Raw genomic sequence first — 142,898 nt, forward strand, 5'->3', positions numbered from 1 at the left:
GCTCCGCGGCATGTGGGATCTTCCCGGACTGGGGCACGAACCCGTGTCCCCTGCATCGGCAGGCGGACTCTCAACCACTGCACCACCAGGGAAGCCCGGAAGGTCATCTTTTAATTTATGAATAATTGAGTACTTTTAGGCGCTAGGCCTACTGCAGTTTTATACCTAATTGGCTGAAATTAGAATTTTATGTGAATAACCGTTCCATGAACTTAGGATACTTTACCACTGGGGGCATCATCTGTACATTTTTTTCTCAGAGTCTTCTCCAAGTAAAATAGTCTGTGATGAGAAAAGGAATCTTTTAAAGAAGGAGGACAACGTAACGCTCAAGTCGAGATGATTCTGTGAAAGCTCCTCGTGAGCATGAAGAAAAGAAAGTGCAGCGCTCATGGGGAAAATGGCAAAACCCTGTGAACTCAGCTTTTAATCAGACCCGAAGGAAAAATACTAGTCTTTTGGAGGAAAAAAGTCATCCTCACAGAGAGAGCGCCTCTCGAGTGTTTCACTTTTTATGAAGTACATCTGGCCCCCAAACAGTTCTGGTTCCCCAAGATGTGAGGTGACAACTTCCCCATTCGTGGGGCTGAGCTTATGCTGGTTGTAGTGAGGGTGTGGTAGTCAGGGTCCTCCAGAGAGACAGCCAACAGGACAGACGGATGGACAGACGGGCACAAGGGGAGGTTTATTATAGGAAGTGGCCCGTGGGGTTACAGAGGCCAAGAAGCACCCCCCATCAGCCGTCTGCAAGCTGGGGACCAGGACAGCCGGTGGTGGGACTTGGTCCAAGTGCAATTTCTGAGAACCAGGGGCCCCGACGTCTGAGGGCAGAAGGAGATGGATGTCCCAGCTCAAGAAGAGAGAGCGTTGTCCCTTCCTACACTCGTGTGTTCTATTCAGGACCTCAAAGGACTGGATGAAGCCGCCCATACTGGGGAGGGTGGTCTTACTCAGTTACTACCTCAAATGCTGATCTCTTCCAGACACACCCACCCAGACGCCCCCAGAAATACCGTTTCCCCAGCTCTCCCAGCATCCCTCAGCCCCGTCCGGGTGACACATGAAATCGGACTCCCCAGGTGACAGTAGGTACATGCCTGTTGTCTCAGAGTGTTTTTTATGGTCATTGCTCTCTTTTTTTATTAACATCTTTATTGGAGTATCATTGCTTTACAATGGTGTGTTAGTTTCTGCTGTATAACAAAGTGAATCAGCTATACACATACATATATCCCCATATCCCCTCCCTCTTGCGTCTCCCTCCCACCCTCCCTATCCCACCCCTCTAGGTGGTCACAAAGCACTGAGCTGATCTCCCTGTGCTATGCGGCTGCTTCCCACTAGCTATCTGTTTTACACTTGGTAGTGTATATAAGTCCATGCCACTCTCTCACTTCGTCCCAGCTTACCCTTCCCCTTCCCCATATCCTCAAGTCCATTCTCTACTAGGTCTGTGTCTTTATTCCCGTCTTACCCCTAGGTTCTTCATGACATTTTTTTTTTCTCTTAGATTCCATATATGGTTTCAGCCTGGGTGATAAGTTGTAAGGTCCTTCATTATAACAGAATTGTGGACACATGGCTGTGAATGGGAGAATCTGGGGTTTTCCAGGAAGCCCGGGGAGCCAACACAAACATATTCTTGATTTCAAGTAAACACAGAATTGAACGTCCTGGGGAAAATCGTTGTGGTTTTCCAGGCCTCGTCTTGTTCAAATGCCTAGTTATTGTCAGAGCAGGTCTCTGGGCCCAGATGTCACCCTGGTTCTCAGCCCTGACTGTGTCTGCTCTCAGGAACAAGGAGGTGAGAACCAAGCCGCACTGGATTCTAGAACCTGTTCCTGACCTCCACGTGCTTAGGAAGAGCTGGACCTTAAAATGCAAGTCAAAACCACCGTGAGAGATAACCTCACATCTGTCAGAACGGCCATCGTCAAAAAGAACACAAATAACACATGTTGGCGAGGGTGTGGACAAAAGGGAACCCTCGTGCACTGTTGGTGGCAATGTAAATTGGTGCAGACACTATGGAGAACAGTGTGGAGGTTCCTTTAAAAACTTAAAATAGAACTACCATATAATCCAGCAATCTCACTCCTGGGTATACATCAAAAAAAGTGAAAATACTAATTAGAAAAGATGTTTATAGCAGCATTATTTACAATTGCCATGATATGGAAGCAACCTAAGTGCCCATCGCCAGATGAATGGATAAAGAAGATGTGGTACATATGTATACAATGGAATACTTCTGAGCCATATAAACAAATGACGTTTTGTCATTTGCAGCAACATGGGTGGACTAGGAGGGCATTATGCTAAGTGAAATAAGTCAGGTAGAGAAAGACAAATACCGTACGATGTCAGTTATATGTGGAATCTAAAAACAAACTAGTGAATATAACAAAAAAGAAGCAGACTCACAGATGTAGACAACAAACTAGTGGTTACCAGCGGGGAGAGGGAAGGGGGAAGGGACAATATACGGAGAGGGGAGTAAGAGGTGCAGGCTATTAGGTATAAAACAAACTGCAAGGATAGACTGTACAGCACAGGGAATACAGCCTATATTTTATAATAACTATAAATGGAGTGTAACCTTTAAAAATTGTGAATCGCTATATTGTACAGCAGTAACGTGTCACATTGTACATCAATTATACTTGAATAAAAAAAAAAAAGAATTGGACCTCAGAGCCCATGTCTGAATGTGTCCTGTGGGCCTGGCCCCTCAGCAGACTTGACCTGTGTGTGGATCACCCTGTAACTCACCCTGGCTGTGGCCTCCCTGAGTGGGTCGTGGCCCAAGTCACTTGCTGAACTGGTCGTGGCCGTCACCTTGACCTTGACCTGGCCTCACACACCCACTGTGGGAACCAACTCCTCCCTGGAGGCTAAATCATGAGGGCCTGAAAATAAAGCTCTTTGAATTTTAGTTCAAACCCATGCAAGGCATGTGACCCTGCCAACGTTTTTTAACCTTTTTGGGCCTCAGTTTCCGAGTTTATAGGGTGAAGTGAGGGCCGGACAGGATTTCTGTCTGTTTCTGAGCGTCCCCCGTGGGCTGGCCTTGGGCCTGTCTCTGTCCTCACCGCGTGCAGCCCCCCGGAGCCCAGGGGCACGCAGTCTGTCTCCTGCTGTGCACAGGACAGGTGGTCCCTGCCAGCTGAACTCACTCCTGCACTTTCCACCCGCCTTTGTTTTATGACAGCCTCTAGTTACAAGCACCTGGCTTGTTGTGTTGTTGGTGATCTTTAAGCCGTTAAGCACTTTCAGAATCCTCTTGGCAGGACCATCCTGTGCTCTGGTTCCTGTTTCCTGGATCCTATTCTGGGCCAGGCCGCTGGCGACCGTGTTGGAGTGGGTGAGGCTCTCTTCTCCTGGCGTGATCGTTCAGGACTGAAATCATAGCGTATCTGGGCTTAGACGAGGATCATCTAATTTAAGTCTCACTTTCCCAGTGGGGAAGCCAAGATCTGGGAGGGTGGAGAGAGTCTGCCCAAGGCACGCAGCTTCAGCAACAGATTAACAAACAGGAAAACCAGGCCCGGAGCCAGTGCCCTTGACAACAGCTCAGGGCCCTCTGGCCACGTCTTACCTCCTCTGCCCTTGCTGTGATTATTTAATGACAGGGTAGAGATTAACTTCCCATTAATTGAGGGCCATAGCTGTACACAGGAACCCGTAAATAGCGTCTACAGGATAAAGGCCATGCTTTCTCATTTAGTAAAAATATATTGTTGAGCTTGTACGATGGGCCAGGCACGATCTGGTCAAAGTGAGAGTCCAGATGTAAACCAGCTCCTGTCTCTGCACCAGTCCTTGGCCGTTGGGGACAGTTGGTTTAGAAGAAAGGCCTACAGGGTACGGTTCTAACAGTCAGGAGGCAGTTCTCGGAGTTTTAAAACACAGCCGTGAATATTGCATTAAGGATCGCATTGTAATCCTGAACGTTGCCAAGATGTAGACATCTGTGGTTGCCTTGACAACTATAAGCGGCTTCAACGTCATCCTTTCCTCTCCCACATGGGTTTTCGTAGCCTCTTTGGGTGTCTCCTCTGCTAAGACAATTTTTTTTTTTTTTTTTTTGCTAAGACAATTTTTATCCTCTATCTGGTCCAGATGAACCTCACGAGTTGGGAGACATCTGACCCCGGGTGAGCTGGGCTGCACGTCACCCATGGCCCTGGGGGCTCCCGGCACCCCCATCTCGGTGAGGAGTGCCTCGGAGGTGACACGGAAGAGAATGCGCACATGATACCTGCAAGGTACAAGGCCGAGAGCTGGGGCCAGGTTTCCTAGGATTAGTTTTGATTTACAAAAGATGGAAAAACTTCGGGCTCCATTACAGAGACGCTGAGAAATGCTCCAGGCCACCGGTTGCTTTGATGTTGGGACGAGCACACTGGTCGGGTCACCACACAGTTTCTTGCTCACAGTGAAGGAGACACGTTAACTAGTTTGGTGTATTCAATAGGAAGCTCTTCTTTGTTGAGAGTGTTTTTTGAGTGGGTTTGGAGCTGAGCCCCTGTATTTTCGTGGCCAGCAGAGCGCTCGGTGCTCAGAGCCCTGCCGGTGAGATGGGCGAGCCAGACCGGCGCCCAAGTCAGTGCGCATGCGCGGGTACCAATCGCAGCGAGGGCCCTGGGGAGGACGTAACGGAGGAACCCCACTCAGACTGGGCTCGGAAAAGGCGCCTGAAAAATGGGTGCTTGAGATGAGGTCTGAACAGGGGTTACCTGAGCGGAAAGAGGGAGGCCGTGCAACCAACCTGGAGCCTTCCAGCCAGGACCCTGTGGGCGGGGCTCAGACGTCAAGGTGCTGGTCTTTAGATTAAGACATAAGGGCTCTGAGGGGCGTGGGGTGACTGCTCCGATTTGCCTTTTGAGACATTTATTTGGTCGTGGTCTGGAGAGTACGCGTCAGAGGAGCCAGGATGGGCGCGGAGAGAGGCTGTCGCAGTTCAGCAGGAGCCGGTCCCAACTTGGCCTGGGGCGATGGCCCTGGAGGGGGTCCGAGGTGGCGGGACTGAGGGTGTCCAGGAGAAAGACTGTGCAGGCTCAGAAGGGCCTGGGGGAGGCGCCCGTGCTCCCTGCCTCGTGCTGCTCGTGGGGTGGGGACCGCTGGACACGGAGACGGGGCAGCAGGAGGGGGCCCGAGTTCAGTCTTCGCCTTGTTGAGTGTAAGGTTCCATCTACGCTTCCGATGGGGGAGCGAGGGCAGCTGGACACAGACTCTGGGCGCCCCCCGCCCGGGGAGGCACCTGCTTCCAGGTGGAGCCTCCGAAGGGTAAGGGGACGGGGCCCAGTTGGGAAGAGAAGGGGCCGTGAGCAGTGCCCTGGGGCAACTTTGACATCTCACGGTGGGATCGCATGTCTTGGGAGGGAGGTGGCCGTAGGGGTCAGACGGTGGCCGGAGGTTGAGGAACCTGAGAGCAGACACGTCCCTTGGAGGTGGTGACACGGGGTCGTGGGTGACAGAGCTATTTTGGTGAGTGATGTGATGGGAACAGAAGGTGGATTGGAAGAGGCCAAAGGACGAATGGAAAGGGGATAAACGGGGAATGCGAGCATGTGCAGGTTGGGAGCCAGGCCAGGAGGGCGAGGCTGCAGCTGGAGCGCGTGTGGGGCTGGGGGCCCTGTTCCCACGGCCGGAGGACGCTGGAAGGACGTTCGGGTAGTGATGCGGCTGCGGGGCGACAGCGTGGACACCCTGAGCAGACGGGAGGGTGAGACCAGGCGCCCCCCGGGCCTCGGCCGACACCCTGGGTATGAGGCAGGGGTGTCTCCTGGGGTTCCCACTCACAGCACCCTGGCTGTGTGTGTGCATGGGCGGGGGTCACCTTCGTTTCTGAAAGGTTTTTTCCTTCTTTTGGCTGAATACCGTCCTTTGCATTGTTTCCGTGAAAACTCCTTCCTAGCCTCATTCCTCTGCAGAAAATGTCTCGTTCCTCTTTTTGCTTTTAAGCTTTCCTCTTAATCACTGACTTTAAGCGCTTGGATACCGATATGACTTGCATAGTTTCATCCATGTTTCTTGAAGTTGATGTTTGTTGAGCTTCTTGTGTCTGTGGGTTTATAGTTTTAGCAGTTTTAGGAACATTTTGCAAGTTATTTCTTCAAATATTTTCTTCTGTCCAGCCCGATCCCTTGGGGACCCGAATTCCATGTGTGTAATTACCTGCCTCAAGATGTCCTGCAGCTCTCTGAGGCTCTTTTTATTTTTTCCCATCTTTTTTCTCTGTGTATTTTATCTTGTATATGTTCTATTGTTGCATCCTCAGTATTCAGCGATATTTGTTTCTGAAGTAATGTGCCGTCAATCCCATCAGTACCTGAAAAACCTCAGACGTGGAATTTTCTAAAAGTTTCACTTGGATCTTCTCAATACCGTCTGTGTTTTTATTTAGCATGTTCAATGCATTCTCTCCTTCTTGAGCTTATAGAGATGTGAGAGCAGCCTTACCTTAGGGTAATTTGATGTGTTGCTTAGTCTGTGCCCTGTTGAGGACCTCTTCACATGTCCCGTGAACTGTGAGCTTTTCCTTTCTGGCTGATGGGCTCACAAAGTGTTCCTGACCCTCTATGAGCTCTGGGGATTATTCCGCACGAGAGGGATGGGGTCCACAGCACAGGGGGCGTATTGGCCTTAGGAGCGGAGGAGAGAAAGGGAGTGTTGTTAAAAATGTTTATTAAGTTCTTAATTTCTATAGTTGGATTTTTCAGTTCTAGAATTTTCGTTTTATTCTTTTTAAACAATAAATTCTAAGAGAAAAGTCTAGATGACTTTGAGCATGGCGATGACTTTTTAGGTACAGCACCAAAGACACGATTCATGAAAGAGATAATTGATCAGTGGGACTTGGTGAAAATTAAAAATGTCTGCTCTGTGCAGAACACTGTCAAGACAATGAACAGACAAGTCACAGACTGGGAGCAGGATTTGCCAAAGACATATCTGATAAAGGACTCATCCAAAATATACAAAGGGCTATTAAAAATCAACAAAAGAAAATGAAAAACCTGATTAAAAACTGGGCAAAAGACTTGAACAGACACTTCACCAAAGAAGATACAAAGATGGCAAGTAGCATATGAGAGGATACTCCGCATCACGTGTCATCAGGGAAGTGCAAATTAAAACAAGGAGATACCACTACACACCTATTAGAAGGGCCAAAATCCAGAGCACTGACACCATCAAATGCTGGTGAGGGTGCGGAGCAACGGGAACGCTCATCACTGCTGGCGGGGATGCAGAGGTGGGAATACAGCTACTTTGGAAGTCAGTTGGGCAGTTTCTCACAAAACTAAACATACTCGTACCCTGTGATCCAGCGATGGTGCTGGATGAGTTGGAAAACTCATGAAAACAAGTTTCACGAGTTAAAATTCATGTTCACATAAACGTTTGCACGGGGAAGTTTATGGCAGCTTTATTCATAATTGTTAAGACTTGGAAGCAACCAAGATGTCCTTCAGTAGGTGAGTGGATGAAATAAACTGTGGTGTATCCAGACAATGGAATATTATTCAGCACTGGGAAGAAATAAACCTTCAAGCCATGAAAAGTCATGGAGGAACCTCAAATGCATATCACTGAGTGAAAGAAGCCAACCTGAAAAGTCCACAAACTGTGTGACATTCTGGAAAAGGCAAAACTATAGAGATAGTATAAAGATCAGTGGTTGCCAGGGGTTGGGGGGAGGGATGAATAGAGCACAGAAGATTTTTAGTCGATGAATCTACTCTATATGTTACTGTAATGTGAATAAATGTCATATATTTGCCAAAACCCATAGAAAGTACACCAAGAGGGACCCCGAATGTAAGAGGACTTGGAGTGACAATTGTGACAAAGGCACCCCTGTTGTGGAGTGTTGGTCATGGGGGCGGGTGTGTATGTGGGGGGACCAGAGTAGATGGAAACCACCATACTTTCCACTCCATTTTGCTGTGAACCTAAAACTGCTCTAAAAAAGTCTGTTTTAAAAAAAAAAAAGAGTAGGGCTTCCCTGGTGGCGCAGTGGTTAAGAATCCGCCTGCCAACGCAGGGGACACGGGTTCGAGCCCTGATCCGGGAAGATCCCACATGCTGCGGAGCAACGAAGCCCACGCGCCACAACTACTGAGCCTGCGTCTAGAGCTCGCGAGCCACAGCAACAGAAACCCGCGTGCCTAGAACCCGTGCTCCGCAGCAAGAGAAGCCACCACAATGAGAAGCCCGCGCACCACAACGAAGAGCAGCCCCCGCTCGCCACAGCTAGAGAAAGCCCGTGCGCAGCAACGAAGAACCAACGCAGCCAAAAATAAATAAATAAAAGAAATAAATTAATTAAAGAAAAGAGTAAAGGATAAATTACCAAAAAAATATATGTTATTAAAAAAATAAACTCCAGTTCTCTGATGAAATTCTCCATTCTGTAGTCTTTTTTCTTGAACACAGGTATTTGAAAAAGGGGGTGGTTTCATCTCTCTGAACAAGGTCACACTCGTACGACGAACATTTTCAGAAAGTTCTCATCTAGACATGTGCTTTTCTTGAGGTTTAAACCATTCTCCTGTATAATCCAAATATGGAACACACAGACACACATGTCTAGGAAGAAAGACATTCTGAAGAGAGAGAGGACAAAGCACATTTCTCCAAGTGTACCTCCTTTGTGGTACTCACATTTCCGGGGCTTGAAAGGGAGGGCCAGTGATGGGGCTGATGGCCTAATGGAGTTGTCCGGGTCTACGGTTCTCGTTTCTCATATGCAGGGTTTGCTTACCATTCGAGGTGCTGCTTCATTGCCTAAAATGTGGGATTGTTTGAGAGGGCTGAGAAAATTCTGATTGCCCTTTGGAGCAGCTGAGAACATGGACAGGAAGCCAGACAGGAAGCTGGTGTTTAAAATCCTGCTCTGTGGTTTCTCTTGGGTGAGTTATTTACTGAGCTCCTCTAGGACGCGCCTGCCTCAGTGGGGCAGCTGCCTCACAGGATGGTTGTGCTCCAGGGGCAGGGTCGGGGGGGCAGGGTCCGGGGGGGCAGGGTCCAGTGGGGGGCAGGGTCCGGGGGGCAGGGTCCGGGGGGGCAGGGTCGGGGGGGCAGGGTCCGGGGGTCAGGGTCCGGGGGGGCAGGGTCCGGGGGGACAGGGCCCAGGGGGGCAGGGTCCAGGGGCAGGGTCCAGGGTGGGCAGGGTCCAGGGGCAGGGTCGGGGGGCAGGGTCCAGGGGCACAGGGTCCAGGGGCAGGGTCCAGGGGGGCAGGGTCCAGGGGCACAGGGTCCAGGGGCAGGGTTGGGGGGGCAGGGTCCAGGGGCAGGGTTGGGGGGGCAGGGTACAGGGGGCAGGGTCCAGGGGCAGAGTTGGGGGGGCAGGGTCCGGGGGACAGGGTCCAGGGGGGCAGGGTCCACGGGGGCAGCGTCCAGGGGCAGGGTCCAGGGGGCAGGGTCCGGGGGGGCAGGGTCCAGGGGGGACAGGGTCCAGGGGCACAGGTCCAGGGGCAGTGTCGGGGGGGCAGGGTCCAGGGGGGCAGGGTCCAGGGGCAGGGTCTGGGGGACAGGGTCCAGGGGAAGGGTCCAGGGGCACAGGGTCCAGGGGCAGTGTCGGGGGGGCAGGGTCCGGGGGACAGGGTCCAGGGGCAGGGTTGGCGGGGCAGAGTCCGGGGGACAGGGTCCAGGGCGCAGGGTTGGGGGGGCAGGCTTAAGCCCCCATACAGGCAGGCCAGCAGTCTGAAGGGAGTGAAATTCATGGGGGAGTTGTGATGGGCATTGCCCCCCTCCCCTGTGGGGCCTGTCAGGTGGCATCTGCTGGGAAGATGGCTGAGCAGGGCTGGTGAGCTGGGCAGTGCATGTGTCCAGCTTAGAGGCTCAGGATGGGCCACTGCAGCAAGAATGTTAGGATCAGTTCTCTTTGGTGAGAAGTGAAACCCTCAACAACAGAGAGATGAGCAGTCGGGAGAAAGAGCTGGCGTATTTGGGGCTAAGGGGGCCCAGTTCTCCGGGCGCCCCTCCTGGCAGCCATCTGTTAGTGGGGGACCCACTGTAGACATGAGGAGATAAAGGCCAGCACACGTTCCAGACGGCCAGCAGCGCCGTTTCCACCGTGATTGACGCTCTGCTTCGTGTTCTCGCCAAAGCCTGGAAGCTTCTTTTTGACGGGCCTTCAATCTTTGCAACGTGAAATAGTCACGAATATCCGGCCAGTTGGATAGACGTTTTCTAAACTGCGTTAGACCATTTCTTTTGGTGCTTTCTGAGACAGAATGTATGGAAGTTAACAAAATATCTTAGAATAATTTTACTTTTTTCAAGTATTCAAACAGATTTTTCTGCATTGAGCATCTATTTTGGCCCTGTGCTATAATTTCATGAAATCCTGAGGACTTAACTTTGCCCCGTAATCCATGTGACCCCGAGGTTTCCATGATTCAGAACGTTTCTGACGCCACGTTTTAGCTTTCAGTCTCCTTTTTTATGTCCTCTGACATTTCTCCTTGATATCATTTTTTTCCTCCATCTTATTGCAAATTTTAGCTAAATTTGTAGAAGTAAAATCACTGAGGCTTTTCTTTGCATTAGTCAGGATTCTTTAGGTCACACGTGATGGAAACCCAATGCCAAGTGGCTTCAGTAAAAAAAAAAAGGGAATCCCTGTGGTTGGGAAGCCGGGGAGGGTGGCTGTAACTCACACCTCTGATCACATCCTCCGGGTTTCCTCTCTTCGGCTCCTGTCTGCTTGCAGGTTTAGCCCACGTTCGGAACATAGATGGCAGTGTTTAGGGAGGAGAGTGAATGGCTGGATGGAGAGGATGCAGGGATGCTCAGATGGTGAAGTAAACAGCTTTTACTCTGTGCCTTTGTGATATCTTGTTTTTTTTAATGACGTGTAGTTGATTTACAAGATTGTGTTAGTTTCAAGTGTACAGCAGAGTGACTCAGTTATGCATATATATCAATATATATTTCTTTTCCAGATTATTTTCCACTATCTCAGTAGGTTATGACAAGATATTGAATATAGTTCCCTGTGCTGTACAGTAGGTCCTTGTGTGTTACCTATTTTATATACAGCAGTGTGTATATGTTAATCCCAAACTCCTAATTTATCCCTCCCCCCCTTTCCCCTTTGGTAACCATAAGTTTGTTTTCTATGTCTTTGAGTCTGTTTCTGTTTTATATATGGATTCATTTGTACTATTTTTTTAGATTCCACATGTAAGAGATACCATATGATATTTGTCTTTCTCTGTCTGACTTACTTCACTTAGTATGATAATCTCTAGGTCCATCCACGTTGCTGCAAATGGCATGATTTCATTCTTTTTTATGGCTGAGTAGTATTCCATCATATGTATGTACCACGTCCTCTCCATCCATCCGTCTGTCGATGGGCACTGGGGTTGCTTCCGTATCTTGTGTGCCTTTGCGGTATTTATCTCGCTCATCCATTGACCTGTGCTGCTGGTCCTTGGCTACGTTCCCGATAAGCCAGATGTGGGAACAGGGAGTTTTTTGGACTCCCAGGCACTTCCTATATATTATTCTCACTAATTTTTGCAGCAGACTTAAAAGCCGGTTGTTCTCACACACATTGTGTCAGCGGGGAAACAGCCCCACTGCAGCTGAGCCTGGGACATGGCTGCAGTCAGCTCTGGCCTCTGAGGCGGGGCATCCCGACTCGGCCCGCCTCTCGGCGATAGGCTCCCTGTGACAGCCCTGATCAATCATGCCAGTCGTGTGTTATTTATACTTGGACACATGCTGCACCCTGCAGTCATCTGGGCGGGTTAGATGCCGCGCACGCCGGTGGTAATAACTATAAATAAGACGTAACTTGCCGACTAGGCATGGGTCCTCTTTTAGGTAGAAGTTCTGGCTAAATTAACCCCAGGATGAAACCAAGTCAGAGCTTGAGTCATCTCTGAAATAAATTTTAAAAAACCCAACCAAACACACACGCACCCCAGAGGCCACCTTCCCTCCATCCACGGCTAACAGCACTCTCGGGATTTGGTGTCAAAATAGTGAAAATGCTTTTGCAATCAGGTCTGTGTTAGAGACTCATCTGCGAGCGTCCGTTTAGGTACCAGGGAAACTTTAGCCCCAAAGCATTAAAGATAAGTCTGCAAATTTATGTTCGGGGTGCAGCGGAGTCTGGGGAGGGCGGGCGGGAGATGTCAGGGCCCTGCCCTCTTTTTCTCGGTCGGTAGCTGCTTCCTCAGTTTCCTGGGCGTGAGAAATGCACTTTGTGAGTCGGGAAGGATGCTTTTCACTTTTCGATTTTTCCGCCTCGAATGAAACTTTTTCCCTCCTAAGAGCAGGCTGATGATTTATGATGCAGGTATCAGCGAGGGGCCAGGCTTCCCAAGGGTCTATAAATAGCATCTCTTCAGCCATAAATGGGAGGGAGGCTGGACGTTTGGAGGGAGACGTGCTTTGCTTCCCTCGGCCGGAGCCTGCAGCCCGGTGAGCCCGTGAGGCAGACGCTGTCTCCTCTTCGCCACCTTCCTTTCTCTCTGGGTGAGTTTCCTCCGCTTCTTTCCTTTTCTGATGTGAGGCTTTGGAGGAAGGAAGGATAGCGTGCAGAAGCTGGCTGCACTCAGATTTCCTAAGCAGAGGGTGTCAGGGTGAAGCCATGGGAACCAACGAACTCCGCTCCATGCAGAAAGCCAGCCAGTAATTAGAGCCAAGGTCTGGGTTTCTTTGACTGGATTCGAATACTTTCTGTGTTGTTAGGAGGTTCTGAGCCCCTTCCCAGCCCTCGCACTTTAGCCCTGGTTTTTGCAGCATCTCCTTTTGCTCCCTGAGTTGGTTGATGGATGTCTGCAATTTTCACGAGTCACAGAAATGAGAGCCTCTGTCAGGAGAGGGCAGGTTTGAAATGGTGTGAAATAAAATTGGATATTTTCTTAAGAGAAACAGAAAGAAAGCAGGGCTCTTCAGCTCAGACCTGACTGTAGCATCTAGGGGAGGGGACAAAAACAGTACTTCTTGTCACTGTTTCTAATTTCTCCCCTCACAATGATGCTTTTCCCCTTTGTGCTTTTTCATGCGTTACGATCCTGCAGCATTTTCAGGCTCGGTTTCCCTAAGAGAGCCTGAGCTTCCTCTGGTCATGCTCTTGAAACGCTGCCCCAGAAAAATGCAGTGGAGTTGGATGCCTGAACCCAGGAGGCCCGGGAGGGGCAGTGAGGCAGGAACGTGGGGTCTCAGTGCTTGGAAATGCTTAGCTCTCTCCACCTCCTGGTCTCAAGGTCCTTCCTCACTGAGTAGACGTAAGACAGGCGTCGAAGAGCACACGCAGCAAAGATCATTTAGAGTAGCTATTTACTGGACTAAGTCTGGGCTCTATGTGCAGCGAATTCGCATGACGCTAACTCTGAATTAGGGACCTTCACCCATGTGCCTGTGCTTCATGAAAACAAGGGTAAAGTTTATGGGATGAAATACTTGTGTCACCGTTGATTTGTTTTTAATTCTCGCCATTTATGAAAAATGTGGTAAGTCTCTGGGTTGCTGGAAAGCTTCTGTCCGGGAAGCAGCGCATTATCTTGTCTCTCCATCTAATTCGATCCTGCTTAAGCGTTGGGCCCGGGTGGGTCAGGCTGCCTGGAAGAACCCTGGAGCTTCAGGGAGAGAGGTAGCTGAGCGACCTGCTAAGACATTCAGTCCTGGGGCTGAGAGGCTCTTTGGGGGACACTTGGGAAGCTGGCTGACAGACGTTAGACGTCAGACCACGTCGGATGGTGAGATTTTGAGAGTTATGCTGTGCTCAGTTATATTTACTTTTGGAGCTGAGTAGTTTGGAAAAACCTTGGGGAAAGTAGTCCCCGATGTGAATGGAACCCGTCTTGGGAACCGAGGGCATAGTTCCTTGGGGCTGTGGACCAACTGTACCCTTTCTGTTTCTCCAGAAGAGCTTTACCTTGGTGTGTTCATGGACTTCAACAACTTTAGCTGCACAAACAACCATTTCTTTTATGAAATGGAAGTAAATGTGTTTTCATTGAAACGTCTTCACAGATTAAAACCCTTCTTGGTGACATGAGAGATCGGTTCCAGATAGTCCTCGCAGGAAGGGATCAGGATGGAGCCTGTCACGGACGCATGGCCCCCAGTGCTTGACAGGCTCGCGTTTCATTTCAGTGTCATGATTCCCAAAGGTGGCAGGAGCGATGGTGGGTGGGAAGCAGGCCGGTGCCGAGTCAGACGCCGGGATGGAAATTTGGCTTCGTCACCGGGAACCAGTGACCTGAGGGTTAGTTTCATCACCTGAAGCGGTTTCCTCATAGGAAATGTCGAGATTCGAACCAGGACAGAATAAGGTGACGCATCTCAAGTTGTGTAAAGTCACTCACGATCGCTGAAAACACCAGAACCTGTGTGTTTCATCAAGGTCGACTCTGCTTCTGTGGTATTTGAGGGCGGTCAGTGGGCGGAGCAGTGTTGCCTCCGGTGGTTTTAAACTTGGCCACAGATCCAGGCGCCGCTGGCGCGCTTGAAGGAATGTTCCTGCCTCCTCCTCTGGCCCCTCTGTTCTCAGCAAAACAAACTGAGCCCCGAGAGCTGGGTGGGCGGCAGGGTCAGCGCTGGAATCCCGCCCCCGACACCCCCTCCATGCGGGACTCACCCCCCAGAACTGTGCTGGGGGCCGCTGTCTTCGCTGTGTTTTGAGGCGTCAGCTGGGGGTCGTTTCCCTAAAGAGGAGAAAGTGGAGGGAGCTCTGTGCACACCGCCCGCCACGCCCTCCTCTCGGTGGGGTCCCCCTAGCACAGCTGGCCACGCCCCTCACGGCCCCAGGCTGAGGGGGGTCGGAGCCCATGCTGAGCCTGCAGGGAACTCGCTTCCACGAGGCGTCCTCCCCCCTGTCTGCAGGTCCCCAGTGGGGACAGGGACACCCGGGCAGGTTCTGGAATTTTTTTTTTAAATTTTATTTATTTATTTTTGGTTGCATTGGGTCTTCCTTGCTGCACGTGGGCTTTCTCTAGTTGCGGCGAGTGGGGGCTACTCTTTGTTGTGGTGCGTGGGCATCTCATTGTGGTGGCTTCTCGTTGCGGAGCACGGGCTCTAGGCGCACGGACTTCAGTAGTTGTGGCACGCAGGCTCAGTAGTTGTGGCTCACGGGCTTAGTTGCTCCGCGGCATGTGGGATCTTCCTGGACCAGGGCTCGAACCCGTGTCCCCTGCATTGGCAGGCGGACTTTTAACCACTGTGCCACCAGGGAAGTCCCCAGGTTCTGGAATTTGAGGTCCACTGAGCAGAGCCCAAATGGGTGGCCTGGCGTGGGCTTGGGCTGTGTGGTGGCCCTTCCTGTGCACCTGGGCTGGGCTTAAGGCTCATACAGTCAGTGAGTGCGGGCAGGGGGCCCCATGCACAGAAGGTGGGAGTTTGCTGCCTTCCCCGGAGCAGGCGTCCCTAAGATGTCTCTGTCCTTGAAATGCAATGGCCCCCCGGTCCAGGCTTGGCCGGCGCGGGGCAGGGCAGGTGCTCCAAGTGCGGGTGGGTCAGCATCATGTCCACTCAGTTAGCAGAGAATCACGTGGGCTGAGCCCTGGGTACCGCCGCGGTCCCATGGTGTCCTGGGGGTCGTACCTCCAGCAAGTCCACGGTCAGAGCGAGAGCGCGGGAACCACGTGCGCTCGACTCCGGCCCTGCCCCTGATCGCCGCAAAGCGCCTGCTCCCGGCAGGAGGCGTGAGGACTCAGCGGCCACACTGGCGTCACGTCAGCCCAGGACACGCCGGGTGCTGACTGCACTCGGAGCCCGCAGGTCGCTGGCTCTGAGCAGGAGCAGGGTCCCACCGAGGGGGGGCTCTGAGGGCGCTAGCTGCCACACTCTACACATGTCGAGATAGCTTATCCTCTCCAGTCACCTAGGCCATTTTTGGATTCTTCTCTCTGCCAAGAAACACACCCGGATCTGCAGGGTGACTCCACACAGATGTAAGTAAATATTGTGACGGAACAGGACCACTGGTGCAGCAGCAGGTGCAGGAGCTGTTCTGGGTTTTTCTGCTGTAGCTGACTTTTCCTCCGTGAGTGCAGGGGTGATGGGAGAAGGCGTCTGGATGAAACTGGCTCCAAGTGGCCACCCGTGTGCCCCAACACATCAATCCAGTGACCTGTCCCCAGCAACGGAGTGTGTACCTTATGGGCGGAAGCTTTCCTTGAAGATTCACCCTGAGTAACTCATTGGAAAATCCCAGAGATGCAGTCGAGGATATTGTTCAAGTGTTAAAGTGATAAGTGCGTGTTTTCAGACACCTGCAGAATTCAACTTAACAGCACCAGACAACGACAGTGTGCTAGGGGCGGCCCCCAGTTGTTTGTTCCTCCCTGCCAAGCACGGTGCCAGCACTGTGCAGATTCAGTTGAACGTCCAAGATAGAGAAATGATAGGTCAGCCCAAGGTCACTTCACAGTAGTGCTGGAGTCGGAAGTCAGTCCTAGGCCTGTCAGGTGTCAAAACCTGTGCACTTGACCTCAACGTTATGGTACCTCTTTCAAACCGGGGGTGGAGTGGAGGGGTATGTTTTTATTGGGTTCTTTGAGGTGCAGCATCCTATTATATATTTATAGTCAAATGTACGCCAGCCACAAGACACACGCTGGACCCTCAATGGAGACGTGGTAGTTGGTTCTTAGGAGGGAATTTTGAGGTGAGTTCGTGTGGAGAAGTATAGGAGACCCCGAAGGAGAAGTCTGGCGGCCTCTCGATGGGCAGGCACTTCTGTATGTTTTTAGGGAAATCACTTCTCCCCTCTGGCTGGCGGGTCCCCTGCCCCACTCGTCCTCCCCCATAGAATAGGGGTTTGGATAATCCCCAAGGATCTTTCCAAGCTCTATAATTCTGTGATTCTAGAAAGTCACAGTCTAAAGGGAACGGATCCTGAGACATAGACTTCGAGCAAATTCTATGCTTGTAAGGTTTTCTAACGTTTGCTTAGAGGTGTGCGCTGCAATGAGGAATGAGGGTGAGGGCCCGTCTCAGGACAGGACCTGGCATTTTCTGCCCGTTTCCACCCCCGTGTCCCCTGGGGCTGTGCTGTGAGGCCTCCTAAGGGTCCTTCTTTAAATCGGGGCAGATTATTCCAATTTCAACACAGAGGACAAAAATGGAGCTCGGGTTTGGAGGAGTTCTTGTGCCCCTTAATTTGGGAGGTTAATAATCACAGGGCGGGCTTCCCTGGTGGCGCAGTGGTTGAGAGTCCGCCTGCCGATGCAGGGGACACGGGTTTGTGCCCCGGTCCGGGATGATCCCACATGCCGCGGAGCGGCTGGGCCCGTGAGCCATGGCCGCTGAGCCTGCACGTCCGGAGCCTGTGCTCCGCAACGGGAGAGGCCACAGCAGTGAGAGGCCCGCTTACCGCAAAAAAAAAAAAAAAAAAAAAAAAAATCACAGGGATTTAGGGACATGGTCTGCGTCCCTTTTTAGAGAGAGTCAAGCAGCCCGGTAAGTTGGCATTTTACTTATTTGGGTGAACACATGCAGCAAACGGCCGTCTAATACCTGCACTGCTTCAAATCCCCACATCCTTGCTGCAGGGTGGGTCTCGAAGACTTCTTGTTTGGGGAGAATTTAGCCAAAGAGCGCTCACTTCCCCGCATCCCCCAGACTGTGGAGCTGGGCTCAGCCCCCAGGCCTGTCCCACCCAACCAAGCAGGCCGACAAGTAGCCAGTGAGACGGGATTTTAGGGGACTGGGTCTGGAAGGCTTCCTGGAGACCGTCTGTTCTCAAACCCCCCTTCAGAGCAGGAGAGTCTTCACCTCCTGCGTGGACGCCGAAACCTCCGTGCGGCTGCATGCTTTCCGGGGTGACGTTTCCTGTCTGCTTTTCCCGAGATCCTGAGCCCCAGGGTTTTCCTGCTTCCCACTTTGCCCCTGGGATGCCCTCTGTCCGCCCCACCTCCGCCCATCACCTCCCCAGTCCATTGGGCTCTTCTCAAATGTCACCTGCTTCAGGGCCTCTGACTGCCGTGGCCCTGGGCCACGTGCTCCCCCCCCCCATTACTTCCCAGCACGTTTTGTGTCTCCTTTGCTCTTATCTCCTCCTCTCTTGTATTCTGTTTGTTTACTTCTGTGACCTGTGCTTTAATTATTTTTATCCTTATCGCTCACATTGCTTTTCACGGTTGCCTTGAACAAACTAGATAGTTTGTAGACATTGGGTGAGTTTACAATTAAGTGAAACGTGCGGCTCAATCTTCTAATTTTTATGGAAGCAAACGAGAAATGAAGTCAGGTCCCAGGGAACTTAATAGGCGTCCAGGATTATTTCCTCTTATAGACCCTTTCTTACATTCTCTTCCCCCACAAGGGTTTTGCTAATTGGAGTTGATTTTCCTCTTTGGAACAACCTAAAAGGTTAGTGTGAATTGCAGGAGCCTGATTACTTTAGAAATTCCAGGACCTCTGCTCTGTTTGTTACTCTTTTTCCTAGGTGTCCACAAAGATGTCGCTTGTTGCCGTGCCCTTCTACCAAAAGAGACACAAACACTTTGACCAGTCATACCGTAATATTCAAACAAGGTACCTTGTGGATGAATATGCAGCGAAAAAGTAAGTTGTAATTCACTGATGGGGGCAGGCCGAGCCTTGATGACGAGCTTTGTCTGACTTTCAAGGCAAGAAGCTTTATCCAGTCCCCTGAAGACTGGAGGTGAACTGGTTTAGCCGGGGAGGTAGGGAGGGCCGTGCTCCCCGATGCCTGTGTCCAGAGCCAGACGGGGAACGTGGCTGACCCGGCTGCACAGCAAACTTTATGTGGGGCACTGCATGGCATCGTGGCAGGTCCTGGCAGATCCTAGTAGATCCTGGCAGGTCCTGGAAGATCCTGGGAGATCCCTGCAAATCCTGTAGATGCCGGCAGGTCCTGGTAGACTGGCTCTTAGCCCCTGGTTTAGCTCATGAGTCGTGGACCTTCAGTAATTGCTCCTTGACTTCACTCTTCTTCACATGCCTTCCAGAGCTAGAATCTAAAAGGTCACCAAACAGCGAGGGCGATGAGAAGGAAACCCATGGGAAAGAATGTCGGTGGGACAGAAGTTAACGGGGGCCGAGTGAAGATGGGATGGAAGCCCATCTCAATGATAATTTTGCTACGTTAATAATAATGTTGCAAAAGGTAGACTTTTCGTTCACTGTCTGATAGGCTGGTGTCAAGCCGCAGGCTCATCTGTGAGTTTCTGAGGTTCTGCGTCTGCAGGGGCCAGCGGCACATGCCCTGGCCGCCCACGTTTCCCCGGTGTTAATTTAGGAGGTGGACGCCGGGCACGGGCTCCGGCCTCAGGTCCCCGTCCCGGCCCCTGTATTTAGAACTGCCTGTGGTCCTTTGTGCTTAGCTGCCATCCTGGTAACAAACAAAGCCAAACATTCTGTGCTCCTCCCAGCAGCCTCAGGGAGCTTCGGATCCCTTAAGATTTACATATATATATAATCATGGCCTCAGGCCAAAAGGGCCTGGAAGGCACTGGCTGGCCTGAGGGAGGGGCAGGGGTGTCGTGCAGCTGAGTCTGGGGGCACGTCCCTGTGGGGGATGGGCCTGTGCAGTCGGGCTGGAGGCCACACTTAGGGGTGTGTGTGTGTGTGTGTGTTCACATGTGCAAGTGAGCGCATACATGCAGGTGTGCCTGTAGGCATGTGCATGTGTGTGTGTCCGCATGTGCAGGTGTGGGTGCCCTGCATTTCGAGGATGGTTTGGGGGCGTGGAAAGGGAGTGATGCTGTTTGTGACGATGCATTTTTACACTTCTCCACCACATGTGATTTTTCCCATGTTCGCCAAGGCGCGCTTCCACCCAGACGTCTTCCCAGAAATCTGTCACTCAGGAGTCGTCCTCGCAGAGAGAGTCCAGCCAGACGGCACCGGGGGGGACCACCTGCAGGTTGTGTGCCAGGAAGGTGAGCTCCGCGCTGGAAGAGGATGAGCAGGAAAGGAAGCACAGGTAACGCCCTGCCCTCTCTGCCTGCAGCTGGGCCAGCCCCGGGGGCCGCGCGCTGCCCTGGGGCCTGGGCAGGGGCTCTGCAGTCAGAGAATGAGGCGGTGGGGGGGGTGTGTGGGTGTGGAGGTGGGGGTGTGGGGGTGTGGGGGTGGGGTGGGGGTGGGGCATAGCTGAAAGGGGACGTGTGCAAACTGGGAAGGGAACACTTGCTGCAGTGAAAGCCACGCACGACCGTTTTCAGTCGATTCTTATTCTCCACCGTCATCGTCTTGATTCATCCCGACAAGGAAACGACTGGGGGTGGATTTTCTGCATCCTCGTGCAGAAGAGAACCCTGCGGTCCAGAGGACCCACGGCCACTGTCCACACGTTGCAGCTGGATTGGCCTCAGGCCTCTGTCCTCTGCCCCCAGACTCACTCCCTTTCCCCAGAAAGCACGCTGGTCCCATTCGGAGGCCTCAGGACCTCAAGGGCTGAGTTGGAGTTTTCCAATTTCCACCACCAGCCTCCTCGGCTACTAAGGAACAGCTGTGAGGCTGGAGACTTGAGTGGGGAATCTTCCAAAGAGAGGCCAGGACTCCAGCCACGTGTCCGTGTGGACACAGAGCTGCAGGGAGGGGCTTCTGTAGACCCTCATGCTTCACATTGCTACAGACTCAGCTCATGGGGAATATGTCACAGGAATGGGGTGGGTGACTAAGAACCTCGGTCTTAAAATTATTTCCAGATCACAGAGAAACAGGTGGTCAACTGCCTTGGATCTTTTCAGAGCAGAGGACTTGAGCATCTCATGTATGCTTCATTTCGTAGCTGCTCTGTTTTTTACCCCTCACCTTCTCCTCCTACTTACTCCTAGAAAGTTTTCTCTGTATCGCTAAAATACTCAAAACTGGAAGGAAAATGAGATTTCGCTCAACACGTTTCAGTCTGAAAGTTGCACTATGACTAAGGAATCTATTTAGTGAAAATATTGTATAGCTGAAAAGATTAGCCTTTATTTATTTATTATTATTTTTTGGCAGTACGCGGGCCTCTCACTGCTGTGGCCTCTCCCGCTGTGGAGCACAGGCTCCGGACGCGCAGGCTCAGCGGCCATGGCTCACGGGCCCAGCCGCTCCGCGGCATGTGGGATCTTCCCGGACCGGGGCACGAACCCGCGTCCCCTGCATGGGCAGGCGGACTCTCTCAACCACTGTGCCACCAGGGAAGCCCTAGCCTTTATTTTAAAAAATTTTTGAATCATCTTTTAGATGCCTTATGGGAATTTTGCCCTGAAAATTTATTTTATTGTCAAGTGAAGACTTCTTTTGTGAAAGAATCACTTCAGAATGTGTACATTAAGGAGCTGGGTTTTATGTGTTGGATTATTTCAGAAAGGCTTCTACTATGCTTCCGGTTTTCGCACAGGGAGTGAGAAGACCAGAGCTTTATAATTTTATTTTAATCAGTTATACCTTGGTGTGATCTTATCCCATAAAGTTCCTACTCCTCAGTTTCCTGAGGGGAAATAAATGGGGAAAGGAAGCGTGTATTAATCTGAACAGTCAGGGAGTGGGTTACCATGATTGACGTGGTTCAGCAAAAATGACTTTTGTGACAATCCTGGCTGTTGGAAATCTTCCTAAAACACATGAAGCTACTCTTGCAATAGCAAATCTGACTCAAGAATGTATTTGGATTCTTGATGACTGATTATAACGTTACTGTGTCCCTGGAGCCCAGGGTAAATGTCAGTCCCTCTGGGCAAGCACAGTGGATATAGGTCAGGGCTGTGTCAGCTCTCCACGGAGCCCAGCACCCATGCTTTGGGATTCTGCATTTTAGGACCCTCACAGTATGTTATTCTCACAACCCATGTGCATATCTCCCATGTGAAAGGTCTTATTGAAATTAGGTCTTTCCTCCTTTAAAAGTAAATCTAAGTAATTGGAGGTTTTGGTGAGCGGGGCCGGAGTTAATGGAGATGTTATCGCAACCCCTGCTCTGTCCCTGCCATTCGAGGGAGCCCGGTGTAGGGTGATTTGAGGAGTTCGATGAATTCCAGTCCTTATTATGATAATTCACTACTCTTGCTGGCCTTCCTGAAAGTACGTATTTATTCCTTACCTCCTGTGGCAGATATGAGTTTAACCTACAGGACAAATCGGTCCTTGGAGAGAGATGAAGTTATGGGTTCATCAGTTTGAGTTAAGCTGTGTCTTCATGTAAAATAAATACCAATGAGGCATTGGTGTGCCCTGAAGGGTCTGGAAATGTTCTGCTGGAAGATACAGGGGATTAGAAATGTCCCTTTGACGCCTCTACTTCTGTCCTGTGAAAAGTGGGCCTCCCTGCGTTATGCAGCTGTCCGAGGGGCTTGTCTTTAGGGCAAATGCACGATGAGTGACATCATTCTGCACAAGGGGGCAGTGTCACAGTCACCCCATCACAGACTAGCAGGGGTGCTTTCTCAATGTCCCAGATCACAGTATTGGGGGCTGGGCCGGCCAGGGGGAGCAATTCTAGTTCTAATATTTATTATAAAACATCCGGCACTGGCAGTGCGATTGACAAGTGCAATTCACATAGACATTCTAAACGAGGTCCAGGTGGGACTTCTGATCCTTTAAGCTTATCAGGACAGTTTGCGGCAGGAATAGAGATTTGCCTTTGCTTACGCTGTCATTTAGTGGGATTCACTGCAGACAGGAAAGCTCGGTTCCTGCCAGCCCTCTTAGCAAAGCGCTCGCTGTTTCTCCCACCGGGACCTACAAAATCATTTCTGTGCGTGTGGCTCCAAGAGTGAAGGGGAGCCGGGCAGTTGGGGTTACGTGATGTGACGGGTGTGCACCCGTGCCTAAAAACCTAGACGCTTGTTCTCCTCCGTGGAGAATCACCATGAGCAGAGGGTGTGGGGAAAGGCCGGAGGGGCGAGGAGATTGTGGGTGTGTGTCCGGGGAGGGGACGCAGGCAGGTGTGGGCTGGGCTGGGCTGGTCGGAAGTGAAGACGAGGCTGAATCAACACTGGCTCGGGGTTTAGCTTTTATTACAGTTCCTGTCTCCACGGTTCTGCCTGAAGAAGCTGCAGAGTTTCCTGAAACTCTGTGTTCAACCTCCAACTTCCCGGACACCTGGCACCAGGCCTGCGATTTGCGCTGTGTCTGGAGAAGCGCAAACTGGTAGTCAGGGCTGCGGGAGAGGCTGGGGATGGGGGGGAGCTGCCCGGGTTCTAGGACGGCTTTCCCCACGCCGCTGGGCCACACAGAGCAGGAAGTCCTCCAGTCTGACACCCCACCGTTATGAGCCACGTCCACCTGGTCCCCGCCTCCCCGGCTGCACACGTGATGCTGCTGTTTTCCCTTCCCGGGCAGCCCAGGGAACAGCAAGCCTCTGGCTCTGCTGGGGCCTCTGGAACGCGGTGGTGAAGGAGGGGATGGGGCCGGGGAGGGGTGACAGGCTGGCTGGACGCACCGCTGGGCCAGGCAGTGCCAGGATGTAACCTGTGGAGCCCATAGAGGTGGCCCTCGGGCCAGAAAGGAGGTGCCCCTCATTTCTCTGCCCCGACAGATTAAGAAGCTGCTGACTGTATCCTTTTACTTTTTCTAGAATACAGACTTATTTCTTAATTTGAATCTATTAGTTCAGAAGGCTTCACTTCAGTCTTAAATTCACTCAGAAACGGCAGCCTCTAAGGAAAACGAGTGGGTCCTGTGAGTCGCGGCACAGAGGAGAGCTTGCAAAAGAAGCAGAAGTAGCTTCTCTCCCACCCTCTCCTCGAGCCCACTTAGGAAGTCCCCGGGGACCGCGTGTCTGGTCCCAGGCCCTCAGTGACCACATGCCCTTTGCACGTGTCCCGAGAATACTGTGGCATCTTGGCTTCCGCAGGTACCAGTCACTGGTGGCTTCCTATGGGGAAGCCAAGCGGCAGCGTTTCCTCAGCGAGCTGGCCCAGCTGGAGGAGGACGTGCACCTGGCCCGCACCCATGCCCGGGACAAGCTGGACAGATACGCCCTGCAGCACGTGGACAGATACGCCCTGCAGCACGCGGTAGGGGTGGGCGGGTGCCGGGTGCAGCTGTGCCGTCAGCACGATGCCCGCGGGCCTGGTGGCGGGAGCCTCGCGCCCCTGGCACCCTGACGCGCTGCTTCCCGGGGCAGGTGGACGACAGTCTGGCCTGGGAGAGGCACTTACGTGAGGAGCGGCTGAACAGAGCCCCCGAGATCCTGGTGCAGCTCCGGTCACACACCATCTGGGAGCGGATGTCTGTCAAGCTGTGCTTCACCGTGCAGGGCTTCCCAACCCCCGTGGTGCAGTGGTGAGTGGGGGCGCCTCCCGGGGCAGAGGCCCCACTGCTCTTCCTTTGAAGGATCTGCACCCGTTGACTCACCTGAGCGGGTGGAGAAGATCCACCTGCAGGGAGCGCGCGGCACCTACTCCAGGGACCGATGCTCTTGAAACTCACCAGGAAGTGCGTGCATGAAAACACGGAGAGGCCCCTGGAAATCCTAGGCAGGCGTTTTCATTTTAGTGCAATTGACCCAAATGATTTTCCAGAGGACTTTTATTGAAAACCAGGTTCCCGGAAATGACCTGTGTTTACCTGCAGCTCCGCTTTTACTCATGTAAGTGGAGACCCTAAACTCCAAGGCTCTGGAACCACAGTGAGAGGGTTCCTCGAGCCTTGTGATGCTGAAAATTAAATAAGCCCCACCGACAACACTTTTAGTTTCAACGTACGTTGCTAAAACTCACTTGTATGTTCATTTATTTTCCCACTTGCTGGTACCGAGTCCCCAGGGTCTGTCGTTGGCCACAACACGGCGCTTTCACATACGTCCTGGGTTAGGGCTCTCAGCAGTAGAGCAGAAAAGTAGTGCCTCCGCCCTCTGGCTGCTCACGAGGTGGGCCGGGGAGGCTGAGAGCCACCCACCCTTGCCCTAGGGGGAGCCGTGGCCCTGCTGTCTTGGGGGGACACCGAGGCCAGCCTCCTCCAGGCAGGGTGCAGAGCAGTTGGGTCTTTCCACGTGCACTCCGGCTACACTGCGGCCTCGCTCCAGAGGCTGGGCCAGGGCCTAACCAACTGGCACGTTTGTCCTTGGAGTGATGTATCCAGAGTTCCTGACAAGTTCCAGGGGACCTTCGGCCCACGCTCTGTCCCATGCAGGTTGAGGGTTGCCCAGGTAGTCTGAGTCCTGCCAGAGCCCGCTCCCCTTAAACAGCCAAGAGTGGGCTCTGAGCCTTTCCCGTAGCTGCTCCCGCCCTGCGATCCGAGTGGTGAATCGGGCAGAAGCAGAGCGAAAGTGTGCTGCGTGTGTGTGTGCGCGCGCACGCTCGCCCGCCCACGAGGGGCGGCGGGGAATGGGAAACAGGAAGGTGGGGACACGTGCAAAACAGCCAGTCGGCCTTTACGCTCAGACAGGTGTTTCCCTCTTTCAGGTATAAAGACGGCAGCTTGATCTGCCAGGCAGGGGAGCCGGGAAAGTACAAGATTGAGAGCAAGTACGGGGTGCACACGCTGGAGATCAACAGGTAAGGGCTTGGCGGGCACGGCCGCGCCCCAGCACCTGCCCAGGTGAGCAGCCTCTCAAACACAGAAGTGGCGGGCAGCTCACACCACATCTGAAGTCTGCGTGACGTTCCTGGTGTTTCTGAGTTAAATATTGGTCGTAGAGGCTTCCCTTTGTTTCCTTGGGGTCAGGCCAGAGGGATGTGGATTCAGTGGTTGGTTCTGTGGGGCTCCTGTTCTGGGAACGAAAGGAGAAAATGGCCTAAGGAAGGACGGCAGTGCCGGGTGTGAGGGCCGCTGGGAAACGCACAGACACCCTCACAGCCTGCTCAGCAGCGGGCTGCATCTCCTGCAGGTTTGGGCAACGGTTCCTAAGCGCAACTCTTCAGGGAAACATGACCTTTATTTTCTTCTCGTAGCAAATTGAAAACATGCAGTAAATACAGATAACTAAAAGAAGGTAAAGTTCATCCGTATTTCCAACCTCCAGGGTCGGTATTTTGCTGTACTTACAGCACTGCTGTTTCCCTTACACAACACACTTGTAGAACCGTACAAGCACGTTTTGATTTTTTTTTTTCCACAAAAGTGAGATTCCGCTGTTCATTTACTCTCTGCTTTTCTGTATACACAGCTTCTATTTTTTACAAAAAGATTGTAACATTATGCAGATTAATTAGGACAGAGGCTAACAGGTTACAGTTAAGATTAAAATTTGTGTCGAGTCATAGCCTTGTTTCTCTAGGTAAATTTGAGGCTGTTTAGAAAAGCTGGAGGCCCTGGCCCCATGGACCCCACTGGCACTGTTTATTGAGAACCTACTCTGTGCCCCACACAGTCTAGGAACTTGTGTTAAAGCGACCAAAACCTCGATTCCTGACTTGGAGGTCCAGAACATGGCGGCAAGCCTTAAGTGTAATTAAAAGGGAATCATACAGTAGATCAGCCTGGGGCTGGGGCGGGTGTGGTGTTAAAGGGGGGCCAGGCAGGCCTTAGAGGAGAAGACATCTAAGGGGATGGAGGAGGGGACAGATGCGTGGGGCAGAGGCTCCGAGAAGGAGCTTCAGGACCCCAGGGCTGCAGCAGTTGGTGGGAGTCATAGGACAGAAGGGTAGAGATGTCACCAGCGCCGTGAAGATTACCCCGGACCCTGTAACCATCACAAGGCTGTTACTGGGGGCAAAGGGGAAGTGAAAGATCTGTTTCCAAAGGGTCACTGACTGCGAACGGATAGTAGGGCAGACTTGGACAGCTTGGCCGAAATTCAAGAAAGATGGTGGGGCCTGGACCGCCGTGGGTGAGCTGGAACCAGTGAGGTGGGCGGGGCCCGATTTTGAAGTTAGAGCAGTAGGATTTGCTGATGGATTGGATGTGGGTGTCAGTGAAAAAGAGGGGTCGGAATCAGCCCCAGAGTTGGGGGCTCCTGCGTCAGCTGAGGTGCGGAAGGCTGAGAGTGGGCGGGGTCTAGGCATCCCACTTTCCTTCAATTTCCAAAATTTCCAGAAATTTCCACAGGCAGTAAGCCATACTATCTAGAAAGAGAAACTTTCCTTCTTTTGAAGAGTATTTTTATTTAGTGTGTGTGTGGGGTGACTCTTTTCTAACCTGGGATGCCCTAGCAACTGGTTTGTTTGCAAGCTGAATTTTAGTCATCGTTTTGAAAAGAGAAACGAATTCCCTTTCTCAAGTATGAAAAAGTCCTGTTCACACTACGTTGGCAACTTTTAAATTTGTACTGGGAATCAGAGAAGCTTTGAACCATGAGAACTAGATCAGTGAGGCCCCAGTATATGCAGGTGTCCTCAGATATATTACGTGGAGTTTGCCTCAGCTTGCCAAGAGTTAAGGAATTTGGGACAAGGAAATTTTTGAGACTAACTTTTCTCTCAGTATTCTTACCCACATTGGGACATTCTTAACAGATGAAATGTAGAGAGTCCTCAGAAAAAAGAGCCAGGGGGAAGCCCGCAAATTACAGCTGACCTCAGCTGTTCATTCCAAACTGCTGAGTTACCATCATCTGACCTGTGGCCAGCTAAGTGGTGAGGGATATGTTGGCTCCTTTGCTCCACTGGCTGGGGAATGAGCTCTTTCTGTTACAAGAGTGACATTTATTCCTATGAATATTCTTTGGCCACTGTCGCCGAATTCTTGAAGTGCCAAAAAGAGAGCTTAGTTCCCTTTGGTACTGTTCGAATTTAAGCTGTAATTCATACGATTTTATATGCTCATAAGATTTTCTCTTGGGACTCATAGGGTGAGTTCTATTTCTTCAAAGAATTTTCATGCTGCTCTCGTGTTTTTATAAAGGTGCTTAGAACATCCTATCTTGTGTTTTATTCTAACCTCACCTCTCTGCGCTCCCCACTCCTCGCAGGGCGACTCCAGGGCTAATCTCTTCTTACACTTTATTTTTAGACTTTGATATTCAAATTCTACTTTGAATTAAGTTGTAAATCCCGTGTTAACACCGCTTAGAGTTTGAGTACATGGGGCCTGACTACACAAGAGAAGTTCACGTGCCACTTAAACGTTTGCCTGCCCCTCTTTAAAATAGATGAAGTGTTATTAGTTTCTCCCCTGGAGTGGTTTTGGGAGCACTTCAGATGGAGACTTTGGGCTGCAAACATGCCCCATGGAAGTTTGTAAAAATTGAGACCAAAGGATACCACCTCTGCCTATTCTGGGATGAGGTCCAAAGAGAAAATAAACCCGTTTGCTCCTTAATCACTCGCTTGCAATTTCTGACAGCATGAAGTAGAGGCTCGAAATAGACTCTGTGGGTTGGCAAAATGCTTCTCCTAGCGTGGCGTCGGGCAGGAGAGGAAGATTGGGGGCCCCTGGGCTGTGGTCAGGCATGTGGGTCTCCAAGTGACCTGTGAGCAGAATTTTAAGTTGGGCACAGTCTCCTCCGAATCTGCAAAGTCCTGGCTGCCTGGTCCCTTGCTGTGTCCTCTGTCCGGTGCCCCCAGGCACCATGCTTCCTGCAGCCCACCCCCTGCAAGGGCAGCCAACAAATATATATGAGCCCTCCCCCAGTACATGCACGTGTGTTTATTTATAATCTGTATATGTTCTACTGTATTTTATAGAATGTAAAACATTTACAAAAGAGATGTGCAAAAAGAACGAGACAAGAGTAAGCATAACCGGAAGTTCTAACTCTCGCCTGCATCCTCCCTCAGCCGGGTGCGCCCTGCCTGGGGTCTGTGGTAGTAAATCAGTGGGTCTGGAGGTTTTTAGGGGGCATGGGCTTCTTTACAAATCAGATGACCCCGTGGAGCCTCTCTTCTGGATAGGTGCACGTGAGCAGGTGTGCACGTGTGTGGTGCACCAAGATCCTGCCTCCAAGGCGCCTTTTCCCCAGCCTGGTCCCTCCTGCTAAGTGCCAAGTGCTAACTGGTTACCTGACCGGCTATCAGCGCTAGAGTGTTAGGTACGTCGGCCTCCGGGGTCCTAATTCTGTGAGTCAACTGAAGAGCAGCTCAGACTCCGGCGGGAGACGCCGCTGTCCAGGTGGGCTTGGTGCCTGGGGCTTCTCCTGCCCCTTCTTTGCGTCACACGCCTCCTTCTTGGGTTCCTCCAGCTGTTCTCAGCTAAGAAACGATGGAGAGCAATTCACCGCGGTTCTCAAAACGCTTAGAAATCCGTGCTGTTTCATTGGAATGTAAAGGCAAAGGAGAGGACCTTCTCCGGGGAGGGAAAGGGAACCTCTTTTGAACTTCAGTCCAAGAATTCAGCTATACATTTCAATTAATAATATACACAGTTCATACAGTACTATACAGTTGCAAAGTATTTTCAAATGCATTGTTTTATTTAATCGTCAGTGTCCCCCAAGTAAAGTGTAGGTATTCCATAAACGTGTTTGAGAAGTTTTAAATACATACTATTTATTTGTTAAAAAGTCAGTAGATGAGACTTACCAGGCTGGCCTGACGAGGGCACAGACCTGAAATCAGAACTTGCGGCTGACGACTGCAGTCTTGTAATAGTCTGAGTAAACATAATTTTGCCCCAGCTTTTATTCTGATGGCACAATATTGAAGAAAAGTCCTGATTCACAGCGATTAGTGGTCGCAAATGGGAACATTAAGTTTGACCTTGAAATCTCAGAGTGTAATTCAGTTAAGCAGGGAAGGTGTGAGCAGCTCTGCCTGAGGGCCGTCGCGCGCGGCACAGAGCTGTGTCTGGGCTTCAGTGAATGGCCAGTACGTGGTGTGTCAAGGGTGTGTTGCTACTGTTGTTTTAAAAACGGCTGAAATTCATATTGAAGAAGAAATTGGTAGCACGTTTGGGAGATTTGGTTTAAAAACTATGGGACACAGTTTGGAAACTACCAAGACTAAGTAACGTCCAGAAAGGCCTTTGAGGGAGGTATTGAAGAAGACGGAAACAGGTTTATGGTGACGGATGGACACACTCTGAGTGACGTCTGTACACGGTCTTCTCGAGCACTTGACGTGCTTCAGGCACCAGTAACCTCCTCACTCAGCAGTGGGTAGCGAAGCTGACCAGCTGGGCCCGGGGACAGCCTTGGTTCAGGTCCAGCGGGGGGAGGGCCACTTCCTGTGCTGGGCTGCCCCGTCTGTCGGCTCTGGGTGGGGTGTCTGTTTTTGCCTTACGGCTCCTACTTCTGAGTCTGTGTCACAGTCAGGTTCCATCCCAGCCTCCAGGTCGGGGGATTTGGTGCTGCAGTCTGTACAGGAGCCTTTGCCTCTCGCCTGCATTGTTCTGGCTCCCGACTCCCCAGCCCATGCCCGACTCCCCAGCCCATGCCCGTGGGCGGCCCAACCCTCTGGTCTGCAGGGAGGGTGAGTCCCGCTAGTGGGGAAGGATCTTTGTAGAGCGAGGTATAGGGCTAATCCCAGAAGAATACTTCCTGTTTGAAGAATGCCTTTATGAAAACACAGTGGTTTCATTGTTTAGAAAAAATAACCCAAGGGCAAGGTTAAAAAAAATCCAAGCGAAGCCTAAGGTTATGGAAGACAAGAAATTCTCCACTCATCCCTAGACCCCCAGCCCTAGCCGTGTTCCCAGAGGTAGCTGCTGTGGCCTGTTTGTTGGGGGCGTGTGTGTGTGTGCGCGCGCGTGCTCAGTATGTGTGTAGATCAGCAGAGAACATTAATGGCCAGTGATGGGGAAAGCATCCGTGTTATGGTTACGGGATTCTTACATGTTGTACCGTCACTCTTACTCTGCCCCTGGCGATACGCTGTACCCGCAGTGTACGTGGAAATGGCACGGCAAAGGAATGTGATGCGTTCAGGCTAGAACTGCAGTTCTGTTGAGGGGCCTTGAGGTTGGCCTGTATCCCTCCAGGGTGGGCCTGAACGTAGTGCACTGGTTTGAACATCTGCGGTAGCGGCTCTCTCTCCCTTGAGCAGCGGCCGTGACAGGAGGCCAGGTGGCATCGCCGGGCGCAGCGGAACTGGATTAGAACCTCGTCGAGGCAGGGACGGGGTTCTTCCCAGGCAGCGTGGGTCCCTGAAATGTTCTCTCTCGTTTCTTGGAGACACTGTATGTTTTGGTCAAACTATTTTCAGCTCCAAATGGAATAGAAAATACAATAAGATGACGAAGGACTTCCAAAGAACGGGTTTGTCTCTGGGTCGCTGGATGCTTAAAGCATCTAAACGTGAAGTCTGAGTAAACTTTGTCTGTGTTTTTGTCACTCTGCCTGTGATGCCCATGCCTGGAGAGATGGCAGAAGGCCTTGTGGACCTTGTGGACCTTGTTTACCCAACTTCTTAAAGGCTCTACTTTCTCTCCAAGTGAATAGGGTAATAGTACTGTCTTGCTGGGCACTTGAGACTTTTATACAGAGTAGCCAACGGAAAGTAACTAGCAGAGGGTCAGTTGAGTAAGAGTCCTCACGTCAAGTTTTGGGGGGAAGCTGGTGGGAAGACAGTTCATAGCCAGAAGCTAAGCTTCGGCTTCTGTGGGATGGATGTGGGGAGCTGAGGAGCCCCACCCCTGAGAAACTGGGCTCCGCGGTCCCTGGGCCGTTGTCCTTCCCGGGGGTGGACATGTGTCCCTCACGACGCTCCGGGCCCGGAGGCCTCAGGTGGGTCCAGTCCAGGCACCTTTGTTACGCCCATGAGTGGGTGCTTCCTGTCTGGGCGATCCCACTGCTTTGGGGGTCTGCGCAGGGAACCCCTGGTGGGGAGGGAGGTGGGGTTGATTCTCCTGGAGCTTGAGGCCATTGGAGTTGCCCATTGACAAGATAAAACCACGGATGATGCAGGTAGACATACAGAACCAGAGGGAATACGAGCTTCTCTCTGAGAGTGCAGTTCAGCATTTCCGGAAGTGCTAGTACACTGTCTTCCCCCGCAAAGCCAAAGCCAAGGCATCGTACGGGATCAGACGTCACCCGTGTCTGTAGTTAATACCTCGCTCCGAGGGCAGAGCTGGCACTGCTCTCAAACAAATCACTCACGAACCAGGGGTGCAGGTCCCACGAGCTGCTGTCGAGGAAGGCTGTGCTCGAGTTCGGGTCACTGACTCTCAGAGACCAGGCCGGCCCCCGACAGCACGTTCAGGACGCTGTCTTGCTTTTTTCCCTCCAAGGGTGGACTTTGACGATACTGCAACCTACTCAGCGGTGGCGACAAATGTGCACGGACAGGCGTCCACCAATGCGGCGGTGGTGGTGAGAAGTGAGTCTGCCGTCTTGCGGGGATGGGGCGCTGTCTCCCCACCTTCTGTCCTCTTTCTCCGCCGTGATCGCCGGACTGTCTTGCAGGATTCCGAGGTGACGAGGAGCCGTTGCATTCTGTGGGGCTCCCGATCAGAGGTAAGTTGATTCTGTTCCTTCTTTGTGCAGAAAAATGTGTACTGACATAGCATATCATTGAAAAATATTTTCTAAGCATCAGATCTCTTTTCAAACTGTGTTGCAAAAGGCCCTTTCTCCTAGCTGGTGTCGGTGTGCTGACCGTCGCTGCCATAGATTCAGGGGCTCACACATCTTGGGGCTGATGCAGGATTTAAACTCTTTACGCTTTGCACGTGGCTCAGAGCACGCACCCCGTGCTCACTCTGCCTTCCATCCTCCTTTGGCACAAATGACCAGATTCCACTCCGCGCTGGTTTTCTGATTCTTCAGGAGTGGCTGAGTCCGCTCGGGCACCATAACAAACAGCACACCTGGGTCTTGAACATCACACAGTTACTTCCCTCAGTTCTGGAGGCTGGAGGTCCGAGGTCGAGGTGCCCACCGGGGAGGGGACACCGCGTCCCAGCTAGCAGGTGTGGGATGCCGTGTCCTCATGAAGAGCTGAGAGAAAGGGCTGTGGTCTCGTCCTCTCCTTACAAGGGCACTGACCCATCCCGGGCCCCACCTCCACGACCTCATCCAGCCTAATCACCCGAAGGCGACCCCCAATATCTTCACACCGGGGGGCGGGGCTTTGACCTGCGAACGGGAGGGACACAGGCGCTCGGGCCACAGCGCAGCCCGTGAGGATGCGAGCGCAGGCGGTGGTAAGGGACCTGCTTTGCCCAGCCGGCCCGCCGTGTGACCGCGCCCTCTGCCCCGTGCAGTGCCCCTGCCCTCCGTGATCCCACACATGCACTTCGACGTCCAGTTTCTGGAGAAATTCGGTGTCACCTTCCGGAGGGAAGGCGAGACGCTGGCTCTCAAGTGCACGCTGCTGGTGACGCCGGACCTGAAGCGGGTGCAGCCGCGGGCCGAGTGGTACCGGGACGGTGAGTGTCGCGGCCTCCTGCACGCTCTGCACCCACACCCGCCGTGCTTGGGCTCGGACCCCGGCCTCACTGGGGTGATGGTGACCTGGCGCTTTCTCCACCTCCGTGACAGCTGCGGGCAGCAAAGCAGGCGAGCCTGGGGCAGCTTGGACCTGCGTTGACCTTGAACTTCCCTGGGAATGGGTTTAGCAGGGAGGCCTGGAGGTAGATGAGTCATGGGGGGTTGTTATAGCCCCATAAAGAGGGTCTCCGTGAGATTAGGAGGAATGAGCGGGGTGTCTGTGTCTTTATGTTTTTCCTTTGCTGAAACAGTAGCTACCATTTATTAGAGCTTGTTGCGTCCCGACTCTATTCTGAGTGTGATAACTCACTTGATTTTCATCAGGTCTTTGGGAGGGAAGTGTTGTCAACCCCCTCATAAGTGGGCAGCTGAGACAAGGAACTTCCTCGCCCTACCCCCGACCTCCGGGAAGTGGCAGGGCCGGGACCCCCCCATTCCCGGGGCCCTGCTCCACTGCTTCCGCCAGCCAGCATGGGCTGCCCTGTGCGGCTGTGTGGTGTGTGTGTGTGTGTGTGTGTGTGTGGTGTGTGTGTGTCTCTGTGTGTGTGGTGTGTGTGTGTCTCTGTGTGTGTGGTGTGTATGTGTGTGTGGTGTGTGTGTGTAGTGTGGATGTGGTGTGGGTGTGTGTGTGGTGTGGGTGGTGTGTGTGTGTAGTGTGTGTGACGTGTGTGTGTGACGTGTGTGTGTAGTGCGTGGTGTGTGTATGTGTTGTGTGTGTGTGTGGTGTGTGTGTGTGGTGTGTGTGTAGTGTGTGTGGTGTGTGTATGGTGTATGTGGTGTGTGTGTATGTGGTGTGTGGTGTGTGTGTGTATGTGGCGTGTGTGTGTGTGGCGTGTGTGTGTGTGGCGTGTGTGGGTAGACTGTGGAAGGAAGCTTCATCTCGGGCTGCTGCTTCTAAGGGAGGTCGCTCCCTATGGATTCAGTCACAGAACATTCTGCCTGTGTTTATTCAGGGCCTAACCCAATGCAGAACAGCACAAAGAGTCACACGCCATTCCTGCCATGAGGTGTTTATAATCCAGTTGGGGAAAATACACAAAATGGTAAAGCAGAGCCTCTGTGAAGTGTAAGGAGTGTCCCAGAACAGGCTGTGATAATTTGCCAAACGCATGGCACTGGCCCCGCGCGCTGTTCAAGTTAGCCAAGAAAGCAGGTTTGCGGTGACGATGGAGAGCTTTATGGAAAGAAAAAATAGGCCGTTGACAGATGAGAAGGGCTCTGAGCTGGCGGAGGGGGAGGGGGACCCCTGGGCCCAAGCGCAGAGGAGAGGAACAGGTACGCGTCCCAGGTGCAGCGGAGATGCCTGTGACCTTGCAACCCCCGGGAGTCCGCTGCTGGGATCCGAGGGCACTGGGCTTGTGCTCTTCGGTTGGAATAGGATAGTTGTGTCTGATCTTCATGGTCCGGGAGGGAGAGAGGAAGGGAGAGAGCCTCTTTGTGGTGGCAAAGGAGATTAATTTACCCTTTGCAATTCTAATTTAAGAGTTAAGTTCTAAGATTCTAAGTTACCCTTTCTGGAAATGAAATGGGTTCGAGGAGCGTTCTCCTAACATTCCCAGAGGATGTTGGCTTGGATCTTAGAAGGTGTTCCCGTGACTAGGAAGTGCCCGGGATTCTGGGGACCCGCAGTTTCATAGTCTTGGCTGATTCGAATGGGACAGGCAGGTTCAAGGCTGCACCTGACAGGCTGTCCTCTCTGCACTTTCCAGTTACGGATGTTGGCAAATCAGTAGGTGAACAATAATTTCTCATGATTTTATTTTGTGTCTCCTTGATATCCAGTGTTGAGTATTTTTCGTCACTTCCCTTGTTTCTTCTCCCGAAATTTGCCTCTTTGGTTTCGTCGCCTTCTGACTGGTTCGTTGGCACTGTATTATTAATTTCTAAGGAACGCTGGTGGGGGACTTCCTGGTGTCAGCGTCTGGGTGAAGTGCGTTTTGAAGCCGCCACAGGGCCCCTTGCAGACGAGTCCCGCCTTTCACACTCCGCGTGCTGACCTCTGTCCTGTCCCGCGTGTCCTGGTCCCCCCAGCCCCACGTGTGTGTTTGTGCTCTGGGTCAGGCTGGCGGGCACCTCTGTCCTCCGCGTGTGCCCCGGGTCCCTGCGTGTCCCTGAAGCCCGTCTCCCTTGATCGTCTTCCAGACGTGCTGCTGAAGGAGTCCAAGTGGATAAAGATGTTCTTTGGGGACGGCCAGGCCTTGCTGTCCTTCAGTCACCTCAACAAGGACGACGAGGGTCTCTACACCCTGAGGATCGTGTCCAGGGGAGGGGTCAGCGACCACAGCGCCTACCTGTTTGTCCGAGGTGCGCAGGCTACGGGTGGGGTGGGACGGGGCCCAGACGGAGCCCTAGGCTGCTCCCCAGAGATGGCCTGACCGCCGGGAGGTGTTTCCTGGGCGCGTCCCGGTTACATCCGCGACATAAGCAGGTGTCACTGGGGATGGAGCAGAGGCGGAGCTTTGTGTCCCTGTGGCTGATAAATTGCTGGAATTCGTAGGATGACTCCTTGGAGTGAACAGCCCCGAACTGCTGATTCTGGAGGAAATCCACGCGGGGAGTGGGGTCCGGAGTGGAAGGGCCCGTTCCCGGGCCGCCTGGGCCTCCCTCCCCTCTTCCCCTGCTTAGGCCTTGTGACAGGGCCAGGGCCGTGGCAGGAAGGACTGACACTGTCATGACCACTGACTTCAGTCACATGTGTGTTTAAGACAGTAACCACGGGGGCCACACCTCCGGGACGTTTACACCAGGAGACACGCGTGTTGTCATGTTTCATCCTCCCAGCAGCCCATGAGAGCCTGTCCATCCCACTCATGGAAAGGAAAACAAAGCTCGTGATATCCCAGGCACAGTGGTCGATGTTATATATATACGTGTATTTATCTTTATGTATACGTATAACATAGATATTTGTGTATTATCTATAAATGCCTATCATATATAGGCTTGTGGGTGTCCATATTCATACGTGTGTCGATGTATACGTCACATATACACACGTTTATGTAAGGGATGTATAAAATGGATAAAATTATATATAATATTATATATATGTATATGTGTACACACACACATACATATTCACATATGTATATATAATCTAAAGTTCTTACAGCAGTTTTGGAAGAAAATATTCTCTCTTTCTCCAGGGAAGGTGTAGCGCGCAGAGGCCTGGGCACTTCTCTGGGAAGCAGGAGCTGGCCTCCTGCAAAGCCCGGCCCTGTGTGCGGGGCAGTGAGTGCCCCCAGCCGAGCCCTCACCCTGCAGCGGCCCTGGCTCGTGCAGCGGCCTCGGGCATAGAGGCCCCTCCTGGCTGAGGCCCGGCTGGCCCCTCCCCGGACACCAGTCTCTTCTGGGTGGCCGGCGGCTGCTTTCCTGACCGGGACGCCCCTCTTCCTCTCCCCGCGGCCCTGGCCACTCTGCCCTCCATTCCCCACCCCTGCCTTCCCTGCCCTGTTCTCCGTGTCTCCTGCACCTGTATGCCCACCTCGGGCTCCAGGTTATATGTGCCTGGAATGACACTGTCAGTATATTATTTTTTCCAAACCATTTCCGTTAGATCCCTGGGGTTTTAGACACGTCCACAAAGTTTTACCATTCTTATTTGGTTGGCGTTAAAATGTGCCTTCCATTCTCCGTGCGTGCCTTCTAGCAAGGTGTTTTGCCCCATGAAAGCACAGTAAAAGCAGTAGCTGACATTGCCTTGCTTGTGCAGCCAGCAGGAGGAAAATAATGCACGTATGGGGAGTTTAAGTGTTCTGACAACTTTCTGAGGACTTTGAATATGAGAGACAATATTTGACTTGGTGTGAAGAAATCCTTAGCTTTTAATATGCTGAGGAGATGGGAACAAGGAAGTGTACAGTGCTTACACTGCTAGGAAGGTCCAGCTGCCCTAGGTCCTGAAGAAATACACATTTTACATGGGGAAATTAAATGTGCAGTGTATTAACTTTCTAAATGGCTCTGTTGGCCTTCAGGGCCGCCGTAATTAACAGTTGAAAACAAACGTAATTGCACTGTGACCATAATTGGCTGTGGAAGGGATGCATGGGTACGGACCCAAAGTGTGCTCACGACTTGCAGGAAAAAAAATCTAAGTCCTCAGACCTTCGGAGGACTCTGAAACACACAAGTGTCTAAGGTACCATCTCTCAGGTGTTCAAAAGGCCCCATTGTTATTACATCGGTCGGTTTTGGACGACATGACATTATGTGATGACATGCCATCAGCAGAAGGTGAACTTCAACTTGGATTCGTTTACGGAAAATCACAGACTGAGTGTGTCCTAGAGGACAGAGTGTTTCGAGTTTAAAGACTCATCAGTACATGTATGTCTCTCGTCACCAATCTATCAAGGGCGTGAGGACTAGGCGGGGGAGGAGAGCAAGCAGATAGCTCACTGAGTTTGAAGAAGTTGTCAGCTGGCCTCAGCTGTCCCCCCCGCACCCAGGACCCTGATCACGTGACTCCCCTCTCCTCTCCCACCCCAGACGCTGACCCCCTGGTCACGGGGGCCCCTGGCGCGCCCATGGACCTGCAGTGCCACGACGTAAACCGGGATTATGTCATCGTAACTTGGAAGCCACCCAACACGACCAAGGAGAGCCCGGTCATCGGCTATTTTGTTGACCGGTGAGTGTCCACTGATTCCTCTGGGGATGGAAACGTTCCTCAAAAGAGTATTACCCAGGACGAGGTGTGTAGGTATTTCTCTGATCTCAAGTTTGTGACGCCGTTCTTGATGGGATATAGGTAACTTCACTATTTGGTTCTTAGTCACTCCTGGCTGGGTAATTGGAAAGTATCACCTGCCAGGCGGGGCCTCGTGTACCCACACGCGATTCCGTGTGTGCTGGCTGAGGCTCAGTTTGCCTAACTGGTACCAGTATCAAATCCCACCCTGCCTCTCCAGGCTTGCTCTGAGCCCAGCCTGCAGGCTCCGCTGAGGGTCCAGCCTGGGGCTAGGATGGGGCTCCGGCCGGCAGGTCTGTGCTCAGCCCTGTTCCTCCCTCCGAGGACGAGGGCCTGGGCATGGTGACGTCGGGCGGAGGATGCCAGCAGGAATTTGACATGCAGTTTCTGTATTGACATTTCTCAACCTGGGAAAAATGGAGGTCAATCTTTTCTACATTTTCAGATTTCTGGTCAGGACTTAATATTTCCTAAAGACTTCCAAATTCCTCATGAGAAGCGTTCTAGAAAGAAACATCTTAACGTGATTGGAGTAGACGGTGAGCCAGCCTCGCAGCGAGGACTCACTTTGTGTCCCGGTGGAGAAAGATGCGTCTTTGGGACACCGGGTGAAGGACCGTTGATTTCCTGGGCCTAGGCAGCAGACGTGCCAGGGAGCTTAGGGGCACCCAGAGATTCTGTGGTGTAAATTGAAAGAGAACCGTCAGGGATAGATCTGAAATAACCTTTGGAGGAGATTTTGCCTAAATGTTTTTGAAGGGGGGAATTGAGCTTCAGCTGTAAGTTAGAAAGACTCAGGGACGATACATTTCCTAGACAGCTCTGTCTTTTAAAGTTTATTTATACTACTATTTGTGTAAATCAATATTTCGACAGTATTCATTTTACCAGTGGGAGATGTTCTCCTGTTATAACTGTGAGATATATATATATATATATATAATATATACGCGTAATGTATGTATACAGCTCTATATACTTACTAGACTGATATAGTTGCTATTCTCTACTCTTATTTTTTATTTGAAGATGTGAAGTGGGAACTGACAGTTGGGTTCAGTGCAATGACCGCCCCGTGAAGATCTGTAAATACCCCGTAACCGGACTTTTTGAAGGAAGGTCCTACATCTTCCGCGTGCGGGCTGTCAACAATGCAGGGATCAGCCGGCCTTCCAGAGTCTCTGAGGCTGTGGCTGCCCTCGACCCCCTTGACCTCAAACCGTTACAAGGTAGGGCGCGCAGACTTCAAGTTCCAGCAGTTCTGTGTGATTTGTTCTTTCTCTTTTCCCCCCATCTTGTATCTGAGCCTCGAGAACATCTTCAGAGCTGAGCACAGCACAGCTGTGCCTCATGGGCTCCGGGTGGCCGTCAAGGTCACGTTAGGGGTGGGGATGCCAGGCTGACATCTACACCTTGAAACGAAGGTGCTTCATCTTCCTAAGGCTCTTCACTGAAATCCAGTTAAATTGGTTCAGAATTAGACTTTTCTTAGTCCACTGATGTTGTAATTTCAACACATGATGAGGCTCAGAAGGCGGTGAAGCCAAGCCCCTCCCTTTCTGAATTTTAATTTCACGTGACCCAGATTCCCTAACGGGATTGGGCCCTTAATTATGGTTTTAAGTGGGTCACTGCATTTTCCTTACCTGCGTGGCCTTCGGAGCACAGGCTCCGGACACGCAGGCTCAGCGGCCATGACTCACGGGCCCAGCCGCTCTGCGGCATGTGGGATCTTCCCGGACCGGGGCACGAACCCGCGTCCCCCACATCGGCAGGCGGACTCTCAACCACTGCGCCACCAGGGAAGCCCCCTGCTTGGCCTTTTGAATCCAGTACAAAGAGCCAAGAAGCACTGGATCTCTGAGACCACTTCCAAAACATCAACTGTGAGGACCTCAGAGTAGTGCGAATGATGTCATCGTAATACAAAGGTGATTCTGGGGGCTTCCCTGGTGGTGCAGTGGTTGAGAGTCCACCTGCCGATGCAGGGGACACGGGTTCGTGCCCCGGTCCGGGAAGATCCCACATGCCGCGGAGCGGCTGGGCCCGTGAGCCATGGCCGCTGAGCCTGCGCGTCCGGAGCCTGTGCTCCGCAACGGGAGAGGCCACAGCAGTGAGAGGCCCGTGTATTGCAAAAAATAAAGGTGATTCTGGGAATCCAGCGCTTTCTGGACGTCAAATTCAGCACTGACCTTTCTCTCCGCAGCAGTCCACTGGGAGGGAGATAAAGAAATCGTAATCTATCAGGAGGACCTTGAAGGTAAGGAACTCGTTACCATTTCCTTTCAGCTGCTTATACCCTAGGGATTTAGGGTTGTAATTAGAGAGTGGTGGGTACACTCTTCACATGTAAAAATAAAAACTGTGGGTCAAGCTTAAGGTCTATGGAATTTAAAAAGTCAGCAGGGCAGAGGGTGGGAATGAAAGTGAGAGTGGAGGTCAGTGGAGTCCTGGCTTCATGGCTTCATGTGGGATCTCTCAGGCATCCTCGGGGACCTACAGAGGAGTAACCAGACCCAACCTGAGACTTGAGTCCTGGCCGAGGCTGGGGTCCTTTCTCCCAGACTCCACGACTGAACAGTGTTTTATTTTATTATTTTTTTAAGCAAAAATTTTATTTCTAACATTTTGACTAAAAGGGACTAGTTTTCTATCAAATAATGTCCCTGTGGTTTGAAAGTTTGCATTTCCTTTTTTCTGTTGGATTTTGTGCACACTTCTTCTTAATAGTCCTTAGATATCTGGGAAGATAAATTTACTGAGAAGGAGAATCTAGCATCATTAACCAGGAATCCAAAGATTTTAATTGGAATTGTAACTACAGTTCACAGAGGACAGTGAGTGAAAACTTAAAAATTAGTAAGTCAGAAAGAGAAAAACAAATATCGTATATTAACGCATATATGTGGAATCTGAAAAAACTGGTATAGAAGATCTTATTTACAAAGCAGAAATAGAAACACAGACATACAGAACAAACGTATGGATACCAAGGGGGAAGGGGGGGGATGAATTGGGAAATTGGGACTAACATATATACACTATTGATATTATGTATTAAATAGATAACTAGTGAGAACCTACTGTATAGCACAGGGAAGTCTACTCAGTGCTCTGTGGTGACCTAAATGGGAAGGAAATCCAAAAAAGGGGGGATATATGTATACTTATAGCTGATTCACTTTGCTGTACAGTAGAAACTAACACAACATTGTAAAGCAACCGTACTCCAATAAAAAGTTAAAAAATAAAATAAAGTCTTAGTTAAAACCTCTGCTTCCAGAAAAACTCAGAAACTGGGAAAGATGCCCAACAAGTAAGTAACAAAAGAAAACAATTTAGGAAAGGTGGATGTTATGACCTCCTAAACAGCTCATGAAAACACAGACGTTTGAGTGAGTAAAAAATGGCCCAGTTATATTAGAAGAGATGTTTGCTGCAGGAGACCAGCCTGTATAAAATACGTATTTTGGGGGGAATTTTTGAATTTTATTTTATTTATATTTTTTTTCAGCAGGTTCTTATTAGTTATCCATGTTATACATATTAGTGTATATATGTCAATCCCAATCTCCCAATTCATCATACCAACCCCCCCACCACTTTCCCCCCTTGGTGTCCGTACGTTTGTTCTCTACATCTGTGTCTCAATTTCTGCCCTGCAAAACCGGTTCATCTGTACCATTTTTCTAGGTTCAACATATATGCATTAATATACGATACTTGTTTTTCCCTCCTAGCAATGGCTTCTTTTTTTTTTTTTAACATCTTTATTGGAGTATAATTGCTTTGCATTGTTGTGTTAGTATCTGCTTTATAACAAAGTGACTCAACTATACCTGTACATATATCCCCATATCCCCTCCCTCTTGCGTCTCCCTCCCACCCTCCTTATCCCACCCCTCTAGGTGGTCACAAAGCACCCAGCTGATCTCCCTCTGCTATGCGGCTGCTTCCCACTAGCTATCTATTTTACATTTGGTAGTGTATATATATGTCAATGCCACTCTCTCACTTCTTCCCAGCTTACCCTTCCCCTTTCCTGTGTCCTCGAGTCCATTCTCTACGTCTGCGTCTTTATTCCTGTCCTGCCCTAGATTCTTCAGAACCATGTTTTTTTCCTTTAGATTCCATATATATGTATTAGCATATGGTATTTGTCTTTCTCTTTCTGACTTACTTCACTCTGTATGACAGACTTTAGGTCCATCCACCTCACTACAAATAACTCAATTTTTTTCTTTTTATGGCTGAGTAATATTCCATTGTATATATGTGCCACATCTTCTTTATCCATTCATCTGTCGATGGACACTTAGGTTGCATCCATGTCCTGGCTATTGTAAACAGTCCTGCAGTGAACATTGTGGTACATGACTCTTTTTGAATTATGGTTTTCTCAGGGTAGATGCCCAGTAATGGGATTACAGGGTCATATGGTGGTTCTGTTTTTAGTTTTTTAAGGAACCTCCATACTGTTCTCCATAGTGTCTGTATCAATTTACATTCCCACCAACAGTGCAAGAGGATTGCCTTTTCTCCACACCCTCTCCAGCATTTATTGTTTGTAGATTTTTTTTTTTTTTTTTCTGTATGTGGGCCTCTCACTGCTGTGGCCTCTCCTGTTGTGGAGCACAGGCTCCAGACGCGCAGGCCCAGCGGCCATGGCTCACGGGCCCAGCCACTCCACGGCACGTGGGATCCTCCCGGACCAGGGCACGAACCCGTGTCCCCTGCATTGGCAGGCGGACTCCCAACCACTGCGCCACCAGGGAAGCCCTGTTTGTAGATTTTTTGATGATGGCCATTCTGACCAGTGTGAGGTGATACCTCACTGAAGTTTCGATTTGCATTTCTCTAACGATTAGTGATGTTGAGCATCCTTTCGTGTGTTTGTTGGCAATCTGTATATCTTCTTTGGAGAAATGTCTATTTAGGTCTTCTGCCCATTTTTGGATTGAGTTGTTTGTTCTTCTGATATTGAGCTGCATGAGCTGCTTGTATATTTTGGAAATTAATCCTTTGTCAGTTGCTTCGTTTGCAAATATTTTCTCCCATTCTGAGGGTTGTCTTTTTGTCTTGTTTATGGTTTCCTTTGTGGTGCAAAAGCTTTTAAGTTTCATTAGCTCCCATTTGTTTATTTTTGTTTTTATATCCACTTCTCTAGGAGGTGGGTCAAAAAGGATCTTGCTGTGATTTATGTCATAGAGTGTTCTGCCTATGTTTTCCGCTAAGAGTTTTATAGTGTCTGGACTTACATTTAGGTCTTTAATCCATTTTGAGTTTATTTTTGTGTATGGTGTTAGGAAGTGTTCTAATTTCATTCTTTTACATGAGGCTGTCCAGTTTTCCCAGCACCACTTATTGAAGAGGCTGTCTTTTCTCCATTGTGTATTTCTTGCCTCCTTTATCAAAGATAAGGAGACCATATGTGCGTGGGTTTATCTCTGGGCTTTCTATCCTGTTCCACTGATGTATATTTCTGTTTTTGTGCCAGTACCATACTGTCTTGATTACTGTAGCTTTGTAGTATAGTCTGAAGTCAGGGAGCCTGATTCCTCCAGCTCCATTTTTCGTTCTCAAGATTGCTTTGGCTATTCGGTCTCTTTTGTGTTTCCATACAAATTGTGAAATTTTTTTTCTAGTTCTGTGAAAAATGCCAGGGGTAGTTTGATAAGGATTGCACTGAGTCTGTAGATTGCTTTGGGTAGTATAGTCATTTTCACAATGTTGATTCTTCCAATCCAAGAACATGGTATATCTCTCCATCTGTTTGTATCATCTTTAATTTCTTTCATCAGTGTCATCTAGTTTTCTGCATACAGGTCTTTTGTCTCCTTAGGTAGGTTTATTCCTAGGTATTTTATTCTTTTTGTTGCAATGGTAAATGGGAGCATTTCCTTAATTTCTCTTTCAGATTTTTCATCATTAGTGTATAGGAATGCAAGAGAAATCAATGTTTTTGATTTTGATTTTGATTCCATGTCCCCTGCATTGGCAGGCAGATTCTCAACCACTGCACCACCAGGGAAGCCCCCCTTGTATGTTATTTGTTGCTCTTCCCTTCCTGCTTTTAATATTTTTTCTTTGTATTTAATTTTTGATAGCTTGATTAATATGTGTCTTGGCGTGTTTCTCCTTGGATTTATCCTGTATGGGACTCTCTGCGCTTCCTGGACTTGACTGACTATTTCCTTTCCCATGTTAGGGAAGTTTTCAACTATAATCTCTTCAAATATTTTCTCAGACCCTTTCTTTTTCTCTTCTTCTGGGACCTCTATAATTCGAATATTGGTGCGTTTAATGTTGTCCCAGAGGCCTCTGAGACTGTCCTCATTTCTTTTCATTCCTTTTTCTTTATTCTGCTCTGTGGTAGTTATTTCCACTATTTTATCTTCCAGGCCACTTATCCATTCTTCTGCATCAGTTATTCTGCTATTGATTCCTTCTAGAGAATTTTTAATTTCATTTATTGTGTTGTTCATCATCGTTTGTTTGCTCTTTAGTTCTTCTAGGTCCTTGTTAAACATTTCTTGTATTTTCTCCATTCTATTTCCAAGATTTTGTATCATCTTTACTATCATTATTCTGAATTCTTTTTCAGGTAGTTTGCCTATTTCCTCTTCATTTGTTTGGTCTGGTGGGTTTTTACCTTGCTCCTTCATCTGCTGTGTGTTTCTCTGTCTTCTCATTTTGTTTAACTTACTGTGTTTGGGGTCTCCTTTTTGCAGGCTGCAGGTTCGTAGTTCCTGTTGTTTTTGGTGTCTGTCCCCAGTGGGTGAGGTTGGTTCAGTGGCTTGTGTAGGCTTCCTGGTGGAGGGGACTGGTGCCTGTGTTCTGGTGGATAAGGCTGGATCTTGTCTTTCTGGTGGACAGGGCCCCATCCAGTGGTGTGTTTTGGGGTGTCTTTGAAGTTAGTATGATTTTAGGCAGCCTCTCCGCTAATGAGTGGGGTTGCGTTCCTGTCTTACTAGTTGTTTGGCATGGGGCATCCAGCATTGGAGTTTGCTGGCCATTGGGTGGAGCTGGGTCTTAGTGTTGAGACAGAGATGTCTGGGAGAGCTGTCACCGATTGCTATTACTTGGGGCCAGGAGGTCTCTGCTGGTCCAATGTCCTAAACTCAGCTCTCCCGCCTCAGAGGCTCAGGCCTGACACCAGGCCAGAGCACCAAGACCCTGTAGGAAAGAGAGAAAGAGAGAAAGAAAGAAAGAAGGAAGGAAGGAAGGAAGGAAGGAAGGAAGGAAGGAAAGGAGGGAGGGAGGGAAGAAAAGAAACAAAACGAAATAAAGTTATTAAAATTTTAAAAAATTATTAAAATTTAAAAAGTAATTAAAAAAAGAAAGAAGACAGCAACTAAACCAAAAAACAAATCCACCAATGATAACGAGCTTGAAAAATTATACTAAAAAAAGACACACACAGACACACACAGACACACACACACACACACACACAAACGGACAGATATAACCCTAGAACAAATGGTAAAAGCAAAGCTATACAGACAAAATCACACAAAGAAGCATACACATACACACTCACAAAAAGAGAAAAAAAGGAAAAAAAATGTATATATAAATCAACAAAAAGGAAGAGAGCAACCAAATCAATAAACAAATCTACCAATGATAATAAGCTCTAAATAGTAAACTAAGATAAGCATAAAACCAGAAACAAATTAGATGCAAAAAGCAAACCCCAAGTCTACAGTTGCTCCCAAAGTCCACCTCCTCAGTTTGGGATGATTCGTTGTCTATTCAGGTATTCCACAGATGCAGGTACATCAAGTTGATTGTGGAGCTTTAATCCGCTGCTCCTGCGGCTGCTGGGAGGGATCTCCCTTTCTCTTCTTTGTTCTCACAGCTCCCAGGGGCTCAGCTTTGGATTTGGCCCCGCCTCTGCGTGTAGTTCACCTGAGGGCGTCTGTGCTTCGCTCAGACAGGACGGGGTTAAAGGAGCAGCTGATTCGGGGGCTCTGGGTCACTCAGGCCGGGGGGAGGGAGGGGCACGGAGTGCGGGGCGAGCCTGCGGTGGCAGAGGCCGGCGTGACGTTGCACCAGCCTGAGGCATGCCGTGCGTTCTCCCGGGGAAGTTGTCCCTGGATCCCGGGACCCTGGCAGTGGCGGGCTGCACAGGCTCTCCGGAAGGCGGGCATGGGGAGTGACCTGTGCTCGCACACAGGCTTCTTGGTGGCGGCAGCAGCAGCCTTAGCGTCTCATGCCCGTCTCTGGGGTCCGTGCTGGTAGCCGCGGCTCGCGCCCGTCTCTGGAGCTCGTTTAGGCTGTGCTCTGAATCCCCTCTCCTCGCGCACCAGGAAACAAAGAGGGAAGAAAAAGTCTCTTGCCTCTTCGGCAGGTCCAGACTTTTCCCCGGACTCCATTCCGGCTAGCCGTGGCACACTAACCCCTGCAGGCTGTGTTCACGCCGCCAACCCCAGTCCTCTCCCTGCGCTCCAACCGAAGCCCAAGCCTCAGCTCCCAGCCCCGCCCGCCCCGGCGTGTGAGCAGACAAGCCTCTCGGGCTGGTGAGTGCCGGTCGGCACCGATCCTCTGTGCGGGAATCTCTCTGCTTTGCCCTCAGCACCCCTGTTGCTGTGCTCTCCTCCGCGGCTCCGAAGCTCCCCCCCCTGCCACCCGCAGTCTCTGCCCGCCAAGGGGCTCCTAGTGTGTGGAAACCTTTCCTCCTTCACAGCTCCCTCCCACTGGTGCAGGTCCCGTCCTTATTCTTTTGTCTCTGTTTATTCTTTTTTTTTTTGCCCTACCCAGGTACGTGGGGAGTTTCTTGCCTTTTGGGAGGTCTGAGGTCTTCTGCCAACGTTCAGTAGGTGTTCTGTAGGAGTTGTTCCACGTGTAGATGTATTTCTGATGTATTTGTGGGGAGGAAGGTGATCTCCGCCATCTTGAAGGTCCCTCTTTTGATCTTTTCTAATCATTTTACTGTTGGTTGGTGTCTTCCTACAAACATTTAAATTAATATCCATGCTCTCCTTTTAATATCATCCAAATCTTCCTATCTCTCTTGAGTTGCTCGATGGAAAAGTAGACACCTCATTCTTGGAAAGGCCAGAATAGGCTCTCGCAGATATAATGCGATGGTTTTTGTTCTGCTATTATATATCCAAGCATTTACCGCACTGTTTTGGATGAGCTCATTTGTAGCTAACGCATTGAATTCATCCTTTGCTCTGAATGCCGCAAACTCATTTACAGTTGTCCATTCTCTTGAATTCTGTCCTCTTGGGCGTTCTAACAATTCCGAACAAACTTTACGTTTCACTGATGTAGAGGCGAGTCTCTGGGGCAGGTTCTGGAGGCTGTGGTCAATAGAACGAAAAGCTGGGTTTGGGATTCGAAGGCCTAGGCTTGGACCCCTGCAGAGCCGCCCACTAGCTGTGTGATCTTGGGAAAGCACTGTGTTTTCCTGAGCTCGTTTCTGAGCTGTGTTTCCATCTCATATGTCCACCTTCATCCGGTGTTGACGTGGCTCGTTAGAACAGGGCTCCAGAGGAGCATCGTGACCCGGAGGCAGAGGCAAGCGCAGGACCCGCCCCCAGCAGCGCTGTGGTCAGCCCACCCCGGAAGGCACGTGGCCGTGCCGCTCTTTTTGTTTTGCCTCCATTTGCTTTTTCTCTCTCTGAGGACCCTCTCAGCGGTTGGAGTGTTAGTAACAGACATCAGTTTACTTCCTTGGTCCTCCCCTTGGCTCCCGGGGCCAGTTTGCATGTCCTCTTGTTCTGTCCGGGGCTGGGGTCATCTGCAGATCTCCAAGGCTCATTAGTGCACGGCCCCGGGTGGGGCGGAGAGTCCGCATAACCCAAGCCTCCTCCCGGATCGGGGAGTCCCTGCTGACAAAAGCCGGATTCTTCCTTCTTGTCTTGGCCTCAGATAAAGTGCTCCTTATTCCATTTTCCTCTGGGTCTCGAAGTTAGGTGCCAGGTCTAAACACAGCGAGGCGTTCAGATCTGAACGTGCAGGAGAGGCGACGCTGCACTGGTGTGTTCCCACGCCCACGCTGCTTTATCACGTGCGTCATTTCCCCTCTGCCCCCCTTTGTCCTGTGTCATCTAGTACCTCTGAGGTGCACCGCCACTCAGCTTGGAAGCTTGTCTGTGCCACCCAAGGGTGGGTGATCTGTGTCTTCTCTCTTTAGGGCCTCTCCCTGGGTCTCTTTAGGTGTGGACACGGCAGGTGGATGCAGAGAAGGCGTGTAGGGTGTGGCGGGGCCCTGCTCTGCCCGGCACACTTGGCACCTTTCTGGACATTCTCTCGTTCCTTGTTTGAAACCCAACCCATTTGCCAGATGCTCCCGGGTAAGCCCACGGCTGTGCCTCTGCGCCCCTGTTGCCTGTCAAATGTGATGAGCGCGGTAACAGGACTCTAATGAAATGAAACCCAGGCTTGTTTGGGCCGTTTCCACGCGGCTGTTAAATTCCTCCCCGGCAGTGCAGTCCAGAGGGAACCATTGGATCTTCAGCAGGGCTCCCAGGTGTCCTGGGGACGTTTTGAACCATCTTAATCTTGTGCTAATCTAATTGGAAGCTCATAATATTTTGTATCGCAATGACTGGGACTGTGCGTCTGGAAAACCTCCACCCCTCATGAAAAGTTCTCACATCCAAACATAACACGCCTGACACCTAGCATTTTTTTTTTTTTTTTTTTTTTTTGCGGTACGCGGGCCTCTCACTGTTGTGGCCTCTCCCGCTGTGGAGCACAGGCTCCGGATGCGCAGGCTCAGCGGCCATGGCTCACGGGCGCAGCCGCTCCGAGGCACGTGGGATCTTCCCGGACCGGGGCACGAACCCGTGTCCCCTGCATCGGCAGGCGGACTCTCAACCACTGCGTCACCAGGGAAGCCCCACCTAGTATTTTATTAAAAAGAGACGTGTGTCAGAAGAGACGCAGTGGGCTTCTTTGATGCGACTGTCCTATTATAGTTACTTGCTAATTGGTATCACGCTGGAATTTTAAGTATATAGACATAGATGCGATGCTTGTGGATGTGGAACAGATCTACCCAGGAAGGGAAGCCATGTGCTTTTGAAGTCGCTATATTGTTTCCATGCTTTAAGGGCATAATGAAAGGAAAACAACCAGAGAGGGCCCTTAGAGAAAGTACGACCCCCATCTTGGAAGGCTTCCCTGCTGCAGAACACCATTGCTGGTACCTTCTCTGCACAAATTCCCCATACAGTCAGAGCTGCATTTCTGGTTAAATGCCCTGTTTCTTCTGGGTGAATTCCTCTCCCACTTCCAGCTGAAATTCTGGATGAATTTTGGGTTAGATTCCTTTCTTATGAATTGGCTTATATTGGAAACAGAAGTAATTGGACGATCTTTACCAGTTCATTATACTTTGGCTCTGGAAAAATAGTCCTTGCAGTTTGCTCGCTTTCCCAGAATAGAAATGAAACAAAAGCCGACACTGATCCGTGAGGCCTTGAATGCCTGGAAAGTAGCCGAGGGTCGTGCTCCCAAGATGGGCTGCGGCAAGCGGGCGGACCCGGCTCCTGTCAGCGCTCACGGTGTTGATTCCTCCTCCAGGTGATGTTCAGGTTCCAGGACCTCCCACCAACGTCCACGCCTCAGAAATCAGCAGGACATATGTCGTCCTCAGCTGGGACCCACCTGCCCCCCGTGGCAAGGAGCCGCTGATGTATTTCATTGAGAAGGTACACCCCGGGTGGGTTTCCTGAAGCAGCAGATCTCTGTAGGCTTTCCCGTGGTGCTGTGTCGTGTGTTTTAAGGATGGGCAGCTCTCAGATCAGTTATTTAACGTGAAGCTGCAGACACTGGCTGAGCTGTGAATGCCTGAGGGGTTCTGTGAGGGGCGTGGCATCCGAGGAGCAGGTCCCGCTCAGGCTGTGCCGCCCTCCGCGGGGGCCGGTCAGGCTCCCGGCTCCCCGCTGTACACGAGGGCCTCGCACTGAGGCGGCCGCCAGCTTTCTTCCTGCTGGAACATTCTAGGCTCCCAAGTTCTGAGGATTCCGGATGTGGGCAGGGGGACAGCAGTCCCGGCTCTCAGTTTGCTCATAAGCCGAGTGGCCACTTGGTGGCGATCGTGTTGAGGAATTCACACTTCAGATGGCGAAGGGTTACACAGAATCATTGGTTTGCAGACTTTTTAGATCTGGACGTGTAGGAAGAAATAGTTTGTGTGTTGCAGACACACACACACACACACACACACACACACACTGAATGTACATCACCAACTAAATTTCAAACACAGTATCCTTACTCCGTGCCATGTGTTCTCTCTCCTGCTTTGGTCTGTCCAATTGCACTAAAAATGCAGGTTGTGACACAGTCATTCAGATCGCTGGACTGTGATTCGGCTGCGGACCGTTGTTGAAAAACCTGTATAACCATACGAATCCTGTAACTGTGGTTTTGTGATACTAAACTTATATTACAATGTACTAGGCAATCCAATACATGTAATATACACATAAAGTCTATAACTCTTAATGTGAGCATATATCTCTCATATAGTAGTAATGTGTAATACAACAAGGTGAAGGAAGGCAGAATGGAAATGAACGGTTTTCAGGCTCCAGACGGTATAATGACCCTAAGCTTTCTCTACTTATCTGCAAGGCTTACCTGTGGGCAGAGTCAAGTGTTAACTTCTTGCTGCTGGGTGCTAGCTTGTTGTTTTGCATCATGAAAATCTAGTGGTCAGCCCTCCCAGGAGGAAAGGCGCTTTCTCAGGCCCTCTTCAGAGACATTTTCCTACTCACCTACCCAGTGCTGGAAAGACCAAGTTTCAGCAAACGCATTTAAAAATCTTTTAAAATTTTAAATTATTTTTTATTGAAACGTGGTTGATGTACAGTATTATGTTGGTCTCGGGTGTAGTATGTAGTGATTTGACATTTGCATACATTATGAGGTGGTCACCACAAGTTTAGTCACCATCTGTCCCCATACAAGGTAATTACAGTGTTATTGACCATCTTTCTTCTGCTGTACATCATATCCCTCGACTTATTTACTACAGGACTGGGGGTCTGTACCTCTGACTCCCCTTCCCCTATTTCACCCCCCACTAGCAAACCCACTTTTAAAAAGAGGCCTGCCTCGGGCTTCCCTGGTGGCACAGTGGTTGAGAGTCCGCCTGCCGATGCAGGGGACGCGGGTTCGTGCCCCGGTCCGGGAAGATCCCACATGCCGCGGAGTGGCTGGGCCCGTGAGCCATGGCCGCTGAGCCTGCGCGTCCGGAGCCTGTGCTCCGCAACGGGAGAGGAGAGGCCACAGCCGTGAGAGACCCACGTACCGCAAAAAAAAAAAAAAAAAAAGAGGCCTGCCTCACCGAGGGCACCCTTGCATTCCCTACCCGCTGCCACGGGTGGTGAGCAGCAATACAGGGTGTGTGATCAGGGAGAGGAAGCTTCCAGGACAGCCTGAGGGGAGCCGTGGTGTCCAGGGACTCCGGGAGGGAGGGGCAGCAGGGAGCCCGGGAGGGAGCTGGACTGGGCTACTCCCCAGTGAGCTGGCCGGGCGAGGCACCCACCTCTCTCTGTTGCTCACGGAGGACGGTCCTGCCCCAACGCGTCCAAGGTGGTCTTTGGGGGCCTTAGTCCCTATCAGGCCTAAAAGGAACCACAGGGATGAGTCAGCGTCCTCTGTCTAGTCCTGTATTTCCACTTTATGTCACGACCAGGCACAAGATGCTAGGAACGGCGGCGCTCTGGTTAATAGCTTGGCATCTGAGCACAGTTTGAAGCACGCGTCTTCCCCCGAGTGAGCTCTGCTTGGAAAGCCCACGTGTGGCCACAGCCCAAGGTGCACGGCCTGTCCTGTCCACGTTGGGCTCATGTGCTGAGAGTTTGGCTGTGGTGAAGGGAGTGGTGCCCTGCGGTTCTTGGGGTGCAGAACCCGAAGAACTTCCTCCAGCCCTGCTTAGAAGATGGGCACTAGCTTTTCTAGAAGCTTGGCTGTAAGACCTGAGCAGTGTTTTCCCCACTCCCTCCCTGTCTTGCCTCCTTCAGCCCCAGGGTCCTTTTCTCCCATCGGCCCAGCTGAGTGTGCCCAGGGTTCCCCTGCTGCCCCTCCCCCTGCTCTCCAGATGGCGAACATACTCGGGCCCAAGGAGGCCTCTGACTGTGGACGCCTGCGTCCGTCCAAGAAAGCCACTTCACTTTTGCTGAAATGAGAGAAGACTTCTCTAAACAGGGATCTAATTTCTAGAAGCCTGGGTTGTTCGAAATGCTTTCCCAGTCCTTTCTGGCAGCCTTAGTGGGGTCAGTGTACACCCAACTTTTACTGCCTCAGGATTCCTTTCACAAAGGGGGCTTATCTCTATAGGAAAAAACTAAATTAGACATGTAATCCCAGTTTTAAAAGTAATTGCCAATGATAAAACTTAAACACGCAGCGTAGAAAATTTGGAAAACACGTATATGTTATATAGAACAAAATGAAAATCACCGATAATTTGATCACGCAAAATAGTCATTATTAACATGTGGGACATATTTAGTCTTTTTCTCCATCGGTTTTTATATCTTGATATATCATACGTACAACTGGCATCCTGTATTACATTTAACAAAATGATACAATTCCTCTCCTCTGAGTAAAGATCTTTATACAGTAATTTAAACGGCTACATTTAGTGTATATGCGTCATTTTGTATCATAATGTACCCACCCTACTGCTGGTCATTTAGGTGGCTGTCCCTTTGTTATTACTATAATAGCTGAGAAAGAGCAAAAGGTTTAAACTGGAATGCGAGCAGTTATGATGGAACTTTACACGTCTGCTCCTCAATTATCTCTAATTGTTTAGAGTTCATCCTGTCTTTACTAAAACTACGACCTATGTATTGATTCCCTGAAGACTTCCATAGGTTATTGGCTTTCACGTAAAAATGTTCTCTGGTAACATTTCCAACTTTGGGTAGTTTCTCACCTCCTTCTCCAAATTGGCTTCCTTTTCCTAAAATTCAGAACAGAGGTATTGATGGCCCCGGAGGTGCCGTGGGCTGTGGGTCCCCCGCGGTGTAATTGAGGGCCAGAGCGGAGCATCCCCTCCCCCCACGCGGGTCTGGGGGGCATGGCTCCATCGAGGCCCCTGTCTTTGCAGTCCGTGGTCGGGAGCGGAAGCTGGCAGCGGGTCAACGCACAGACGGCCGTGAGGTCCCCCCGATACGCTGTCTTCGATCTCGCCGAGGGGAAGCCATACGTGTTCCGAGTGTTGTCAGCAAATAAGCATGGCCTGAGCGACCCGTCGGAAATCACCACCCCCATTCAGGCCCAGGACACCATCGGTGAGTTGCTAGCGCGAGTGACCAAACTGTAGGATGGGCCCCGAACAACGTCACCCGTGTCGGACAACAAGCACCTGCGTTGATAAAGACGTTAGTGTCGCACGTGATTTAAAATTCAAATTGCCTTAAAATTCCGTTTTACAAGAGATGAAGATCTCTCTGCCTTGTTTTGGTCAACATTTCTCCAAAGTTCCATCTTCTTTTTATGAAACCAATCAATGGATTAGCAATATTTTTAGGCAATGGCCACTTTAAAAAAGACCCAAAAAACCCAACCCTAAATGCATCGGGTTTCTTGCCCATATGGCTTGACGTTCCCTCTCAGAAGATGTCAGATACAGATTAGAGAAATTCTGAATTGTGCGAGGGGAGAAATCCATGGTTTGATTCTGAGTCCCTTGCAGAGTCCCTTGAATCTGATAGAATTGTGTCCTATTTTTTTTTAAATGGCTAATTTTATATCCCAACATAGTTCCCTCCCAGGTAGCAAAGCGCGTGTGTCACTGGGCGAGCTTTGTGGATGGGTCTGTAGGGGCGGCAGGGGCAGGAGATTCTGTCATGGGAATCTCTTTCTTCGGAAGGGAGCGACTTGGGGACAGAGAGCACAGGGACTGCCCGGAACCTCCTGGGTGCCCCCTTGCCCTGCACCGTCTTCCTTGTCCAAATCTCATCTAAAGCCCCAAGCTCTGCGGACGGGAGGGCCTGTGGGTCTCTGGCGTGCCCCCAGACTCCCGTGCCTCTGAGCCTGTGTCCCTGTCCCCCCTGCACAGTGGTCCCCTCAGCCCCCGGCCGCGTCGTCACCTCCCGGAACACAAGGACGTCAGTGGTGGTGCAGTGGGACCAGCCGAAGCATGAGGAGGACCTGCTTGGCTACTACGTGGACTGCTGCGTGGCCGGGTCCACCGTCTGGGAGCCCTGTAACCACAAGCCCGTCGGCTACAACAGGTGCTGCCTGCCCGGGTCCCCTTCCACCTGACATCCTCGCCCCCGAGAAAACGTGAGACGCACACACCCCGGGACCCACTGGGCCTTCGGGTGCAGGTGCCACGGCAGGAACACCTGTGACGTCCACACCACGGGCCGGGTTCCTCACCCACACATGGGGGCTGCAGAGCTGGAAGCTGGGGAGCTAGTTCTGCCCCGTGGCTGAAGTGCTTTGTCTGTCGATGAAGAAAAGCCCCAGAGCATCTCCTCTGACGTACTCAGCGTTTAAGACGTACCCTGAACAGGAGAGTTAAAGTAGCGACCGGGACGGGAAGGGTGTTTTATTTCTCTGTATTGATATTTTGAACTTTTAAAATTGCTTTGTTCACAAAGCTGACAGGCCCTCCCTCTGGCCACCAATTGCACAAAGCCGGGGAGGGGGTGGAGAGAGGCTCCTGTGCAGGGGCGACGGCGGCTCTGCCTGCAGTGGGGCCGAGCATCTTTCCTGCCGACACGGACTTGCTCCCGTCTCACGGCCTGCAGGGAAGGCCTGGGTGTGTTAGGGTTCCCGCAGCACGCGCTTAGGAAAATAGCTGTCAGATCCTCCACTGCGGACGGGTTATCCATTACGTCTCTGACACCCTTCCCTCTTCACTCTTTAAAGACCAATAAATTGGAAAAAGCTGTGGCTGGAAAAGAAGAGACACAACTGACGCTAAAGTTAGATGTTATGCACAGTCCACGCCAGCGAGTGCAGGAAGAGCTCCCAGAACAAAACACCTCAAATATGCTAGTGCAGGAATTTCGTGAATGCCTGATACATGTTTGCAGACTCGAAGATAAATAACTATTGCTCACGTTTACTGAGTACTTACCGTGTGCGAGGTGGCTGTGCTGAGAAGTAGGTACTATGATCCTCTTTCACAGATGGGAAAACAAAGTCTTTCCGGGGTTAGGTAACTTGACTGAGGACATAAAATCTGTTAGGTGTCCAAGCCGGTCTCCAAGCCAAATCTTAGCCAGTGTGGTGTCACTCCTTCTCCTTAAGTTTTACAGACGTGAGTTCTTTTAGGAAAGGAGAGGAACCCTACTTTAGAATAGAGCTTCGATGCAGAGAAAACCAGAGGGCTTGGAAATGAAGGGGGAGCCTTGGCACTGAGTGAGGTCACTCAGGATTTCCAGGGCTTTGCTTCCCGCGCCCCCCGGGGCCCGCGGGCAGCAGCTGGTGCCCCTGCCGCCCCCCAAGTCCAGCTCCCTTCAGCCCCAGAGTCGTTGGCTGTTGCTGGCTTACGTTTGGACGTGGCGTGTTGATTGGAATTAATATGCATCCATGAGGCACTCGAAGAAGTAAACTTCTTTTCAGTCCCAGTGACGGATGTTCGTGGCGTGTTCAAGATGCTCTCTGTGTCTATTGTAGGAAGAAAAAGGGTTGAGCCTTGTATTCACGCCCCCGATTCGTGTTTTTGTCAGGTTTGTGGTGCACGGCCTAACCACCGGCGAGCAGTACATCTTCCGAGTTAAAGCCGTTAATGCTGTTGGGACGAGTGAGAATTCTCAGGAGTCTGACGTCATAAAAGTCCAGGCCGCCCTCAGTAAGTAATTCATGGGCGACTCTGTGCCAGCTTTCGGTTCTCCACTACGTTTTCATTTCTGCATGAACAGACCTTTATGATGCCGTTTAGAATATTACCGGAGGGGAAAAGTGGATGTAAATTGTTGAACAGAGAACATGCAGTTCTGTGGAAACCTCTCATCAATTGGCTTGGAAATGCCAGTGTGAGAGGGAGAAAGGATAATATGCTAGTAAAATGCAAATTGAAAATAGAAAATATTATCAGGGGTCACACTGGTTTCCAAGCGCACGTGCCCCCATTACAATGTATGCTGTAGGGTGTGACCGTCTCTTTTCAAAATCGGTGCGTTCAAAACAGAACGTCGATGGCCTTTTCAGCTATTCTTAGCTCAAGGAACTTAACGTCATTCCAGAGGATTTCAAATGTTTATGTAACTCTGTGGCTTTGTTCATAAATAGTGATCTTTCAAAATTATCTTTCTGACCACACAGAACGCTTCGGGGCCAAACTTGCAGTGATGGGCCCTAGGAAGCTTGATCTGTGCAGCTCTGTGTTGTGTAATGTTGGTCTGGTTGTTTCATATAAAATGGACCCCATGACTTAAAAGTATTCAGGAAGATTTAGAACCACGATCGCCTCTTAGACACATTTTGAATCATAGTATTATCTTTTCACTTCTGAGAGAAATGTTTTGCTTTTTATTTTTGTCTTCAACTAAATCTAAAAGTATCTTCAGAAATTATGATTTCTCATCTAACAATAGATAGAATAACATTACTGGAATTTCTAAGGAATGTCAAATCTGATGATACTTAGGTGGGTAGTATAGTAAAAGATTAACTCTTATTTTAAGCTCATTATAATCTATCAGTTTTTCCCAGGAGGGACTTTCAAACATTACCACTAGCCTCTTCAAGTCGTTCCTACTAAATGAAAGCCAATCATTTATGTTTTAATTATGCAATAAGACCAGCTCATTCCTGGGTACCTGTATCTCGGGTAACAGAGGATGATTGGACGTAGGTTGCTCGGAGTTGGGGAGGGGGGAAGCAGAGACACATCCTCTTCAACCTGTTAGGAAAAGATGGTCCATTTCCAAGCAGGGTGTTCAAAAGGGAAACTTGAATTCATACTCATTTGAATTAATCTGAAGTTTCTATAACTATGGGGGAAGTTAAGACTCACTGGCCTAAGGCTATCGGTCATCGCTGGCTGTGGAAGGTGAGGTTGTCATTCTTCATGGGCGTGATGAGAAAGCTGCTCTCTCAAGGTTTTCCTTAGAGGAGGGGGAGCGTCTTTTGTCTCAAGTGTCCTTCTTGGCCTTTGTATTATTGAAATATTGGAGGATGTATGTATGGATGTATGTATTGGAAGATGTATTTAGAAATTGCAATAAATATATATGAAAGAAGCTTTTTAAAAACTTACTCTCTTTAAAAGAAGAGACAAAGACAAGCGAAGATGGTGAGCAGGGAGACCTGGACAGGACAGAGGGGACAGGCACCCAGGGCCATCTCCCGTTGCTGCCCGTCCCTCTGAGATGCTGGAGCCGGCCGCGGTAGGTTAACGGTTATTGCACTAAGATCCGGGTGACTTCCCCGATGTGTTTCCTGCAGCCGTCCCGTCCCATCCTTACGGGATCACCCTTCTGAACTGTGACGGCCACTCCATGACCCTGGGCTGGAAGGTGCCTAAGTTCAGCGGTGGCTCACCCATCCTCGGTTACTACATAGACAAGAGAGAGGCTCACCACAAAAACTGGCATGAGGTCAACGCCTCGCCTCTCCAAGAGAGGATCCTGACGGTGGGTGCTCATGGACTCGTTCCCTTTTGCAGGCAGTTTCTCCTGTGGGTCAGGGTCCCCGTTCTGTGTCTCAGAGTTCAGTGACATTAGGCAATTTGACACAGAAACAAAAGTGAATGAAACAATTCACCATGAGAACTTAGGGTCACGGAGCATCTTCTCTTGAGAAGTGAAGCAGAGGAGGCGAGCTGGCAGGTGGGTCGTTTGCAGGTGCAGGTGTTGCTGTGAGCGGCATCCGGCCTCCAGCCCAGTGGCTGGAGCTCTCAGCCTCGGGGCAGGATGCGCAGGAGACGGTGACGATCGAGGCTCCTCTGCTTGTTTGTCCCCATTTCCCAAGGAAGGCGTGTGCTCAGACTTCCCAGTGAGCCTCTTGCCCAACTACACGTTCCATCTGGGTGCAGGGAGCGCGAGCCACATGGACTTGGAGTAAGAAAGAGCAGAACCAAGTCTCCAGGCGAGCCCTCGGCAGCCCGCGGGCAACAGCTCTCGCCTCCCTGAGCCCCCACTCCTCCCCGTGAGCCACCACACGGGGCTTCTCGTGAGAGAGATGAGGGAGAAGGTGTTTACTTAACGGAGCAAGTGGGTCGGTGACGGTAGCTCACGCGGTTACCGGGTAGCACGCCCACCTGTTCATTCACAGGAGTCACGTGGTAAAGCGAGGGATTTTTTGCGGGAGGCGGAGAAGAGGTCTAATCCCTGTCTTGTACAAGATTCTGTGCTAATACCTATATTTATGCAATACGTATTTCTCATGCGTTTTATTGTGTGTGACGCGTATTGCCAAAATTCAAGCTCGGTGCGAAGATCCTGGTGTTTTGTGAACGCTTGTCCCCGGACACCTTACTATTGGCTGTCAGGTCCCAAACTCCGGAGGAAATGCCCGCGTACTTTCTGAATGCCGGCATTCCACGAGGCCAGACCTGCCTTCCGGGGGATAAAGCGGCTCCACGTGACTCGTGCTTGCTTTGGGAGCTGCTGTGTTCAGAGACAATGTCATCCAGATGCTGCGTTTGATCCAGTGGCCGGGCTGCCAGGCAGGGCTGATGGTCTGGTCCAGGGCCTTCCCTCCATCTTCTGTGGCACCGACCAGGCAGAGTGGACCCTCAGGGGCCTCCAGCCAGTGTGCGGGGAGGAGACAGGTCACTCCCCACCGCCCCGGCGAGGATGCTTCCCGTCCCGGGCCCTTGACACCCCAGGTGCGGTGCCGCCGGGGGTGGAGGGTGGAGAGCCTGGGCCCGAGGTCAGGTCCCGCCCACCATTCTTCCACTGGCTCCTTGTGGCTTTTGTCTCTGAGCCTGTCTTCCTGCATGGGTCATCACGTCATCCCCGGGGGGAGGGTTTATGGAGTGAATGAGGCAAACCGTGTCGGGGTGAAGGTGGTGACTGTAACATGCAGGTGGATCAATAACCTTCCACAGACACGTACCCGACTTACTGACAAGGTCCCTCACCCTCACATTCCATCTATAAATCAACCAGGAATACCCCCTTTCCCCCGATGGATCGTGGGTCGTAACGCAGCTTTTGTTTCACCTATTAATTAATTAATTAAAAAAAATTGAAGTACGGCTGATTTACAATGTTGTGTTAGTTTCAGGTGTACGACAGTGATTCAGTTATACACACACATATGTGTATATATGTATTCTTCAGATTCTTTTCCCTTATAGGTTATTACAAAATACTGAGTGTGGTTCCCTGTGCTGTACAGTAGGTCCTTGTTGTTTATCGATTTTATATACAGGAGGGTGTACCTGTGAATCCCAACCTCCTAATTTATCCCTCCCCTGCTTTCCCCTTTGGTAACCATGAGCTTGTTTTCTATGTTTGTGGGTTCATCTATAATTTAAACATCCTCTGAACAGGTGGAGGGCTTGGCAGAAGGCTCACTCTACGAATTCAGAATTGCTGCCACCAACCTCGTGGGGATCGGGCAGCCGTCGGACCCCAGTGAGCTCTTCAAGTGCGAGGCCTGGACGGCGCCGGAACCGGGTAAGACGGTCTCTCCAGGACTCACCCCTGGGTACCTCGCGTGCACACGCAGGGCTGGCCGGAGAGGGGGCCTTCCCAGCCTCTGCAGCCAGCAGGCTTCAGTCACTCTGCACAGATCCTGGTACCACTACCACGTGCCAGGCCCGGGGCAGAGCTGTGCCTTAGGTGGCCCCGCCCTGTGGTCTGGGCTGTGGACACACAGGTAGGGCAGTGACAGGCACGGAGTCATTAGCACTGAAGTGTGAGGCTGTGGGGCCACCCACCCCCAGCTGCTCCCCCGAGTCGAGGATGCTGTGGCCGGAGGCGGGTCCAGGGCAGGCCTGCGCCAGGTGGACTTCTCCCAAAGGGGCGGAGGGAGGCCAGCTCCCAGCAGGAGAGGCTCCAGCTGGGCCAGAGTAGGGACAGCAGGACCTTACTGACTGTGTCTTCACTCAGGTCTCCTCCTCCCAGAGCACATGGGAGCTTGGGGCCTCTGGTTCTAAAGTGAACATTGACAGAATCTCTGCAGTTACTCATGGCTCCACATTTTCAAACTGTTTTCACAAACTTGCAGGCACTGGGCATTGATTTCTCTGTATCCGGTCCATCAGGACCCCTAATGCCATGGATAATATGCTCACGGTTTGAACAAAACAAAGTGAGACGAAACAACGAACCTGAAGTTGAAGCTGAAAAGCTCTAGAAACTGTTCAGTTCTGTGGCCAGATGATGTGGCTTTTTCTTTTCTTCTTTATTTTTTGGGGGTGGGGGATACTTGTTTTAATGAAATTAATTTTTTCCCCTTGGAAGAGTCAGTGGAAGGAGAAGCCGTAGAAGTTCCCAGGGGCTTTTGGGGGCTTAGAGTGGTTGGTTCGGGTGGGACCCCTCCTGCCTTTACTGCTCAAGGCTCCCCTGGACCTGGGCTTGGTCACTGTCACAGGCGGGCCTGGGGTACTAGGCTGGTGGAGCTGGTGAGAGCTTGGTTCCCCAGGTGGTCAGACTCCCTGGGTGAGTCCTGTGATGCCCGGGTTTCCAGCCCAGCAGGTGGGCGGGTACCTCAGGATCCTCTCCTGCACACCTTTCTCTCTGTGAGACGTACCTGCTGGTCCCGGGCTAGCGTGTGGACCCGTGAACTAGTCCACAGGCTCACCTGACTTTTCAGGTCCTGCCTACGACCTGACGTTCTGCGAGGTCCGGGACACGTCCCTGGTGCTTCTCTGGAAGGCCCCGGTGTATTCGGGCAGCAGCCCCATCTCTGGGTATTTCGTGGACCTTAAGGAAGAGGATTCCGAAGAGTGGATCACCGTCAACGAGGCCACCACAGCACATCGCTACCTAAAGGTGACGGTACACCTTCTCAGGCATTGTCTTCTGGGGAACGTGTTTCATCCCTGTCGGGGGTCTAGCTCAAAGCCCCCACGGAACTGTGCACATGAACGGGTACCCCTGCTGCCAGCTAGCGGGGTTCCAGGAGGCGCCCGCCCCTCCGTGGACGTGGGGAACGACTGCATGTGGGGACCATCTGGGTGGGTTTCCTCTGCTTCCTGCCGTCTGACAACCCCCGGTGGTGCTGACACTTCACGGTCATGGACTGTGTTGATGTGCCTTCCACAGTGATGACTAGAATTGTCTTTCCGCACCAAGCCCACGTTTACTTCACTCAGTTCCCGTGATCGCTGATGCACGTCTATCTGATAAACACACATACACACGTACACACAGTGTGAACACATTTGACAGAATTATGATGTGTAATTTCTCTGTCCCCTCTTTCTCCAAGTACTTCTGTTTTTAGCACCTGCAATTCACCAGTCACTGGGGTCAGGTTAGTGGTGACAGTGGCTTAGACCCGGGGACCCAGCTGCCCTCATCAGAGGCTTTCTTCTTTGGGTTGTGGGCTCTGGGGTGTGGCTTAGACAGAAAGGCAATGTGCTTCCTTAAAGAAAGGCCGCACCTGAGTGACAGGTAAATGGACAGCAACCTCTGGAGAGCAGTTGGACAACATGAAACAAGATCAGTGTCGTCTTCTGAATGAATAAAAACTGCTCAGAATCCAGCTAAATGAATTCGTTAGAAATTAGCTAATATACATTTTATTTTTGGTTATCAATGGAGATTACAATATACGTCATCCGTAGATGTATAAGACATGGGTTTAATTTTTTTGTGTGTGGTACGCAGGCCTCCGCTATTGTGGCCTCTCTCATTGTGGAGCACAGGCTCCGGACGCACAGGCCCAGCGGCCATGGCTCACGGGCCCAGCTGCTCCGCGGCATGTGGGATCCTCCCGGACCGGGGCACGAACCCGTATCCCCTGCATTGGCAAGCAGAGTCTCAACCACTGCGCCACCAGGGAAGCCCAAGATGGGTTTAATTTTGATATTGCCCCAATGATAGGATATTTTGCACAAACTAAAAAATCACATGTGAAATGATATTTACTCCCGTAGAATTATGTTAAATATCAACACCAGATTATAAACTAGATGATATGATTTCAATTCTGCTTTAAAATATGCAAAGAACAAAGAAGAGGATATATCAGAACAGTAGCAACCCTGTTTATTCTCGCCAAGTGAGGTCATGAGCCTGCCCGTCTCCTTTTCCCTTCTGCATTTCCTCTGTATGGCTGTTCCGACTGGAAGAATAGGCTATTTGTAAAAAGAAAACACGTCTGTAATAAAATGTGATGAAGAATGAAGTCATTTTCATCTGTCTGTTCACATGTGACGTTTCCTCCTTCTTTCAAGGTCTGCGACCTGCACCAAGGAAAAACCTACATCTTCCGTGTCCGGGCAGTAAATGCGAGTGGGGTGGGGAAGCCCTCAGACACGTCGGAGCCGGTACTTGTGGAGGCCAGGCCAGGTGAGCCTCATCTGCTCGGCTGTTAGCAGGGCAAACCTCACAGCAGGGTGATCTGGGAGGAGGAATGCGTGTGTGTGTGTGAATGGACGGCAGATGCATGGACGGTACCCGTCACATTTATAGAAGGAGTTGGATTGACAGACACAGTACAGCATGTCTTCAAAGACCCACTGCATGCCCCCCCCCCCCAGCATCCTGGGCAGCAAGGGGCACGTGAGGTCATTCTGCCAGGGTGGCGGGGTCTTCATTTCAGCAGTAGAACGTGCAGGGATGACGATGGTCTTTTATGTTACTGCTGAGTTTTGATCAGAAATTGTAAAGCCGCTGGCAATCCTCTTGGTTAAAAGTAGTAAGAGCCCAGCTGAGGGGACCTTGGCGGGGAAGTGCTTCCGAGGGGAGGGGGGTGAGCTCTCGGGATACGTGGGGAGAAGGATCTCCGGAAACCATGTTTTCTCTGGATTTCTCCCCTCCCTGGAGATTGGCTCCATGGATACCCTCACACCCGGCTCTGTGCTCCTCTGTCCTCCTGGAAGGGGCGCGTCTGTGTGCACCTGGCTCAGGCTGGCGTCTCTCCTCCAGTTCTGATTCCTAAGGGACAGATGCTGACTGGCCTGTGTTGGGCCAGGTGTCCACTTGGTCAAAAAGGAACAAACAAACAAACAATCCCCCGAAGGAAAAAGTGGAGAAAGTAGAGCCCGGGTGTGTGGGAAACAAGTGCCCTAACCACGCTGCCCGGGCCCCCAGGAGTGGCGAAGGGTCAGATCCCAAAGGGCAAAAGGATCGTTATGGCTGGGATTGGCAGCCCAGAGGGTTTTCTCCAGCGGTGCTGGATGCAGAAAAGGAAGTGGACAGACATGTGATGACTTAAAACCCAAACTTGAACTTCCCTGCTTTCCTTCAGCTGCCCAGAGGGCTCGCTCTTTCACATCTGCCCCATGTCCTGGGTAGATCCTAGGCAAAACCTGATGATTCGATGTAAAACAAGCCCTCCGCCTGGACCATCCCTCCTCCAAAAACAGGACTCGGAAGGATACCGTGTTCCTAAGATGCTCCCTGGCGTTCTCGCCCTGCAGGCACCAAGGAGATCAGCGCGGGCGTGGATGAAAAAGGCGACATCTACCTGAGCTTTGACTGCCAGGAGATGACAGACGCCTCTCACTTCACGTGGTGCAAATCCTACGAGGACATTGCAGGTGACGAGAGGTTCAAGGTCGAGACCGTGGGGGACCAGTAAGTTCCACTCTAGAGTTGGCCATCACCACCTCTTAGGAACGCCTGCAAACACAGTAATTAACATACCGGCTTTCCTTCCCTTTCAGCTCGAAGCTGTACTTTAAGAATCTGGATAAAGTGGACTTAGGGACTTACTCTGTGTCCGTCAGTGACACGGATGGTGTGTCCTCCAGCTTTGTCTTGGATGAGAAAGGTAACACCTGTAGGACATAGGCTTCCCTTTGGGGGTTTTATAACATTTTCAAAGATTGACCCTAACAGAGAAAAGACTGATTTGCTTAGAAAAGGGGTGTGTGTTTGCAGGAGGCTGGGGGTGGGGAATCCTTTTTAAAGCCAAAAATTACTTTGGAAATTACACAAACTCTTGAGTTTGTACTCTAGCCACTAAAGAAATCACTGATCCGGGAGTATTTTATTTCTTGTTGTATATATTGCTTTTATAGCCTTCCACTTGTACTTTTAGAGATGAGTTTTAGTTACGTTTCATTAGTTTGGCAAGTAGCATATTAGCAAATAAGTCCGTAAAATTAATGAGAGGCGCACAGATGCAAGAATCCTCCCTTTTCTCCCAACATGGAATAATCGAATAATCAGATGATGAAAGAAAACACATACATGTATATATATACACACACGTTTATATGTATATATTTTTTTATGTGTGTGAAATAATATTTAATTTCCATAGTTAAAATCACTCGCTCTGTTATAAACAGCAAACAGCAGAAAGAAGTGAGGGAAGTCGGTTTACTCTGACCCGGGGAAAAGCAGCCATTTCTCTCAGGCAGGGGCCGGGGTCTGAGTCCCCCAGACAATGAACTGGCCTCCGGAGGAGGATTCTTCCACTGCCTGGGTTGATGTTTGTGTCCAACCCTTATCTACCACCCCGTGCTGGTCAGAGCCAGTTTTACAAGTCTGTACGATGATTAGTCAGTGATGTGGACGGAACTGTGTAGCATTGGACAGAACCCTCAAAACTCCACGTTGGGCCTTTAAAAGCTTCTGAGTCCTGAGGGCCCTCAGTTAAAATGCCTTAAGTTTGATAGTCTAATCCTTTCCTTATCAGCTGGCATCTTGCTTGGCTGCAGTGAAGGGTGTGGTCCCAGGAGAGGGATACAAGGGGGGACGCCTAGGACGGGTGGGGAGGGGACAGGGTCTGATGGCCGCAGGCGTCCGCAGGTCCCATGCAGACGTTGGGGGCATTGGGGTGAGCCATTGTGCATTTCACGGGACCAGCAGTAGAACAGCAGAGGGGCTGCACCATCTCTGCTTCCTGGGTTCCCTGGCAAGCTCGCTGCTCACAGACAAGGCGGGAAGGGACCGGAATCTGCTCACCTGCATTTTAAGCTGCCCTTTCTGACCCTCACTCAGTGGCCTTCACACAGCTCTTTACTAGCGAAACATCCTTAAAGACTTCTGACAAGTGCTGTACTCCTCTGCTCCATTTGAAAGTTTGCAGATGACGTTTTCACCTTAATTTTAAATCGTTGCGAAGGAGGAGCATTTCCAGCACATTTTATGCTGTACACGGACCTCAAGTACATTTCAGGCAAAACCTTGATGCTGTCTCTTTAGCTCATTTGATGGATGGAAGCTCCCACTGTGAGACCTAATGGGGGTGTCAGCCCTCACCCTCAGATCAGCCGTCTAGGTGGAGTTACTTCTGGTCACAGAAAGTCTGCTTCATTGTTCATTTCAAATAAACAGGTGCATACAGACCTTGGTGACCATGGTCTCATTTCTAAATGCTAATTTTAAGAAGAAAGGAAGGAAGGAAGGAAGGGGGAAGGAAGGAGGGAAAAGGAAAGAAATGGTTTAGAACCTTCAATTTTTCTTAACTTGCTCTTGGGAGTCTCAGGAGCAGATCTCAGCAGATACTTTTTAATGTATCATTATTATTTATTATTTAAATTCATGATAATACACCACAGTGAAATTCTGGGTGGGTGAGAGAGGTGCTGAAGCAGGACGCTTTTAACGACCAATTTCAGGAAAGAGTTCATATGGAATTAGAGGATCTGGAGATGGGTCCCTTTACATACCCCCTCTGTAGGTCTTCCTCTCTTCGAGGAATACACCTGCCCCCCCGGTGCCCCCCACTCCCAGGAACCTCTGCCCTAACCCGTCCTAACGGGTCCCGTTAGTAAGTGGGTTCTTTAAACGGTGAGGATCTTAGTTGCAGGCGGTCATTCACTGGAGGGAGTATTCAAAGTTACAGTCATCCCATGTCTCCTTTTAACTCCCAGTTCTAATTTCTTTCACAGCCTCAAATTAAACTTGGTGATGTGATGTCTAATCTCTGCTTTGCTTTTAAGCCAGCTTCTGAACGTACAGGTCAAAACCAGTGATTATATTTCTCTTAATTTTAGAGATGGAACGTTTGGTGACGCTGAGCAATGAGATAAAACATCCCAGTAAGTGAGCCTGGAGCTCAGAGCAGGATTGCGCTGTGGGAAGGCATGTTCGTTACCGCGTGCAGCTCTGGAAGGGACGCTCGGGGGAGAGGATGGCCTCGTTTTGTGCGCCAGCTTTTACACACTTGTCAACAATTCGCTCAAAACAAGTATTAGCTAATATTGTAACGTGTAGCAATTTTCATTGCATGCAGTGTTTTGGATTTCGGGTTGAGCGTGGCTGTTTAATCCAAGTGAGAATTGTATCAAATGGGATCTTCAGTTATTGGATTACATTGAATTCAGAAAGAATATATCCATCTGTGGTCACCGGGCCTATCAGGAAAGCAGACCGTGCACGTGCAAGGCTTCACGGGGCATGGAGGCTTTGAATGCAGCGCCAGGCCAACTAGAGTCTCATTTCTTTGTTTTGGTTTTCATAATCCAGTTCAATACTCCGGGGTTTCACATTCTCCAAAAATTTAATAACGAGGATTGATATTTTCCTATAGTGCACAGCTATTCCTTCTCACAAGGATTCACGCATTATTGACTTGTGGTCTCTTTTCTCCCTGTAGCAATTCCTCTGAAGTCAGAATTAGCTTATGAGATTTTTGATAAGGGCCAGGTCCGCTTCTGGCTGCAGGCTGAGCACTTATCACCCGACGCCAGCTACCGCTTTATCATTAATGACAGAGAAGTCAGTGACAGCGAGGTGAGTTCATGTGTGCGCGGCCTCTGGCTTTGGAGGTGGCCAGGTATTACTTGGGAAGGTCAGTTCCTGAAAGTCGGTATTCTGGGTCTGTCTTCATCCCTTTTCGAGCTGTAGAAGTTGGGGCATAGAAGGCTGACAACATGAATGAGAGGTGGTTGATTCTTGCAATGTACAGAGATCTGGTCTCGGTTAGAGGAGAGATCAGGAGGCCTTTAAATCCAAGCCTGTTGGAATTAAAAAATGAGCAACTACGTTTAGAGACTTGGTGTTATGAAAAGGTTCAGGTTACGTGGGGCGGCGGTTATCCTCGGTGGATCAGTTTATTCACTCTTGATGACAGTTTTGAAGGGGTATATTTTTGCCCTGATGTGAGCAATGCCTCCCTAGGCCCCCCTCCCACTGAGAGCTGCCCATGGAAGGCGTCGGCTGGGAAATTAGTTTCTGCACCTTCCCTGAGCTTTTAGGCTGCCCCCTTGGCCTGAGCAGAGAAGAATGTGTAGGATGCTATGATACAGACACTTTGCCCTTCTTCTACTTTTAATTGTGTAGAATGAAGCTGACAGATATTACAAGATATATTACATTACATTTTTACATTATTACATTATATATTACATTATATTATATATATTATATATAATATATTACTATATAATATATATAATATATTACATTACAAGATATATTACAGATATTTTGCCTGTGGCACATTGTGTCTCCATATATGTCCTCTTGTCTAATTATTACAGCGCAACTGGGAACCCAGTTAAAAGACGACCTGTTTGATGGAGCCTTTCTTTGTTGTTCAGCGGTGCCCTTGGGGTCTCTCACATCCCACCATCTTTACCCCCTCCGCTCTCTTTTCCCTTGATACCCAATGCATCGTGTCTATTTAGCTATCCCACTGAGTCCTCAGTGCCTCAGCGGTGTGTCTGCTGCACGGGTATTAACGGGATGGTTGAGATGTAGGGATTGCTCATGCCAGGTGTGCGGCCCACTCACTCTCCCTCTGAGCTGGGCACCTCATCCCCAGTCTGGCCTCCGTGTCTGATGGGTTTTTAGTAAAGCTTGGTTAGACGAACGTCCCTCGGGCAGAAATCGTGTATGGAGAAAGGTTACGCGAGTTTTCTTATCCAGTCCATCTTCCGCATGAGAGTGATGGCATCCTCGGGGAACTGTACAAATTGGGGAGTTGGCTAATAAGTAGAAAGCATGCGGTTTCCTCCTGGCTGCAAAAAAAGCCCACAGTATGGATACTGTGTATGGAAGAGCATCGCATGATCAAGGTAATTGGAGACATTTTCTCTGAGCAGAGATCATGCTACGGAATGCAATGGAATTTAGTGTAATTGCACTTGATTTGTAGAACATCTTTTGATTAACATCCCTACCTGCTGTGGAGAGCTTGCCTCAAATACGGATGTCTTTGCTACCCGGCTCATCGTTTGGAATACGGCTGTACTATTTCCTTCCTTAATTAGCAATCCACGGGTGACTTTTCCATGTGGAGACTGATGCTGTTTTGTGAAAGTCACATAATAGCCTGTATTTATGGCCCCCATAAAATCATTGAACATCATCTCGCCGCATAACGGCAATCGCTAGAAGCCTGATTCTTTTCTCAAACCTGCCCAGAGCCTGCGGTGCAGAAGCTGAGAAAATGGAGAAGGCTCTGGATTGTTGAGAATCTGGCTGGTGAGCGCGTTTCCTTCTCACTTCTCAGACCTAATTAGAGCAGGTTCCTAGAGGCCTCTACTCATAGATGTTTGATGGGGGCGAGCGTCTTACAGACCCAGAGCAGCACCGTTGTCTGATCAACTTGAAATTTGCTCCCCGTATTCAAAAGCAAATACTCAAAACTGCAAAGAAACTCAAGGACCCCGGCGAGGTACACCTGTTGCAGCCCTCAGACTGCTGTTCCTTGCCCAGCCCCCAAGAACTACCGGAGTCTCCGGGGAGGGAGCAGTGTCCTGCTGACGTAATCAGGAGGCTTCCTGTAATTGGTCCGCCTCCTGAAATGGCCTCTCTCTCAAAATGTAATCTGAGCTCATGTCTTCTCGTTCATTGCTCTCTCTCTCTCACTTTATATACACCAAGTTCCCATCGAGAAAAAAATCTAAGCGATGTTGTACAAGTACACAGTGTATGCTTTACTTACTTGAAACAATATTGGAGTTTCCGATTTCCAGGTGATTTTTGTGTTTCCTGGAAGTCAGGGCCTGTGGGCAGGGGTGAGCTTTATTCACTTAAAACCTGAAAGTCATATTTGATCAAACAGAACCTCAGGCATCACGTTAACCCTTGGGACCTCAGACACTCATCTTCCTTTCCCCGTGGACGGCAGCTTATAGTCTGCAGATAGTTTTTGATTGTCCGCCGTAGCCTAGAAAAATGAGCTGTAAACTTGCCCTCCTGGAGCTTATCCCAGAGTTGAAGAAATACAGCTTCAATCAGAGAATGATATAGAAAAAATACAGAATGGAGAGCGTGTTAAAACGGTACAGCGAGCACCGATTCAGAGAAGGCGGGGGTGTGGAGAGGCTGGAGTAGTTAGGGGAGATTTCAAGAGCAGTGGATTCCTGGGTTCTCCTTCGGAGGAGGAACGCAGAAAATGGGCCCCGGAACAGGTGGGCCCTGCAGCTTACACACGCGAGAGCTAGCAAGGTGGGGGACCGGGGGGCGAGGAGGGTGGGCTGACCAGGGGAGTGGCCACAGGGCATCTTGGAAATACACTTGGATTAAACGGAAGGGGTCAGACAGCAGAGGCGCCGCTTCCAACGTCAGGCAGGAGGGTTTAGAAACGATGCCCGACGCGGAGGGAAACGGGCTTAGGGATGTCGAACAAAGGTGCTATTTTGCTAATATCCATCTTCTCAGCTCTCTTGTGACACTGGCATTTGGAATCCAAAATATAAATGTCACCTGAAAGAGAAAGAAGAGCAATTGTGAAAATAAATACACACGATGTGTCAGAAAAAGGCCGATCCCACGCATTTTCTGCTAGTTACCCGCACATAGGAGTTCTTTGTGATAGTCTCATCAAGGTAAGGGCTGTAGGAGGAGTGCAGGCCCTCGGGGCAAGGCGTGGCCTTTCCTCCCTCTCGTCCTGTTTGTTGGCTGCTGACCACAGGTTACTGGCGATGACTCGCTCATCTCACCCCACAGCCCCACCTTCCTGGGACGGCTCATTACTCAGGCTGGGAAGCCTTTGCGTAAATCCCAGCTGGGCTCCTCTGGAAGGAAGCAGGAATGCCTGCAGGAAAGGTCACCAGCAAAGGTTGTCATGCTTTTGTTCATTCTGGGCGTAGCGTTGGGGGGGTCAAGGCCAGAGGAAGCAGCCCTTCTGTGGTGGTGTGAGTCGTGTTCCTGAGGGGAGCCCCGGTCCCTGTGCTGTCCTTGCCCTGAATGACGACTGCATCGAAGACGAGTCATTCTTTGGATGTGCTCCTTCTGCCTCCCTGACCCCTGCTTGATTGCATTTATCGTATCCAAGGGTGGAATAACAAGACATGGTCCATTCGCAACCACACGTCAGTCTCTGTAGCTCATCACAAGCGATGAGAGCAGAGTCTGAGGGAGACGTGAGCTCTGGACGGGCGGCACCAGGAAAGGGTCCCCATTGGAGGCTGCCCGGATGGGGGATGCAGAGGCTGGGCACCTTCAACCCTGGTGCTGGTGGCGGTGTTGAGTGGGGGCGACCAGTCGTGATGCCCGTGTCCCCAGAGTCCCCGAGACTGAAGCCCTCGCGGCTGTGGAGATGGTTGGTTGTTGCCTGTGGTTTTGTGATCGGACATGGCCAAGGGCGCCCCGTTCTCTTTCCCCCGTGTGCTGAGTTATCTCACATCAGCTGCACATTCCCGAGGAGTGTGCAGAGTTTCTGCTGGGTTCTTCGTGTGTAGGTCACTCCCCACACATCAATGGTCATTCCCCATCGCCGAATGTCCCTCGTTTGCTCTTTGGTTCACCGAGAGGTTCAGTGGCTGTAATTTCTTTTTGTGTGTTTTTTGGGCACCATGATCCCTTAAGATAACAATAGTTGATGCAACTGTTAGGTACCAGTGAGAAAACTGGAGGGAGGAATTTCACGGTGGAATTCTCCCCTTCCTTCTGTGCTCCCAGACACACAGAATCAAGTGTGACAAGTCAACTGGCCTTATCGAGATGGTGATGGATCAGTTTACCATCGAAAACGAAGGCACCTACACTGTGCAGATTCACGACGGAAAAGCCAAAAGTCAGTCTTCTCTGGTTCTCATCGGAGACGGTATGCTGCATGGAAGGTCTTCATGTGTCTGTAAAGGAAAATTCAAAGCGAATTCTTTCAACCAGAGAGAAGCAAATGTATTTCATTTCTGTTTGTTTCCCCTCAAATATTGGATTTAGCATTCAAGGCTGTCCTAGAAGAGGCTGAATTTCAAAGAAAGGAATTTCTCAGGAAACAAGGTAGGTGGTTGGCTGGCTTCCCCACCACTAGCACAAGACAAAGGTTTAGGATTTGAGCATTTGCTTGGAGCAGATCCTACTTAATGCCAAACGACTCTAACTTTGATTTTAAATGATCGAGAAGTCAGACCACTTCTCAGCTGTAGAGATTTGGATTCTCTTCTGGTCTTTGACCTTTCCCTTTATTTCGTCGGTATTTTCTCTTGCCTCTACCTTGAAAAGCCCTGGAATCTATTGTTGAGTGTTGGTATTTTCCTGCAGTCATAAGGAACGGATGTCTCCATTACACGTCCAGATGGAGTCCAGTGATTGTGACAAAAAGGAATAAAGAATGGGGGTGGGTGAGTTCGGGGGATTATTAGGAGAAACGGAGAGAGGGCAGGAGACCCAGTTCCAATAGCCAGGAGTTTGTTATTTTACTTAAAAGTGTGTGAACTTTTCAACTTTTAGATGTTTTCACTTTAATTACAAACAATACTTTTTAAACATACCGTTTTAAAAATGCATATTAGAAATAAATAAATAAGTAAAAAATAAAAATGCATATTAACTAGATACAAAGGAAAATGGATAAATTTGAGAAACTGAACTACAACCCAAGGGTTTATTTGAAAAATGTTTCTTATATGGGATTTCTATAGTTTTTGGAAAGAAGTTAGAATACAGCTTTTAAAATATAAAATGGAGACATTATTTTTATTGTTTTAAGTTATTTTTAGTAGTCAAAAATATTTAGTTTACTCATTTCTACAATATGATTTTTTTCCTACAATATGATTCCTACAACTTTGTAGGATGTATTTATATGGAAGAAATCAATAAATACTTTCTAAAACTGCTTTGTATTTTTGTGTTGAATGTATGATTAGCATATGACTTCTGCATTTATATTAAGTAAAAATGATATTTTTGAAAGATATGTAAATTAAGCTTTGATTTCAAATGCTATATAAATACCATGTGTTGACATACTTGCTAGGTCAAACGGCTTTTTCTTCATCTTACCTCAATTAGTTCTCCTATTTTAACGTTTTTCTATACCATGCTGTTGGATGTTGTTAGACACACGTCTTGAGAAAAAAATATAATATTTCATTATTCTTCCTGCTAAAGAGCAATAGCTATTAGACATCACCGAGAAGGAGAGATCAGACAGCATCACCCAGCTAGAAATAGAGATTTCAGTATCAGTATTGCACACACTGATTGCGGAGCCCTGAAAATTAGTTTTATTAAATTATCTTGGTTTCACACTGAACAGCTACTTTCTTCTGCCCAAAATGCATTTGTATGTGTGTGTGTAAATGTATACATTTTTTTCCTTTATTTAAACTTTTTTCCCTTTTCCCCGCCAGGCCCTCATTTCGCTGAGTTTCTGCACTGGGATGTTACAGAAGATTGTGAAGTCCGGCTGGTCTGTAAGGTGAGGAATCGGTTCTAGCCAGGAGAGAGTGAGACTCCCATTCTCGTGACAGTGGAGACAGTCAGGGAGCAGCTACGTTCAGGTCACACTGGTGGTGAAGCGCAGGGGGTTGGATTAGGGGCGGGTGGTACTCAGACTTTCAGTCTCGTCTGTGGTCTCTGTCAACAGATTACAGGGGCAACGGAACGAAGATTCAAGTAGGTAGTTTATAAAGTATTTATTTAAGATTTCAGTAAGTGAACATATGGGAAAGAATGCTATGGTGAAATGTATCTGGTAATTTCTATGCTGCTCATATGATTTCTTTAGGAAATAAAAGGTATGTTTGGGGAATAAGATGCTCTTAAGTTTTTGTTTGAGCAATTCAGTCATAAAGTAAGCCTGAATCACTACTAACTATAAAAATCTGTATTTTGGGGAACAGACTTTAAGTTAACGAGCCCCTGCTATATGGCTGTCTCTGTAGAAGAAGAGGCTGTGGGGAAAGCTCGATCGTGCATCATTTCTGTTCCCAAGCTACTCATAGACAAGAGAGGAAAACAAGCAGACAAGTCAACAAAGCGGTGAATCCTGAGCTGAGTGCGGGGGGATGACCGAGAAGGATACAGGTCGGCGAGGGTGGTCCTGAGCTGAGTGCGGGGGGATGACTGAGAAGGATACAGGTCGACGAGGGTGGTCCTGAGCTGAGTGCGGGGGGATGACTGAGAAGGATACAGGTCGACGAGGGTGGAAACTGCTCCCACAGGCTGAACTGTGAAACAGCCGCGTGGGAAACTAGGAGCCGCAGCATTAGAGGGTGAATTATGAGTCGGCCGCTGTGGAGAGCAGTATGGCAGCTCCTCAGAAGTAATGGGTGGAATTACGGTACGATCCAGCCTCAGATAGATACGTGTGCACCATGATGGTGGCCGCGCGATTCACAATAACCCAGTGTGGAGGCGGCCCAAGTGCCCATCGATGGATGGATAAACAAATGTGGTAAATTTGAGGACTGTCATTCAGCCTTTTAAAAAGGAAGGAAATCCTGTTACCTGCTGCAACACGGATGACCCTTGGGTGAAATAAGGCAGACCCGAAAGGACAGACCCTGTATGATTCCACTTACGTGAGGTCCCTAGAGCAGTCAAACTCATAGACAGAGAGTAGGATGGAGGGGGCCAGGGGCTGAAGGATGGGGGTAGGGAGTCAGTGTTTAATGGGGACAGAGTATCAGGTTGGGAAGGCGAGAAAGTTCTGGAGGTGGTCGGTGGTGATGGTTACCCAGCAACGTGAATGTGCGTAGTGCCACAGAACTGTACACTTAAAAATGGTGAAGATGGTAAATTTTATGTCATCTGTATTTTACCACAATAAGAAATACATAAGGTTGGTAAGACAGTTGGGGGCTGGACCAGAGGGCATCCAGCAGGGCAGAGGTGGACTCTGGTCTGCAGACGGCGGGGAGCCTGCCTTTGGGGTTTTCAGGAACGTGATGACTCTGGCTGTTTCTTAAGGCCGGAGGGGAGGCTTCCCAAGAGGCTCAATGAGAGATGGGAACTCAGACGAGCATAGTGGTCACGTGCACAGAGTAGGAGATACACTGGAAGACTGTTGGGGAGCTACGTTTCCGGGAGGAGTCGGTGAGAATTGGATGTGAGCGAGGACAGTGTCTTGGACGATCTTAGGTCTCTGTCTTGGAGACCAGGTGGTGCTGTGATACTAACCGGCACTGCAGGGGCAGGACCAAGTCTGAGGATTTTGAGGATAAATTCAGTTTTGCAAGTACTTCGTTGGTTACGCCTGTAGCACAGGCGATATGGTATAACCAGCGCACCGTGAGCCCGGCCCTCACAGCAAACTGAAGCTCTGCTGTGGAGGCTTATGAGGTAGCGGGACACGCGTGGCAGTGAGCACGACGCCGTGGGGCAGGTTTGCTGAAGGGCAGCCTCTGGAGACAGAAAGATAACGGAAACTTGGAGAATTTTGGAAAATATCATGTTGTCAGAGTAGAACAGGAGAGAAGGATTTTTAAGGGAATTACCGAGGGGAAGTCCTCAGAGAAGTGAGAGGAGAAACAAGAAGCGGCTTCATGGAATGAGGAAGGTGAGGAATTCAAGGAGTGAAGACTGCACAGCGGCGTCCTGAGTGAGGCGAGGGCTGATGCGGGGCCTGCCGCCTGTCCGGGTGGGCTGGTGGCCGGGGGCTGGGAGTCCGAACGGCGCTGGCTGATGGGATGGAAGATGGGTGAAGACTGAGCTGAGCCCATCACAGCCTGGGAGTCCCAGCGGGTCGTGGACGTGGGGGTCAAGTCCTTCTCTCCCCGCTGGCTGGATGGGGACATTCAATCATGTTTAGACGCTGAGCGGGAAAGCAGAAGACAAATCAAGGGTGAAGGCCACCTGTCAGGATGGCCATCATCAAAAAGACAAGAAATGACAAATGTTGGCAAAACTGTGGAGGAAAGGGAGCCCTCGTGCACCGTTGGTGGGAATGTAAATCGGTGCGGCCATTGTGGGAAAACAGTACGGAGGTTCTCAAAAGATTAAACATAGAGCTACCAGGGCTTCCCTGGTGGCGCAGTGGTTGAGAGTCCACCTGCCGATGCAGGGGACGCGGGTTCGTGCCCCGGTCCAGGAAGATCCCACATGCCGCGGAGCGGCTGGGCCCGTGAGCTGTGGCCGCTGAGCCTGCGCGTCCGGAGCCTGTGCTCCGCAACGGGAGAGGCCACAACAGCGAGAGGCCTGCGTACCGCAAAAAAAAAAAAAAAAAAAAAAAAAAAAATAGAGCTACCATATGATCCAGCGATCCCACCTCTGGGAGTCCATCTCAAGGAAGTGATGTCACTGTTGTGGAGAGACACCTGCACCACGTGTTCGTAGCAGCATTGCTCACAATGGCCAAGACGTAGACACAACCAAGGGTCTGCTGACGAATGAATGGCTAAAGAAGATGTGACACACACACACACACACACACACACAGGAATATTATTCAGTCATAAAAAAGATGGACATTCTGCCATTTGTAACAATATGGATGGGTCTTGAGGGAAATAAGCTCAGTGAAGTAAGTCAGACAGAGAAAGACAGACACGAGATGATTTCACTTCTATGTGGAATCTAAAAAAAGCCAAACTCATAGAAGCAAAGAGACAAGTGGTGGTTGCTAAGGGGTGGGGGAGATGTTGGTCAAAGGGTACAGACTGCCAGTTATGAAATGAGTAAGTTCTGGGGTCTCATGCCCAGCGTGGCGACTGTAGCTAATCACACTGTATTATATACTTGAAAGTTGCTGAGAGTGACCTTGCGTGTTCTCACCGCTCACACGTACGCAGTGGTAACCATGTGAGGTGAAGGATGTGTTAACTAACCTCATTGTGGGAACCATTTTTGCAATATATACGTGTATCGAGTTGTGTACATTGTACACCTTAAACATACACGGTGGTAAATGTCAATTAAGGCAGCGGCTGTGTTGTAGTCAGTTGACCTTTTTTCTGACGAGGGTGTCCTGAGTACATGCTCACAATGGCGGTGGGACAGATAGGCTCCCCATGTGCTCTGACATGGTGTAGGCCCTCCTGTGAATATTTGATAATATTTTAAGTTCCCTGATCAAAGTGAGTCATAAGTCTTTGAACACAGCTATTGGAGAAACTGAATAACTATTGCTTGAGAGGTGAGTCTTTTGCAATTTAACCCACCTAGCCTGCGTACTCATGTCCCATCACTCCTGGGGTTCCGTGAACCCTTCTTCCACATAGGTTTTTGCCTAATAATACTTTGGCAGGTGGTTATGGTTCTATTTACTTACATAACAAAACACATGGAGAAAAATCAATGTGTGGACGTATTCATATTATAACTTTACAGAAAACCATCTTTTAAAAGAAAAGTTTAAGGCAAGAGAAGCCTCAGTCATGAACGGAAGGAAATCTGGGAGAGAGATTTCTCACACACCTCCAGTAAAGCTTTGGGGAGAGCGCCCTCAGACACTGTGAGAGTCGGGCAGGGCCCCGTGTCTCAGGAGAGATCCTGTGGTGACCTTTTCCTAGATACTTACGTGCATGTGAGGTGCGCGTATTGAAAAAGTGGTAGAGGACTTCCCTGGTGGCGCAGCGATTAGGAATCTGCCTGCCAACGCAGGGGACACAGGTTTGAGCCCTGGTCCGAGAAGATCCTACATGCCGCGGAGCAACTAAGCCTGTGCACCACAACTACTGAAGCCCGCGTGCCACAACTACTGAGCCCGTGCACCACAACTACTGAGCCCGTGAACCACAACTACTGAGCCTGCGTGCCTAGAACCCGTGCTCCACAACAAGAGAAGCCACCACAATGAGAAGCCCATGCACCATAACGAAGAGTAGCCCCCGCTCGCCGCAACTAGAGAAAGCCCTCGCACAGCAACGAAGACCCAACGCAGCCAAAAAGAAAGAGAGAGAGGGAGGGAGGGAGGGAGGGAGGGAGGAAGGAAGGAGGGAAGAAAATAGAAAAAGTGGTAGAGACATTGCAGAGAGTTCAGAGAAGCGACAAATGAGTTATTTGGGGACAGAAGACACCCCCCTCCCCCCCACCCGCACCCCGAGCTACAGGACAAATAAAGTAACTGAGGATATAGGTTTTAGAGAACAGAGGCTGAAGGTCATTGGAAAGGTTTTTATTTAGCACCCAAGGACCGACAGTGTAAATACCTTGGAAAATGAGAGTAAGAGGCAGCAGTGCTGAATTAAGGTGGGGGAGAGTCGGGGATTGGCTTGGCGTGGAAACGGACACAAGGGAGATTTTGAGGTGTTAGGACAAAGGACATCGTCTGCTGGAATTGCTTAGCTTCGCTTCATCCTGACTGTCACCGCGTGGTCCTGGCTTCAGAAGGAAGAGCCTAGCTCCCAGACCTGCGGGAGACAGCCCTGCACTTACTCTGAAACATTTATGGAATTATTCTCCATATCGGGCACGCTGCTGTGCCCCGTGTGCGAGTGCGAGTAGAACATTCCGGAGCCCTGCCGTCTGGGATTGTCCCCCAGGGCTGTCACCAACGACAGCAACTGACGTAGCTGCTACGGGAAGTCTAAAATACGTTGCACTGCTACACTCTTGGAACTAATCACGTGCTCTCAATGTTTGTAATTTGTTTTTTGTCGCTGACATCTCTGTTGTTGAGTCTGTATGGGATGTGAATGCAGAATGGTCCGTGTCACACAATTCAGTGTGATCAGTACATTCCGCTCCAACAGAGCCAGAATTCTTCTTCTTTGTGGGACGTGTAGGTCAGAGCATGTGACTTGAGATCCTTACTCATCTTTGGAATTCTGCAAAGCTGAGTTTCGAGTTCAGCTTATGGCAGAGATTGAATTTCGAGGAATTTTAGTAGCGGGAAAGTCCTCGTGCCCAGTGGGCTCGTTTTGTGTTAAAGTTTCTTTCCCCTGCGTCTGTGTGTCCGCAATGTCATGTTGCCAAAACAGTCACTCAACAGTTTTATAGGCCAATAATGATATTTTATATTATTTATAAATTTAAAATACACTGCTTACATCTTGTCTTTATTATTGACATCTCACATGAACCAAAAAACCTTGCACCGTCTAATTTCATGGGTTAGCACGAAGAAGAATCATTTGTTCTTCCGAATGGAACTATCAGGGCTTAATTATTTTAGAAGCTGAAATTTAGAAATGTATTTGCTATTATTAGAACCGACAGCTTTCCCATGTGCATTTGTCTGAGACTGTCTATAATAAAAATTGATTTTTTTTAGGTCTGTGATTTCAAATCAGAGTAGACTTTTTTCTCATGAGCCACAGCGATTCACATACTCAACGTAAGATTCCTGTCTTGTAGGTTGCAAACACCAAGAAGGAAACCGTTTTCAAATGGCTAAAGGATGATGCTCTGTATGAACCGGAAAAGTTGCCTGATCTGGAGAAGGGGGTCTGTGAGCTGTTCCTACCAAAGGTACATTGTGTTAAAGAAAAGAGATAGAAACAGGATAAGAAAGTTCTCTCAAACCACCTGTGAATTCTGCATTATCTCCCAGTTTGCCTCCTAAATTTCCATGGTTTGCAAAGAGAACGTATCAGCCTGTATTACCTTTTGTATCATGGCGTCAGTTTTATGTACATATGGGATGTGTTTTATTTGCAGTTGTCAAAGAAGGACCATGGTGAATATAAGGCAACCTTGAAAGACGAGAGAGGTCAAGATGTGTCTGTCCTTGAGATAGCTGGCAAAGGTAGAATAAAACCTTCTTCCTTCTACTAAAAGGAAATCCACTTCGCCAGCAGGATGAACTGGGTGATAAAGGCACAGCGTCTGTATCCTTAGTACATATTGTTTCTTTAGCGGGGACACAGGAAGAGAAAATAGATTTGTACTTGAGTTGCATTCAAAGCTGTTTGAGTGTTTTAGAACAAGGTATGATATTACTCTGGGCTTCAATGAAATGCTGTCTTAGTTCACCTTCAAAGAGCCAAGTTCTATCTTGTGACAAATGTATTAAAGTGATCGAAACAGTGATGAAGAGGTTCAATTAAATGTATGGTCGGATTTATGTCGAGCAAAATGTTCCTTGTTTAAAAAGTGAATAGATTAGAAGGATTTATCGCCACACGTGAGCCTTTTATGGGTAACTATTGCCATTTTAATGTTTCATTTTTCAAATGAACATCCTGATTCCCTGTATCAATTTAATTAAACATGAAAATGCTGCTGATAAAATTAGACACCGTAATGGTACGTTTCCTTCTTCCTTTCAGTGTACGAGGATATGATTTTGGCCATGAGTAGAGTCTGTGGTAAGTAAATGCCTTCTAACTTTCAAGTCATTTTGGTGCTAAAATTGCTATTTCCCGAGAAGGGCATTTTCCACAGCTAATGGAACCACAGTGCATCTCCTGTGAACAGGCCCCAGATTCAACGGCGGAACAGTTACCTGACCGCCTCGGTGATGCTTTTTAAGGGGGTTTTCGGCATTATATGCAGAATATGTTTTTCTTAAAAAAAAAAGAGAGAGACAAAACAAACTCAGTTTGGACTCCCTAATTAGCCACTTCTTGTAATTTGCCTTAGGTCAACTCCGATGATGCTTTGTCCATAATTGCTCTCAGCGTCTGCGTTACAAATGCTGAATAGCGATAATGAATTTTGAAGCCTCTGGTTTTATGTCTGGTTTAATACATACTAAACCACTTTTTAGCTTTGCAGATAAATTCTTCCTCTCTATTTACCCTTCCCTGGAAACTGTGAGAACAAAGATGTTGGTTATTAATTTGATAATAATAGCTTAAGGGCTTTCTGCTGATAATAAAATTTTACGGCTGTGGGCTTTCTAGAGGTGACCTAATTGATGTCATCAGATCAGGCAGCTAAGGCCCGGAGCAGTTAGGTGGCTTAACCATGGGGCTCTGGAAGCCGGTCAGGACCAGAAGCTCACATCTCTCCCAGGTCTGAGCTCAGCTGCTGCCCCGTAAGGTTTTTCGGTCATTCTTCTGGAAAACTTCTGACGTTTATTTTTTCATCACTCTCTCAAAATGTCCCCGTAAGGTAGACTGTTCCTCTTTGCTTTTGCTTGTCACGTAGGTGACCACATTTTGAATGAGTTTTACTGCTGATGATTATTAATGGGCCGAATGCCACTCCATGGTGTACACGCCACTTTGCGCAGGTACATGAAGCCACTTGAAAGGCGGCTTCACGCTTATGCTCCATGGGATGACCTTGCATTAAAGCATCATGTGACCTGTAACATTGGTGATGCGAGTGGTCGTGGTGTCTTGAAAAGTGAAGGTACCAGTGAAGGGGACAGAGGTAGCTTCCTATTGTATTCTCGTGATCTTGCGTCCCAGATCCCCGAGCCTGGAAGGACCACGTGCGTCTTACTGAGAGTTAGTGTGGTGGGCAGAGAGAAGGCACGGGACACACGGCATCACGTTTCAGCCTCTGTCCTCCCGAGGAGCCAGGCCCTGGGTCTACTGGACGCTGCGTGTTCAGTGCTGTTGCAGCCGGAAAGGAGCAGAGCAAGCGTTACCCGATCTACGAGGTGGCTGTGTTAGTAGCAAGCGGGGGCTTCTCCGCAGCCCACGTGCGGGCCCCGTTATCCCAGAGCTTACCCGTCTTCCCGGCCGTCCCGCTCAGGCTGCAGTGGGCTCTCCTCGCAGCCTTGAGGTGTCGTGGCCGTCTGGGGTGTCGGTCCGGGTGTGACATCTGTGCTTCCCACGTCCCCTTGCTGCATCCATCAGGGACCTCGGTCACCTCCATCCTCTGTCCTCTGACCTCTGACCTCAGGGAAGCTGTGCCTCTGCCTCTTCTGTGTCTTCTGAGAGCCCTTGGGGGTGCTGACGCCCAAGCACATACTCAGACACGCTCACACGTACACACACCCTCACTTCTCCTCCACCTGCCCCCCGCCCCCCAGGAATATTCTTAATCCTTGAAGACGCCATGATTCCTGCTCGGGTTCCAAGTGGGCTCTTGTCACCTGCAATCAGTGGCTTTTTAGACCTAATGCAGCCCCGAGCTGGTCTAACCGATAGCAGACAGCGCTGAGCGCACCACTCCTGAAACAGCCGGAGTGAAGATGGGTACGCGTCCTCCGTGCTCTGCTGACAGTCACGTGGACGCTGTGACGCGAGTCACGGTCTCGCCACGCGTGTTGGGTGCCTGGCGGCCTCTGCCTATTGAACGAGGGTCCAGCTCCACCCGGGAGAGGCGTTTTGGGTCAAACTCTATAGTTCCACGGAGCAGCGTCAGACGTAATACTGGGTTGTTGTAAGGAGTACTTCTGAATTTTCAAGTAGAGAGCTGTCAGAACAGTGATTTCCTGTTTCCTGGAGCACAGAAACGTTTCCCTATTCGTTTTCTTGGCTTTTAAACCAAATTTCCCTTCACAGCTTGGGGGGTGGGGGGCGCGGTGTGGGGAGATAGTGTTCCCGGAGCTTCTAAGTCCAAACAGCCTCTGGGGTTTGCATGTTGGGAAGCAATCAGTGGCTCTTCTTGGGGACCCCCCCCCAAATTTTGTTCGAATTTCAGGGCCAACTAGAGGCTTTGGATAAACATGGGATCCTCACGTCAGCCTCCCGGGCTTCCTCCTTCCCGACCCTGATCCCACAGAGAGGATCCTGCAGCGGCTTGTGGGTGGCAGAGTGTAGGAGGCTTTCCTGCCGGGTCAGCTAGCAGCCCGCAGAACAGAACTGTTTGTTCTTCGTGTCCCGAAGGTTAAAGGCTGTGCTTGGCTGTGAAGCAAACCTGCTGTTATAGAGAGAGTTAGGGTTCCTCAACCTCTTCATCCTTATAATAAGGAATTTGGACAAGGTGACATCCAAGTTCTCATCCGGATGTAAAGTTCTGTAATTCTCTGGCTGCAAACAAACGCGTTATAAAAATCGATGCCAAAGTTACAGTTCTCTGCGTGGATGATGCTCTGTGTGTATGTGTGAACGTGCACGTGCTTCTGTGTATGTGTGTGCATGCCTTTGACATTCCTCTTCATTTCCATGCTGACTTTTGAGATGGAGAAAGCACAATTGGAGACTCAAAGTCCTTGGTTAGGTTTTCGGCATCTCCATGAACTGTATCTGACAAGACGTGCTGAGGGACTCTTTGTATTTTTGCAGAACCTTGGAAGAGACCCACATTATCTAGATGAGGACTCTGGTCACCGAGAAGTTGTGTGACTTGTCCTGGGTCACTCAGTTAACCACTAGCAGAGTATTCTCATGTCCCTAGATTAGGAGTCCAGCCTTCCTTCTACAGCGCTTCGGAACTCCCCCCTCATCACGAGATGTGTATTCTAAGACGTTACCCACCCAGCTCTTTAACGTTGGCAGTCCTTCAATTTTACAAAAATGTCTAAGGTGTATTTTGCCTAAAGGGGGCCAAGGTTAAACTGTATACCTTGATTTTTAATAGTTATAGAACTCTGAAATGTCTAATCAAATAACTTTCAGAATCAGTTGTGAAACAGAAATACCAATAGCAGAACTTACTTTCGGTGTGGCGACTGTGTAGATTGAATACCTATCTGGTTAAATTTTGTCTAATAAGATATAAATGCCCCTTAAGCCTTCAAAATCAAGGCTCAGTAAGGATGCAGCGGATATAAAATCAGAAAATAGGGATACAGCTTCCTAGCTCACGTTGCCCTGGTCAGCGTCATTCTTGGAAGTCAGGCTCTTGTAATCTGATTACTTAGAACATGCATCCTGCCATCCTTTCCTTCCTGTGGTGGGCGAAGTTAATTATCTGTTGATTTTCTAGCTGAAATGAAACCCATCTGGTTCTGTGGGGTAGCGTTTAATTCTGTGTGCAGGGCTTGATTCTCAGTATTTAGGGAAAATGCCAGGCACCATCCTTGCATTTGAGCTGAGAACTGCTCTCCTGTCTGTCCGTTTCATGGATGGTACCTTTCCCTCCTCCCCGCTTGAGTGGAAAACCCTGTGGGCTCGTGATCATTTACCGACTGCGAGTGTAGTCTGAAAAATGACCCTCGACTTGAAGCTATTTGGCCTCCTTAAGACTGCAACACTTCCGTATTTTTGTGCTCAGGGATGTGCAGCTTGTTACCCTCTGCATCTGGTCAGCCCACTGCCCTCCCCCATGTAGGGAGAAGCAAAGCGGAGGAAGGGGTTTGGAAAAATCATTTTCTGCCTTTCTCTCTGGGCAGGAGTAGAGAGAAAGAGGACGCCAGAGGCCATGGAGGTCGGGCATTCAGCTAGACGGGCTGCAGCCACGGAGCTCCATGAGGGGATTCCCATCCCTACATCATTTACATGGATTTTCCAGAAAGTTCTATAGGGGATTGAGTGCCTAGGGGCTCCATTCCCTTCAGGGGAAAGGTTATTTTAGCAAATGCCAGGAAGAAGGAGTGGGGAGATGCAAGAAGGTGGATGCAATCTTGCAGACAGGGCAGACCCCGTCAGTTTGGAATCTCATCTATATGGGAAGCTTGTGTGTGGTCTAATTTATAAGTTGATTCCTGTGGTAATGACGGGATGGAAGTGGTCAGGGATGTGAGAAGTGCCCTTAGGGAATATTTTCTTGGGGCCATTTGAGTTCCTTGATGCTATTGTCAAAGAGATTTTCAGATAATTTTGGTGTGGCAAAAGCTTATTTAATGAATGAACATGGCCTGGACAAATGGTAAGGATTTGTGGCTGACGGATGTTAGAATATATGCGTGAGGATGCATTTACAGCAGGATGTAACCTGGCCACAGGGCTTGTCCATCCTCACACAGCACAGACGGCTTTCCTCAGATCTGAGTATGTTTTATTTTCTGCAGGAGCCTCTGCTTCTCCACTGAAGATACTTTGCACCGCGGAAGAAATAAGACTTCAGTGTTTCATGAAATATTTCACCGAAGAAATGAAAGTGAACTGGTACCACAAGTAAGTGTCCATGTGCCGTGGACTGTGGCCATGCCATCCATGGGGCGGTGCCCAGGGCTCACGGCTGGGACACGCGTTCATAGCCAAGTCTGCTCAAGACTTTGTAGTTTTGAGAAATGATGACAGCCTTGGGCTCGGGGAGGGACCATCACAGAAACTGGGGGGGCAGGGAGTGGGGGGTGGAGAAGGAGAAAGATAAAGATGTGCCTGAAGGTACTGGAGACAAAGTTCTTCAGGGTTTTGGTTTGGACAAAGGTGGTTTTACTGGTGACACACATTTTGTCTGGAATCCAGCAGAGCTAATGGAAAAATAATATTTGGAAAAGGTGCTCCAGATTTCCAATCTGTTGGTTTCTCACTAGATTGATTAAAGAGAAAAGGACCAAAACAAACTTAATTGTACGTAAAAGAAGAAAGCGAGAGGATGAAACCCTGTACAAACAGCAGGTTTTCTCTGTATTTCATGTCTGCTGCTGGTTGCCTGTCCAGGTGGGCATGTTCGCTACTAAAACATTGGAGACTCTCATTATGGTCACAGCGTGTGGACGAGTGCCTGCCCCCAGCCCCCTGGAGTTTGCCCTTCCGACCATCCCCCCAGGGTTATCTCTAATGCACTCCGTCAAAGGGGGCGGATGGAGCGGGGACCATGGTGTCTGTCTCTAACCTGAGGACATGGGCAACACTTGCAGGCCAAGTTTTCAGTGATGTCCATATACCAAAGTCGTGTGCTCCTCCATGGACTGGAACCTCAGAGTGTCCACGTCGTGCCTTTAGATGTTATTTTCCCTAATTAACATTTCAAGAGGCAAACTTCATGCTTATGACTAATTTACTTGTAAAAGCATTATTGAGGTGAATCTATTCGTGAGTAAACCGAAGTGCTGAATGGATAAATGTCTTGGGATATCTTTTTCCTATTTACATTTTGACGTGCTGTGCTTTTGTCGTAGATGTTAGTTATGATCAGAAGCATAAACTAAGAAGATGTACTGACGTCTTAGTGCATCTGTGTTTGGAATCCTGCGTCTCTGTTTTTGGTAGTTAGTATGGAAATCTGTATCGGGTGCAGTCACTGCAGATCCCATACTAAGGGGTTTGTGGGGAAGTGGCTTTTTCTGGAGGATTCCAACAACAGGAGCTTTGAAGATTGAAACTCTGGTGTAGTTTTGTGATGTAATTGTTGATAAGGATATATTTTTTAAAACCAATGAGTAAATGTCTATTTCTAGCGGAATCAGACCTTCTCCTGGAAAAGGAGAATGAATCACTTCCTTCCCTGGGCTTCTTTGTCATTTACAGCCTATCATCTTTCAGTAAGTTGTGTGCAGCTGTGATAAGGGTCTTATCTTCCCTGGTAAAGGCGTCTGTCCCCTGCAGGGGGCTGCTGCTTCTCCAGCTTTGCCTCCCAGGGCACGGCTCGCTCTGTGCTGGGTGCCGGGCGTGCAGAGTTTAAATACATGCCACATCCCGCGGGAACACGTGCCTGGGCACGCGGGTACCTGTATGTTGTGTTACCGTGTGTTATACACTTCACGCACATGATTTCATTTAACCCTCACAAAAGCCCCATGAGCTTGGTATTAATACTCATATTTTATAGATGTGAAAACTGAGGTTTTGCAAGCGGAAGATAAATCATTCGTTCAAAGTCACGCAGCTAGTAAGTGAAAGACCAGGGATCGAACACTAGTTGGTCTGATTCTGGCCACTACGGTGCCGAGGGCCATCCAGCCGAAAGGAGGGGACTGATTGCAGGCGGACAGACGGACTGAGAGATAAGGGCTCGGATCACACGTCTGCCTCATCAAAAAAGTTGTATCAGAAGAAACCATCCCTAGAGACCAACAGAGCTCGCGGTCGTGTTGCAGATTTCCACGGACTCCTGAGCGTGGTTGTCGCCATGCCTTCTCTTCTCCAAGCAGAATCAACACAAGTATTTCTTCAGTTCTTTAATAAGTAAAATATAACCTTTAGTTATTTTTTACTACTTGACTACTACATAGTATTCAGTGCTACGTTAAACTTTATTTTATAGTTATATTCTATCACTGAAATATAACCTTGGTTATTTTTCACTATTTGACTATTAAGTAAGTTCTTGTGAGGCAATACTTGGAAAAATAGAGAATAATATAACACATTTGTTGAAATAACAATCTGCGGGAACTCCCTGGTGGCACAGCGGTTAAGAATCCATCTGCCAATGCAGGGGACGCAGGTTCGAGCCCTGGTCCAGGAAGATCCCACATGGCCGTGGAGCAGCTGAGCCCGTGCGCCACAGCTACTGAGCCTGCGCTCTAGAGCCCGGGAGCCACAACTCCTGAGCCCGTGTGCCACAACTACTGAAGCCCGCGTGCCACAACTACTGAAGCCCTCGTGCCACAACTACTGAAGCTCACGTGCCTAGAACCTGTGCTCCACAACAAGAGAAGCCACCGCAAGGAGAAGCCTGTGCACCGCAATGAAGAGTAGCCCCCGCTCGCCGCAACTAGAGAAAGCCCGCGTGCAGCAATGAGGACCCAACACAGCCAAAAATAAATAAATTAATTAATTAATTTTTTTAAAAAGAAAGAAATCCAATGTGCTGCTGGATGCAAAATGGCCCACCTAACAGAGTCAGGGACGCCCAAGGGAGACTCGAGCTGTGGACCTGAACATTCTGTGCCAGTGGGTGGCGAGAAATCAATAGAGAATGGTGAGGATTTGGGGAAATGTGGGCGTCAGCAAGGCCGATTGTTCTTTGACGAAATGCTGAGTAAGACATCGAGGGCCACTTAGAAGAAATGCTGAAACCTATCTCAAACGAGTTAGAAGCATACGAAGGGGAACTCAGCAGACATGTCCCTTCGCAAAAGGATTTTGTTCTCTTGCTCGAAGGTGAAATTACTCTGTCATCGAGAAAGGGCTAGACCTCCAGTTGCTAAGTATGGACCACTGAAGACTTAGAAGCATCACAGCCACTGAAGACGCCACATGGCCTCTTTATAGAAGAAAACGCTTTGGATTTTAATTCAAACGGGAAATTTCACATGCAGAGGCCCCTGAAATCTCAGTGAAGCCTGGAGCTCCCTGGGGGAGGGGAGATGCGGGGCAGCCACGCAGGTGCGCCCACCACCCCTTCCCACCCTCTCCTCCAGCCCCTCCCCACACCCTGCAGGGACCCATCTCCTGGGTTTCTTTCGCACAAACGAGCAGACACACCTAGGCTTTCTTCCATCCTCCTCTTTCTTACCTTAACATAAGATGTTTTAAATTTAGCTGGGAGTGAAGGGATTTGGGCATGTTTTGTGATCCAATAATAAAACCAAGGAAGAGGTTTTATCCGACTTGGCCCATTTAAGTCCCAAAACAATAACAAATAGTCCTTCGAGGCAAAGTCACTGTCTGGGGGTAACAGTGATAACAGATTCAGTGCAGCCAGCAGCTGTGCTTTGCTACCAGGACTTGTTTGCCTTCTTATAAGTTGGCTAATTCAGCAGAAGCCAGCCTTAGCGGGTGTAGGGTGAGGGTGGGACTGCTGATCAGGGAGGGTTCTGGAATTCACCCCAGGGGTGGAGCCAGGCTGGGGGCTCTGAGCTGGGAGGGGGAGCCAGGTGTGGGGGGGGTGTCTGCTGCTGGCCCTCTGCTGGCGGGTAGCTTCACATGGTGTCTGGGAACAGCATTTGTGCCCAGTCCAGCAAGGCGTCGGGGCTGTGACAGAGGCGGGGTCAGAACTCAGGTCAGGGCTTAGGATGGAAGGCGGGTGGCTCCTTTCTGGAGCTGAGCTCAGGGTCACGCGCCAGGCGGTGCACATGCTGGCTCAGGGGGCCGTGGGCTCCTGCGCTAGAGCCCAGGTGGGGTTAGGGCTCTGAGAAGGGCGCCCAGCGGGTTGCATGTGGTTTGGCATTTGGTGGACTCCCCCTCTAGCGCAGCGTTCACCCCTCGTCCTGGCTGAGCCGATGCCGCGGTCATTCTCCTTTTGCGACTGGATTCTTTCACTCAGCATAATGTCCTCCAGGCCCATCCATGTTGTAGCAGGGGTCAGAATTTCCTCCCTTTTTAAGGCTGAATAATATTCTATTATAGGGATGGGCCACAGTTGGTTTATCCATCATCTGTCGATGGCCACTTGGGTTGGTTCCACCTTTTGGCTACTGTGAGTCGCGCTATTATGAACACGAGTGTACGAATATTTGTTCGAGCCCCTGCCGTCAATTCTTCTGGGTGTGCCTCCACTGGATCACGTGGTGACTCTATTTTTAACTTTTTGAGCAGAAAAATGCCATACAGTCAAGAGTATTTGAGTCTATTGCCTATTACCAATAAGCATATGTTAAACCACAAGGTATCTTTAAAAACTAAGTATCAGGTTTAATTTCAGAAGGTTTTCAGAGCTGAGCTGCTGATGTAGTTAGTAAATGTATAATATCCAGAAAAATCTATGATGACACCAGCTCCAGCCGGTTAGAGGAGGCTCTCCCTGAAAGGTGTGTAATATTGCCCCACAGGTATCGTGCATATAATATGCGATTCTAAATTGAGTATGTCCCTGTGACTTTTTCAAAGGGATGCTAAGATTGCATCGGGTGAGCACATGAGAGTTGGTGGGAGTGAGGAGATGGCCTGGCTGAAGATCTGCGAGCCCACTGAGAAGGATAAAGGGAAATACACCTTCGAGATTTTTGACGGCCAAGATACCCATCAACGGTCACTTGACCTGTCTGGTCAAGGTAAGATCATTATTCTTTAGCACCTAGTAATTTTGTACTTAGGGATGACCTTAGTGATCAAGGATGCTGAGAGGGAAGCTATCTGATTTTACCACTTTCATTCAGAGAACATGACTTCATTCATTTGGCTGTTTCGTTAAGCAAACCTTAATCAGTTTCATGAAGCAAAGTCACGAGCAGGGCAGCTAAGGGAATGAGTAAAAGCCAAGCACGTTCAAACGGTTACTAATGTACAAAATATTTCCTTGCAGCTTTTGATGAAGCGTTTGCCGAATTCCAGCAGCTCAAGTAAGATTTGCATGCTTGGCTATTCTGTTTCCGTCTGGGGTCCAGATGATGTGGTGTCGTTCTGGCTGGGTGTGGGAACATCTGTGGATGTCTAGCTGACCCAAGGAATGTGATCTTCCTAGGAACTGGGATTAAAAATAACAATTTAAGCCATTCCGTGTTTAGAAGAAGGCATTCTTCTAAACTGTAAATGCATCTATCAATTAATTTTAGAGTTATAATAACCCTGGGTTAATTTTTTTTTTTTTTTTTTTTTTTGCGGTACGCGGGTCTCTCACTGTTGTGGCCTCTCCCGTTGCGGAGCACAGGCTGCGGACACGCAGGCTCAGCGGCCATGGCTCACGGGCCCAGCCGCTCCGCGGCATGTGGGATCTTCCCAGACCGGGGCACGAACCCGTGTCCCCTGCATCGGCAGGCTGACTCTCAACCACTGCGCCACCAGGGAAGCCCAACCCTGGGTTAATTTAAATGAATTTAAATGCTGAATTTCTGAAATAGGTATAATTGTAGCAACACATCACACAGAGCAATTGTTTAATGTTATATATTTAGGTTCTTTTTTAAGACTTTATATTTCTAGGGCAGTTTTAGGTTCACAGCAAAATTGAGAGGAAGGTACAGAAAATTCTCATTTCTTTTTAGCTGAACAATATCCCAGTGTTTAGAGCAACTTTAAAGAATAAGTGGGGATTTCTAAACATGTGTGTAACGTTTAGAGCATCCGACATGGAGAACAGTCTTTGTCTCGTACTAGATTATTCAGTAAATATTTGTTGAATGGATGAATGGACGATTTAGGTAAATCAAATACCAACATTTTCAAAAATATCTAAAAATCTCCAACGTAATCTGGCGAAAAAGAAACTTTTCTGTGAGTTTTATCAGCTGGAAGACAGGGCAGTGGGAAACGGCAGGAAAAGTACATACATACGGGTCCTCAGACCCTGTGACCCGAATGTGTTCTTCTAGGAGAAGCAAACACGTTTCCTCGTTCATTTTGCTTTCATCTCTAAGAAACCTCTGAAATGTGTGATGCTTTTGGTTGATAGCATTTGCTCATGACTCTTTTATTCTGTTCTCTGCCCCCCTTTAATTTTCAGGGCAGCTGCTTTTGCAGAGAAAAGTAAGTACATGTTAGATTATAGCAAGCACAAAATATTATTTTGGGTGGGGCAGAGGGTCTGTACTTAAGGGTGTTCATTTTGTGCATTGAATAATAGACAGCAAACCCTGTCGCCCGCTTGGAAACCCTCAGGACTGTCCACAGCCCCTGCTGCTCTCAGCTGCTCATCCCCAGCTTCCCCACAGCCCGCCTTCCAGCTCCCCCGCCACCCCGCCCCCGGCCTCCTTTCTGCCTTCACCTTCCACCACCTGTTCTGTGTCCTTTCACGAGCTGGTCAGTCAGGAGCGGCCGCCGGAGGAGGCTCAGGACAGGCCCAGGAAGGACAGTTTGTTGGGCTCTTGGGTCCTAGAGGCAGGGCCACGCCGGGCACGTAGGGGGATGGCCAGGGGGTCAGGGGGCGGAGGACAGGACGGAGGGAAGACTGAGGGCACGGCCTTTACTGGGGTTTCCAGAGGAAAGGCAGGCGGGGCGGGGGGAACACGTACGATTGGCTGCTTTTAGTGATTTTGCCGGGCTTTGGGTGACAGGGCTGCCCCGAGCCGCCAGGCACCCGGCCCGGGTGTTTCGGGCAGAGGAGGGTCACCTCCCCGGGGGCGGGGCAGGCGGAGGAGGCCGGGCCTGGCCGGGCTGTCGGCATAGGTCACAGGCGGGCTCCTGGCTGGGCCCTTGGCTGGTGGGGGGTTGTCTCTGCCCAGCCAGGCGGGACTTAAGATGTCAGAGCATCACAGTAGACAGAAAATGAAAATATACCTGCAGTACATCCTCCTGCAAAATCCCCTCTCCAGAGGCCAGGCCCCCAGTTCCCAAACTAAATTACAGAAGGACGGGGTCTGCCCTGTGTTGAGCCCCTGCTGAGACTTTCCTCCTCACGCCCGGCTCACGGCCGCGTTTCCTCTCGACCGTTTCAAGACCCCCGTGCTCGGAGTCACTTACCCCCTGCTCCCACCCTGCACCTTAGCGCGGGTCCCCGCTACGGTGTGCCTTGCCCTGTGTCCTCTCCCGGGCCAGTGCTCCCCTCCCAGCTCCTGCTGCGCCCCTCGGTGCTCAGCCCGGGGCCCGACCCCCGGGATCGTCCCCGTGGACGGTTTTCTCAGCAGAGGCGCTTTGCTCTTGCAGATCGCGGCAAGGTGCTCGGCGGCTTACCCGACGTGGTGACCATAATGGAGGGAAAGGTGAGGGCAGGCAACGAAGCGGGGGGTCCCCACGGCAGGCCCAGTGCCAGCAGCCGGTGTGGAGGGGGGCGTCCTGGGTCCTGCTGGGAAACTTGTGTCCTCAAAGGAGGGACTAGTCTAACCCTCCGCATGCACACAGGGCACCTTTCCCATCACGGGGAGACACATTACATGGTGTGTTTGTGACACCCGGTGTTTCCAGCCCCGGTGTCCACCTGGCTCTGATGCCACAGGTCCCGGGGGCTGGTCGAGGGCGTGAATGAAGGGGCAGGCGGGCCCCACCCACACCCTCGCCCACGCGACCCACCCGCCTCGTGTGAAATAAAAAGAGCAACCTCCGCTCCAGCTGTCAAGGTCATTTTGGGGTGTATAAGGGAAACCATTTATTGGAGTTATCATCGGTCACCTGTCACTGGAATTACTGATATCTAATTGGTACTTCTCTGGGCGCTTGAGTGATTCCATCTCAGTGTCACGGGGACATAGCTACTTGAGAGAATTTTTATTAGGCCAAAACACGAAAACGTAGAGCCCTTTTCTTTAGCCACTGAGGGAAACCTGGCGAGCTGTACCTGCAGGTCATGGATTGAGGATTAGCAGTAGTTTTACTTTATCCTGGACCGAAAGCATGCTTTGCTAAGTGTCCACAATGCAGTTTATCATAAGACAACGCAGTCTCTGGATTTGCCAGAAGAACTGGTAAAGGGAACCCATGAGTCTGAATATAAAGGAAATTTAGAACCAGGCTAAAAATATCTACTGAAAAACCCAGAGCTTGATTGCCTTGAGATTCTTTAATCAACTTACGCATGGATTAGATCTGGGAACAAATAGAAAAGATTACCTTTGAGTTTTCTCTCCAGCTGCCCCAGGAAGCTGTGAACTTCCTGCTCTTTTTGGATCCCTGGTGTCTAGTGTGGTGCCTACATATGTAAAGAGCATGTTGACTAAATAAATGTCCTGAAGGGCAGATCAATAGCCGAGTGGGTGGAGGGCCTAGGCTGCTCGGAGGCCGCCAGGCTTTTCTTTCTCTAACTCTCCCCTCTCTGCCCACCGTCCCCCCAAGACTTTGAACCTGACCTGCACGGTGTTCGGGAACCCGGACCCGGAAGTGATGTGGTTCAAGAACGACAGGGACATCGAGCTGAGCGACCACTTCTTGGTCAAGGTGGAGCAGGCCAAGTATGTCAGCATGACCATCAAGGGCGTGACCTCCGAGGACTCGGGCAAGTACAGCATCCATGTCAAGAACAAGTACGGGGGCGAGAAGATCGACGTGACGGTCAGCGTATACAAGCACGGGGAGAAGATCCCCGACGTGGTGCTGCCCCAGCAGGCCAAGCCCAAGCTCCTCCCCGCGTCCGCGTCCTCGCCCACCCAGTGAGGGGCGGCCCAGGAGCCAGACGGCGCGGGTGCTTGTTCCCAGCTGGTGACAAGGGCCCGCGGCGCCCAGCGTGGCTTGATAGTCAATCGTGCGTTATGGTTTTAGTCTTCAGGTTTGGTGATTAGGGGTTTCTGTCCTTCTAAGCTGAAAGGCGGATGTTTTCCGGGAGGCTGCACCGCTGTGTCTGCTGGCACTGGACGGGGTGGGTTGGAGGTGAGCTGACGTTGCGCTGGGGTCGTGCTCTCTAGTGCCCTCAGGCCTAGGGGCTCTGAAATGCTGGTGGGATAGCGTGTGTGCCTCCGTACTCTCAGCTCTCTCTTCCTTCAGGTGAATAAAACTTTAAAAGGCAACTTGCGGTGTCTCTCCTGTACCATCGCGTCCCCGGCACATCTGCCTGCTCCCCTCTGGCTTGTTTAATTAGGGGTCACAGTGCAGCTTCACAGCTGGAACTAGCAGGTGATGCACCCCGAGCCGGGAGCCTGGGGCGGGGACCAGACTCCCAGCACAGCCCGCTGCCCCCAGCAGCTTCCCCGTCAGGACTTGGGCCCGAGGCTACCGGACCGGGAAGGTGACGTCTCATGCGGGCTTAGAAATGTCCACGGGTTGTAAAATCACTGTCAGGAAAACGAAATACATAGACGGCTGCATGCTTTTTGAGTGTGCTAATCAAGGCATTTCGAAGGGAAGAAAACTCATTGGAAACAATCACAGTAGTGGTCATGGGGGGAAGCGAAACTTGGCTGTTTGCAGAAGATCTCTTGGTGAAGATTTAAAAATGTGTGGGGTGAACATATGCTTTCGTTGAACTTTTTCCCTTTTTTGGAAAGAGGCTGAAATTCCTCTGGCATAAAAATCCTATCTCCGTAGTTTAGTTTTGTATTCAACATATTGTTCCGTAACAGAGAAAGCTTTGAGAGTCCAGAATATTCTCTCTCTGTGTCACGAAGGCCAATCCAAACTCTCTGACATTGGATTATATGTTCCTAAGGTAATCAAAGAAATCCTGAATTGTAAGTACGTCCCTCATGACGCCAGCCAGCTGAGCAGGCTTCTGTGAGTCTCGATACGAATTTTTAGAATCATTTTGACCTCTTCTGTCGTACAGGTGATCTTTAGCCGAGTTTCTTATTACTGCAAAGTCCACCAGTGTTTCCGAGAACATCGTTGGCAAGGGTAGACCCAGGCAGATTTCTCTATATTTGGCCTTTATTTAGTTAGAAAGAACTTGCTTAATTTTTAGTTTAGTCATTTTTGTTTAGCCGCGGTAAAATTCCCTCTGGGTCCCAAGCCCTGAGAATCTGGGGCGGATGGGGTTCCTGGTCTGAGTCCAAAACCTGAGAAAAAGGCGCTCCGAAGTCGAGGGCGGACGCAGACCGTCGAATTCCCTTTCCCGGCTTCTTTGTTCTGTCCGGGCTCTCAGTGGATTGGATGAGGCCGCCCACACTGGGGAGGATGGCCTTCACTCAGTCTGCAGGTTCAGATGCTGATCTCGTCCAGACACACGACCTCACAGAAACGCCCGGAAACACTGTTTTCCCAGCTCTCCGGGTATCCCTCCGCCCTGCCCAGGTGACACACACAATCAGTCTGCCCACTACCACAGGGTGCGGTGGCCTCCCCGGGGGGCACGTCCGGAAGCACAATATCCCACCGTCCTTCACTGGAAGTTGAATATCATCGTCGACCCGGGGCAGCCGCTCTGTGTCCCTGTGCGGCTCACAGGCCACCATCTGCGGGGGCACTTTAGGACCATGTAAACACCCCGCTCCTCGGCGCTTCCCCACCCGGATTTTAGCGCCCACTGATAAGTCTCGTCTGAATCCATCTTCGTTCCGATGGTTGAGGAGGGTGATGCTTCCGACAGCTGCACCCTCCAGGCTTCTTACTCAGCATCCGGCTCTGAGCAAGGGTCCCCTCCCCGTCAGGCGTGGGTTTATGTGTTGTGTTTCTGTCTGTGTGAATGTCTGTATTTATCTATCATCCTCAGGTTGGACCTACGGGTTCCTGTCTTATTCAGTGGATTGTAATATTCTACTGTCCTTATTTTTTCTTATTCCCAAATTGTCCAGATTCAGCTTGAACACCATGTTCTGTGTCTGGCACCTGGTGTGGGGAGTCCCCTTTCTGGGGGTTTTTGTCTGGGTGTCACCCGTACCTCCAACCTCTCAGCATCCGCAGGCTAGAATCTTGTGAGGACTTGCCTCCTGGTCATTTGAAGTTTGCAGTGACCTTTGTCCCCTAATACTGCAGACGTCAAGTTCACATGTGGCTTCATGTTCACTCCTGCCTCAGTATGAAAGCTCGTGATGAGACACATCTGCCTCTGTTTCACGGCCTCAGGCCTTGGTAAGGACGACTCCTTGCAGAAACGCAGTGCTTGGAGCCCAGGTCCAGCACCGAGTTCCAGCTCAGCGAACGGCCGGCTTTTTATTACGGGCAAGTCACTTGGATTCTTTTTTTTTGGAAAACATAATATTTAATTATCATAGCGTAAGGTACTCTTTTTTTTTAAGGTAGAATAAAGGTTTAATAAAAATATAATCAGACACAAAGACAGATGAAAATACCCTCCCATGTACCTTTTCTTTTTTTTGCGATCCTATCATAAATGGTATACATTTTTTTATACAGTAGGTTCTTATTAGTTACCTATTTCATACATATTGGTGTATACATGTCAATCCCAATCTCCCAGTTCGTCCCACCCGCCCCCACACACACTTGGATTATTTTAAGTCTTGTTTTCTTGTATCTACAAAAATGGAGGGAAATGATGCCTTTTACGAATGAGTGTGATATGCATTCTGATAGCTCAGTTCTAGAAAGAGTGAATTTCAGATTCATATGATTATGAAATGTGGTAGGTGAGGGTGGAATGGGGGCTTCTAAAGGAATCAACCATCAGTTAAAAATGTCTAGTTCTCTGGCCATCTCGTGAGAATTGTTAGGTATAAATGCATATGAATCAACCATGGAAGAAGGCTTCATCTGGGAGGAGAACAGGTTGAGCAGGTGGGAACGTAAAGGATTGAAGTGTGACTCGGCATTTGTAAAAATGACGCTTCACCAAACTGATGATGTCACCAGACGTCAGCTTCCAGAACTGAGACAGGACCTACTAAGGGGACCACAGACCGAAACATTGTTCTGTAGCTTAAACATTCCTACTAGCTGCTTATCACCCAAAGAATATGTCACTGCTTCTCGGTGTATGTTCAAAGGGAGTGAGATCACTGTCTTGAAGAGATACCTGCACCTCCATGCTCCCTGCAGCGTTATTCACAACAGACAAGACATGGCAACAACCTGGGTGCCCATCAAGGGTGAGTGGAGAAGGAAGATGTGATGCGTATTTGTGAACACACACACACACACACACACACACACACACACACAGTGGAATACTGCTCAGCCATAAAAGAGAATGAAATGTTGCCATTTGCAACGACATGGATGGATGTCCAGGGCGTTGTGCTCAATGAAAGAGCCAGGCAGATAAAGACACACACTGAATGATCTCCCACGTGAAATTTAAAGACGCTGAACTCAGCAACAGAGAGTAGGATGGTGGTTACCAGGGGCTGGGGGGTGAATGGGGAGATGTTGGTCAAAGGGCACAAGCCTGCAGTTACAGGATGAGGGAGTTCTGGGGGTCTAACGCACGGCACGGCGGCTACAGTTAATCATACTCCATTGCATACTGGAAAGTCGCTAAGAGATCAAATCTCAAATGTCCTCACCACGAAAAAGAAATAGTAACTATGTGATTTGAGGCCATGGCGGGGTCACCGTTTTACAGCAGACACACGTGTCAAATCATCCTACATCTGAAACTCATGCAATGTTATACGTCAGTCATGTTTCAATACACCCAGGGGAAACGTCTGTGTTATCTTGTTCAACTCACGTGGGAAATACAGAGATTTTTGCGTCTTCTCAAACTGGGCATCGAGATTGCCCATATCCTATCTTTAAGCAATAATTTTGAAGTTACCTCATTCACGTGCACCTCTCTGCCCTCAGGCCTGGCCAGAATGAAGCCGCGTGGCTCGCTTTTCAAGCTTCGGAAGGGCTTTGGGGCCAAAGCAGAGCTTCCTGCAGTCAGAGCGCCCAGGACCAGGGCGGGTCCTGCTTGCGTAGGATTCAGTCCCCCTCACCTTCTGTCAGGTGAATCCTGGACACCAGCGCCCTTCCTAAAAGAATCTGCCACTTTCTTTAGTCAATAAACATGAAAAGGAAGCCCATTCCTGATGCTGATCCCACCTGCATTTCCGTTTTCAGAAAAGGAGGCCCGTGCTGGATAGTTACCTCTATGGTGGAGAGTGAACGATGCCATTACTAGGGCTTGTATTTCATACGTCTGCCTCATTCAGCCCGTGACAAGTGTGCTGCTTTCAGTAAAACGTGTGGGGTTTTTTTTCCATGAAACGTTTTCACCCAGAAGTGCAGTGAGAATCCACATGTGAACGTTAATGACTTAGAAAATTAAAAACCATAAATAGATTGAGAAATTTCATAAAAAGTACACTCGCATTAACGATGGCATGAAACACATGAACAGACGCATTATTTGTGACATATCTGAGAGTGTCTCATTAGTGGTTGGATGTTTATGAAAGTGTTTTTTAAAAAGTGGATTCAAACAATTTTTTAACTAAATGAAGGTCCGTTTGTGTGTCTATCGACGGCGGCGGGGGGGAGTCGGTAACTGGAGAGCGAAGGCTTTGTTTCTACTTCACAGAAAGTTGTTTCTCACGTTTGGGGTTCTGGGCTAGTGCTTGAGAGAAGTTGGGGTTCTGTTAAGGTGGGCTTCCAGCAAGGGTGAGAGCTGCATTAGGAATGTGATCAAGGACACTGGGAAGTTGGGGTGCCTTCGCATTCTCAGGGGGGAGCGGTAGGGGGGGCTGTCTATGGAGGTCAGACTGGCGCGGTTCTCCTTATTTTCTCCAGGAATGGGGGAGTCTAGGCCTGGCGGGGCCTGACCTCAGCTCACCTTTCCAAGCTGGATGTTGGGAAAGGAGGTCCTCAGCAGATGGTCAGGCGGCGTCAAGAGAGGAAGGTCCCACTTTGTGTTCTGTGTTTTGGTTATTTTTTAATTGACTTACTGGTTATTATGTGATTGTTGGACAGTTATGAGAAACCAGTAGGAAGATGGCAGAAGTCACATTAATTTCATGAAACCACTTTGTGGTCTCACCGCTGGACTGATCCCATCCACCGTGGCCAGCCGACGGCCCACCAGTTCCAAAGCATCTTCTCTTTAAACCGTCTGGAAATTTCCAGACTCTGACCCAGACGGCCCTACGGCTGCCCTCCGTTTGGTGACCTTAGGCAGGCTTCCCCCGCGACTCGACTCGAACCTGTGACTTCCTCAGAGATGCAGGGAAGCCTTCCCCTCTGCCGGTTTCACAGCCCGGGGCCCTGGAGCCCCTCTGCGATGCGACCATCAGGAGGACAGGGCCCCGTCTCCCAGTCTCTGTGGGAGCCAGAGCGTCACTCCAGGCGGCTCCCAGTGGCAACCACAGCCCCGGGAGTTCAGGTCAGATTTGCCGCCGGTTAGTTTATTCTTTAGAGATAAGGATCCCTCTTCCCCACCCCCCCACCCCCCCACCCCCCACCACAACTCTTCCGCCCTCCCTTCCCCATCCCCCCACCATGTCCCTGTTTAAGCTCCCAGCGCCTCTGCACCGAGGGGCCAGAGGGCCCAGACGCCTGAGCTCTGAGGACACTGCCTCTGCCACCCTCGCTCTGGGCGCCGGGCACAGTCACCGACTCAGGTCCTCCTCCGTCCGCTGTAAAGCGGGGACAGTGGTGGACCTGACCCCCAGGCTCTGGATGAAGCTTGGTGGTCACGTGACGAGCACAGAGAAGGCGCTGGGGCCGGTGCCCGGTGCACAGCAAGTGCTGCGAACGTGCTTGCTCTCATTACGACCATCACTGTATGACTATTTAATAGTAACATTTAGTATTTAACCCAGATTACTTTCCTCTTGGCTTTTTTTCCTCTTTTTCCTCATCCACACTTTGTTGCTTTTTCTCAACCATCTTTTCTGTGATTTTATGTCAAATTTGAGGCCGATCTTCACCATTTCTCTTCAGGGAAGTTTCCCACGAGTCGGGGCCCGTCCCCGCCCTCACGGCTGCTTGCGTGGAGCTGCGGAGCCGCAGGAGGGTGTTTGCCTCTCTGTCCCCACGCTCTCTAAGCATTCATTTCAAACTGAGGCCTTGGGGATGGTTGGGGATGCTGGACTTGTCCTCCTTTCCTTCAAAATTGTGGTTTTGCTGCCTCAGCAGTAGAAGAGGGGATTGTGGGTAATTAGTGGCAATAGTTCCATAGCGACATAGGGTCACGCTTACCTCTCCATCACGGACGTTCGCAGGCCACACCGTGGCTCTGGTGTGAAGCAGTGCGCCATGCCTGGCCTCACACTTCTCTCCACATGGTGCCACGTCACACGCAAGCACACGGCAGGATCAGCCTCACACACCAGCCTGGCGACCGTGGTCCCTCCGGGCAGTGGCAGCCGATGGCACGGGAGCTCCCGTGACCTGTGACCCCTCGGGCCGCAGCTCAGAGATGCAGCACAGCCGCCCGCGGGCAGGGGGACAGGATGGTGGCCGGTCACTCAGAAGGCAGGTGGGCTGAAAGGATGCACTACCGGCAGGGTTTTCATAAAAGCCTTCGCTTTCCTCGCATCACCTTTGATGTGCATCTTGTTTGCTGGAAAAAGAACTCAATATAACAGCCTTTCCAAGGCCCGCTTCTCCGCGGCGCTGGGTTTTGAGCTCAGTTGAGTACTGGCAGCTTCAAAAGGTTTCTTGGTCCTCAGTGCGAATCTGCCCCAGACCCAGGTTCAGCCCCTTTCTGGCCGGCACTCTGTCGGCTGCGTTCCCACAGTTCCCGCTTGGAGTGAAGTGATGAGACAACCCAGCCCTTAGAGATACTAGTTCTCAGCCTCGGGAACAAGGCTCTCAGTGCTAAATTAATGAACGTGGAGAAAGCTCTCCCAGCCCGTTCCTGTGCTCGGGGCCCTGAAACCTCTAGATGGCACTCGGAGAACAGGTACCGAACGCCTGCCTGCACGGGCAAACCAGATCCATCTTTTTGATGCAAACACATCGCTTAGTGAATGGAAAATTATTAAAGGCATTATGCGTATCCCAGTGACAAGGAGAGGTCCGGCCAATTACTGTGTCCAGGAAATAGCAGGTCATTGTGAAGGCAGCAATACAGCCTCTTAATCTTCACGTGATACACATTAGAAGGAATAAAACATACCTTGCGAGATATTACAAGGCTCTCATTACATCAGTGAAGTCATAAAAAGATGTGATCTATCTATACATTAAGTTTGGGGTATGAATTTTACATATTCCGTGTTTCAAAGAGGCACGTCAAACGCAGCAGGCGCCCTCATTTTTCAAAGCAGTAAATTACAGCATTGGAATTTTTCCCAAGATGATGGGAAGCAAATGATGCCGCAGAGCTATCGGGTGAGGGGGTGGGATCTGAACCAGAGGAGTTTCTGGATCTTCGGGGAGCTGTGATCTCCCAGGTGCCCTTGTTTGTCCTTGAGTACTTTCTCAGTGGTTGCCCTGCTTCTCGATTTTTCAAAGGACTTTTTCACAGTGCATGTTTGGGAGAGGAAGCTGCCAGGGGGCATTAGCAATCCCTATCACCTTTTGTCTCATAGTGAACAAACATGGTTAGTTTGGGGGATCCTTTTTAATTTTTATTGCCCCTTGGACGTATAGTTAAATAAGAAATGGAACACAAGATTACACATAACAATCTCTCTTTTTTTTTTTTCTGGCTTAAGATAGTTGAAAATCCATTTAAACCGCATTTTCGCATAGAATTATGATGGTGTTTTTTAAACAAAGGGGGCATATAAAAGAGGTACATTAAAGGGGTATCAAAAACGAAAATGAAGATAAACAATCTCCACTGAATGCCGCTTTATGACGCCAAGGCCACACCACGTCTGCTCCTCTGCTTCCTGTTCATCACTCCGCTCCCTACTCCAGCTCTCACTCCCCAGCCACACTAATGTATCTGCTTTTATTTTACTAAAGATGTTCCTCCGCTTCTCCGGTAATGCAAACGTCGTTTCTGTCGTTGCTCTTAATACATTGCCGTAGAAAAGCGGTGAACACAGCGTCGCAGGGAGAGCTCAGGATTTAGTCCTGGCTCTGTCGGAACCCAGCTGCACAGCAACCTTGGGCAAATCTTCTTTATCTTTCTGTGCCTCAGTTTCCTAATCTGTAAACGTGGGAACAGCAGTTCTCCAGCTGAGCTCCATCCACGTACCACAGGGGTGTCACTGCATCAGCAGCTCCCCAGCACACTTCGGGCCCCGCCATCATGACGCTCAGCTTTCGTCTCGTATGCGGGACTTTCCAGAAGACTCCTTTTCAACAGGTTCTTGGGATTTTTCGGGCAGTTCAAAAGTTGCCTAAAGTACTTCTCAGATCTGAATTTTAGGACAGCAGCTTCTCTGTCTGTCGTTTTGACGAGGAGTCAGTTCAAGACCTCAGCTGCCAGCCAGTGGGCGCGCGGAGGGCGGATGCAGTGCAGGCGCAGGTGGGCTGGGCGAACACACCTGCAGTGCTGCCGGAGGTGTGGTGGAATCTGGGCTCCAGCAGGTTCTCTGGTTTCAGGGACGGCTCCTTCGCCCAGGATGTCCATGCTTTTGGCTTTGTTCCCATGTCCTAGTTGAACCACGGAGAGCGTTTAAAGAACCAGATCACAACGTGGTAAAGGATGGCTGACCCCTGGAGATCACCAGGTGAGAAACAGAGAAGCAGGTCGCCTTTGAGACCACCTGCCACCTGCAGGAAGCCGGCTCTGAAGGGATGGAGGACGCCTTAAGTTCAGCAGGGCGTTCATTAACCAGGCAGGTAGTCAGGACCCTGGGGACAGCAAAGGGGCTAGAAGGAACCTGGAATCCAGGGACAAACCTTCTGAGCATTCAGGCCCCAGACAGCTCAGCGCTCTGGGTGAACGGAGGCGGGAGGCCCAGGGCGGCCCATGCTGGGAAAGGAAGGGCTGCTGTAGGGGAGCCTGCTCCAGCCGGTGGGTGGGGCCTCCCCAGAAGGTGGGCGGGGCCTTTCCTACAAGTGGGCGGCGCCTGCTCCAGCCGGTGGGTGGGGCCTCTCCAGAAGGTGGGTGGGGCCTTTCCTACAAGTGGGCGGCGCTTGCTCCAGCCGGTGGGTGGGCGTGGTGCTTGCTATACCTGGTGGCCGGGGCCTTGGGGCCCCCACCCCTTCAAGACCCCGCTCAAGGCTGTCATCTGGTGGCTAGAGTGACTTTTTTAGATGCCCCAGTTCTTTTGACCAATGGAAGAAAACGCTTGGGCAATATGTCTCCTTGTTTTCCCTTCTAAAGATTAAAAGAAGAAAAAGAAAAAGCAAGTGCTCCTGTTTATCAACTAGGCTACCTAAGTAAAGGGATGCTTAAGTATTTCCCACCCCTATGCCACTGCTACCTGCCTTACGGTCTTTTGAGAAAATGATCTGTCGGGCTCCAGCCATGTGATCGCTCGTCACCGGCTCATTCGCCCCTCACCCCGGGAGCGCTGGGACCACCCAGCCCCGCGCCCCCCACCGCGCAGCGGTCAGTTCATGTGATCACTGCTCATTACAGCTTTGCATGAAGCAATGGAGGCGGCGAACGTTGCATTTTTCCAGCAAGAATTCCCTTCTTAGGCCTGAAGTTCCCGTGTTCAGCTGGCAGTGCGTCTTAGCCGCCGTCCGAGGCCTGGGGACCCCGGCCTAGGCCACGTTTCCAGGCCCTCTGCTCCTGCCACCAGGGGCTTCACAGTCCTTTACATATTAAAAACAATTGTAGTAACAGCACTTCTGGGTATTTGTAGGAGTTTTTCTGCATTACCCTTGTCTGCCATGTTTCTCGGAAGGGCACTCTTAGGGAGTGTGAGTATAAAGATGGCAGGTGAAGATGTGTTTTAATTAAGTCCCAGCCTTAAAGGGTAACGCAGGGGACATGGGCTCTCACACATGCAGATTCCTTCATGTGGGTCGCAGCGTTTGTGGCCGTCTAGTCCATCTTAGATTATGTTCTAGGCCACAGACGTGATTTCTCGTAGTGCTGTTTGCTGCGAGCTTTCTGTCTGTGCCACTACTTAAAGATGAGTGGCAGTTTCTGCAGAGAGATGATTTCTTTTTTAAAAATTTTTATTTATTTATTTAATTTTTGGCAGCGTTGGGTCTTTGTTGCTGTGCGAGGGCTTTCTCTAGTTGCGGCGAGCGGGGACTACTCTCCGTTGCGGTGCACGGGCTTCTCATTGCAGTGGCTTCTCTTGTTGCGGAGCACAGGCTCTAGGCACGCAGGCTTCAGTAGTTGTGACATGCAGGCTCAGTAGTTATGGCTCACAGGCTCTAGAGCGCAGGCTCAGTAGTTGTGGCGCACGGGTTTTGTTGCTTCGCGGCACGTGGGATCTTCCCAGACCAGGGCTTGAACCCATGTCCCCTGCATTGGCAGGCGGATTCTTAATTACTGTGCCACTGGGGAAGTCCCAGAGAGATGATCTCTTAACTTACCAAACGTCATGTTCTTTAACTAAATGATTTCACTTGATAGTCAGCCTACATCTTGGTATTTACCTGAACGTTGATGTAGAGCATCCTTGAGAGGCTCTTCTCTTCCTTGAGGCTGTGACGGATTCCAGAATGGAGTGGCCTTGGCTGAGGGGCAGGTGAGAGAGCAGGAGCAATGTGAACATCTCATCATTTATAATTGACACTCCCTTTTCCCGTCTTTTTGTGCCCTTACAGTTCAAGCCTTTCATCCCTGTGACCAAGACTCTCCCTGGCTTCTTCCCTGGGCCCTCAACCTCCAGCTCCTCCCAAAACCGCCTGTTGCACAATTAATCACTGGAAGCAAAGCATCGATAAAGAAAGTTTCTGTTCTACTCGGCCATAAACAAGAAGGAAATGTTGCCATTTGCAGCAACGTTGATGGGCCTGGAGGGCATTATGCCACGTTAAATAAGCCAGACAGAGAAAGACAAATACTGTCTGATCTCACTTATATGTGGAATCTAAAAAAAATGCAACAAACTAGTGACTATAACAAAAAGGAAACAGATTCACAGATGTAGAGAACAAACTAGTGGTTACCAGTGGGGGGGGGGAGGGAAGGGGGAGGGGCGTGACAGCGGAAGGGAAGTAAGAGGTCCAAACTACTATGTATAAAATAAGCTACACAGTTATACTGTACGGCACAGCGAGTATAGCAAATATTTTATAACTATACGTGGAGTATAATCTTTAAAAACTGTGAATCACCATGCTCTACCCCTGTAATTTATATACTGGTGTACGTGAACTAGACTTCAATTTAAAAAAATGGAATCATACCAAACAAAAAAAAGAAAGCATCTGTTCAAACCTCTTTGCATGACTCCCTGTTGCCTGCAGATCCTCAGCCTGCCTTTCATTTGATATAACACACTGTGTCGTTCTGCACACACGTGGTCTAGAGGAGCCCTGCCCGTCTGTCAGGGCTGCCCTGACACTCCACCTCTGTTCTGGAGAAGAGCGTCTGCCCTTCGTCGGTCCTAACCCTCTTCTCTGCTGGAGCTCCCTCCAGCCGCTCTGTCTCCCAAATGCCCCTGTCCTCTATTTCTCCCTTCTCCCATTTATCAGAGGAGCCCTCACATCATGCCTTGTCCGTGGAGCCGTTTTTCGATTCTTCTAAGAGGTGGAAGCCACTTTATATATACCATCACCTCTTCCTGGAACCAGTGTTTGCTCATATTCTCTATGAGGTGTGTTGAATCTGATGGTACAGCGCTGGTCGTGTACCTTATTTCCCATGTTAATGGATTCTTGACCTCATCCCTCTAATACTGTTTGTGTTCCCTTTCCTGAACATTCTGTTTCATCCCACATTCTTATTCAATTCTATCTGGGCCCATAGCTGCTGGGAACCTGTCGGAGCCTCCGCGCTTTTCTCAGTCTGGAAGATGTAAGCCCCACAGGGACCCCTCCCGCAAGCCCACTCCTTTGGCCCCTCACCTGAACGGCTTTGGCTGGGTCATACTTCCTCGCAGGGGCATCTACATAATGTTGCTGGAATTCCCACCTGAAAAGATCCCCAGTTAGAGGGCCACCCCAGCCCTTCCAGAATCTTAGAATTCATGTCGATTCTATCTGTGCCCATTACTTCACTCCGGGTCACAGAAGCCTCCCTATTGGCTCCCAGCTGGTGGTGTGGCGGACACCATTCTTTCCGGATCTGTGGCTTATTACGTTTTCTGATCTATTTTCCTGAGGTTTCACTCCCACTTCCTTCTATACACTGTTACAAATAATTTTTTGAGAATTGACTTCTATTTCTGTGTTCAACCAATCAGCATCATTTTAACAATGATGTGGTCTCAATTGAATCTAGTCAAGAAAATGGGTTTTTTTCCAAAATTGCAGCTAAGGGTTCCCTTGAGGCCTATCAGTGTGGTAACACAGACATTGATTTCTTTATACATAAGCAACCATTTAAACCTCAAGAATTACAAAGAAAGAAAGGAAAAAAGAGGTAACTGCATGGGGGATGGATGTGTTAATTAACTTGACTGTAGTGATTATTTCATCCTGCATATGCAGTATCAAATCATCACGTTGTACATCTTTCGTATGTATACTTTTCGTCAGTTGTACCTGGAAAAAGAAGAAGAATTAGGTGCTAGAACCTCAGTGTTGACCTTTCCACCCAGATCAAGTTCACATGATCGTTAAGACAGACAGGCTGAATAGGAACTCTTCTCTTGATAGCATTTATTTTTCCTCTGCCCTCTTTTCCACTTACCTCAATTTTGTTGTTTATTTTTTTACACAATTTTTTGGTAATAATGGTTAAATTGGGACTCTTCTTCGAAGGAATAAATGTATTTTAAGTTTGATGAAGTCGTTATAGTTTGTGAGGACAAGAAATAAAAATCAAACGATAAACAGTCTGACAGATCAGCCAGGTCTGCTGGTCCAAAGCTTCTACGAGATCAGTGTGGTTACATGAACAAGACTCAATCTTAACACGTATCGCAACATTGAGAAAATGGCTTGTATAACGTCTGGTGTAACAAATAGAAAATGTACCTTAATGTTTCTCAGTGTTACTGCGGAGTAATGGAAAACGGCAGCTTGGAGCTAAATTGTACTCCCTGGGGGAGCTGGAGAGCATCGTCCTCCGGGATTAATTAGTTGTTCTGCTATCAGCATTGAGCATCGTTGTGTCTCTGCTGCTCAATCGATGTACCATCTGCCCTCAACTCAGACTCACAAGGTGTCTTTAACTTGTGAGTTTACCACTTACTCTGGAGCCTCAGGAGACAGACCTCTTTGCTGTTCTTTGCTATTCTGCCTCACGTTTCAGCTACAGACACACGACACGCATTCTCTGGACAGGTTTCCAGAAACGCAAGCAGCCGCTGGCTGGTCCTTGCTGGGCTGGGAGGGGCGGGCGGGGTCCCTGGTCCCCTTAGCCTGATTCTCCATCACCCTCAATTCAGCTTGTGTTTATTTGCAGCGGAAATTCCCTCTTAACTTGGCTTAAAAGATATGACTCGTGTACAGACCATAAAACAGTAAAATAAATCAAGGAGGTGGAACCTACCGAAAACAGCCGTTCTCAGGGAATGAGGGCAGGTATCCGCTTTAGTCTGGGCCCCACTTCTTAGCTGGATGAGGGTCCGTGACCCCTTCTCTGGCCTTGGGCTCTTGACTATAAACAGGCACTCACGGGCGGCAGGTGTATGAGGCTGTGAAGTCAGACCCCTCCCTCGGAGTAAAACTGCCTGCCGCTGCCTCATGGAAATGGATCGTTGAGGCATTTGAGCTGATCTGGGACAGATTTCTTAAACTAATGTAAATCAAATATGTTCCCTGGTATGTTATTCTTAACATCGATTTGTCGCATAAGAGAAATAGTGAATCACGTTTCCCTTTTCGATTGTAGGAAGGGGATCTCCCCCAGACAGCTATTACTAACCTGGACACAGATTTGCCCTAATGGTTAAAGAAAAAAAAGTTTGTTTTCTTGTAGTTTTTACCAAGGGAAAAGAAACAGGTGAGGTAATGCTGTTCCCTGCTGTAACTAAGTTGAAGATAAAACCTTACCTTTTTTTTTTGTCCATCAAGGGAAAAAAGAGCAGATGAATCTCGCCTTTTCTTATAGTAAAATCATGTGAAGGTGATGAGCAGGGTCTTGGGCCCAAGGTGGGTGCTGCAGGTGCCTTTGCGGGGGTTGAATCGCCTGGGTTCACAGAAAGAAAGCAACATACAACCACCACCAGCAGCAAAACACCATATCTACAGGCACAAGAAAGCCGCTTAGAATCTCCCCATTCCATGGACGGAAAAATACAGCCTTTGCGGTATTTTCTCTGATTACTTCAACCAAATACCATAACCTACGTATTGCCCCTTGTTTAGATATGGTTTTTTGACTAAATGAGAAAACTTGATCACTTAAGGATTTTATCGTCATCAGCGGAGGTGCCACTCACTGAGAAACAAAGGATAAAATAAGTTTTATCTTCTTTTTCTTCTTTCGAAAGACGATGTTCTTCACATCAAAACAGGAAAGCGGCCCCAAAGTGTTTGAGTGAGATGGTATAAGTGAGCATTTCCCACGTTCATGCTTTCGTTGTTGAGGTTCCGTCCTCCGTGAAGGCAGGGACGCAGTGCAGAGGCTTTGGGGTCTGAGGTCTTGAGTCCAATGTGGATAGCACGTGAGCTATGTGCTGGGGACCTTGGAGACCTCACCTGTGGGACGGAGAGATGGGTGCTCCCAAGTGGTGGTCCAGTGCCGTGTGGGAACCAGGAACCTGATGGTAACTTGAATAATCATGTGAAATGGAGGCTGCCCAGGGAAGGGGATGGACTCACACTCAATTTCTCTGATTTACGAACCAGCAGGTCCACAAGCAGGACTGTGGAAGCACGATGAAGACGTAGCTGCCACCTCACGTCCTCTCAGAGGCAGAAGGATGAAGGAGGACATGAAATACACCACATCTATTCAGAGACAGGAAACCCTCACTAGCCCAGCACAGAGCTTTGAGTCTCAGCTAGCTCGTCATCTCCCCTTGACACGCTCCGTATCTCCAATGAGAAGAATACTCAGGCAGGAGCTTCGTTACCTGTCAATTTCAACAATTTAATTTCCAGTTCCATGGAACTGCTCACCTGTTCAAGTTTGTGAGATTTCAATTTAATAAACACTTGCAAACTCTTTGAGAACAGTGAGTAAATAAAAAAAGGTTTTGTTTGCTGAATCTACAACTCACTGAAAAACTGTGAGACTATGTGGTACCTTGGCCCCTGGGAATGTGCCCTCAAGCTGGAAGATGCAGGATGATACGCCTTGGGAGTGTCCTGAGGGATTTCCCAGTCCGTGTCCCCAGGACCCAGCCCTGTCCTGCAGCCACAGGCCTCCAGGTGGCCCCAGGCAGGCTCCCTCTTCCTGGACCCACCACCTCTCCTTTCAAACACCTGATGCGTGGCTTTGCCATGTAAATTTGGCTTCTTGAAGTTTCCTGGTCCTGATTTTAAGGGGCTTGCAGAATCTTTCCCTGTGGTTACTTCACCCACCACCAGGCAGACCACCTTCAGATTGTGTGTAATTAAAACTCGATGAAAAACCATTAGGAACAATTAACCTTGTCAGCTAGCAATGGATACCTTATAATTATCTCTCTCCTGTTTATAATCTTCTTTCTAACAAGCCGATTTATCCTATTTCTTTAACATTAAATGGTGGAGACCCAATTAGCAAAGGCTAACTTGGGCAAGCAGGTACCAACAGGGGAGACACTTTTCTAAAGAGAAACATAAGCTCAAACCATAAAATACAGGCTGAACACAGAGGTCAGCATGTCCACCACGCATGGCCACTGACGACGCTGGTCGCAAGCCGAGGAATGTCCAGTGTGTATGTCCACAAACACAGCGGCTTCAAGGTCTTGTGGGTACTTGTGCCCAAACCAGCCGACACCCCTGGAGGTCCTACTTCCTCAGAGTGCATGGGTTTCGCCAGGGGTGTGTACAGAATGTTGTAGAACAAGTCCAGTGCAGTGCCCACTGCCAGCCCCCCCAGTCCAGGGAAAGGGGACCTCTTGAGCTCACGGGCTGCTGGCCACATCGCAAGTTGCAGGAACGAGACACTTGCCAAGCTCCCTGGACCCTGGGTCTCCCATCCCTTCCCGCTGCCTCTCCTCCCAGTGGTACTCAGGGAGCAGGGAGAATGGAGGCCACTTCACCTTCACCTCCTGGGCTCACAGCCTCTAGCCTTCCTCCAGCCCAGGCTAACCTGTGTCCTACGGTGGGCTGCAGCTTTTAGATCATCAGTGCTATGGTGCATTCTACCTTATCCGTGGCCCTTTGTTGTGGTTTGAAGTTCTTTGTAATTTATTCAGGACAGCAGAGCCTTTCTATCCAGCGGGCGAGGCAGGTAAGGTGTGCAAAGCCGGCTGCAAAATCAGCGCCCTAGGAGCGTAGGTGCAGGTGGCAGGGAGCCTCCTCGGGCGTCTACGAGGGACGCAGCCCCTGAGCGACGAGAGGTTTGTCAGGTAGGGGGTGGATGGAACACCGGAGAGGTGGCAAGTGTAGCTGAAAAAGGAGAAATTTTGGCACAGGTTGAAAATTCAGGAAATGCTCTTCTTTTATTTATTTCCTTTTTAACGTAAAGCAATGTGCTGACGCCCTTTGGAAGGGGTCCCTGACCATTGAACTCTCCTGTATCTCATCTTTGGGGGATGGTAGGAAAGGTTATGTAGTGATGCTGTAAGGAGGTGGCTCTCCTCAATTGTTCTACTCGGTGTGCAGGAGCTATTTGTCTCCAGTTGGGGTGGACTGTTTCTAGAACCTTCTAAAACACTGTGGTCTGTCTTCACCTTGTCAACATCTTGCTGGCTGGTGGAGGGAACGTGATCCCAGTTGACTAATTGCTGCTCTCATCTGCTGTTTACTGTTTCAAGTGCCAGATGTTGAGAGTTCAGTGGGAATCACTAATCCCTTGTTTGTTTTCATCACAATACGTGTTGATAATAAAAATGACCATCGTTGCCTCATCGAGGTGCCAGGGTCTTGAAGAAAATCACCTCTGTTCTCTCTGGAGTCCTCTCTCCATTTGTAAAATCGAGACAGTAACTCTTTGCAGGGTTATTATGAGATTGAAAAACAACTTGCCCTGTGAACAGAGCAGATACAAGGCCTCGTGATCTTGAAACTGATGGCTTCTCCCCTCAGTCTTTGGTTCACAGAGACGTCACCACGTGCGAATATTCAAACTTTGTCAACTTCAGATTTAACAGTGATTTAACTTCCTCTCCCTGCGCTCTGCTACCTGCATTTCTAAGAAATTGAGACTTAGCAGTGAGCTGACATCTTCTTAATCCAATTTTCCAAGTCAGACATGGAAAAAGGATGGAGCAGACATCCATCCTTTTGAAAGGGAGCATGATTTCTGTCTTTTTGAAAACGTTAGCCATTTTTATCCAGTGTTGTCGTTGCATATTTCAGAACGAGGAGGGGAAAAGCTTTATTTTTAGAGCAGCCACCGTCCTGGGCTGCTCTAAAGGATAATGAAGAGACTGCTGTCTATGGAACAATTTGTGCCAACTTTCCGCCGGCGGCGGCGGAGAGGGCGAGGGTGTGGCTGACAGTTTTAGCAGGAACTTAAGCAACAGACGATCCACACACACCAGCTGTCCTGCTTGTTCTCCTGAAGGAATGCGCCCGTCAGCGCTCTTGCCTGATGAAGTGTACACTTGTGTGGCTTATGTAACTCAACAGGCTATAAATACTCCCAAGTTCAAGGTCATCTCAGCCAGCATGTCTGGACGTGGCCTCTGGCCTCAGAACTTCAGGAAAATCATCCTTTAAAAGTCAAATGCCTCTTTCTCCTGTGTTGCCCTTTGAAATCCAGTGTAATTCCTGTTCCTTAAAGTATGGTGTTGACAGGTTGTTTAGGTGCTGTAAAAAAAAATTTCTTTAAAATAGCATTTAGTATCATTAATATTATTAAAATAATATTTAAAAATAAATTTTATCCATGAAATTTGTGTCAAAGTAGGAGAAAGTGGAGAAATTAGGAAAAAATAAGAAGCAAATGAGAAGTGTGTGTTTGTGTGTGTATATGTGTGTGTATATGTATGTGTGTGTATATGTGTGTGTATATGTATGTGTGTGTATATGTGTGTGTATATGTATGTGTGTGTGTATATGTGTGTGTATATGTGTGTATATGTATGTGTGTATATGTGTGTATATGTATGTGTGTGTATATGTGTGTATATGTATGTGTGTGTATATGTGTGTGTATATGTATGTGTGTGTATATGTGTGTGTATATGTATGTGTGTGTATATGTATGTGTGTGTATATGTATGTGTGTGTGTATGTGTGTATATGTATGTGTGTATATGTGTGTGTATATGTATGTGTGTGTGTATATGTGTGTGTATATGTGTGTATATGTATGTGTGTATATGTGTGTATATGTATGTGTGTGTATATGTGTGTGTGTGTGTGTATGTGTGTGTATATATGTGCGTGTGTACCATTTTTAGGTTCCATGTTTTGTTTTGTGTGGATCAAAATTTTCCTCTGGATTTCATTATTTTTCATTATTTAAAAAGAAAAGTACCCACCAAATACATAAACATGTCTATTTCTAAATGATTAATATATTTAATTTAAAAAGTCTCATAGACCTTATTTAATTTACCATAAATCTTATCTACTAAGCAAACACAAATAAAATCATTTAATAAAAACAGTTCCTGATTACACTGTTAATATTCTGCTATAAATTCGCTGGAAAATACATGTCTCTCAACTCTTTTGTGGAGAGTGAATTAAACATCAGTGTAGGTCTCTCTTTGCTCTGTCTCCAATCTTAGATAATCCATTTGTGCTTCTATCTTTCAAATATAAAGTGAGTAGCAACTTCCCAGGTGGTCCAGGGGTTAGGACTCCACACTTCCACTGCAAGGGGCACAGGTTTGAACCCTGGTCAGGGAACTAAGATCCCACATACCTGGTGGCATGGCCAAAGTGGGGGGGGGCAGGAAATATATATATACATAAAATGAGTGAGTATATAGTGAAGGTGTCTTCTGAGGTAATTTAGAATAGATCAGAAATTAGATTATCAGCAAGTGTTGGTGAGGGTGTGGAGAAAAGGGAACACTTGTGCACTGTTGGTGGGGATGTAAATTGGTGCAGCCTTTGTGGCATTTTACATGTAGAATTTAAAGATATATTACATTTGAACCCTATATTTGTTTTATATTTCTAATATTTTATCTATGTAGCATTTATTTTTATAGAGTATGTATATGTCTAATGTTCTGCATTTTTAAGCTATTGAAAGTAATAAGTGCTCATTGTAAAAAAAAATACTGGAAAGTGGTAAAAGGAAAATAAATCCTTGCTCATTTTTATTCCAGTTTCCTCTCTTGTCCTCCTTTCCTTACCTCTCAAACCGCGCCATCAGTGCTAAGAATTTTATTTCTGTTCTTCCACATGGGTGTAGAGGATTAATAACATCTTAAATTATCCTGTCTATCATCTATGTATGTATGTACTTATCTATCATCTGTCTAGGTATCTATCACCTCTGTATCCATCTACCCTATTTATCTACCTTCTATCTATTCATCCATTCATCTGGTCAGTCAACCTATCCTGCCCCTCATTTCAAAAGTGTTTACAAATTATTCTCAATATGTACAGTACAGTGACACAAAGTGAGGGGAAGTTAGGTCAAAGAGAAAATTAAAAGGGAGTATTAAGATTAAAAAATTAACACAGAGAAATTCATGCGGAGGTGAGAACTTACCCAATGATTGAATATGGAAATAACTTATCTCTGAGCTCAGTAGTGTCCAAAGACAATGAAGAAACCTGATCAAGACTTAAGAAAACACTGAAGTGATTCTCTGGGTGCCGAGTTCTTTGATGTACTGGGAAAGGTAACAAAAGGGAAAATAGCTTCGATCTTAACAGTTTTAATATATGTTTAATTAAATTAAAAAATAATAAAACCATCAGGCTGTGATTCCCTTGAAACACGTTCTAAGGGCCCGAAAGTATGTCCTGAGTGAAATGGCAGCAGAAACATAAAATAACAGTGAAAGCTCCGGTTTTCCCAGCTCCCTTGGTGCGCCAAGCAGTTCTTTTTATCTGTTTATAAACATGCGTTCATTTCTTCTTGGTTCTTGAAAAGCATCTTTTCAGGTGGCATCAGGAGGCCTGGCACTCAGCCTGAGTAAGTCGTCCACCAGGGGCTTCCGTGCAAAATCGCAGGTGACAGGCAGGTGGCTGGGCAGTGGTCCTGGAGGGTTCTCCCCCGGGCTTCACAGCTGGTGGTGCTACCAGGCACTAAGTGACAGGATGCCTGCCCTCTGTGTGAGAGGTCAAGTATCAGAAAAGAGAAGAAAAGGAAAAACCCCCAAGCTTCCAAAAAGCGTGCAGCTCAGCGAGACCCACACGCAGTGCATACATTCCCAAGGTCAGGTGTAATTTATCTGACTTTGAGGCCTGTGATGAAACACACCCAAAGAACGAAAAGTGTGTATCTGTGCAGGAACGGCTGCTTCCCCAAGTGTTTACAAGCCGGTGCTGTACGAATATGTGAGTATATTATCCCGTGTGCACCCAGCACAGCCCACTCAGGACTTCTCCCAGCCCCGAATTGTTCCGATACCTGCCAGCTCATGCCGTCCAGGGTCTAGGAAGCTGTTCTGACCTCCGCCCTGGTGGGGAGGGGACCCTGAGATCAGGCCAGTCCGCAGTCCCTATTTCCTAGGTGCGCTCGGTGGTGGAGTTTACCGTCCAAGGACCAGTGCTGCCGACCTGGAAAAGCCGGGGTCCCTGAGCCGAGTCCCCCTGAGCCACCTGCAGGAGGGGTGCCCCCTCCCTGCCAGCCTCCCCAGGGTGTTCCCCCACTCCAGGTTCCCGTGGTTGCAGTGTTTCGGGGGGTCCTTCTGTTCTTTCCAGCTCAGATGTTCCCCCAGGAGCCCTTGGGACCAAGGACAGGACGAACACTGAGCACACGGTCATCCTGCCCCGCCTTGCACCCTCTGAATACCCCAGCTTCCCTCCTCTGGCCCGACGGTTACATGGACCATCCTTCAGATGGAAGTTACCGCTGGGTGACGCAGAGGTGGGAGGTGGTCCCGGGTGCCCCTCTCTGTAGGAGGATGGAGGCAAGAGACACTGGCAGTGGTCCTAGCACCTCTCTTGATGGTGAACTCTGGGTCTCTGAGAGCAGTTCTGTCTTTGGTCCAGACAGGAGCCACCCTGACCCCTGATGTGACCCTCTCAGGCTGTGTTCTGACTGGTGGGGTCCAGGGGATGTGCCCATGGGGCCTTAGATGCCCTGGAGATAGGCCTTGATTCTAGGGGTTCTTGGGCTCCTTCCCCAGGTCCCTTGACTGAGGGACACATCTCTTCATCAGTTTGCAGCCAAGAGGCACCCATTTGCAGGTGGACAGAGCCTGGGCATCGACGCTCCTGTGTGTGTGTGTGTGTGTGTGTGTGTGTGTGTGTGTGTGTGTGTGTGTGTGATGCCACTTGCATCGTGGGAGTACCCTGGGGTGAGAAGCCCAGGGTATGGGGTAGGGCTGGAGCCCAGCCCTCCTTGCAGCTCACCCCCCATCCAGGTGGAGCTCTGAGAAGACCAACAGTTTGTAACAGGGAAGAGACAATTTTGACTCCATCTTGGATCTGTTTCTTTGACTTTAATCTTTGCTTTTGTTATTATAATCATACATAATGGCCTGCCTCAGGGAACCCTGCCCCTCTGCCAGAATGTTAAACTGAAGTGCCTTTGTTCAGCTCACCAGGAGACAATCTGACCCTGCCCACCTGTGAATGGCTGCAGAGAGGAAGAAATGAACACATCCCCTCCCTGATGCTGGCCACCGGAGATGTTTTGCAAGATAAGTGGCCTTTTTACTTTACTTCCTCACCTCCTCCCCTTCTCTGTTCTGTAAAAGAAACTGGCATCCAGGGCCCGATAAGATGGTTTTTCAGAGACACTAGTCTGCTGGCTTTCCAAATAAAGCTGTATTCCTTGCCTCAACGCCCCGTCTCCTGATTTATTGGCTTGTCGTGCAGCGAGCAGAGTGAGCTTGGACTCAGTAACAAGTTGTCAGGTAGAACCAGCCCTTCCTGGATTTCATGAAAGTGTATCTGCAAAGGGGAGTGGCCCCAAAGCTTTCTACTTCACTGCTAGGTAGCTTGACTTTCACTTTACTATATTTAGTGATGTGATACGTGGGTCTCCTTTTCTACTCCCCTGCCAACCTTGCAAATTTTATAAGAGGATATGTCAAAACATGCAAAAAATGGACTTCCTGAAATACGTCTGTAGTATAGTTTGTGATCTTGCCAGGCGTGAAGGAATGAATTACCTGCGAGTACTGGGCCAAGTGAAAAGAGTTGGGAGGGCTTCCCTGGTGGCGCAGTGGTTGAGAGTCCACCTGCCGATGCAGGGGACACGGGTTCGTGCCCCGGTCCGGGAAGATCCCACATGCCGCGGAGCGGCTGGGCCCGTGAGCCATGGCCGCTGAGCCTGCGCGTCCGGAGCCTGTGCTCCGCAACGAGAGAGACCACAACAGTGAGAGGCCCGCGTACCGCAAAAAAAAAAAAAAAAAAGGAAAGAAAAGCAAAGAGCTGGGATTCAGTGTTCATCCTCCTATTGCAGGAATAGAGCTGAGTGCTGAGGAAGGGACCCTGTCAAATCAGGATACCTTCTATAACCAGAACAGGTGGCCATGTGGGCAGGTGAGGCCTGGGAAGCCTTCAGCATCAGAAATGTCCACCAGGGCTTCTGCAGGGGCCCCCCGGGAGCGGGGCTGTTGAGAGATACAGGCGGGCAGGTGGATCATAGCGAACAGATGGGCCAGGAGATGTCAGGGTTCCTGGGTGGGAGATGAGGAAATCACAGGAGTGCCCATGGGAGGAGCTGAAACATGGAATGATGGTGTGTTCAGGACACAAGGACAAAGCTATGACGCATTTAATATGCCTGGGGCACAATGGCAAGGACCGTGACCAAGCAGGGAGATCCCTGAGTAAGGACCCCTGGCTTTTCCATCCCACTGCCCCCCTCCCCGGGGACAGGAACGGTCCCAGACCCTGGGTGGATACCTGGATGAGAAGGAGCCTTACTAAGGAGAGGGGCGCACTTTCAGGGCTGGGGGGTGTCTGCCTCTGGGGAGGAAGTGGCTGTGTGGAGTGTGCTGGGCAACGATGCTCATGTAGGACCTTCTGTAGCAGCTGATTTCCTGTTACTTTTCTTGTCGAAGAATCAACGTTTTATTTTTAAAAACAGGCAATGGCTATGCATTTTGACGCATCAACAGATAAAAAGAATTGTTGTTATTAATTAGCTTATTGCAGCGTGCTCTGTGTGGTGAACACTTCTCGGGAGGGACTGAACACATGTGATCACATTATTGTTAACCTCTGATTTCATTTATCAAGCCGACCTGTAAAACAGATGGGCTTCTCTGGATGTAACCTTGCTCCGTCTTACAGCCTCAAGGAGAATTTTTGCTTATTTATTTTGCTAGTAAGGGATTTCCCCCCAATAGTGTTTATTTACTCATTCTCATCTTGAATTTAAATTACTTCCCATCAGCCAAAGGGGCATTTTCATTAAAAAAAATTGAACACTGTTAGCACAAGGTGGCTGCACTAATCCTGCCAGAGGTGTGAGTAGTAAGTGTGGTTCCTCAAATTTAAGACACAGGGAAAGGGCTGGGTTACTTTTGGTTCCGTGTGGCTGAAGGATGCTGTTTGCTGAAGTGCACATGGGAACTGGCCCAGAGCTGCTAGGTGACATGGCACAAGGCGCTGCTTCAGGCGAGGTGATGTCAGAGCTGCATCCTCCACTGGTCAGTCTGTAGCAGAGGCGAACAGCACCTTCCTGAGGGGAGGGGCCCTGTCAGCCTCCCCCCGAGCTGGGCTCACAGCCCCCTGGTCCCCTCCGTCCCTCAGAAGCCTCTCCTGCAGAGGGAGGGGAGGAGGGAAGGGAAGTGGGGAGTCCCCTCCATCCCCTCTTCCCACATCACTTTGTAGTTAGATGGGGGACCGTCCACAAATAATCATTTCTTTATACCCACAAAACTCAGGGAGGAAGAACGGTCACTTTACAGATAAAGACTCACACTTTGCGAAGGGCTGAGGGCACAGGAGAGGCATTTCAACCCCTTGCTCTGCCACGTGGAGCCCTTCCTTTCACTCCCGGTCCTTCCTGGGAAGTTCACCCGGGCAGAGCGTCTCCCACCAGAATGGCTCAAGGTCACCGCAGAGTCTCCAAAGATTGATTTCATCTCCTCCTCCTAAGCCATTTAAGTTTTCTTTTTCTTTGTGCATTTCTCAGCGCTCAATGTATCATTTCTGCAAAATCGAAACAAACAGCAAACACACGTGCAGCTCTGTCATGGAATGCTGGAGAGCCCACGTGAAATGAATTTGGTGAAATCCTCACCGGACCCCCTCCTTTCTTTTAATAGATAAGAATTAGTCTCACTGTCAAGCTGCTTGTTTGGCGACCCCTGATATAATTAAGGGCATTTCCATGTTATAGGCACATACATCCCGTGCCGTCACCCCAGCTACCTCGTTCAGCCTAATGAATTATCGAAGTGCCTGTTTTGTGTTTCCCTCTAAGTTCGTGGAGACTTTAAATGCTGTCAGTATGTCCGCGCAAATTAATATGCTGAATTAAAAAAAGAAGAATGATTAAAATGCCTTTAAAATGATCTAGAAATCTTTCATTTTAAGGAAGGGCAGCACACATTATCCTTACAATCTAAGTGGGAGTAATTAGTCTCCCTCCGATTAAAGCTTGAATTACGTATATTTTGGTAGATGCAGTCTGATATCTTGATATTTTTTAAAAAGACCATAAAAGGCACTCAGAGTCACGGAAAAGAAGCTTCACTGCAGAACTCTGCTCTGTTTAGAGGTCATCACGTTCAGAAACATATACCCAGTGGTGAACCCCCAAAGGGCTACCAAACAACATGACACAAACAGCTAAGCATGAGATCTTAGCCATCCCTTGCGGGTCAAGATTCATGCAGTGAAGGTGGGATCCCTGAATCCTCTGGAGTAAAGAGATATCCCTGGTTATTATTCTCTGTGATTTCCCACATGCTTATTATTCTCTGTGATTTCCCACATGCTTTCATGTTGGGCGGGGTGACCTCTGAGCGGTATCTCGTGGGACTCAGAATGTCCCTGAGATCACTTAACCCAACCAGCCTGCACTGGTGATAGCGCAGGGGATGCAGAGCAGGTGTTGTGACCGTGGCAGGTGAGCAGGAGGGAGGAGCCCGCATGGGCCGGAATGTATTTCCTGCAGCTCACAGTATGGGTCAAGCACACAGTACGGACTCAATCCATTTCTGTTTAATTAAATTCAGGAAAAAAATTATTTTCTCTGTCAACCTAGCTGCCCAGCGCATACCCCAATATCTCATGGCAAAAATATCTATAAATAGGAAGAGAAGTGGTACCTTTGAGAATGTGAAAAATTGTTTTGAGAGGTAATTCATGGTTATTTCTGTAGATAAAAGATGTGATGCTGTTCAAATTTGGCTGAAATTATGGCATATAAATCAGCGATGTGATTTTTACGGCTATAATCTGAATTCTATGATATGATATGAATCATGCAGCGTGATTTTTCCTGCAGGTTCTCCTCGCTCGGTGCTCGGAAAATGAGCATAAATCTCAAAGGAGTAGCTACACTTAAGCAAGCTGAGTGTGATTGAGGAGAAACCGATGCATATTCATGACAGAAAAGAATAAATAAAAGGGGGTGGATAAACATATGGATGAAAGTTGCAGAATACAACAACTGTGCAATCTGGAGTCCCGGTACCAGCAGCTAACTTTGCACAGAGGTGCTCCTTAAATAGCGCTTTTTTTTTTTTAAGATTTATTTATTTTATTTATTTTTGGCTGTGTCGGGTCTTAGTTGCGTTACACGGGCTCTTTGTTGTGGGGCACGGGCTTCTCTAGCTGTGACGTGTGGGTTTTCCCTCTCTAGCTGTGGCGCACAGGCTCCAGGGCGCGTGGGCTCTGTAGTTTGCAGTACACGGGCTCTAGTTGAGGCGCGTGAGCTCAGTAGTTGTGGCGCGTGAGCTCAGTAGTTGTGGCGCATGAGCTCAGTAGTTGTGGCACGTGGGCTCAGTTGCTCCGCCGCATATGGAATCTTAGTTCCCCTGACCAGGGATCGAACCCGTGTCCCCTGCATTGTAAGGTGGATTCTTTACCATTGGACCACCAGGGAAATCCCAGAGCTTTGTTTATAACTTAGTAATTATCTGTGTTTTCTCTTCTTTGTTTGCTTATTTGTACTCTGAAAACTCGTTATGCTAATAATTCCTGAAGGATGCGTTCGGTGATGAATCATAACTAAACCTCATCACATCAAACTGGAGATACACAGCATTTTTCCAGATATAGGCATGTAGATGGGTTTTATCCATTTTTAAATTTTTAACAAAATCTTGAATGTGTAACAAAATGCTATATACATTGTATAGCAAGTTTATTTTCCTTTTAGCGTTATATCGTTAGAGAGCTCTATCGATTTATCCCCAAATTTCTGTGCACCCACATGGGCACAAACGCAATTTTATACGGATAGATTCATGTTACACATGCTGTATTTTTTCATGCATTTTTTGCTTGCCTTTCCTCTCTCCCTCTAACCCCTAAATCCACTGGCATTCATGGGGAATGGATGAGGTATGTGTATTGATATCAAAATTTCTAATTACCTACCTTAGCAGGCAGGCAGTGGTTTACTCTGCAGGCCAGGCTTCACAGAGGGAACCACAGTCACTGCATCTGGAAACCTGAGGGTGACAGCAAGCATTAGGTCCTGGGGTGCAGGGCTGAGGGCAGGACAGAGACGGGGTGCCGTGATGGACAGGGTCCAACAGCTCAGAGTCGTCTGATTCCCGTAGACCCGTGGCCTTGGCTGCTGGACCACGGTGCTCCCAGAAGTGAAGTAGGTGGGATGCTTACTAAGTTCTTATGTGGTTAACTAATATGAAATCAGCAAAAGTGGGGAGAGGTGCTCCGTTTTCTTTACATAGAAACTTTCTGGGGCTTTAGACTGTGTCAGTGGAAGTTTCCAGAAGGCTCGGCACGGAGCGGGAGTGATGTGTAAAGGCGGAGACGCACGATGAGATTTCAATCAGTTCCCCATTCACCCTCTTCAGAAAACCCAAGACAAAGCCCAGTCCACAGAGTCCCATCCGCGCGCCCTGGGCCGCAGATCCCGGCTCTGCAGCCCCTCAGTGCCTGCCAGCGGCTGGCTCCTCTGAGCGCTACATGCAAGCTCCTTTTCACTTGACTCCAGCTCTCAGATCTGTGCCGAGAACTCGGAAGGCTGTTACAGCCCATTATATGGCTCGTGTTGGTTTATTATCCCGTCAGGCTGAGCTCCTTTCTATTTCAGATCCGGAATATATTAAGCCTGGTCTTTACTTAGGCAGTTCATCAAAGGCACTGCTGAATCGCTGCCCTGTATAAACACCAGAGCGGGTCCCCTCTCCCTCTCCCTCGCTGTAATTGATTCCAGGCCTTTCCCAGGTTCCGGGGGGCCTCTGGGATCTTCTATTTCCAGGTAACGCTTGTTTGGAGACTCACAGGCCCACTTGGGCCACTTCCCCTAAGATGGTTTGTGGGGCTGGGAAGGTGGTTTTGTGGGGATACTGGGATTACTGACGGGTGTGAAATGTATTTCCACGTCGGTGGGAACAGCTCAGCCCAGGCATCATAAACTAGTAAGTGCAGCTGTGTAAATGTTGCTGAGTTTGAAAATACCCACAAAACTCACCTCTTCATTCTCTGGTGTTAAGGGCAACAGACAGATTCGGGTTACATGAAAGTGCTTGAGTCTCACGTTTTTTTCCCTTTAAAATTGTTTATTAGTATATTTCTTCTTTCATCAACCTGTCGTTTTACATAGTTAATGATGGAAAGAACTGGCGAACGTTAGACTGTGCCGGGCGCTGTTCTCAGCACTCGATACACATGAAGTCATTTACTCTCCATGATGACCCACGGCGAGGTGTCACAATTATTGTCAGAGGAAACTGAGGCCCAGAGGTCAGTCCCTCCCCCAGAGTGTGTGCATCCTGTCCCCTCTGATCAGCACGATGCCGTCGGTGCTGCGGGTTGCGGGTTCTCCGGGCTGCCCCGCTGGTCCAGACCCCCTTAGACCACAGCGTCAGTGTCCAAGTGGCGGCCACTAGCCTCCCGGGTCCATCCTGCACTTGACACGAGGCTGGTCTAAACTGAGGGGTGCTCTGAGGACAAAGGACACCCTGGTTTTTCAAGATTTAGTATGAAAACAAAGTTGTAAAATACCATGTTCATAATTTTTATATTGATTGATGTTAAATAATATCTTAAATGTATTGGGCTAAGTAAGAGACATTATGAAAATTAATTTAACACTTTGCTTTTTAAAATGTGGCTGCTGGAAGATTTAGAGTCACCTGTGTGGCTCCTGTCGGGTTTCCCAGGGACAGGGCTGGTCTGTGATGTGGGAGAGGACGGGGCGAGGAAGCGTAGCCCTGAGGCAGGACTCTAAATGGAGATTACTGTGTGTCCCCTGTGAATCCAGCTGTTTTTCGTCCTCTTTTCTAATTGGAAGGAGGAAGAACGCCTTCAGCAAATCGATGGCCACACCTTCTGGCCAGGGCCTCAGGAATCTGCTGTGGAAACAGCACTCGGGCTGGGTGCTACCTGGTGACACCGGGCTGGTCCACAGACGTTGGCCTGCATACAGCCGTCCCCAGCAAGCTAAGGGGGGTGGGGCGGGGACCACCACCCTGCACCCCCCGGGCGCACCTGACAGCCCACTGGACCCCACCAAGCCCACATCCGTTCTATCAGTGCTCTGTGTGAGCCCAGCCCTCATGGGGTTTATGTACCTCTGGGGTGCAGAGCTGAGCAGTGGCCACAGAGATGTGGTGTCTGCAAAACCTGACATACGTGCGGTCTGACTGTCCACAGGAGAGGTGCGCCTGCCCCCACTTTACGTCTTTAATTAGGGCCCTAAGCTCCACTCCCCTCCCCGTTCCCCGGTGTGACAATGGTTTTGATTTGACATCTTGGCCAGGGCTTGTGGGTAGTTTCAAAGTTTCCCATTTGGCCTCTTCACTGTGGTCACCTTTACACCAAGGGCCAGCATCCTGGGTTCTCCAAAAAAACAGAAGTAATAAGATGGATGGATGGATAGATGGATGGATAGTTAGATAGGTGGTAGAGACAGATAGATATAGACAGATAGATGACCGAGATACAAGAGGAGATTTGTTAGGAGAATATCGGCTCTAGTGATTACGGATGCTGAGATACGCTGTCTGCAAACCAGAAACCAGCAAAGGCGGTGATGCAATTCAGCCTAAATCCTAAGGCCCCAGGATGTAGTCAGAAGATGGACATCCCAGCTCAAGAAAAGACAGGGAGAGAGTTCTACCTTCCTCCCGCCGCCCACACTGGGGAGGCTGATCCTATGTACTGTCCGCAGATTCGAATGCTGATCTCTTCCAGACACACCCTCACAGACCTGGCCCAAACATGCCGTTTCCCCAGCCCTCTGGGCGTCCCTCAGCCCCGTCCAGGTGACACAGAGAATTACCGTCATAGCCGGGGACCTAGTGAGACGGCTCCTGCAACTGCAAGTGCTTCAACCACGTGTATCTCAGCCCCGCACGCGGGACTGGGGGAGGGACGGGGCCACCGTGCGCTGGGGAGTGGGTCGCCCCTCATCTCCTGGCCGTGCAGACCCTCACCCTCCACTTGGATGGGCGGCCGCGGTCACGCTCCGGTGTCCCCACCCGGGGTCAGCTCAGATGGGCGCAAGCAGCCCTTTGCCCGTTGAGTGTCCTCTGTCGTCCAGGGGACAGTCACCCAGCAAGTGGTCCCTCTGGCGGAGCATGAGGGGACTCTCCACAGATGCTGCCTTCGTGTGGTCAGGTCCCTCCTGGGGTCCTGCTCACCACAGTGGAGTTGTGCCGGGCACTTAGCATGTCTGAGACCCAGATTCGTTAATTGTGTGATGGGAGCGAAGATACTTTTCTTTCCTGCTTCGCAAGGTTCTTGGGGAATCGAAAGGCGTGATGCATGTGATATAAATAAGTGAAATAGCAACATCAACACCAATCAGCACTTGTTTTCAAAAACAAAATTTACAAACGAAACACGCCTTTTATCTGGCAATTAGGATCACGTTTTCTCCCTGGAGGAAGGGAAATGTAGAGGGTCAGAGACAGCGAGCTCTTCCTCTGTCAGGTCCTGCATCCCGCCTGAGTGTCAACCCCGTTCCAGCCTTCCTGCCTCCTAACTGCTTTAATGACACTTCTCACAGGATGAACATCCACTGGCAATTTCAGGGGGTGTGACCTCAATTTCCGAGCAATCATGTCTGTTTCAGAGGTGAGCACCGTTGCAAACACTTCTGCACGACAGTTCTGAGGGATGGAGGCTACGGTCCAGCACTGGGATTTCCTTGCTTCTTGGAAACGTGGAAATCGTTTTGTCAATCAGGCTGCCTTTATCCTGTACAAAATGGGGACCATGACACCATCACATTTCCCCAGAGAGGCAAAATGATCACCCTATACCTTGAGATGTACGCCTGAACGCGCAGGAGCCCTTCAGCAGCATATTACTTCGCTCTCGTAAATGCATGGCAAGGGGAGGAATGCCGGTGAGACTCTGCACTAAGTCATTCAATACTCATTTTAAGCCTTTTCCCCTCAGCATCTTCTGGAATCTCTCTTCTCATATATTAGATCTGTAACATTACTGTGAACAAATTAATCTCCTCCTAGATTTAACCTGAAACCATTTTGAGTGATAGAGATGAGCTTATCGAGCTAATTTTATACGAATCCCACCCAGAGAGCAACACTCTGATACATTTCAGAGGAAGGGGAAGAATTCCTGATGGTGAGGACGCCCACGGGTTTAGTTGGTCCTGTCAAATCGCCCCTTGAAGTCATTAAAGGAAATACAAGCTAACAGCTTATTTGTTTAGTGATATGGAGTGATTCTGTCCAAGTCTGTGTCTGAGACATAAGAAAACCCTGGGAAATTGTCTAAATTTCCACTTGAAGCTTGCACAGTCCCGGCAAATAAAATAGCCACCGGGGACTGAGATCAGCTACATCTGTGGAGGCGTCTTGCTGCCCGGCTGACCTGCACGGGGATTGGCCCTGTGTGTTTGTCACCAGGGAACCCCAGCCTCTACTTGCCCGGTTTCACAAGCGCGGAGAGTGTCAGGCTCACACTCCACTCTTGTTTAAAGTCCCCAAAGCAGGTGACAGGTGTGGTGATGCCTAGTGGGGTTCAGGCTTTTAGAGCAAGAGACTCTGCCGATGTCTTGTTCCGGGCGGGAAGGAGGGGGCTGGCATGGGGGGAAGATATAGGATGGTCCTTGATAAGCACTTTTTGTTCTTGGAATGAAGGTGATTTTGCATCCCTGCCCATGGCCCACGATGCACATTAGCTGAGGATCTCGCTCTGATGCTGCCGGCTCCCCCGCCCCATGGAGTGGATCTGAACTCAGGTTCTGGATCTGCCGCCAGCTTCGTACAGCATCACGGCCTGAGAACTGGAAAGACCCTGGATTTGAACTCTTCTGGTTTCTACAGGGAGTGAGAAAGATGGCGCTGAGAGAGGAGAAGGGTGAGAGCATTGGACCTCACCAGGGGAGGCATCTCAGTAATGCATCTGCTGATTTAAACCCATGGCGTCTTTCAGACTCAAGCCTGGGTTCCCTCAGCTTGGTCTTAGATTTCCCTTTTTCCAAATGGTAATGGCAAGTCCAGCACAGACGGACTTTCCCAACACACCGGCCCCAGGGACCAGTGCCGAGTATAAAATCCGGCTAAAAACAATGACTACATGTAGTCTGGGTGTGAAGGGTGACCAAAGGCTGCTTCACGCTGATGAACAAACACGTGCTCCGTACAAGAGTCTCAGTAAGAGCGGCTGGGCTTTGCTGTGCGCGTTTTTAAAAACTTCATTGACACCTGGGTGCTTATTGGATAACGTTGCAGTGAAGGTCTGCACGCCTCCCACATTTGGGCAGATTAATAGAGACACTTGGTTGGGGTCTCTTTGGAGCCACAGATACGGTGTAGGTTTTCTACTAGACGTGTTTACCACACACTCTAATTAAGAAACACCAGCTTGAACATCGAGGCCGACTTCAGGTCAGGCAGTTCCCCTGTTCTTTAGAAAACTGTCCTGTTTTGTTCCCTGGGGTAACTGGGACTGCCCCTGTGGGATGGTGTGTGGAGACTAGAGTTGCCCTCTCCCCACCTTATAAATATCTTTCCCGCCTGCCAACCAAAGAGTCAGTTTAGATTTTAGGGTGACATCTTCTCCATGTACCTCAAAACTCAGTTATACCTGGAGTCAGAATACACAGGGACCAAAATAACCTCCCTCTTGGGATGAGGTGGCGCCTTCCCTGAGAGAATTTGGGGGAGAGTCACGTCTTCCTTGCTTGCGATAGTAGCTAGTATGCAATTACACTGACACCTTTCCCCGGATGTGCCTGACAGCTGTTTGCACTTGAGTCCTAGACCCGTGTGGGTTTATTATCTAAGCTTGTCACTGTTTCAGGTTTGTTACTGTACAGGGACAACGAGATGAACAGGAAGCAACTGCTGTGCATCGTGGGCGGTGCCCTGGAGAGAATGCTTTCCAGCTCTGTGACCAGTAGGATTGATGGAGATGAAGGAATCTTCAGTCAGGTGTCTTAGACCATCGAGATAAAGGATAAGGACCTTCCAGGTGGGGATGGAGTCAGAGGACTCACAGGCTGAATAGCGCTGACGTGCACCTGAGTCACCAACTATTGACACTCCAGGACACAGCCGCTGTGTCAACCCAGCCACCGGGGCCACCACAATGGGGATTTTGGAGGCTTTCAAGACCCCCACAAAGCCTGCTCTTGCCCTTCCTGCCGTCTTCAAACCAAATAATGGGGACCCCATCCGCAGGTGGTCAGGGTACCCCTGAGAAGAACCAAATGTCATCATCTGGTCTCCTTATCTGAAGGAGACATGATGGCAGGAATTAGGTCTTTGAGGAGAACCTGCTGTACGGGGGACCAAGGCTGGAGGACACCAGGGAAGCAGATCGCGCCTGAGGTGCTGCCTCTGCTCCTGCAGATAAACAGAAGGCTCTGGAACATGCCTGGAAGTCAGGATGGCTTCCTGGGCCTCAGGGGAGGTGGGGGAGGGAGGGGCGTCAGACCTGGTGCTCAGATGAAGGCAAGGGCATTACTCAGAGAGCAGAGGTCTCTCCCGAGCACTTTGGAAGCGTCTGAGGTCATCTGAGCCCTTTTAGAAAATCAGATTTTTCCACCTGCTGGTCTCTCTGTTGGCCACATGTGCGTTAATGTGTGCTAGAGGGGAATTCCATCCAACTTTCCAGTAGAAAGATGATCACTAACGTGCCCAGTTTAGCCCACATCTTAACTGCTACCTTAGGAGGCCAACTTTTTGATGCTGTAAATAGCATCACCGTTTAATTCCATTTTGAAACACTCACTAAGCGCTCACATGAGTCAGCTATTGCTTTGTGCGTGGGTAACCCGCTAATATGCCAGCCCTGCCTTTAAGGAGCTCAGTATCAACAAAGAAATCAACAAATAAGTACCATGATGCCTCTGCATTGTTCTTAGTGCATCTGCACAACTAACCCCACGGAGTGTCGCCCAGGCATTGAGAAGGGAGGAGTCCTGCCTGCCTGAGGGTTTGCGGGGGGGGGGGGGGCGCGTTTCCACAGGAAGTGATGCAGAAACTCAGCCTTGGAACAGCTGGGAGGATGGATTGGAGAAAGAGGCTTGCTGACTGAGAGGAGGACGGAAGCAAAGTCAGAGTGATGGAAATTTCCACTTACATCGTGGGAAATTCAAGACTGGATCTTGTTCCATCACCTGGTTGATATCAGTTGCTGATCTACTAACTCTTCTTGGCAGAAAACTAAATTCCTAGATAATATAATCTGTATTTCTCATAAAAGTATTGAGTCATGAGTGAATATTATTAAATCACACTTTAAAGACAATTGATAGAAAACGATTCCAAAACCCTATTTGAAGTTATTTTATACTAAGTCCCAGGAGATTGAAAGATCTGCAGTGTAGTGAAGAGTAAGTTTGGTTTCACTTCTCTGTTGAGAGCTAGTCCAGTCCCTAGAACATAAAAAGTGCTCAAAATGAAGGAATGGAAGTAGGTTCTATAATGTTTAGTGATTGTGATTTAACTTTTGGGGGCATATTTCCTCTAAATGTATAGTGAAAGGTTGGATTAGATCAGCATTTTCTGAAAGTACTCAAGGAGTATTGTAACTGGAAAGTAGCTGCTTTTTGCTGGACACCATGAAGTAATGATGTATTTAATTGCATTTTCAAGTAAGGGAAAACTTTTCCACTCGGTGAGACACACACACACACACGTACACACACACGCACATATATATACAAAATAAACTTAGTATGAGCACACAGTCCCAACAAACAAAGACAAACAATGAAAACAAGCTACAGAATCACGAATGACGGTAGATCTTCACATTTTGGGGGTGATATTTCTTTGTGACTTATTTTGATATTAATCTTTAATACTAGATAAAAAGGAACAGATGTCAAAGATTGGAGGGAAAATAACAAGAGAATTCTTTCTATAGCTTTCCCTTTCCACCTCTGTGAAAGGTGGGAAAGAATCCCTATTTTGGGTTTCAGAGACTGGAGCCCTTGGTTTGTCTCTAGGGTACGTGTATCACAGTGTTGTGGAGAGACACTGTGGGAATGACAGGATTAGGGCTTTCCTTCCAGCTTTGTTGAGGTGCAATTTGGCATATAAAGACCTGCACATAATGAACATGAACAGCTTGGTATGAACCCATGCACACATCTATGCCACCATCACCACGTTCCAAGGTCCACGTTGCCTATTCCTCAACAAACTCACTTGGGCTCCCCCTAACAGCCATGTCTTCTGCTTCTCTCTGATGGTCCCTGTCCTGTTTTAGATCTAAATTGTTATTTTGAGTTCTTCCTTTCTTTTGTAAAGGCCTCAGATCCACTTAGGAGGCCCAATGCATATGACTAATTAAAGAAAATGGGGCACATTTTGCTTTCGCTAATGAAACAACCCAAGTCTTGGTTTACGCATCATATGTAGATTTGATCCAGAAGGATTATCGCAAAGCATCATTAATACTTTTTACACCTGTAGTTTATCTTCACATTTGCAGGCGTCTTCATGAGAGTGTCTTGACTTCCTTGTTACCTACAGTTGACCCCCATTATTCAGATTCCGCTTTTCCACACCAGCCTAATTGCAGACATTTATTTGCGACGCCAAACTCAGTACTCGCGGTGCTCATCCCGTAAACCGTTCTTTTCGTGGTCTATTTAGTGCCAAATTTCCGTGCATTTTTGTGCTTTTTGGGGAGATGTCACTGGTTACAGTGGCCCCCGAGGCCCGTGCTGCAGGGTTGGCCAGCGCCCCTTAGGACAAGAAGGCTGCGACGGGCCTCACAGGGAAACACGCATCAGAGAAGCTTCCTCTGGTCGTGGCTTATGGTGCTGTTAGCGGAGACTTCACGTGAATGAATCAACGCTATGTATTAAGTAGGATGTCTTTGAACAGAGGCCCACATAAAACCAGGTTCTGTATGGACTGACTGATGAAAATGTTGTGCCCCGTGTTTCCCCTACGAGCAATGATTAGGTATTTGCTAGTTCAGTGTTCGTGGGGCCTTCGTAGCACAGAACTACCATGAATAACCGTCCTTTTGAGATTTCCTGTCACTGAGACAGCGTCACTGGGATTTACTCGGGCTGCCCCTCTGACTCTCCAGACAGGAAGCATATTTATTCCGTGTTGACTGAGGAGAGATCACAAAAGACTGTGACGCAGGAACAGAGAGACTGCTGTAGCCCAGCAACAAGCCCGTGATTTCTAACCTGTATTGATCTGTAATTAACCAGTAAGATAAATCTCTGTTTTCAAGGATGCATGGAAACATCACATTGACTTAATGCAAAACTTACTATAGAAAATAGAAATGTGGCAATGACAACGCAGAGACAAGGACTCGTTTGCCAAGGCGAAAGGATACTGAGCGTCTTCCCCTCCCACTGGCCAGGGACTGTATAATCATTCGCGCTTTTGAATTATTTGCGTCGTGTTTCATCAATACGCTCTCTTCTATCCTCCTTTTTTTTTTTATTTTTATTTTTTTAATTTTTTTTAATTTTTTTTTATCCTCCTTTTTACTTTCAGTACGGCAGTTTGGAAGCTAAGTGTCTCAGAAGAAACTGAAATGAAAATAGATTTATATCAGGAGGAGCTGACAGTTCAGAGTTTGATAGTCTCTAAAAACTTGAAAATTTCACTCTTTTTATTTGGCCCTGGGGCATCAACTATCGACTGAGCTGACAAATGCAAGCTGATGGACGGCAAGAGCATTTCATCAATAGTATCTCTTTTGCTTATCCAGTAGGTAAGCTCAGTATTAAGGGGAAAAAAATTGCTTGGTGAAAATACCTACTCCTAAACCACGGTAGATTGAAAAGGCTGTAAATCCAGTTATGATTCAACTAAAGGGTATTGGGAGTAGCTTCCCTAAGAGAAATTCCACAGGGTCATTCCGTCAGAGATGGCTGAGGAAGGACAGCTAAGAGGACCCACCACCAAAAGGGCCCCTCTGAAGCTGGGCGTTTCCAGATGAGGCCAAGTCATGACTTTTCCGGGTTACTAGTCACTGGTAAGGGCTATTGCTTAATTATTTTTTTATACTTTTTTATACTATTGCTTAATTTTAATGTTTTATACTATTGCTTAATTTTTTAAGAGATGCAGATTGTATCCTGCCTTATGTCCTGAATCTGTGAGGATCTCCGATTCCTAGTTCATTATGATTTAGCCTCCAGATTCTAGAGAAGAAGAAAAGCATTGAAACATTTTAAACAAAAGTATCGGATAAGAGCATTGGAATCTCTTTAAAATTCATCTGGAAATGAGCACTGCTGAAAAGGACTCTCTAAGGTGAAAGAGATCTCCTAGTGAGAGTGTTTAAAATAATTATAATATGGCAATTGGGGTCACTTTTTCCAATTTTAGTAATTTTGTGTTACTAGCACTGTATAAAGTAGGGGTAGTTGACCCTTTTACCTAGTATTATGTCATTTGGAGAATGAGAAAAGATGGCGTTGACGAAAGTCTCCAATCTTGAAGTTCTATTTGACATGCTGTGCATGTGAAATCTAGCCCCTTCTCCCAACCATGTTGAGGATTTCGGGTAAAACCTCTGTGCGTTTGGAATTTCTTTAAAATGTAATATAAGAATGGGCCCAATTCTGCCGACCACGCCCTTCGGGTGGCTGCCGGCCCTGCAGCCTCTGCGCTGTTGTTTGTCCAGACGCATCTCACTTGGCATGTGACAGACACACCAAACTTCCTGGTCTGTCTTCTCCTCCACCCACAGGTACGTTGCAGAGCAAATTTACACTTTATTAATACCCAGAGAAAGAAAAACCTCAAATGTTTTTAATGATAAACAAAACAGAATTTTGCAGGTCCAGAATGACTGAAGGTAGGATTTGTAATATGACATTCCCTTTGTCCCATGTTAGACCAATATTATCCTATTTTGATGAACATAAAAGCAATTTCCTAGATTTCTACATCTTCACTGTTATCCTTGTTCCTACTAAATCATCTTTTAAAAAGATATGTATATAGGTGTTTAGTTTATTCCATTCTATAAATGGATATGAAAAGCTGAAATAACTAGTCGTTGCTATGTGTTTTGTGTAGACCAGAATCATAGAGATGGTTTCCCTAGTTTTATATTCTCTTTCCATTTCATTTTATGAGAATTTTTTTATGTTATTAGTAATCCTCAGCAGTGCCGCACTGAGTGGCATAATAATATTTCTTCTATGGATCAACTATGCCTGCTTCTTAACCATTTCTCTGCTCTTGGGCATTTGGATTGTTTGTGGTGTTTTATCATCAAAAATATTTGACAGGGCTTCCCTGGTGGCGCAGTGGTTGAGAGTCCGCCGGCCCATGCAGGGGACACGGGTTCGTGCCCCGGTACGGGAAGATCCCACATGCCACGGAGCGGCTGGGCCCGTGAGCCATGGCCGCTGAGCCTGCGCATCCGGAGCCTGCACTCCGCAACGGGAGAGGCCACAGCAGTGAGAGGCCCGCGTACGGCAAAAAAACAAACAACAACAACAACAACAACAACAACAAATATTTGATTGTCCTTGGCCATACATTTCGCTGACTACTTTATAATAATATTTTCTTACAGACCTGTACTCACTATTTGCATATTCATGGTATGACCCGTGTAATATTTTCATACGTGTTAATCACACATATGCATGTATATACTCTATACATACACAGGCATTTGTGCAACTTACTGGTTTTCTTCTCATTTTGTTTGTGCTGTTTCCAAGGGTTTCAGCTCTTGTACAGGAGGCTTCCGCATGCTTGGTTTCCTGTGATCCTTCCTTCCCACAGTCTCGTGAGATGGGTTTTATTCTCACCACTGTGCTGGGTGTGCCTCCAGGCAAGGGTTGGTGCAGCTCCAGGTGCCCTGCACTCTCCTTCTGCTCACTGCATCTCTCCAGCGTTATTACCAGCACGGGATGAGCTAATTCAAGGGGACAGGATCCACTCTGGAGAGGGTTCTTACTAAATTCTCCTGGGTTAAGTGCAGTAAAGAAGAAGGCTCTGAAAATCCCCTTTCCTTCTACTCTTAGTGATTCTGTGACTCCAGGTAATATTTCTACGCATATCAAGCACTTTGTTGATTTTGAAATCACTCTTGCAGCTCAGGTTTTCTAAAGATTTTACAAATCAATTTGAAGGCATTTATATAATTTGAGATTAATCAGTCAGCTGATCCATTATGGAAATGAAACATTCCCAGTGTGGCCAGTTTATGACTCTGAAGCACCGTTTTGGTCCTTTGCTGGTTTGGACATCACTCAGCCAGCTCTGGCTGCCTTTCAAAAGTTTTCTAAGCAAATCGATGAGAATGCCTTTATTTCATGTGAGATTAATGAGTACATTGATCAGTTATGGAAATAAAACATTCTCAATGAGTTTCGTAGATAAAAAATTTAAGCAACGGAAAGAATTAATCTGCATTTTTTTTTAGTTCTGACACCCTTGCATGTTGCAATTAAGACGGAGCAAAATCATACAGACACAGACGTGTCACTTAAAAGGACTTGATCTTTTTCAGTTAGTCTTTTCAAACGAAGCTTAAAGAAGTCAGAAATTAAAAACTACGCGTTTCTCGTTAGAGCCTATGCAAAGGATTAAAAAAAAATCTTACAGAGAGAATAAACATCAGAAGAATGACGACGTTTCCTAGGCAGTGCTGCTTCTGGTGGCTTTCCTGTCCTCATATCAGATACCAGGCAGCACCCTTGATCTCCACTTTTATGTGCTCTGCTTTGAAAACAAAATGGGTTATAAATTGACTCACAAACTCCTGGAAAATCCACTCGCTTTTAGGGGGGGAGCTCAGGATGGGGAATTGGGGTGATGGGGGGTCTCCCATCTCACCTCTAGGGAGTATGTGGCAGAGTGGACTTCTGTGCATCCCAAAGCTGTTTTGTTTGTTTGTTTGTTTTTAAATAAAAACGGAGGTTGGATTCAGTGAGGTTTGATGGTGTTATCTATTTTGTGGTTCCTTACCTCTCTGGACCTTCCAAAGGAACCAACTATGTAAATTCTCTCCTCTCTGGCCGTTTTTGTTGCTGTGAAACAGCAGGATTTCGGTTAATCTTTTCCAGTCCTCCGTGATTCCCAGAAGCCAGGATACCTAACGGTATACCTAACGGCCACAGCCTGCCCCACCATCAACATCCCCACTGATGTGCAGGTGACAGTGGGTGGAGCCTCACCCGAGTCCACAGCTCACACAAGAGCCCCTCCGGGTGTGGTCCGCCCGGTGAGTCTGCACAAATGTATCTGGGCTTCTCTTCCTTGAGCTTCTCTCAGGCAGGTACTCTGTCCACCTGGTGTCCTCACCTCTGTCCGGGGTGGGGGGGCTCTGAGCCCTGCAGATGGAGGGTCCTGCATGGAGCTCCTGAGGGGGGAGCAGGGGCAGGGGTCCTGGGACATCTAGTGGGTCCCATCCTGTCCTTGCAGCCGAGTGACTGACCAGTTCCCTGGGCATGTGGGCAGCTGACCCCATCACAGGAAGGGGTGTCCATGGGCTTGGACGAGGGCTGACATCCTTTTGTCCTGCCCTGTGTTGTGGTGAGGGAGCCAAGGTGTGGAGGGCTGAGCCGTGTCACCCACAGAGACCCAGGAAGTCCTTCCCTGACACCGTCGTGGAGAGAAGACGGTGAAGGAAACACCAAGCAGTTCTCTGGTTCTCAGTGGACACCAACTGCGTGTCCCACAATTTAACTCAATTCTGACACTGATCCCCTGGGGTTAGTGTGGACCCACTGGTGAAGGGTCACACTCATCACACCCATCACAAGTCCAGGGCTCTGGTACCTCTGATTGGTGGGATATAAATAGGGGTTCACACAGCCCCATCCTGGGATTTGGTGATTTGCTAGAATGGTTCACAGAACTCAGCGAAACACTTACGTTTACCAGTTTATTAGACAGGACACAACCCAGGAACAGAGATGCACAGAGCAAGGGGGCGGGAGGGCCGGGAGCTTCCCTGCCCCCTGGGTGCACTGCCCCCCCTGCACTTCCAGTGACCACCAACCAGGAGACCCTCCAGCACCTTTGTGACTGTCGGGGATGAACCCAGTCCCCAGCCCCCTCTTTTCCCCAGGGTCGGGGGTGGGGCTGAAAGCTCCGACCCTCTAATTGCACGCATTCCTCTGGCCCCCGCCCGTCTTGAGCTCCTCTCCTGGGCCCCTTGGGACTCCCCTCATCGGCACAGACTCAGGGTGGTGAGACGGGCTTGTTATGAACACCAGACGCCCCACCCCCCATCACTCAGGCAGTTCCAAGGGTCTTAGGGGTCCCAGGCCAGGAATTGGAGATGAGGGCCAAACGTCTATGCCTTACCGTGTCCCACGGGGGTAGATGCAGAATGCTCGAAGTGTAAACACATCCCTGAGATTAAAACCATCAACAACACCACTTAACCACAAGAGTCTGACGCCTTACACTGGTAAGTTTCCAGAGCTTCCCTTCATCCCGTGGGCATGGCCCCCGGAGAAAACGAGCTGTGAGCTTCTCCACAGTGGTGTAGGCGCACTGGGGCCCTCGTGGCTGTGATGGTTGGTGTCATCACCCAGGGAGCGGGGGGGAACAGGAGCTCAGGGACTCCTGGGGTTCGGCTGCGTGTCCCCCTCGCCGGCTGAGTCACGGCTCCAGGAGCCTACTTGAAAACTCTGGGAAGTCAAGGCTGATGCATGAGACTGTCTCGCTGAAGAAGGGCACACACGTCAGCAAGTCCCCTGGGCTCATTTACACGATAGGCTCTGATCCCCTCCATTGGGCCACGCGGAGCTCTGGGGAAACACAAGCAAACACGGGGTGGTCCCGACCCCCAGGTCTTCACAGCCTGACAGTGAGAACCATGTCATGATGTAGTCATTACAACGAAGTCCTGTGGGGACGCATTCTGGATGAGTCAGTGCAATTACACAAGTGCTATATGTGCGATTTGTATATATATTTCCAGCTCGTAAAGTCCCGCTTTAGAATCTCAGACGGTCCCGCGTGACACGGGCTTATCACCACCGGTCGTGGATGACAAGCAGGGCTGAGACCTGAGTCTCCAGCTCCAGGCTTTACCCTCCACTTTCTCCCCAGCCCGTGACCGTCCCTTCTCTTGTGGCTAGTGGATGGGGGGAGAGGGGGAGAATCCAGTGGCTTCTGCGGGATCTGTAGGCAGACCTGTGTGATGCTGGGCACGATCGCCAGAGCTGCCCTACGGAAGATGAGGGTGAGAAGGGCCTTGACTAATTGCAGCTTCTGGGTCAGCTTAGGACAGAGAGGTTGGCTCAGGCAGGGTGTATTGGGGGCTGTGAGGGGATGGCCCTCTGTGTGGCAGCCGGTGATTGAAAGAAGCCATCATGTTAGCCTAACCAGCTGTGCTATGTTGCCCCCTAAACAATAATGTCACTGCTCTTGTTTTTTCTCACTCTCTTTCTCTCTTTCTTTTTTGGCCGCAAGGCATGTGGGATCTTAGCTCTCCAAGCAGGGATGGAACCCGCACCCCCAGCAGTGCAAGCGCGGGGTCTTAACCACTGGACCGCCAGGGAACTCCCTCTCACTATCTTTGAAAGAGTTGACTTATGCATATATATATAAGTATATGTGTATTCTTTTTTTTTTTTTTCCTTGCGGTACGCGGGCCTCTCACTGCCGTGGCCTCTCCCGTTGCGGAGCACAGGCTCTGCACGCGCAGGCTCAGCGGCCATGGCTCACGGGCCCAGCCGCTCCGTGGCACGTGGGATCCTCCCGGACCGGGGCGCGAACCCGTGTGCCCTGCATTGGCAGGCGGACTCTCAACCACTGCGCCACCAGGGAAGCCCATATGTGTATTCTTATTTCTTCTTCTTATCCATAAATTCACAGACTGTTTAGGTTGCTGGAGGTCTTAGAGACTGTAACCATGATTTGGTTGACGCCTGCCATTTCATCTGTTCCTCTTTTCTTCCTTTATCTACTGGGAGGAAGCACCGCTTTCTGATCCCCCCTATTCTGGATTGGCTGGCGATGACCCGGTCTGTGTTCCAGGTGACCTGGCTGGCCTGCCACATCCGTGGGACCCTGGGATGGACTTGGAGACATTTCCCTCAGGCAGGACCATCATAGTCACTTTATTCTGAGCTGTGTGGCTGTCGAGAAGGAGAGGGATGGCCTCCTTCTGGGTGGAGAGTGTTAGGAGTACATCCGGGGGACGTTGAGAATCTCACGGACACCTTCGCGGGGGTCTGACCGCTGGGAAATAACACAGCGTGTTCAAGGCCACTGAGCTGCTTGCCCTTGGTACAGAGAATACAGCGCAGGTCCCCACGCCCCTGATACATGATGGTGGTCACGCATTACAGTCATTCAGGGTCATTTCTCAGGCACAAGCAGAGTGTGAATTCACAAATACAGGCCATCTTCATTCACCGAGTTCTCGGGCATATGGTACCATACGTCTTCCTATGGTTCCTGGGAAGTGAGGAGAATAAGACCCTAAGTTATTAAACATTATTGAATAGGTTGTAAAGGAATCTCATGCTTGATTTATACTTTCAATGTTTCTTTAGTTAGCATGCAAACGCATCCTGCTTTCTCCTGGGGTCTTCCCTGAGACCAGGAAAATTGCCTGCTTTCAATTCTCTGTTAACTGAGATTTCCTCCATAATGAACTAACGAATATCTTCATTAGCGCCTCTCATTTCCACTTCCAGTTTGCTCGGAATTAAGCAACACGAAGCTTCCAAGGAGGCTGTTTCTTAGCGTCTAAATAGAGACATGCGGGAATCAAATTCTCATCTCCCTACAGATGATCCGATTACACGGAAACCCGTGCAGCCAACTCTGAATTATCCGTGCTAATGGAAGCAGAGCTGACTTGAGAAAATGAAATCCATAGCGCTCAGAAGCCCTCCCCCCGCCCCCACATTTATTTCCACCTTTCCACCCCACAAGCATTTGACCAGCACCACTAACAAGCAGCAAAATGGACTGGCTCAGATTCCATCTTCCCTCCATCCTTTCAGCCTGGGTGAATGAGCGACCGGATCACACACAGGAGGCAGAGGGAAGAAGCAAGATGCCCGGATGATCCCAAACCGGAGCTCCGTCCTGGAGGAACTGCTGTCTTACCGCACGCACACAAGCTGGATTTAAAATCTCTTAGAAAGATTTGCACCAAAAGGGCTGGCATTGAGAGTGGTGTTGGGATAGAGAGAAATCTGCTTCTTATTATTCTTCCTGCCAGAAAATCTCCCTCCTTACTTGGCAAATACATCGTCCAAAACTGGCCCCATCGCGGCTCCACTGTGTCAGATAACTTAACTCCCTCTTTTGTCTGGCGGTGGGGTTTTTACTCTCTCCCTTCTAAGTAGTGTTTCCTATGCTTGTGATTTCATCATATTTTAACGTATACTTTTTTCCTTTTGAAATTTGAACCTGAAATGTACTTTGTTTTCAAAATTTTATATTTTCACACTTGGATTTTTGTTGTGAGTCTGTATAAACACTATGTTAATGCTTCCCTTTATCTTGTTTCAAGTTGGAGTGGGATTTATATCTGCCCTGAAACCTCACACTCAGAAGGAGTAACTTGGTCATCATGTTGAACTTAAGATTTCCTTATCCTATGATTGGTATGGTAAGTTCTGAGAGAGGGAGAGAGAGAGAGAGAGAGAGAGAGAGAGAGAGAGAGAAAGAAGGGTAGCCAAGATCATCACGAGCTACAAAGAGGATAAATTCCAAGGAAGAAATTAGGAGGCTATTGTTGAATTTCTATGTGCAGAAGCCAAAGGTCCTTTGTACTATGACTGTAAACACTTACTGAGCACTTACTATACCTGCTAGGAAGTCTACTAAGCTAATTGCATGTATTATCTCATTTAATTTTCACAGAAATCTGATAGGGACATTCTATTTTAATCCTTATTTTATTGTAAAGGAAGCTGAAGCTTTGAGAAGTTAAACTACTTGCCCAAGACCTCACAGGCAGTAAATTCAGTAATATGACCCCCAGATAAGGGCTCTTATCCACTAGTATTTTTTTCCTTCAAATGTCATGAGAAAAATAGGAAGTTAGAAGTTTTAAAACCAGATTAAAAAAAAATAACATGCATTTTCCACATAGAGGAGACCTAGGCATGTGTATAGACCTCTGAGTGAGTCAATCAAATGGATGAAAATGAAGGGACAGCGAGAGAGGAGAACTTTCTTTAAAAATTCCTTAAAAAGAAATGCAGATACCACTCACTACACACCTATGAGAAGGACCAAAATCCGGAGCACTGACAACAGCAAATGCTGGTGAGGATGTGGAGCAACGGGAACTCTCATCACTGCTGGTGAGGATGTAGAACGACAGGGGCTCTCATCGTTGCTGGTGGGGATGCAAGGTGGTGCAGCTACCTTGGAAGACAGTTTGCCGTTTCTTATCAGACTAAACACATACTTTCACTGTGTGCTCCAGTCATCTCTCTCTTTGGTATTTATCCAAAGAAGTTTTGTCCAAGGCTTATGTCCACACAAAAACCTGCACACAGATTTTTACAGCTGCTTTATTCATAATTGCCCAAACTTGGAAACAACCAAGATGTGCTTCAGAGGGTGAATGGACAAATAAACTGTAGTCCGTTGAAACAATGGGATATTACTCACCTAAAAAGAAATGGGCCATCAAGTCATGAAGGAAACTTCAGTGCATATGACTGAGTGAAAGAAGCCAATGTGAAAATGCTACAGACTGTATGGTTCCAACTCCACGACATTCTGGAAAAGACAAAACTATGGAGACAGTAAAAAGAGCAATGGTTGCCAGGGGTTGGTGGTGGGAAGAAATAACGAGGTGCAGCACAGGGGATTTTTAGGACAGTGAAACGACTCTGTGTGACACTATAATGATGGATGCCTATCATTACACATTTGTCCAAACCCACAGAACGTCCAACACCAAGAGTGACCCCTGACGTGAACCATGGACTCGGGGTGGTGGTGACGTGTCAGTGTAGGTTCATCAGTCGTAAAACATGGACCACCTGGTGGGGATGCTGATAATGGGGAAAGCAGTGGGGGAGGGAGGGGGTATACGGAAGCTCTGTACCTTCTTCTCAATTTTATTGTAAACCTAAAACCGGTCTAAAAATAGAAATTATTTTTTAAAAGTGAAACATAGAAGGCAGAGAAGAACCAGCAGTCCAGGTGGTGGCCAATTCAGCCCCGAGCGTAAAAAGATACGGAGACATTTTGAGGCAGATGAGAAAGAAGTTGAGGACACACAATGGGGTGTTTTTACATCAGTAACAGATTAGGGGTGAGAATATTTGCTTCTGAGGATCTTTTTAAGTGGGTAAGGGCTTTTTTGGTGATTGTGATCATTATGAGACAGTTATATTTGGCTTTAAAATATTTATTTTTAAATATTTACTTATTTTTAAGTTTACTTCTTTATTTTTAAATATTTATTTTCACATATTTATACCTTGATAAAATTAAAATTTAACTCCAAAGGGGAGAGATACAGTAACTAACTTTTGGCTCAAGTGGTGATCACGGAAGCCTGTCTTGGAGACAATGATTTATATTAAGGTGTTTGTCCCAGAAACTCAAACCTTGCCATCAGGTCAGTTTTCTGATTCTTGAGGATACCACGCTGAGCGCTATGGAGAAACAGACACCAGAGAGGAAATAGAGAAGCACAAAAGTGAAAGAGTGAAGAGGCAAGGGGATCAGCAAGTGTCCGGATCTCTGGACTTGAGCTGCAGTGGAGAGATCACAGTCAGACAGAGCCAGGCGCGGCACCTGGCCGAGCTGCCCGGAGGAGAGGAAGCCCGATGGACGGTCCGCTTCACCCCCGAGGGTGGGCCGCGGTGCTTAGGTCTGGGGCGTTTCTGTGGCAGCTCCGTAGGTGGACCTCAGTCCCCCGCACCGACCTTTGCTCTCACACTGGGAGGAAAGCAGCTGTTCCTTCTGCAGCTCCCTCCAACCTGGAAATTTCTGGAAGGGACCTGGTCCCCTGTGCATCTGACGCGATAAAGGGACGTCTGGATATCTGGGCAGAGGAACCAGCGCGTTCAGCGTGATAATTTGCGCGAAGGACTCGCCTCGGCTGCTTTCCAGAGGGAAGCATCGCTCTTCCTTAGGTTCCACCTGTCATCGTGTGTAGAGCTTGCAGGTGGGAGTTTCAAGCTGTCAGTGTGGTGAAGCCCCTGGATCTCCCTGGAAGGAGCAGGCTTGTTGAGCAGGTGAAGTTTCCCCAGGTCAGGTCAGGGAGTGAGCAGAGGGGGAGACCGGGGCTGCTGCGCGGCGAATGCTCGGCTGAAGCCCGGTTTTCTGCCCTGATCAGGGGGCAACGCGATCACGAGGAGGGTCTGGCTTTGCTCTTCGTGAAAACGCGCTTATGACCTGCTGGAGTCTCGGCTCCCGTTTGTCCCGAGCGTGAGGCACTGGTGAGCCCTGAAACCCTCGTTTCAGCTCCCCGGGGACACCCCCACACTCACTCTAATCCTGGGCTTTGCTCTGATTCTTCCGGATCCTCCCTGCATCAGAGGCCTCCGGGGAGACCGTCAAGGTCAGTCCCACATGGTTCGTCCCCAGATGCCTCTGGCCTGAACATCTAGGGACGGGCCCTGCTTTGCCCCCACAAGACTCATCTCCATCCCTTCCCTACGAGACTCATCTCATCTCCTTCCCTTCCATCCTCTATGCCGTCCTCCTGTTGTTATACCCCAAAAAGGTTCAATAGGCCATAACACCTGCTTGCATATTTATGCCTAGACCTTCCCATCTTCCAGTTTGTTTGCTAAGATTCCTGCGTCCGCACGAGATCGTTTGAGGGACTCTGTTCCTCGGCGGGCGTCACTTGTTACTGGGGTCTGGGGTCCGTGGGGCCCCACTTTCATCAGCGACTCAGCTCTTCCCTCTGCAGACGCTCCCCCATCTTTCTCTTCCCCTTCGGCTTTCCGACACCGTCGCTTATCCTCACGGATTCTGATTTACACACTTTTCAAGGTTGAACGAAAGATACGAATGTTTGGAGTGAAGCGCACTGGATGTGGGTGAAGGCACCCAGGCACCTGGGAGGCAACCAGCTCTGAGTCCCTGGAAGCCCCCCACCCTGGCTGGGACCACCACCAGCACCGCCATCTGCTTTGGCTTCGAGTCAGGACCGAGGTTGCGTTGAGTGGTGAGCGGGGCCTCTCAGCAGGCCTGTGTCCACCTGTCCACGAGGTGGGAGGTATAGGACCTCCCCGAAGGTGCCCCCACTGTAGAGCTCGCCACGCCTGCATGCCTGCTGTGAGGCGCTTGCCTTCCACACTGGGGGAAGTTGCTTTTCTTCCACATGGGAGGAGCTTGCAGCTCCTCTGTAGACGGATTAATTACATCCTCCTTTTGGGGTGTTTGTGCGGATTCAAGCAATCACATCTAAGGGGCAGCTGGGGGACTTCCCTGGTGGCGCCTGCCAATGCAGGGGACACGGGTTCGAGCCCTGGTCCAGGAAGATCCCACAGGCCGCAGAGCAACTTCCCCGTGTGCCACAACTACTGAGCCTGCGCTCTAGAGCTCACGAGCCACAACTACTGAGCCCACGTGCCACAACTACTGAAGCCCGCGTGCCTAGAGCCCATGCTCCACAACAAGAGAAGCCACCGCAATGAGAAGCCCACACGCAGCAACGAAGAGCAGCCCCCGCTCACCGCAACTAGAGAAAGCCTGCGCGCAGCAACGAGGACCCAATGCATCCAAAAAAAAGTAAATAAAAATTAAAATAAAAAAAATTAAGGAGCAGCTGGCAGGGTTGATTGGAACTGAATTATAAAGTCTCAACAGTTGGAGCCTCCCAGGGGCCGGGGGCAGGCGGGGGAGGCTGCAGGCAAGGGGAGGGGAGGTGGGGTGAGCAGGGAGCGGGCAGCGGTCGGGCCTGGGCTGCCCAAGTTCATGGGTAACTTCCCCGCAGAAGGGCTGGGCCTGCGGTCAGATTCAGGTGTCGCCTCTGGGCCACAAAGCCTGTGTCGGCCGCTCTGAAGACAAGAGGGAAGGTGCCGCCTAACTCAAGATTTAGGGGCATCTGCGGGAGAAGGGCAGAAGTCATTTTCATAGTCAAATGTCGTCCACAGCCGGATGATGGAAACTTAGGAAAGAATCCTCCTGGATCCTGCTAACAGCCGACGATGGGGCCGTCCAGGCCCCCGGTCAGGGTGGGTTGGTGATTCTGCTTCCAGAGCATGGTGCCCTCTGCCCTGGCAGCCGTGGCCACAGCCCCCGTGCGGTCCTGGGCCCTGCCCGGGCCACTCCAGCTCGCGCCTCTGCTCGTTCACCCCTCGTGCGTGCCAGGCACGGGCTGCATCTTAAATGGCATTATTAGAAATCTAGACACCCAGTTCATTTCCTTTATGTTCTGTGTTCCCGCGCGTTCAGGAAGGAGACGTGTCCTGAGCCGGCAGCTTCTGCACCTGTACATCAGGGGGTGTCTTCGGGGATTATTAGTTCTGTTCTGCTGCTTTGTAGGCGGGAAGTAATTTGCTTCCTTTGTTGTTTTTGATCCATGTTTATCATCCTCTCCAAGCTGCGGTTATTTATCCAAACAGTGCAAGTAAGGAACTGGGAGAAGAGAGATTAAAATAAGAAGAATGTTCCCGCCCTAAGAATGTGCAGCTGAGCAGGCATGTCTCACGAGATGAGTGGCAGAGGCCTGGGAGGAGGCATTAATTAAAACTCGCGGCTGGGATGGGGAATTGAAAGCGCGTTTGTAAACGATTATGTTTTCTTTTCTTTTTTGAAAAAATAATTATTAGTAGGCAATGAGGCTGAAAGGACAAATGAGACATTTACTCACTTTTTTTTTTTTTTTCTTTTGCGGTACGCGGGCCTCTCACTGTTGTGGTCTCTCCCGTTGCGGAGCACAGGCTCCGGACGCGCAGGCTCAGCGGCCATGGCTCACGGGCCCAGCCGCTCCGCGGCATGTGGGATCTTCCCGGACTGGGGCACGAACCCGTGTCCCCTGCATCGGCAGGCGGACTCTCAACCACTGCGCCACCAGGGAAGCCCTCTATCCATTTCTGGATTTCCAATGTCTGACCCATGGTAGGTGCTCAATATAGGTTTTGAATGAGTTGATTAGTCATTTATCCCAGTCAACAGAAAGCAAGCCCAATGTAGGTACATTTACCCTGCACAAGTCACGGTAAAGTAACATAAAATGCAGTGATTAAGAGTTTGGGCTGTAGAGTTTGACAAACTGCATATTTAGTGAATTCAGTTCTGGGTCTGTGGCCATGAACTCTGTGTCCTGGAACAAGTTACTCTGATCCCAGATCCCGCCTTTATAAAATGGACACGCTAACTGCCCCTCGCTTATAAAGGCATATCCACCCCCCGACACTTATCGCTCTATGCATTTTGTGTCTTTGTGCACTTATCTTCCTTCTGGTTGACTAGTGTTTAAGTCCCAGATGAGGGCAGGACCACATCCGTTCAGGTCACTATTTTGTCACTAGCGCTTAGAGCAGAGTCAGGCTCTCAGTGTCTGTGTGTTGATGAAGGACCCCATAAAGCTGCAGTGAGGTGTTG

The 142,898-nt window shown here is 49.3% G+C and overlaps 1 protein-coding gene across 1 annotated transcript; it reads left to right on the plus strand.

The window, feature by feature from the left end:
* Nucleotides 1-12,464: 12,464 nt before the first annotated feature.
* MYOM2 (myomesin 2) lies at nt 12,465-92,879 on the plus strand. The gene is made up of 37 exons (XM_060001312.1): nt 12,465-12,504; nt 18,425-18,543; nt 19,769-19,927; nt 23,789-23,951; nt 24,062-24,219; nt 25,341-25,433; nt 31,984-32,072; nt 32,159-32,209; nt 32,959-33,123; nt 35,327-35,488; nt 37,676-37,817; nt 38,907-39,106; nt 40,084-40,137; nt 49,422-49,549; nt 52,969-53,152; nt 53,923-54,097; nt 55,547-55,668; nt 57,267-57,454; nt 59,320-59,446; nt 60,588-60,766; nt 62,176-62,290; nt 63,364-63,520; nt 63,610-63,716; nt 65,893-65,937; nt 66,495-66,631; nt 70,751-70,895; nt 71,015-71,074; nt 72,430-72,497; nt 78,317-78,430; nt 78,620-78,707; nt 79,231-79,269; nt 83,754-83,859; nt 88,405-88,568; nt 88,820-88,856; nt 89,957-89,979; nt 91,096-91,151; nt 92,218-92,879. Exons 2-37 carry the CDS (start codon nt 18,437-18,439, stop codon nt 92,533-92,535), a joined length of 4,425 nt encoding a protein of 1,474 aa, XP_059857295.1. The 5' UTR covers nt 12,465-12,504; nt 18,425-18,436; the 3' UTR covers nt 92,536-92,879.
* Nucleotides 92,880-142,898: the final 50,019 nt, after the last annotated feature.

This window comes from Delphinus delphis, chromosome 21 (genome assembly GCF_949987515.2).
Source record: "Delphinus delphis chromosome 21, mDelDel1.2, whole genome shotgun sequence".
Taxonomy (NCBI): Eukaryota; Metazoa; Chordata; class Mammalia; order Artiodactyla; family Delphinidae; genus Delphinus; species Delphinus delphis.

What these genes read in the sequence shown, in the direction of transcription:
- MYOM2 (XM_060001312.1), top strand. Translation starts at nt 18,437, where the DNA reads ATGTCGCTTGTTGCCGTGCCCTTCTACCAAAAGAGACACAAACACTTT. An exon ending in GATGAATATGCAGCGAAAAA is followed by an intron (nt 18,544 to 19,768) that starts GTAAGTTGTAAT and finishes ATGTTCGCCAAG; the next exon opens with GCGCGCTTCCACCCAGACGT. An exon ending in CACACGCTGGAGATCAACAG is followed by an intron (nt 25,434 to 31,983) that starts GTAAGGGCTTGG and finishes TTTCCCTCCAAG; the next exon opens with GGTGGACTTTGACGATACTG.